The sequence below is a fragment of the Schistocerca americana genome, chromosome 1, assembly GCF_021461395.2.
Source record: "Schistocerca americana isolate TAMUIC-IGC-003095 chromosome 1, iqSchAmer2.1, whole genome shotgun sequence".
Taxonomy (NCBI): Eukaryota; Metazoa; Arthropoda; class Insecta; order Orthoptera; family Acrididae; genus Schistocerca; species Schistocerca americana.
In genome coordinates, this window is record NC_060119.1 from 1,120,791,083 (window position 1) to 1,120,912,978 (window position 121,896).

At 40.3% G+C, this 121,896-nt stretch overlaps 2 protein-coding genes across 2 annotated transcripts; both read right to left on the minus strand.

Moving 5' to 3' along the window:
• Positions 1-43,217: 43,217 nt before the first annotated feature.
• Positions 43,218-84,226, minus strand: LOC124596877 (sialin-like). The gene is made up of 8 exons (XM_047135902.1): positions 84,221-84,226; positions 84,146-84,155; positions 83,428-83,651; positions 83,194-83,343; positions 72,126-72,258; positions 65,122-65,366; positions 44,071-44,206; positions 43,218-43,243 (listed from the first exon to the last, which is right to left on the minus strand). Exons 1-8 carry the CDS (start codon positions 84,224-84,226, stop codon positions 43,218-43,220), a joined length of 930 nt encoding a protein of 309 aa, XP_046991858.1.
• Positions 84,227-84,552: 326 nt separating this feature from the next.
• On the minus strand, positions 84,553-120,547 carry LOC124596893 (putative inorganic phosphate cotransporter). Its single transcript, XM_047135903.1, has 5 exons — positions 120,468-120,547; positions 114,588-114,727; positions 106,177-106,407; positions 87,102-87,189; positions 84,553-84,764 (listed from the first exon to the last, which is right to left on the minus strand). The coding sequence occupies exons 2-5, from the start codon at positions 114,642-114,644 to the stop codon at positions 84,553-84,555; spliced, it is 588 nt and encodes a 195-aa protein (XP_046991859.1). The 5' UTR covers positions 114,645-114,727; positions 120,468-120,547.
• Positions 120,548-121,896: the final 1,349 nt, after the last annotated feature.

Sequence of the window (121,896 nt, forward strand, 5' to 3'; positions counted from 1 at the left end):
CGACTTGCGCCATAGGGTGGTGGGGTTTCGGGTTCCGCTGGATAGGTCAGGAGTCCACTACACGCAACAAGCGGCTACACGGGTAGCAGGGGTTGTGTGGCGTGGGCTGGGCGGTTTTTTAGGTTAGATGGCCTTGGGCAAGTACAGAAAGGGCAACAGCCTCAACGGGTGCGGGGCAAAGTCAGGACATGCGGGGACCAAGCAGCAATCGGTATTGTAATTGTCAACTGTCGAAGCTGCGTTAGTCAAGTACCGGAACTTCAAGCGCTGATAGAAAGCACCGAAGCTGAAATCGTTGTAGGTACAGAAAGCTGGTTGAAGCCAAAGATAAATTCTGCCGAAATTTTTACAAAGGTACAGACGGTGTTTCGAAAGGATAGATTGCATGCAACCGGTGGTGGAGTGTTCGTCGCTGTTAGTAGTAGTTTATCCTGTAGTGAAGTAGAAGTGGATACTTGCTGTGAATTATTATGGGTGGAGGTTACACTAAACAACCGAACTAGGTTAATAATTAGCTCCTTTTACCGACCTCCCGACTCAGCAGCATTAGTGGCAGAACAACTGAGAGAAAGTTTGGAATACATTTCACATAAATTTTCTCAGCATGTTATAGTCTTAGGTGGAGATTTCAATTTGCCAGATATAGACTGGGACACTCAGATGTTTAGGACGGGTGGTAGGGACAGAGCATCGAGTGACATTATACTGAGTGAACTATCCGAAAATTACCTCGAGCAATTAAACAGAGAACCGACTCGTGGAGATAACATCTTGGACCTACTGATAACAAACAAACCCCAACTTTTCGACTCTGTATGTACAGAACAGGGAATCAGTGATCATAAGGCCGTTGCAGCATCCCTGAATATGGAAGTTAATAGGAATATAAAAAAAGGAAGGTTTATCTGTTTATCAAGAGTAATAGAAGGCAGATTTCAGACTACCTAACAGATCAAAACGAAAATTTCTGTTCCGACACTGACAATGTTGAGTGTTTATGGAAAAAGTTCAAGGCAATCGTAAAATTCGTGTTAGACAGGTACGTGCCGAGTAAAACTGTGAGGGACGGGAAAAACCCACCGTGGTACAACAACAAAGTTAGGAAACTACTGCGAAAGCAAAGAGAGCTCCACTCCAAGTTTAAACGCAGCCAAAACCTCTCAGACAAACAGAAGCTAAACGATGTCAAAGTTAGCGTAAGGAGGGCTTTGCGTGAAGCGTTCATTGAATTCGAAAGTAAAATTCTATGTACCGACTTGACAGAAAATCCTAGGAAGTTCTGGTCTTAAATCAGTAAGTGGCTCGAAACAGCATATCCAGACACTACGGGATGATGATGATATTCAAACAGAGGATGACACGCGTAAAGCTGAAATACTAAACACCTTTTTCCAAAGCTGTTTCACAGAGGTAGACCGCGCTGCAGTTCCTTCTCTAAATCCTCGCACAAACGAAAAAATGGCTGACATCGAAATAAGTGTCCAAGGAATAGAAAAGCAACTGGAATCACTCAATAGAGGAAAGTCCACTGGACCTGATGGGATACCAATTCGATTCTACACAGAGTACGCGAAAGAACTTGCCCCCCTTCTTACAGCCGTGTACCGCAAGTCTCTAGAGGAACGGAGGGTTCCAAATGATTGGAAAAGAGCACAGATAGTCCCAGTCCTCAAGAAGGGTCGTCGAGCAGATGCGCAAAACTATAGACCTATATCTCTTACGTCGATCTCTTGTAGAATTTTAGAACATGTTTTTTGCTCGCGTATCATGTCATTTCTGGAAACCCAGAATCTACTATGTAGGTATCAACATGGATTCCGGAAACAGCGATCGTGTGAGACCCAACTCGCTTTATTTGTTCATGAGACCCAGAAAATATTAGATACAGGCTCCCAGGTATATGCTATTTTTCTTGACTTCCGGAAGGCGTTCGATACAGTTCCGCACTGTCGCCTGATAAACAAAGTAAGAGCCTACGGAATATCAGACCAGCTGTGTGGCTGGATTGAAGAGTTTTTAGCAAACAGAACACAGCATGTTGTTATCAATGGAGAGACGTCTACAGACGTTAAAGTAACCACTGGCGTGCCACAGGGGAGTGTTATGGGACCATTGCTTTTCACAATATATATAAGTGACCTAGTAGATAGTGTCGGGAGTTCCATGCGGCTTTTCGCGGATGATGCTGTAGTATACAGAGAAGTTGCAGCATTAGAAAATTGTAGCGAAATGCAGGAAGATCTGCAGCGGATAGGCACTTGGTGCAGGGAGTGGCAACTGACCCTTAACATAGACAAATGTAATGTATTGCGAATACATAAAAAGAAGGATCCTTTATTGTATGATTATATGATAGCGGAACAAACACTGGTAGCAGTTACGTCTGTAAAATATCTGGGAGTATGCGTGCGGAACGATTTGAAGTGGAATGATCATATAAATTTAATTGTTGGTAAGGCGGGTACCAGGTTGAGATTCATTGGGAGAGTGCTTAGAAAATGTAGTCCATCAACAAAGGAGCTGGCTTACAAAACACTCGTTCGACCTATACTTGAGTATTGCTCATCAGTGTGGGATCCGTACCAGATCGGTCTGACGGAGGAGATAGAGAAGATCCAAAGAAGAGCGGCGCGTTTCGTCACAGGGTTATTTGGTAACCGTGATAGCGTTACGGAGATGTTTAATAAACTCAAGTGGCAGACCCTGCAAGAGAGGCGCTCTGCATCGCGGTGTAGCTTGCTCGCCAGGTTTCGAGAGGGTGCGTTTCTGGATGAGGTATCGAATATATTGCTTCCCCCTACTTATACCTCCCGAGGAGATCACGAATGTAAAATTAGAGAGATTAGAGCGCGCACGGAGGCTTTCAGACAGTCGTTCTTCCCGCGAACCATACGCGACTGGAACAGGAAAGGGAGGTAATGACAGTGGCACGTAAAGTGCCCTCCACCACACACCGTTCGGTGGCTTGCGGAGTATCAATGTAGATGTAGATGTAGATGTAGAACTGTTCATTAAATATGATGCTTTCAATAATCTTCAACATTTTAATTTTGATGTGCTGAAAACGTTGTATTTTACCCTTATCTTTGTATGATAGTATGAGATACAATTTCTTCACAGCAGCTATCACAGCAATGTATTTCTTATAATAAGTTTCGGTTTTCTGCTTTTGCTGCTTGTTCTCAACAGCCTTCTAGGCTGTTTTCAAGTGTCTTTGTGTTTATGTATAAAATAGAATATCTATAGAGAAACAGTCTCAGTTGCAAGTTATTTTTGTTACAAATAACTCATTTCACCTCGTTAAGGCCCTATCAGATTTTATGAAAAGTTATCAAGAGAATTTCATGTCATCGGCTGGAAAGACACTTGGTCAGAACTGATGATGAAGAAACCATTGAAAGATATTTCTGTCAGACAAGATAAACTAGTAAGTCATGAGCACCCCCAAATAAAGCGCAATGTAGAGCCACACATACATCGTATAAACCCAAAAATCAAGGGGACAACATTAGAACTAGATAGTTCCAATGTAATCTCCTTGTACGAGGTTTGTTTACCCAATTTTCAGGTTTATATGATGTACTTTTGGCTCATTTGGTGGTGTTCACGATCTGTAATTAGATATAGTCCAACAGAAGTAGAAATATCTTTTAGTTGATTCACTATCATTTCTGACCACGCATCTTCCCAGCCAGAGATTTGAAATGCTCTTGACAGGTTTTCATAAAATTTGATGAAATCTTAACAAGGTGAAACATATTGTTTGTAAGAAAAATAACTTTCTAACTGAGACTATTTCTTTACACAATCAAGAAAAACGATTTCTGTACTGTTTTGCCTATCATGGAGTGGAGTAACTTTACAAAACAAATATAATTTCTCAAAATATTAACAAAGGAAGCTGTAGTACAATATTAAAATTCAACTAAACGATTGTTTTCAAAAATAATATTCATTCAGTTAATGCTAGAGGACAAAAGATAGTGTTTTTCAGAAAGACATCGGCTGAATTAATATTACTAAAATATTATTCACAATATTAAAGTCTCCAAAACAACAGAAGTATTACGGACTCGCAAAATATAAGACTAGTTTTGCAATCAGCACAAAAGAATTCTTTAAGATGATAGATTTCACACATCAATTTCATTCTGCAATAAAGTATATACACTCCTGGAAATTGAAATAAGAACACCGTGAATTCTTTGTCCCAGGAAGGGGAAACTTTATTGACACATTCCTGGGGTCAGATACATCACATGATCACACTGACAGAACCACAGGCACATAGACACAGGCAACAGAGCATGCACAATGTCGGCACTAGTACAGTGTATATCCACCTTTCGCAGCAATGCAGGCTGCTATTCTCCCATGGAGACGATCGTAGAGATGCTGGATGTAGTCCTGTGGAACGGCTTGCCATGCCATTTCCACCTGGCGCCTCAGTTGGACCAGCGTTCGTGCTGGACGTGCAGACCGCGTGAGACGACGCTTCATCCAGTCCCAAACATGCTCAATGGGGGACAGATCCGGAGATCTTGCTGGCCAGGGTAGTTGACTTACACCTTCTAGAGCACGTTGGGTGGCACGGGATACATGCGGACGTGCATTGTCCTGTTGGAACAGCAAGTTCCCTTGCCGGTCTAGGAATGGTAGAACGATGGGTTCGATGACGGTTTGGATGTACCGTGCACTATTCAGTGTCCCCTCGACTATCACCAGTGGTGTACGGCCAGTGTAGGAGATCGCTCCCCACACCATGATGCCGGGTGTTGGCCCTGTGTGCCTCGGTCGTATGCAGTCCTGATTGTGACGCTCACCTGCACGGCGCCAAACACGCATACGACCATCATTGGCACCAAGGCAGAAGCGACTCTCATCGCTGAAGACGACACGTCTCCATTCGTCCCTCCATTCACGCCTGTCGCGACACCACTGGAGGCGGGCTGCACGATGTTGGGGCGTGAGCGGAAGACGGCCTAACGGTGTACGGGACCGTAGCCCAGCTTCATGGAGACGGTTGCGAATGGTCCTCGCCGATACCCCAGGAGCAACAGTGTCCCTAATTTGCTGGGAAGTGGCGGTGCGGTCCCCTACGGCACTGCGTAGCATCCTACGGTCTTGGCGTGCATCCGTGCGTCGCTGCGGTCCGGTCGCAGGTCGACGGGCACGTGCACCTTCCGCCGACCACTGGCGACAACATCGATGTACTGTGGAGACCTCACGCCCCACGTGTTGAGCAATTCGGTGGTACGTCCACCCGGCCTCCCGCATGCCCACTATACGCCCTCGCTCAAAGTCCGTCAACTGCACATACGGTTCACGTCCACGCTGTCACGGCATGCTACCAGTGTTAAAGACTGCGATGGAGCTCCGTATGCCACGGCAAACTGGCTGACACTGACGGCGGCGGTGCACAAACGCTGCGCAGCTAGCGCCATTCGACGGCCAACACCGCGGGTCCTGGTGTGTCCGCTGTGCCGTGCGTGTGATCATTGCTTGTACAGCCCTCTCGCAGTGTCCGGAGCAAGTATGGTGGGTCTGACACACCGGTGTCAATGTGTTCTTTTTTCCATTTCCAGGAGTGTATTTATATTTCGTTTTTGTGATCTCGCATTTCCTAAACTGGTGGGGAGAGGCACATCTATAAATAAATTTTAGTGAGATGGCAAAAGGGAGTTCAGAGGGAAATGATGTTGTGGTAGGTCATGTAGACCTACAATACCCTTGTTTCAGTGTAGGCCATCCAATAATAGGTTTGCAACAATGAGAAAACATGGCCAGCGCCTGTTGTGTTTGTGGAAATCTTTTGTGAGTTGTGTTTATGTAATAAATGTTATGATATGGAGACATTTTATGACTGATTAGTAGTTACATGGCACATAGCACTTAGCACAGGTGAACTCTGAGGCCAGACTCCGGGAAGGACTGCAACCAGTTTATTTAATCATACATTATTAATGAAATCCGTAAGGTGAATATGTGGCAGCGTTGAATGGGGAGCCAGAATTTGTTTTCACTGAACCAACGTATAGAAAACGTAAGAACTTTTGCCAGAGACAAGTCTCAGTAGTCATTTGTTATTAAAAACATACACTGCTACTTTTCAGAAAGATCATAGAGTTGTGTGGGGTCATGCTAAAGGAATGATAAACCAATTGTACTAGAACCTTGCCACATACAGAAGGAGGGCCTTACTGTACCGTCAGTATTTCGAACCATTGAACAAAAATGGTAAACTCAACTTACGTAAGATTATGAGTAATACGAAAACTACATATCAGTCCTATTTATAGTAATTATAAGTTACATACACTAGTTGATTGTTCTGAGGGCCCAGCAGTTCGGCCACCAGGTACCCACCTTGATGTTAGGGTTGCCAGCGGTGTTGTTGGCCATGACAACGACCGCCATCGACATGTCTGTGCGCAAGCTGAAGACCAGCACGTGGGTGACGCATAGCAGCAGTGCTTGAAGGTGCCTCACACCCAACATGGGGAGTGCTAAAACAAAAGCATATGGACTACTGTTAGCTCTATGTGCGGGCTTGTTTAGAAGGTCGAGGTATGTCCAGATACCTGCCTGCATTAGTTTCTCCCCAGTCAGGACCCTTTAATTTGTTTGTGAGGTAGCCAGAGTCACTGTTGAGTGTCGAGAGAGATTTATAGAAGATCAGTAAGGCTGTGGCAGGTATGATTAGCTTTCACTCAGTTAATATTAGGCAGAAATCAAATTTGCATGTGGAATGCACTTCCTTGATTCTTGTGCAGAAAGGAGTGCAGTATTTTGCTGCATCCATTATCAAAAAGCTATCACAAGAACTCAAAAATCTTAGCAGTAGCCCAAACTCTTATAAGTCTAAACTGAAGAGTTTCCTCATGGCTCACTCCTTCTATTCTGTCGAGGAGCTCCTGGAAGAGCTAAAAAATTAAGCAAGTTCCGGTGTAACATTATTGATATTCTTAATTTAAACTTACGACTTGTCGCCTGAATATGTTTTTTATATTTCATTTTATCTGTTTCTGCTATCGTGTTATAATTTCATGTATTGACTCGTTCCATGACCATGGAGACTTCTCCTTAATTTGGTCCCACGGAACAACAAATAAATAAATAAATAAAATAAAAATTAGTTATAATGCGTGCAAATATCCTCATAGTTGTAGGAGTATGCTCGACAGGGAGCCCATATCGTAATCATGTATTGTGAAACTTGCTTACCTTGGGTCAACAATTCACAAGTGGCCGTGCTTGAGAATACGAATACATATTCTGCAGTAGGCACTCCGACGAGGTGTCCCATGATATTCTTAAAGCATTTCATGTTTATATTAGTATGATTATAATTCAGTGCTATGTGCGATCTGGGTAAACCCTGGACAAAATGACAAACGTCTAGCCATTCACAGTTCACGAATTAACTTGGCCAGCTTTCTGCTTTGGAGCATAGATCGTCATCTCTACTTTAGTTCATTTGACATCATTGGTTGAATGGAAGCTATTCCAGACTTCTGCCAATGTTGTGTTCTTCAGCTATCAACATCCATGTAGTTCTTGCGTAACTTTCTAATGCCATCTACTTGTCTTCTAACAGATCGTAGTCTCGTGCTTTTGTTATCTACTGGAATGCAGTGAACAACTTTTTTGGTCCATTTCCATGATTTGCTGGCTCAATAGTTAATTGGCAGACTAGAAATGCAAGCTTTTATCCGTCACTCCTTACTTATTTGGCCTCTGGCAATGATATTTAATGTATTTAATGTGAAAAAAAAACAAGCTGCAGCATGTTTCTAAGTCCGCATTAAACAGTACGTCCTCCCCTATAACTATGTAAGTCTGTTCACAGGCCGGAGAAATGCAATTGCCTGTTGCTTTCAATAGCACGATGCTCATAAAAGTGCTGTGATGTTTAAATCCACCCTAGGGCCGACCACAGCTTTTCCATTTCCATATTACATCCGCCTGAACTGTCCATCTTAATTTCATTTTTATTACGGTCGTATACGGTCCATTGATCGTGGCCGGGCCAAATATCTCACGAAATAAGCGTCAAACGAAAAAACGAAAAAACCACAAAGAACGAAACTTGTCTAGCTTGAAGGGGGAAGCCAGATGGTGCTATGGTTGGCCCGCTGGATGTTGCTGCCATAGGTGAAATGGATATCAACTGCGTTTTTTATAAATAGGAACCCCCATTTTTACTACATATTCTTGTAGTACGTAAAGAAATATGAATGTTTTAGTCTGACCACTTTTTTCGCTTTGTGATAGATGGCGCTGTAATAGTCACAAACATATGGCTCACAATTTCAGATGAACAGTTGGTAACAGGTAGGTTTTTAAATTAAAATACAGAATGTAGGTACGTTTGAACATTTTATTTCGGTTGTTCCAATGTGATTATGTAACGTTGTGATCTTATCATTTCTGAGAACGCATGCTGTTACGGCGTGATTATTTGTAAATACCACATTAATGCAATAAATTCTCAAAATGATGTCCGTCAACCTCAGTGCATTTGGCAATACGTGTAACGACATTCCTCTCAACAGCGAGTAGTTCGCCTTCCGTAATGTTCGCACATGCATTGACAATGCGCTGACGCATGTTGTCAAGCGTTGTCGGTGGATCACGATAGCAAATATCCTTCAACTTTCCCCACAGAAAGAAATTCGGGGACGTCAGATCCAGGGAACGTGCGGGCCATGGTATGGTGCTTCGACGACCAATCCACCTGTCACGAAATATGCTACTCAATACCGCTTCAACCGCACGCGAGCTATGTGCCGGACATCCATCATGCTGGAAGTACATCGCCATTCTGTCATGCATTGAAACATCTTGGAGTAACATCGGTAGAACATTACGTAGGAAATCAGCATACATTGCACCATTTAGATTGCCATCGATAAAATGGGGGCCAATTATCCTTCCTCCCATAATGCAGCACCATACATTAACCCGCCAAGATCGCTGATGTTCCACTTGACGCAGCCATCATGGATTTTCCGTTGCCCAGTAGTGCATTTTATGCCGGTTTACGTTACCGCTGTTGGTGAATGACGCTTCGTCGCTAAATAGAACGGGTGCAGAAAATCTGTCATCGTCCCGTAATTTCTCTTGTGCCCAGTGGCAGAACTGTACTCGACTTTCAAAGTCGTCGCCATGCAATTCCCGGTGCATAGAAATATGGTACGGGTGCAGTCGTTGTTGATGTAGCATTCTCAACACAGACGTTTTTGAGATTCCCGATTCTCGCGCAATTTGTCTGCTACTGATGTGCGGATTAGCCGCGACAGCAGCTAAAACACCTACTTGGGCATCATCATTTGTTGCAGGTTTTGGTTCACGTTTCACATGTGGCTTAACACTTCCCGTTTCCTTAAATAACGTAACTATCCGGCGAACGGTCCGGGCACTTGGATGATGTCGTCCAGGATACCAAGCAGCATACATAGCACACGCCCGTTGGGCATTTTGATCACAATAGCCATACATGAACACGATATAGACCTTTTTCGCAATCGGTAAACGGTCCATTTTAACACGGGTAATGTATCACGAAGCAAATACCGTCCGCACTGGCGGAATGTTACGTGACATCACGTACTTATGCGTTTGTGGCTATTACAGCGCCATCTATCACAAAGCGAAAAAAGTGGCCCAACTAAAACATTCATATTCCTTTACGTACTACACGAATATGTAATAAAAAAATGGGGGTTCCTATTTTAAAAAAACGCAGTTGATATCCGTTTGACCTATGGCACCGCCACATAGCGGGCCAAAGCGCCATCTGGTTTTCCCCTTCAAGCTAGACGAGTTTCGTTCTTTGTAGTTTTTTCGTTTGATGCTTATTTCGTGATATATTTGGCCCGGTCATAATCAACGGAGCACCCTGTATACGACGCCGACAAGAGCAGAGTAGCAGTTACCACGAACCACCTACAGATGGCAACTAGTTCGTTTTCTGAAATATCGTTGGGAACGTGCTACGTTACCCGTGCGTACATACAAAATTCTACAAGTTATAAATATGGCAGGAAGACATCTGATCGCAATAACTTCTATTTACAAACTTCTATTGACAAATTGAAATAAATTAACAGTAATAATATTACAAGCCGGTATTTCATTTATTGTATGTAATCTATCTTAGATCCGACAAAAAAGTCGTGGCGGATTTTACGGTGTCGTCCAAAGCTATCAGCTGTTGATCAGTAGCTGCTCTTTAACTATGGTATCTTGGTGTTCGTAATACTTTCTTCTGCTTTTATTCATATTCTTTCACTTCTTTCATTTACTTTTCTTAAAGGGCAACCGGATAAGAGCCTACGCCACGCCATCTTCCGATACAACGACGCCAGCAAGGCAGCTTTCGGAATATCCAGCTCATGCAGATTCGAAGTCTGATAACCGCATTTCAAGCACATGATAATATTTGCTCAAGTATGTGGCAGATCAGAAGGCCGGTGACCACTACTGATAATGAGTTCGGTAACGAGCATACTTTCATTTGGGCAGAAAGTCTGTCGTCTAACCGCTGCTACTTACAATGCTATCTTGATAATTATTATGGGCCCTCGTGATCGGCTACCGAAATGATGAGTATTATGCGTATGACATCCGCTGTTATTTTTTTTTTTTTATATATTTACCTTTCAAGAGCAATTTGCTTCGGTATTCAGTTTCAGGATTCCTCAGAAAGTTTCATTTGACAAGACTAATCCTTCTACTTGAAAGCAGACGGTGTCTTAGGACGGATCGTAATTTACGCATGAGAACGTAATAGTTTAAATTGGCACCAGTTCTTATTGCGGTTGTCGGTAGGGGTCTAAATGGAGCAGCTAGCTCGCTCATTTTCTCTTCTCCACGACTGCGAGAACATGTAGCTAAATTTCATCTTTCAGTGCAACGGAGCACACTCACACAGGCACGTGTGTAGAGGAGCATTTCCTAACAATGAGCTTCCATTATGGGGTACCGGCCGTAAGGGGTGCACGAAAATCGAGTTGCACCATTGACCTCCAAGGTCGCTTGATCTCACGGTATGCGGGTTAGTTTTTCCTGCACATTTTTGAAAGATTCCGTATGTGGGCCTCGCCTTCCAACAAATTTGGATGAAGTTCGACGACAGACAATAGCTGCAGCGATAGTATTAACTCCAGACAACCACACTCAAGTATGTAATTAGCCAGAATATTTGTCGTGCGTCCAATGGAGGGAATATGGAACATTTGTGAAAAGTAAATGAGATCCTTGATATTAAACGTAATTGTAAAAATGAACCCCAAGGTTGTATATGCAAGCGTGTGAAAGAAATACCCTTGTAAAATCGTGTGATTGTTTTGATAAATAAAAACTTTACGCGTAAACTAAAATTTACCCTTCGTTTGTACCTTCATTCATGTAGAAGATATACTCTTGCCAAAGAGGTTAAATGCTTTTAAGCAACATATACTATATCGTTCCGTTTATAAGACTTCCTTAGAAAAGTGTGCTTTTGAGTCGGGTTCATCGAATGGAAGCTGCCTCTGATACAGAAGATTTGCCACGAGAACTGACCCACCTACCAAAGACTTCCGTCACAACAGCCAAAAAATATCCCCCGTGCAACTGCAAGCAGAACATGGCCGAGGTGGAAAGTGCTTTCTATCCTTTCTGTGGTCCTCTGCTCCTGAAGAAAAAACATCAAGTCGTCTTCGCTCTCTCAAGTAAAGTATACCGAGAGGCCTGTGACAGATAAGGTCGACCTCGGAGGTCTCAGCGTTAGCAAAATATCGTCTGAGTGTGGATAGTGTTACGTCGTGCAGAGCTTGCACACGAGACAACACAGTGGGTATAAGGTGAGAAGTGTCTGTTTCGACACTACACGGTGGGTATAAGGCGACAGGTATCTGTTCCTCCACTACCCGGAGAAATCGGCAATAACTGAACATTTTGTGAAAAATGCACATAAAATTGAATTTGACGAAATCGCCATCGCCAGGTGGTCGCGTTGTGGGATAGCGTAATAAAGTAAACTACAGGGATCAAAATACCTGACAACAACCTCAAGGTACCTGGTGGTTATACGATGTACCGAGAGCTCCAAAGCGGGCTGTATACATCACAGAACGCTGAAGCATCATAGTTATGTTCATTAATCGGTGCGCTTGCAGACTATACTGAAAAGATAATAATTCCAGTTTGTCAGTATGCTGTCTGTTGCTTGGCGACATGTGTTGAATTCTTTTGTGAAGTGACAGTTGGTGTAAAGGTTGAAGTTTTCCATACGAAACAACAGTTATTGACAAGAGAATACTCGTACTGTTGGTAAGTTGTTGTATCAGAACGTCAGCAATAGCAGTACTGCATTGCGGGAATGTCGCCGACAAAAAAAGCTGCAAAGAGTCCCTACGTCAATATATGAGCTAAAAATATGATTAATAAATTAGAATTAACAATTAAATAACACTGACCTTAAAGGCTCCTAGCACCCCACACCATTTTACTGAGCGGGGTGGCGCAGAGGTTAACACACTGGACTGCATTCGGGAGGACGACGGTTCAATCCCTCGTCCGGCCATCCTGATTTAGGTTTTCCGTGATTTCCGTAAATCGCTTCAGGCTAAAGCCGGGATGGTTCCTCTGCCAGAAAACGGCCGACTTCCTTACCTAATCCGATGAGACCGATGACCTCACTGTTTGGTCTCTTTCCCCCAAATCAACACAACCAACCTCACACAGCTTTGTCACGCTACCGCCTAGATATTTCATCGACATGGCTATAACAAGAAACACACCACTGGAACTGTATTTCATTATTACGGATTTATTTTTCCCACATATTTCATCAACTTACATTTCCCTACAGTTAGAGCCGAAACCGATTCGCAAATCTATGAAGACTGAATCTACTTGTTCATTTGCATCTATTATTTGCAAGAGTGTATGAATAAAGCAAGCTGTGTTTCACACTAGCGTTTTTTTCTGAACTGCGAGCTCATATTTTAAGGGAAGCTTGTTTCCATCCTGAAATGTCATATCTTTGAGCTCATAATATCCTCTAGGATCCTATAACAGACGGACGTCAGGGATACTGTTGTGGAGTTCTGTAAATACGATCCGTTAACCTTCTTTTTTTGTAGGAAATAATGACCATTGTCCTTTTCCAGTCTCACGCAACTTTTCGGTAGGCGAGAGATTCTCGATACATGGGAACAAAAAAAGAAGATAATTTCGCAGCTTATTTCAGATCATTTGGAACTTGAATTCCGTTAGAGCGTGATCCTTTCTCCGTTTTATGTAGTCTCAATTGTTTTTCAATACCGGACTATTGTTAAGTTTCTTCTGAAGTTCTAACCCTGGTATGACTGTATCTCCAAGCGTGCACACCACTTAAATGTGGAATTGTCTGAGGCACTGCTCCACTCCTCTCTGTCATAAAAAGGTAGAGAGGTTATTGAAAACTTACGTGCCTCTATTATGTAAACAAAATTCGGAAAAAATCTGTGTTATTCATTGAAGTGAATTCTGAAAGTCGCGATCATTTTAAAACTTTCCATCATGCATTTATTGCTACTGTGAACTTTATTAAACTGTGGCCACTTTTAGATAGTTAACTTGCCGCTACTGTTAGGCTTCGTGGTGCACATGAACAGATAATTATCTGTGTACATTACAGCATCACGTTGCCGATAAACAATTATCATTTAATCTTTTCGACAAGATTTTATGTGGAAATATGCCTGTTACCTGCCACAAGTGCTGGAATCTCCACCAGCATGTTATTCAAAACACTTCTCTCGTATTCGTTAGCGTAATCAGTGGTTCAAAGTCCACAGGTTCGCTGTTTGAGAATTAGATGTTAGTTGGATGTTAATTACGCTTCATAAAAACACTGTCGACATACGATTAATGGTGATGATGTGCTATGAGTCATTTCACATTCACATTATAAATCCAAATGTAGACATAACTACTAGGTGTCCATGTATAAATTGTTAGTAGTTCCTACTCAACAACTTCTATATATTACAAAAACAGAAATTCAGCTATCTAATAGAACGGGTTGTCAAGGAGAAACTCTATGAGTTTGCTTTAAAATTTTGTGTCATTGAGTAGGTGATCAAAAATTTTTGTGGCAGCGTTGAGCGCCCCTTTTTGTGCGAAAGACAACCTTAATTCAAGTAATGAATGTAACTTCTCCTTCTGGTGTTGTTATGACGCAGTAGTTAAAATTCCAAACTCCGTTAACAGATATGTATGTGGTGTCTGTTTGTTCCCCATTGATTTAAATCAGTTCCCACTTGCAGTAGTGGCTGTAATTCCTTTGGGTCCTTCAACAGATGTCTACAAGATGAGCGTGGACCGAGCACCACATATTATTCTTATATAGTTTCTTAAGGGTGAGTTACCACAGAACATTATCCAATACGACATTACGAATGAAAATGAGCAAAATAACTGACATAACTGATTTGCAATAATTCGAAGAGAAAATGTGGCTGAATTACGTTGTTTTGACTGATGACCATAGATGTTAAGTCCCATAGTGCTCAGAGCCATTTTTTGAATTACGTTGTTTTAGGAGTTCCAAACTGTGTCTTATTTTCACTTTTAATTCTCACTAGTATGGACACCTAAAAGTTTTGAAATTACAAGGCAAGTTATTATTTTCTTACCATGTTTTCCTCTAGTTCCTCTTGACATGTAAAACCTGTTTGTTTCTAAACGAACGTTTCACTTGCATCAGTTTCCAATCTACATTTGTATTGAAAAATTTTCTAAAAGACTGCGCTTGCACAAACACATTTTGTTCGTAAGAGAGCTCAGGGACTACTGAAAGTTCCGCATGAAGAGTTTCTGTTTAAGACGGTGATACCTTCATCAATAAGAGTGAGCAATAGACAATTTCACAAATATTATTTATGGGGGCATTTTTTCTGCGTGGTTCCTTGCCGTGTCCCGAGAACAAGAAAACATTATCCATCTTGGATCGATTTTAATGTTACAGAAAGGAGGGGAAATCTTATTAATCCTGTCAGTCAATGAGGAAATTAATACAACAGCAAAAATACACGGCGTCTGACCAGCAGGTTACCGTTCTGCTAGGGCCTAATAAAATTAACTTATTCTGTAGAAATTACATTATTTATGGAGAAAGGGGGGAAACTACACCTCTACAGTCAAGCAATCACCACTAACTCTTTGTTACTTCGGATGCAGCTTTAACTGCTGTCTACTTTACAAAAGGTTGGAAGAAGACAGTTAAACTACTACCTCTAATTTTGATACGATAGGTTCTTTAGGAACTCAGAAGAATATTTAAGAGTTACACATATTACAGCAGATGTGAATACTGGAATAGTGGTTAAGTTTGGTAGCTTAGGTATATGCGCTGAGTAACTGAAACAGTTGTCGGAAAAAGCATCGTCTAGCCACACTAGACTAGACTAGTTACTGTTTACAATGTCTGATTTATTTATTTTTGACAGACGAACACTATGCATGACATTTAAAAATAAAAATAACAGCTTTTCCCCGAAAATATAAAAACTAAAAAATTATTTACTGATACTGTCATGCACTTGTATGTTCTATGCAAAGACTGCTTCTGGCTTCGAAATCTTCCTGTATGTTCATGTGTGATCAGTATGTTGACATGAGTAAATGTATTCTTACTGAAGCATCCTACTGTCCCAGCACTTACTCCCTCCTACTTCAACATCGAAAGTAACAGGCCTAACCCATGTTCAATCAGTTAACTACTGATGCGAAGTCCTGGGTTCGATTCCTAGCGATCACCCAAATTTTTTTGTAGTGGAAAGGTCACTCCCGGCTATAGGAGTAAAAGAATGGATACACAGAATTATAGGCCGTGTCCATTAAGGCTATCAATGCTTGGATCCAAGAACGTATTTGTTCAGAAAAAGTAAATTTACTAGAATTCTGGAAGAAAAGTTAGCCTGTGGAAAACAGCAAGTTACATTCCCATGCAACATCTTGAATATTAAATACAGCTGAACAGGTAGATTTCATCTCAAATAATTCAAAATGGCTCTGAGCACTATGGGTCTTAACTTCTAAGGTCATCAGTCCCCTAGAACTTAGAACTACTTAAACCTAACTAACCTAAGGACATCACACACATCCATGCCCGAGGCAGGATTCGAACCTGCGACCGTAGCGGTCCTTCGGTTCCAGACTGTAGTGCCTAGAACGGCTCGGCCACCCTGGCCGGCAGATTTCCTCTCCATAGATTTACAAAAGCCGTTTAAAATAACTGACATAACTATCACACGATAGTATCTTAACAGTTATGCTGTTATCTCAATGTACTTTTGATTGAGAGATTTCAGTACCTTATCCCCAATGTTGAATGATCAACCGATAGCTTACAGCATTGGTTCAGACTGTATTTCAGAGAGGCCTCAAGTCGACTACAGCTTTCGTGGCGGTTTGCAATACAGTATTCAGAGAAGACCTCATGTTGAAGTTCGTTGATGTAATTTCATGTTAGAAGCTAGTAGATTTATTCATCAACTTTTGAGCAAGAATGGCCTTCCTCAAAGATCAAACTTTGCTGTCATTCTGTGAATTTGTATCTCCACGACATGCCAGCCACTAACTCCAAGAAAATCCAAGTGTGCAAGTCGCCTGTCATTGATTTGTAGAAGTTTGCTTTTTGGTATAACAAGGACGATCTAATGATGACAAATTCGTGGTCAAAACCAGTCACAATAATCTTACTGACTATTTGAATCTCATGATGTTCTATGTCTTCCGCCACAGGACATCACATTATCCAGCACGATAACTATCCGTGCAGCAAAACAAAAATAATGCTATAATTGCTTAAAAAATATAGTTATGAGGGAAGATCAGTTTGTATTCCGGAGAAATGTAGAAACAGGCGAGGCAATACTGACACCACAACTTACTGTAGTGGATAGGTTAACGAAAGGCAGACCTACCTTCATAGCATATGTAGACTTAGAGAAAGCTTGTAATAGTGTTGACTGGAGTAGTCTCGTTGAAAGTGTGAAGGAATCAGGGGCAAGACACAGGTGAAAAGGCTATTTATAACTGGTACAGAAACAAGACAGCAGTTATACGAGTCGAGGGGCATAAAACGGAATCAGTGATTGAGAAGGGAGTGAGAGAGGGTTGTCGCCTATCCTCTACGTTATTCAATCTGTACACTGAGCAATCAGTAAAGGAAACTAAAGAAAAATTCTGAACAGCAATTATAATTCAGGGAGAAGAAATAAAATACTGTGAGGTTTGCCAATGACATTGTGAGTCTGTCAGAGACAGCAAACACTTGGAAGAGCAGTTCAAGGGAATGGACAGTATCTTGAATGGACGGTATAAGATAAACACCAGCAAATGCAATACAAGGATAATGGAATATAGTCGAGTGAAATCAGGTGTTGCTAAAGGAATTAGATTAATAAACGAGACACTTAAAGTAGCAGATGTGTTTTGTATTTGGCAGAAAAATAACTGACGATGGCCGAAGTAGAGAGGATATAAAATCTAGACTGGCAATGGGAAAGAAAGAATTTCTGAAAAAGATAAATTTGTTAACATCGAATAAAGATTTAAGTGTTAGGAAGTCGTTTCTGAAGGCATTTCTCGGGAACGTAGCAATGTCTGGAAGTAAACCAGTGGCGATAAACAGTTTACACAAAAAGAGAATTGAAGATTTCGAAATAAGGTACTACAGAAGAATGCTGAAGGTTAGATGGAACGAGCACATACCTGCTGAGGAGTTACTGAACAGAATTGGAGTGACAAGAAATTTGTGGCCCAACTTAACCAGAAGAAGGGATCGTTTGACGGCATACACTACTAGTCGAGAACTGGAGAGAACTGTTGGCCGGGGGCGGGGGGGGGGGGGGGGGGGGGGGGGGGAAGCGAGGGGTTAAAAGTCGTAGAGGGAGACCAAGAGATGAGCACAGTAAGAAGATTTATTAGGATATGGGTTGCATTAGTTATTCCAAGGTGAAGAGGCTTGCACAGGGTAGAGGAGCATTGAGAGCTACGTCAAACCGGTCTTCGCTCTGAAGACCACAACAACAACAATTATGAATGTCAATCTCTATCTTGACGCAGAAAATCGCCGGATATCTGTTGTCGTCTGCCTCTGACTTTGTAGTGAGTGCTTGTAGAGTTCACCTAACACTGAACCGTATTCAATCTTACTTGTAATGTCAAATTTTTCGCAGATGATGGTGTAATGTAAGAGAAAAATCTTTCCCGAAATAATTACAGTACCATTCCAGTCAGGTGTCCATAAAATATCAGTAACGATGCAAAGACTCTCAACTAGCTCTTAATTTTCATAAATTAAAAGGCGTGCATATCACAAAATGCAAATGCTGGATATCTTTTGCCTTCAAGATAAGTAAGTCGCAACTAGATTTAGTCACGCCATACAAATATTTAGGAGTAACGAAGTGCAGGGAGGCGAAGGACATGATACTGTAGGCTCAGTTATAACTAAAGGAGACGGCAGTCCGCCATTCACTGGATGGGTACTGCGAAAATGGAAACTGTATATAAAAGAGTTTGCATACGAATCACTTGAGCAACCGATAGCTTAATATTCAAGCTACAATACAGTCGCGAGTAAAAACAGTGTTCCAGGAAGTGTAGACATCTATGATCGCAAAACTTGTGTTCTCAGGCCTTCGATTTCGGTCAGTAGTGGTCATCTTAATATCTGCAGAAAAATAGGAAACCAAATACGACTACTGGACAGCCTATATCTTGTAACGAATTAATATGACATAATGGTGAATATTAGTTTCATACGTACAGAATACATGCGTTTGAAACGTGGTAAGGCACATCTGTTTAAAGTATACCCGAATATAATACGTCAGCGTGGCGTCGCCAAGAAATAAAATATTACTGTAGTGTATAAGACCAATATCAGATCATACGAAAAGGGGACATCGAGCAGATGCAAAGAGTCGTGGCGCAAATTGTTTGAGTGGCGAGAGAGTGTAAATAAATGTCACACAATCTTTCAAACCTTCTCTGCACACGCACAAACTAGTTCCCTAAGGATAGTGTAGATTAAATCAAGAATGTAACAGGATTCCTTTTTCCAGCACTCCATCCGTGAATGGAACAAGGAGAGACCATAACATATGGTCACATAAAAAGTGCCATCTGACATGCAGTTCATAGTGATTCAATGAGCGTAGATGTAAATCTGTCTTGCATGCTGAAAGTAGATCTTCACGATGTTAGGCGAGTTCTCATGTTCGGTTGGCCTGTCTCAAAAAGATCAGAGTCTTTTTATTTGATATGGTATGAGTTCAGAGTCAAATTGCAATCTACACCACAGCAGTGTTTTCTAATTTTCTTAAGACTTCTCGTACGATTAGAAGCGAGCTCTGATGAATGCTGCAGTACTCACGGTGTTTGGCTGGGTCACGCTTGTGTTCCATCGTAGCCATGGCAGCTGACTGCTGCGGGTGTGGTTGTTCTGATAGCAATCGTCCGCACCTCCCCACCACACAACTATTCCTGCTGCTATCTGCTACACGGCTCGACTTGTTTCGCGCGTACTGGAGTGTTGGTAATCAACGGGTATACCGTGGCTACTAGAGTGCTCGCTGATCTGAGCTGTAATGATGTGTCCATGATATTCGGAAATTCTAAAAGGGCTGTTTCGCTAAATGGCGACTAACTCCAGGAAACGATACCTGAGGAGTCAAGGAGCAAGGAAAAAAAAAAAAACATATACATACAGGGTGAAAAGTATTTAAACCGACAAACTCTGGGAGGTTGTGGGGGACATGAAAACAAATATTTTTCCCTAATGTCATTTTTTCCTACGAGGAGTATTTAAACCGATAGTGGAAGATGAAACCAACAAACACTTTTCCATTTTTTTTTACCAAGAGACAACACATTAACACAACCCAACTTCAATTACAGTAGATTTTCGAGAACGCCTCCATTGACTCGTAAACAAAGGTTACACCATCAGATGATATTCTGTGTGATACTGGCAAAAACCCCAGCAATATCCTGAATTGTTTCTGCTGCTGCTACTATCCGGGCAACCAGATCCTCTTCTGACGCAACATGAGTTGCGTAAACAAGGTTCCACATCTCTCCCCACACAAAAAAGTCCATAGGGGACATATCTGGGGATCGAGCAGGCCATGGTACGGGACCACCTTTGCCAATCCACGTTTCTGGGAACCGTCGGTCCAGGAATCGAAGCACACGACGACTGAAATGTTGGAACCACATGCCTTGTCTTGTAGGGAGCGGGACGTCTTCCATGAATTCTGGCAATGCTCTGGCGATAAAATTGTAATAGTGCCTGCCATTTAATGGCCTAGGTAGCAGATACGGTCCAATTAAACAGTCCCCAACAACACCGACCCACACATTAACGAAGAGCCGCACTTGATGAGCGTTAGTAACTGTGGCATGTGGGTTATCCTCATTCCAAACATGCGAATTGTGGATGTTGAAGGTTCCATCACGTCCGAACGTTGCTTCATCGGTAAACAACACAGAGGATGGAAATGTAGGATGCATCAGGCCCTAGCGCCCTCCGCTGCCATAGTAACTGGTAAGTTGTGTAAGATTCACTGCTCTTGCTGACGCACCTTGTACTGGATGCGCTACAGCGTTGTACCCAATGGTTCCGTGCTTGAATCGATAGCTTATCGGTATGGTGATGGTGTTTACTTATAGAAAGGCAAATGGCAAAGGGTGGCGGGCAGCAATGTTGTTTCAGAAAACCTATCCCCACTAACAACAACCATAGCATTCAATATCTGCAACAGTGTTTCACCGTTTTCTGAGACAGGGTCGTTTAAGGAAGCCGGAAAGCATGAAGGACGTACATTCGTTCACCAGACTTACAGGAGAATGTGATTAACACAGTGGAAGGTGACCGTCGTGTGAGTACCAGCCACTGAGCCCAACAATACAGGGTAAGCCAGACGACGGTGTGGAATATTCTCCATGACAAGTGTTACTACCCTCATCACTTATAGCGTGTGCGGGTCAAACTAGCGACAGACTTTCCACATCGGGAGCTATTTTGCCACTGGTTTCTTTACCAGGCAACAACGATTCTGGGATTTGTGTCATCCTCCTATTCACAGATGAGGCCACCTTTACATGGAGTCTGTGGCATTGTAAGCAGGGCCGCCGTGGTATGGTGACAGCGAGTAATCAGCATCGGCGCAGCTGGAGTGTGTGGGCTGGGATAACTGACTACCGTATTTTTGGACCAGTCTTCCTTCCAAGTCGCGTGTCAGCGCGGAGCAATCGGCGTTTCTTGCGGGTGACTTTGCATCCCCTACTGCAGGGGGTGCCATTGAAATCGTGTGAAGTTAGCACCCCTTTTACGAGAAATATACATTTTTTTCATAGTTCTTGATATGTATGCAATAGTTCTAGAGTTCCCTGCTCAAAACACGAATAGTTCTGCAGAATTTGAGGAAGACAACAATAACTCGGCAAAATTTTGGTATAGTAAATAATTGTCAGTTTGGAAAAAGATAAATTTCTGTAACAGTTCTGTTGGCAGTTCTGGATAGCAGCCGAAGAGTTGTATTGAAAATGTTAAGAACATTTTTGTGGCGATAATACTTTATGTGATAATTGTTTTAATCTGATACTCACATTCTCTACAAAAACAAAATTCGAACAGTTCTGATGACCGTTGTGAGTAGCACCTACAGAGTTCTACCGAAAACTATAATAACATTTTTTGTGACGATAACATTATATGAGATAATTAATGTGGGACTCACTTTTGTTATGTAAAAGTAATAAATTAGTACAAAAGGTCTGATCGCATTTCTTAATAGGACCCTAAGAGTTCTACGGAAAACTGTAATAACATTTTTTGTGGGGATAACAGTTAATGAGATAATATCATTTTCGAGAGACCCACTTGGTCTACATTGTAATAAATTGACACAACCCTTTTGTTGACAGTTGTACCAACTGAGCAATAAACATTTCGATGTTGTTCTGTGACTGTGTAAACATGTATATCGGTCAGGTCGAAATGTGAAAGCGGACAACTGGTTTACTAGTATTGGACTGATAATAGAGCTATGAAGGGAGAATTTTTCTTTTGTTGGCACCATGAAGAAAAATAATCAAGAGATTTCTCTAGAGTTTGCTTTCAGTAAAGGAATGGCTGCCCACAGTTCCTTTTTTGGCTTCCACAAGACTGAACTCTAGTTTCCTCCGTACCTAAAAAGGGGAAGTGTGTAATCATGGTATCAAGCTTGCATGAAGATAATTCGATAGATGCTGACACTGGAGATAAACGGAAGCCATCCAGTGTAAATTTTACAATAGCGTCAAGTGTGGTATTTTCACAAAGGATAAGCTGAATGCTTTGTACAACGCTGCAAGAAGTGTGCGCTGTTGGTCCATGGTTATATATCTGTAACGATCAATGCTGTTGGAATCTATGCACAAGTGATTTATTGTGACAACCATATTTCTGACAAAAAGGGTGCTAACACCACAGTAAGTGAAAAGGTTTCCTCCTTATATTGCAATTATCTCGTAAACTATTAGCTGCACATAAATATGTCATAAATATTTTCGATAGAACTGTCCACAGAACTGTTGTACGAATTTACTTTTTGCGAACATTGACAAAGAATGGCTTCCATACCAAATTTTTTTCTAATATTGCTGTTTGCTACGCTAAATTCTGAATAACTACTGAAATTTTGTACAAAGAACTCTAGAACTATGGCATATCTATATATTTCTGCAAAAAGGGTGCCAACTTCACAATAAGTGAAAGGATTTTCTCCTTAAATTGCAGCTGTATCGTAAACTACTAGCTGCACAGGAATATGTTATTAGGATTTTCGATAGAGCTCTTGGAGTTCTGTTCAGAACTGTCCTCAGAAGTGTTGTACGAATTTACATTTTGCGGAAAATGACAAAGACTGTTTTCCATAAGAAAATGTTTCGAGTATTGTTGTTTTCTTCGTTTAATTCTGCCGAACTACTAAAATTTTGTACAGGGAACTCTAGTACTATGGCGCATCTATCAAGAACTATGATAGAGGGATGCTAGCTTCACACAGACGCTTTTCACTCCTATGTTTCTGATTTATAGTATTACTTCATAACCTGAATTATCCTTTTGCCTGCGAGAGCGCACCTTTGTAAGTAATGTCGTTGGCTAGTTAGCGTTCCGTGATTTTTAACACACTTGTGTATTCCGTGACCTTACTAATGCTGTTTTCTTTGCTAGTAGACTTGACTACAGAAGGATGTATTTTAAAAGGGGGTCTACTTTTACTGTTCAAAGGAAACGACAGCCGCCATTGCTGTAAGATATAAGAAAATAGTAATTTTTGTCAGTATATGCTATTGTAAGAAGATAGACGTATGCTGAGAAGAACGTTATCTGAAATAATAACTGTTATCTTGAAAGGTAAAATTTTTCTCATTTTTGAAGTGAATATTATGCTCACCCTTCCTCTCCTAGTAATTACGATACAAAGTGCAAGCAAGCAGAAGACTTAGGATTTTGAATGCTATGTTGTGCTGTGCGATCCCTGTTTAATATCATGGTCTTTAGGAACAAACAGATTTTGCTTTTGTGAAAATCAAAAATTTGTGGAACTTGCCCTACAGCACAGACCATCATAGTTGTTCAGAATCCTATCCATCTGACTTGCGCTTTAATAACAGCGTCCAGAATTTTTCAGAGCTGCATTACGACGCTGATCTTGAAAAGCTGTTTCTTACGCTGGCTGCTAAGAATAACTTTAACCTTAAGTGCGCTCTACTGCACTCTGGAGACGCCACGCATTACTGTAAAATTGATAATTTACTCCTTTTCAGCCAAGAAGACAGTAGTTAGATCCACAGCATTAAATATTTTATTTTTGATGAAAACGTCTGTTTCAATTTTCACATTAAAAAGTAACGCCAAAGGACAGATTTATTTAAATCATTTAATATTGGGAAGGAAAGAGGATCTGGTAAGAGTAGGAAACAATAATAATAATTAATTTTGCATCGGAAAGTTTCGAGGCTCCTTGTTTGTTTGTTCTTCTTGCTCTTATCAGGAATACTTAATGATTTTTCTAATGGCAAGGGAGGGCCATTAGAGATTGATGGATCAGACGAGGGGTCCAGCTGCATAGCCTGCCGGTTCACCGAATCTCAAGCCATGCGATTTCTGGTTGTGGGGCCATCCCAAAAGTATCGTGTATACAGGAGCCCATTCCAGATGTGGAGACAGTGGACCTGCGTATTCATGCTACCTTTGACACTGTTCCGATGCAGCCTGGCCAATGTGAACGTGTGAGACAGAAGTTGCTATGGCACATACACGCATTCGTTGAGGCATATGAAAACCATTTTCAGCACATACCATAACTGTGGCTGCACGGTACAGATCGTTTTAGACCGCAGCCTCTGTAACAATGTATGACAATAAATGGTCTTTATCATGGAAACGATGCATTTCCTTACAGAAATTCATTACACCTATTTTGTTCCTTAACCTTTCACCGATCAGTCCCTAGAGTTTGTACATGGTGGAGAAAATCATCCTACAAACAACGGTGTAGAATTCCGGAATACTGTCCCAGACTTGAGATACTGCCTAATTCCTACAGTAACCAACTATTCACTCAGAGGTGCATCGTCCCTGCTTCTCCTTGCTCTAATTTTAAAACTGCTTAGCTCACTAATGCAATCTGTATGGTTGTCAAACATTCGTCACTGTCGTATGCAGTTGGGCAAAAGGGGCAGCAGCGGCATTAACCTGCATCTTAAACACTGCATCATCTGTACCGCACCAAAAGCCAGCTGGATTCACAGTGCTGACTCATGTCACCAACGGCACATCTCCCTCTGTGTGCCTCATCTGATGCCAGTAGTTTTATATGTCTTTATGCAAAGCTTAATGACACAAAAGTGTTAGACACCGACTGTACTAAGATTAGCTGCAATATCTAATGCCTGTAGTCAGTATGTTGTAAGACAGAAGAAGGCAACAACTTTTATTTATCTAAACAAACACTGTGTGTTGAGATCACCTCACCTTACCAAACAGAAGTCAGGAACGCTAACTTAATCTTCCAACAAATATTTGACAACGTAACTGAATAGTGTTTTAAGATATATCCATTATAGATTGAAGCTCACAATACTGCAAATTATAAGTCACACAATGTGCCACACTTGAATACATAATGTTACTTGACAGAGGTACATATTCCTCCTCCCACTGCTCCATGTGCAAGTAGAATAGCAGACGCTACTGACCAGCAGTGATATTAAACTTGACACCCAGAAAAATGTTAAAAAAAGAAATATGAAGAAATTGGTTCAATGAAACTATTCAAAAGAAATAATCACTTTTACTATTTCTTATAACACTGCTGCAACTTAGTACTAGATAGTAACAAACACACCTTTGTATATACTCATCAGGCTAACATCATGGGAGACATTGTAACAGGGTCTGAGACAGCTGCGATTACGCAGTTGCGTGAGTATCTTGCTATATGACCTGTGTCGTACACTTTTTCTGTCAACATTGACATGTTGAAGAAATATGTTTCTGTAATATAAAAATGTATATTCGATCAGTCTAAAGAGATGTATTACCCATAGAGATATGACCTTTGTTTTGGAACTGAATGACAATAAAAAAATAAAGAAAACGGTTTCTAATGGACTAAATTCGGTGGCTTTAACAGCCACGTAATACGGATTCTGTCTCGTTACCCAATGTTAACATTCCTTTTCCTGTAAAATTTCACTGAAACCTTGAACAAGGGTCATATTAATGTGCTTCGCTTTGCAATAGTTTTCTAATATCATTAAACGAGTCGTAGCTAAGGTGAGAAAAATACGAATTTACATCAAAATATGGCTGTATGAAGTTATTAGCATTTTTCTTATTATTGTTTTGCTCACCATTCAGTTATTTTACCAAGATATTGGATATTTCAAAATTTTGCAGATGAATGGAAAATATGAAGTGATGGTGAGGCCAGAACAGGTTATGAGGCAGAAGTAGGAGAAGAACGCGAAAGTTGCGAAAATAGTACTAGTACCTCACTTGAATAAGCTCATCCATTCCTATTCTGCTTGTAGAACACATGTGTGTGTATTAACTATATGTAAATACCAAAAAACTGTGACACTTCTGTATTTAAATATTAATTTATTCCCGATAACTAGTTTCTGAGTCTTTTCAGGCTCATCTTCAAATGGGGCACTGGACTACTTCATTTTTGTAGCATGATTCTGGTTCCTTTCGCTATAACAGAAATATATGAGAGTTATTTGTCAAGTTTTTTCGAAAAAGGAATTCCTTCACCTATTTTGGCACTGTGAGCTGCATTTTAGTTAGTATCCATGTGGCACCTTCTATTGTAATGGCTTTTTCACCCTTGTGCTGTATAACTGACTTATATATTATATAGATTTTCACTCAGAGATATACCATTTTCTTGGGGGGGGGGGGGGGGGGAAGCAGTTATTTGCTTTGGTCAACACCATATAATCATCACATTGGCAATTACATTAATCTAAACTAATGTTAACATGGATGTAGAAAAGTAGTCTTACAGTAATAGCAGGTTCAGAAACTGCAGCTACTTACATATATATATATATATTATTTTAAATTTGCTGGAGTAAACTTCAACTTGAACAGCTGTTTTGTTTCTATTTTTACATTAACACTACTTCAGTTTACTGGCTGATGTTACACACCAGTTCAGTTTATTTAAGATATTATGATTATATGTGCATGAGTATTATATGCATGGTCACCATTTATGTAATGAACTGTTCTACAGTTCAAATTTTTTCATTGTGAGCACAGCTGCCCGTTATGTCATCAGTTTATTAAAATCATTTTAACTACAGTAGACTGAGTTTCTTAAATACATAGCACATTACTTATTCTTTAGTAAGTTACTAATGGTAACATATATCAAGTGCAGGTGAGAAGAGCAGGGAGGAAGAGAGAGAGGGGTGGATGGAATTGGCTGATTAGCTGTTCTGAGTTAGCAAATCTTGGGAGTTTTGTAGGAAAAATTTGCTTTCCATCTCAATCTCACCATAGAGAAAATGATATGGTGCTACATATGTATTGATAAAATTTCAGTTTGTTCAAGAAATTTGAGCTAGATGCCATCTGTTAGTATGGGATATTATCTTAGGTTTCTGTACAGCACTGATTTCAGAATGGCTCTGAATGAAGATATGTGAAACAGATGCATTTGTTCAGGAAGCTAAGATGAAATGCATTCTTATGCTCTTTGAATTTTGTTGTGAAGCTTCTATCATTCTATCCAATGTTAAGGATTGGTCATGGGGTACAAATGAGTTTGTACACAACTGACATTTAGTATCGTTGCTTAGTGGGTTTGGTACTGTGGATGATTTTATTTTGTATTTTATTGTTGACAAGAAACTTTATTCTTATGTTATGTGTCACAAAGAGTTATTAAACCTCTGGCAGACTGTAATTTCGTCAGAACAAATTTTTATACTAATATATCTATGAACATTAACTCTCTTTCCAAATTTCTCCTTGCTTTCATTCAAAGCTTGCTCAGTGTCCAGTGTGAATAATGTCTGGGAGTGGCTACAAACTTCTTCACACCATTTCCAACCACTGGTACAATTTAATCCTTAGAAATATAAACACAAAGTGCTCGTGCCACAGCAGATCCCAAAACTACCTCCAAACACAAGGGCAAGCATCAAGTGGACACTCGTGGTATCGACAGACAAAGGAAATGATGCAGCTTGCTCCACAATTGAGCAGTTCAGAGTAAAAAAATCTCATCTAAAAATAGGACTCATAGGCTAATGTGTTTCATATTTTATCTCATGAACACCTTTATAAAGATGCTCTGCCACTCTGATATTATTGCGAATTATTCATTGAAATATTTTCTTAGAATGTTCAACCTTAATTCACTGAGATCTACAAAGCTAATAAGATCGGCATTTAAGAAGAGGTTATATATTCATAAAATATGAATCTCTGGAAGTTTTCCTCCTATGCATTCAGTGTGAGCAGCCAATAGGGACTGTGGGAGAGCAATCACATGTTGATTACTGGCCAATATTGAACAGTGTTGGGTACAAGCCAAAAGTTCTCCCTGGCTCTGGCATCCAGCTAGCCCTCATAACTTCTTAGCAGACACTAGTTCTTTTCTAATCTATCTCTTAACCCACCCATAACTAACTGGCTCCTTGCAAACCAACCCTGGCATGCCAATAGTATATTTATACTGATTCTGACTCAAGCAAAATTTTGACTAAAAATTTCAGGATATATTATTAGTTTCTAATTTTGCAGTTTACCCCCAACCAAATCTCATTTTCCTATACAAAAAAAAACAAATTCTCACTTTATCATTTAAAAATTTAAATTTAATAAATATTATTCTTTACACATAAAAAACCATCAAACCTCATTTGTCTATACTGAAAAGCCAATTCCCATTTCCTCATTTAAAATTGTACATATCTAATAAATTTTATTCCTTAGAAATTAGGACCAACAAACCTTGCATATCTACATCATCGCTTGAAATTTATATTAAAATTGTTAAGTAAAGGATAGTATAAATTAAGTAACAGAGATTTGGAAATAATTGAAACAAATTGGTTATTCAAATGTAACTAGACATGTGATGGAATTTATTGATTATCTTAAGAAGAAAGAAGTGATGAAAGAAATAAAGAAGAGGGAACTAAAATATAAAACTATAAAAATTTCGATCTTTTGTAAAATAGAAAATTTGCAGAATTATTCCAAACTTAATAAATAAAAATCTGTCGATATTATTGTAAATCTGAATGACAATATTAATAACAGTGATAATGATAATGAACTGAATAAAAAGTCTTCAAAAAACTTCATCAACTCTGTAAACCAAAAAAGTAAAAACTATTCTTAACTTTGAGAAAGACAATTAATCGAATTTTCCAAAAACCTATACATAAAATTATTAATGTTAACCACTGATTAAAAAAGTCCTTAAGTGATAATTGTAAAATCTGGATAAGAAATTTAAAACATTATTGTAATTTTAATAAACAACAATTAATCGGCCTTACTAATAGATCTGAAGGTAAAATTAATAATAACCATAATGAGAATAGTTTTCAAAGCTTCTAGTAAATATATATAAAGAACTTAAACAAAAAATTACTAGAAAAATTTACCAGGTTTCTATTACCTCAGAGAAGAACTTTTAAATCACCAAAACAAAATTATAGAAAAGTTTCTGTTTTCAAATCAAGAATAGTAACTTACAGAAATAGTAGGTATGATAACATTGTTAAGTCTAAATTTTTTTATCAAATTAAAGAAGACATAATCACCAAATTAAACAATATTTTAATACAAAGAAGAGTAATTAAAGTTAACATGAAATTTTATTGTAATTTTAAAAGACAAGATGAAATTCAGGAATTTAATTTTAAAATCACTAATCAAATTTTCTTAAGAACAAATGATTTAGAAGTTTATTATCAAAACTCACTCGATAAACTGTTAACTGAAGTAGAAGAAATGCAAAGGAAAACATCTGGTGGGTCTTTATTTTATATAGATAGTTTGGAATTAAGTGTTAATAGACACAATCCAATTTTTGGATCTTCTTATATCGATTTACCAAACGAATTAAAGATGAAAAATTAAAGATAAGAAAGCTGTAGTTAACATAAGAAACACAGATCAAAAATGTCTTATGTGGGTTGTAAAATCTGCATTATAACCTACAAATAAAATTATGAAAGAGATAAAAATCTTTCAGTATTGCATTAGATTTACATGAAATTTTTGAAACAGACAAAATTAATTTTCCTATTAAGTCAACAGGTACTCTAAAATTTTAGAAGCAAACAAATATTTCAAATAATATTTGTGCATATGTAATCTTGAAGATTTTTTTTCACAAAAAAATTAGACAGTCATGAAAACGATTGTAAAGAACATAAAGAAATAAATGAAGATATGGCTGTAAAAGATACAAAAATAGAATTTCAAAATCATAATCATTCATGAAGGGTAATTTATGGAGGTTCAGAATATTTATTAAAAGATGTTGACAATTAATAAGCAAGTCCAAGAAATCTTAAATTAATAAATATAAAAAACATTTACTGGTCTCATTCAGTTATTTTGTTAAATACTTTAATGGTTATTATAAAATTTCTGTTACAAATACTGTTAAAGATGCAGCAAAACAATCATTGAAGAGTTAAAAGAGGAATCAGGAGGAATTGCTACAATACACAAGACAAAACATAACAATGATAATGACTGAAGAAGATGTAATCAATTCAAAAATTCTAAATTTGTTTTTAATTGTAAACTTTTGGTGCAAAGAAAGCAAGAGATCATTGTCACTGAACAGGAAAATATCGTGTAGTTTCACATGAAGATACCAATCTATATTACCAGAATCCTATATATATTGCATTTGATATCCATAATTTAACAAATTATGTAATCAGTTGTTTATCAAAAAACTAACAACAGATGATAAAGATATTGATGCTGTTCCAAATAATGAATACAAATATATTTCTTTTAGTAAATTTGTTAAAGAAGGATTAAAATTACGATATTTTGATACATCTAAATTTATTATTCAAATACTGTCAAATTACCATCTAATCTTACAAAACAACAAATTAGAAAAAGAGGAAAATATTTTAAAGAGAAACAATAAGATTTAATAATAAAAAATCGAGGTTATCTTTATGAATATATGGATTCTGAAGAAAAATCGCAAGAAACTAAATTACCTAAAAAGAATGTTTTTCATCAAGACTTAATGAAGATAGTATTTCTTATGAAGTTTACAGTTGAGTGAAAACAGTTTGGAAATAATTCAATATTAAAAATTTGGATGAACATACAAAATTATATAACAAATTTCATATTTCAATTTTATCAGATATTTCTGAAAAATTTAGAGATACCTTTATTAAAGCTTATGAACATTATCCATCTATATATTTTACTGCACCATAATTATGTTGAGATTTAATGTTAAAAATTATGTAAGCTGAAGTAGATTTATTACATGATTTTGATATAATGTTATTTCTTGAGAAAGGTAATCAAGGTGTAATTTCCCAAGGTATTAAAAGATATACTAAATCAAATAGGAAATATATGAAAACTGTAAGCAAAGAAAACAAAAAAGTTATATTGCATAATCAGATGTAAGTAATGTATATGGTTCAGCAATGTCTCAGTTTTTACCATTTGAAGAGTCCAATTGGTTAGAACTAAAATATTCTAACGTTGAAACAATACTTAATATGTCAGGTGACAACAAATTTGGTTACATTGTGAAAGTCGATTGAGAATATCCAAAGAAATTACATATTGTACATAAAGATTTACCATTAGCACCAGAAGGAGGAAATAAATGATTACCGATTTAAAATAATAATGAAAAACATGTTTATATTGAAGAAATCTTAAACAATGTTTAAATCTTGGATTAACATGAAAGAAAAATCGTAGGTTATTATCGTTTGAACTATCAGATTGGTTGAAGAAGTACATTTTTTTTCAATTCAGAAATGAGAAAAAAAGCATCTAAGGATCTTGAAAAACATTTCTACAAATTAATTAATAATTCAGTTTTTTGGAAAAAACACTGTAAATGTTAGAAATAGACACAACATTAAAATAATAACAGATCCAAGAAATTAACGAATTATTTTTCAGAACCAGATTCTGAACATTCTAGTGAGGAAAATAAAAAAAAACTTCAGTAAAATAAGTTATATTAGAATGAGCATTCTAGTCAGCTCAAAAATAAAAATGTACGATTTTCATTGTAACTTTATGATACATAATTAAATTGAAAATATTAATTTATGTTATATGGATACAGATTCTTTCATGTATGATATAAGGACTAAGGATATGAATCAGTGATTGTTTATTTTTGTACAAATGATTATCCAACAGATAGAATTTATGGACATGTGGAAGTAATTAAAATGTTTTTTGTGGAAAAAATATGTTAGGACATGTTAGTTTAAGATCGAATATGTATGCTTATGAAATCGGTGATAAAGAAGAGAAAAAATCTACAGGAGTTCAGAAATCTGTTGTGGAAAATAAAATTATTTTCAACAGTACAAAAATGATTAACTGACATAAAACAAAACAGAATTTGTTAGATCATTTAAATGTGAATTGTATTCACCGGAATGTAAAAAAAATGCCTTAAGTTCTGATATTGATAAACATGTACTACAAGATGGAATTAATACATTACCATATGGTCATTATAAATTAAACCAAAACAAAACAACAAATGATAAGAATGATTTCTTCCAGCAATTAAAAAATTACACAGAATATTGAATTAAACAAAATTAATTAGTTTTTAATATTCTTTCATGATCTGGTAATTTTGGTTGTCTTTCCATAAAATTCTACAAACATCTTTTCCACAAAAGCATTGAATTTTTGTTAATGTCTTTCTTTATTTTTTTCCTGATTTAAAAGCATTTTCTCATCTGTTGATTGATCAATCATAAATATATTTATTAGAATTCTTAATTTCCTTACCACATTTTTCCAAAAGTAATGGTTTAATAACTCAATTATGAAGACTTTCTATTGTTTCTGGTCTTTACAATCATCACAATCTGATTTTGAAGGCATATGTGGTTTTGTAGTATTAATTTCTCTACGAATTCTCAAACGACAAATCGATGTATTTTCTCTTTCCTTTTATAAAGCAAAACTCTGTTGTCACTTGAGGATTTAAAAAAAAAATTAACAGCGAAGTTTCAGTAATCATTGATGGAAAAAAATGATATTTGACTTTATCCAAATTAAGTAGGTGATATTTTAGGATATAAATATACTTCTGCTGTTGCGAAACAGAAAATTAAAGAAAAATATTGTAAAATAAATGAAAATTTCAAAACGATCTATCTAAAACTATTCATGTACAATCAAAATATATAAATGGAGCTGGTTAATATTTTTTATTTATGAGGTCAGAAGCAAATTTTCGAGATGGGTTTATGAAGAATTTTTACTATCCTATAGAAATCTTGACGAATATAAAATGAAAGAGAAAATAACTAAAATGGAAAATTTAAATAAAATCTAAGAGGAATATATACAACGATTCAGAGAAGTAACTCATCATGCAGTTGGGATAATAAATGGAAGAAATTAATAATAAATACATTATAAACACATCATCTTCCATGATTAAGAGTTAGTAATTTATGGCAAAATGTTGTTATTTTATGAGTATGTGATTATGATTATGAATATTAAGTAATTTAAGCACAATTTCAAAATGTACATAATCAAACAGATAATTTCGAAATAGACATCAAAATCGTGAAGAACTTTAAATAATTTAATTTTGTACCAAATACAGTAAATTTATATCAACAAATTAAAGAAATTTTAAGAATTATTTATCAACAAAATTATTACAATACTTTGGATAATGATTCACGAGGGCAAATGTATAAAAATACGAATATCCTAGCAAACATTTCTTTGAACATAGAACTAAATATTCAAGTATTTTTTCAAAAATCAAATTTTAAGTAACATTCTCGAAATTTTTATATAAATCTAACAAACCAAAGTCACTGAATCCAGCATTTGATTCCATTAACTCAAATTTAAAATAGTCAAAGGGTATACAGATTTTGTTATTCTTTAGTAGAATATCAAAATTAACTCTATCTTCTTTCATGAGATGATAAGAATAATGAAAATTATATTCAGTATCAAATATGATTAAAACAGTAGTTACTAACTCCATTTGCAAATAAAATTTTCCATTAACAATTTAAAATATTTGCATTAGTTTTGTTTACTCAATTATTGTGTGAATTATCTAAATCTAATTATTTAACATTAACTTTATTAACTTAATTATTAAAAACTATTTTAACAAGACTAGCATTTGGAAGATTCGTTTGCAGTAGTTCTTGTTCACAGTAATTTCCTTTTATTTTTTCACCATATAAATATTTAAATTTATATGTGACTGGATTGGAATGCATAACATCTTCAATTTAAAAAATTGTAATTTATCAATTAGCAGTGTTTTTTTTAATTTTTTTCAATTTACTTATTATTTCCTTATCACCTATTTTATATTAAGGTTCAGTAACTAACAAACTTATAATGTGAAAAGTTTTCAAAAATATTTTTTAAATTTCTTTATTAAATCTTTTGGTCCCCTTTGTTTAGTGTTGAATATTTTGTGTTATTATATTCGTCAATTATTTTAGAAATTAAGCTGACCATTTGTGATGTCCTTGAAGACATATTTTCTTTCAATAATCTATTATGCCATTCAACAACAGTTGTTTTAAATTCACTAAAAATTGTTAGGAACCTGCTTCTTATGATCTAAGGTCCCCTAAAAATGCCAACACAACAAATGTCCTGACCAGGCTCAGTCTGTACTTGCACACTGCAAACTGAGAGTCAGCATGCTGATGATGAGAACACTGTCTCTTGAAATGCACTATTCAATTATATCAATTACTAACAAAGTTTCTTCCAATGTGTAGCCATGCATCTACCTTCTACTCTGTAACTCTTTAAAGTCTGCTGATGTTGAGAGTGACATTTGTTCTTCTTACTACTTTCTCTGCAAACACATTTTGTAATGGAATGGTAGATATTGCTAGTTCTTGACAATCTTATAGCAAAGTTATATGTCTTAAAATGAATCACCTCCAGTTGCACTACAGCCTTCAATACAACTCCAGTACAACACAATGCAAAACTTCTATGTATCTAATGTTACAGTAGGCACACTCAATCTTAAACTGGTTAATAAGTGTTCAATCAGTCAAACTGTGAAGTCGTGAAACCGAATTTGTGTTTAAAATTGATATAGAGATATTAGTAGTTGTGTGGGCTATTTTGAAAATCATATACCAAAGAATACTGAATTATTCCCTGAAACATTTTATAACCTGAAGTATTTAAATGACGTTTTCCATACATGTAATAATTACCATTGAGTAGCTTAATTTCATTGAAATGTTGAGAAATTACATCAATGTATTCTGATGTGTACCTTAATAATCAGTCTGATAGAAACAGAGAGAGGAAAAGATAATAAATGAAATAACATACACACTTTCAGTCTTGTTAAACAATCATAGCTCCTCTATCTCCCTCTCTATCTATGTCTCTCTCTCTCTCTCTCTGTCTCTCTCACTCTCTCTCTCTCACTTTCTGTCTCTCTCTCTCTCACTTTCTGTCTCTCTCTCTCTCTCTCTCTCTGTGTGTGTGTGTGTGTGAGAGAGAGAGAGAGAGAGAGAGAGAGAGGGAGAGAGAGAGAGAGAGAGAGTGAGAGAGAGGGAGAGAAAAGGGAGGGGGGGTATGAGGGAGAAATAAAGAGAATGAGAGAGACAGAGAGAAACAAACAGATACAAAACAATGAATTGCGAGATTAAGCACAGCTCTCTGTTGCAACATGTTGTGACAGTGCTTCATTTTAACACACAGAAATTGAAACCAGCAATTAGAGAATTCCTTCATACTAAAAAGAAAATGATAATTTATTTGCATTAAATGTATTTGAACATTGAAAACCCTGTGCACATCATATTAGCTGTTGTAGTGGAACATGGTATTACGTGACCACTTATTTCACTTGTTCCTACTAAACCGATGAAAGATGTTCTTGAAGAAAGCTTATTTAGATAAGTTGTGTATAGAAAGAACTTAGGTATGTGCACATTTTTTTTTTAAATCTAAAATCTGTATACCGATGCGTGGAGGGAAATCTGAACGCAGAGAATCCAGCAAGGAAGGATACAATATCTCCACTTGAGAATGACGCGTACGTCACAGCAAGTGACACTACGAGTTTTGCGAATGCCAGCAGCCGTATTCTGCTGGGTGCCTGTAACTACACTCCTGGAAATTGAAATAAGAACACCGTGAATTCATTGTCCCAGGAAGGGGAAACTTTATTGACACATTCCTGGGGTCAGATACATCACATGATCACACTGACAGAACCACAGGCACATAGACACAGGCAACAGAGCGTGCACAATGTCGGCACTAGTACAGTGTATATCCACCTTTCGCAGCAATGCAGGCTGCTACTCTCCCATGGAGACGATCGTAGAGATGCTAGATGTAGTCCTGTGGAACGGCTTGCCATGCCATTTCCACCTGGCGCCTCAGTTGGACCAGCGTTCGTCCTGGACGTGCAGACCGCGTGAGACGACGCTTCATCCAGTCCCAAAAATGCTCAATGGGGGACAGATCCGGAGATCTTGCTGGCCAGGATAGTTGACTTACACCTTCTAGAGCACGTTGGGTGGCACGGGATACATGCGGACGTGCATTGTTCTGTTGGAACAGCAAGTTCCCTTGCCGGTCTAGGAATGGTAGAACGATGGGTTCGATGACGGTTTGGATGTACCGTGCACTATTCAGTGTCCCCTCGACGATCACCAGTGGTGTACGGCCAGTGTAGGAGATCGCTCCCCACACCATGATGCCGGGTGTTGGCCCTGTGTGCCTCGGTCGTATGCAGTCCTGATTGTGGCACTCACCTGCACGGCGCCAAACACGCATACGACCATCATTGGCACCAAGGCAGAAGCGACTCTCATCGCTGAAGACGACACGTCTCCATTCGTCCCTCCATTCACGCCTGTCGCGACACCACTGGAGGCGGGCTGCACGATGTTGGGGCGTGAGCGGAAGACGGCCTAACGGTGTGCGGGACCGTAGCCCAGCATCATGGAGACGGTTGCGAATGGTCCTCGCCGATACCCCAGGAGCAACAGTGTCCCTAATTTGCTGGGAAGTGGCGGTGCGGTCCCCTACGGCACTGCGTAGGATCCTACGGTCTTGGCGTGCATCTGTGCGTCGCTGCGGTCCGGTCCCAGGTCGACGGGCACGTGCACCTTCCGCCGACCACTGGCGACAACATCGATGTACTGTGGAGACCTCACGCCCCACGTGTTGAGCAATTCGGCGGTACGTCCACCCGGCCTCCCGCATGCCCACTATACGCCCTCGCTCAAAGTCCGTCAACTGCACATACGGTTCACGTCCACGCTGTCGCGGCATGCTACCAGTGTTAAAGACTGCGATGGAGCTCCGTATGCCACGGCAAACTGGCTGACACTGACGGCGGCGGTGCACAAATGCTGCGCAGCTAGCGCCATTCGACGGCCAACACCGCGGTTCCTGGTGTGTCCGCTGTGCCGTGGGTGTGATCATTGCTTGTACAGCCCTCTCGCAGTGTCCGGAGCAAGTATGGTGGGTCTGACACACCGGTGTTAATGTGTTCTTTTTTCCATTTCCTGGAGTGTATTTCAGACGAGTTTAATAATTCTTGACTGCGCATAAAAGCTCTCGGTAGCAGACGGGTGGGTACTTTTTCACTTGCATATTGATTTCCCATGAGCCCTGCATGGAGCAGAGCGTTCGCGAAGTGTGTCGGGGAAGCCGACTAGAGTGACGTCACATGTTCGTTGCAGTGCCCCTACATTTATTGGTCCAGGATCGCTTAACCGTACTTTGGCCTCGCGGCTTGGAGGTGTCCAGGAAACCCACAGAATAAGAGGGGTGGCGGCAATGGCCACGTCCTTAAACCAACGAAAAATGTTCCGTAATCTGTCACTTAACTTCTGTGACAACATTCTGGCAGCTTCTGTCACGAGCTTGGCTACGTAAGTGTAGTCGAATAATGATCTGTTCCCTCGAAGTTGCAATTGTTTTGTGAGAGAAGCAAATTGTAGAAGAGTTTGATTAAGAGTGGTTACGTGATTTTGCAGCTAGTTAGCGTAGATGTGAGAACTCTTACAGCCCTTGAACTTCTGCAGATGTAGAAGAAGAAACAAGATACAATTAGTGGCACTAAATATCATGTCAACAGCATCAAGAAACTACTTGAAGGCGACTGTAAGTAAATAATGAAGGTAGAAGTTATCACAAAAGCATCACAGTGACAAATCGTTAATGAAGTTTTTGGCTCAGTTACAGCCCGTAACTTGAGACGAAAACCCTTTATTTTGGCGCCCAAGGTTCAGGACGTTAATAAGAGGCAGTGAAGTAAGAGAGGTTTTGCGTTAATAAACAGAATTTTTAAAAAACAATGTAGAAGCGAGCAGACACTGTAGTGTCGCCCAATGTGGGTTGGCTGATTTGATGGAGGGTGCCAAATATCGAGTTCATAGGCACCACTCAATTTACTTACAATACTTAAGAAGAAGTAATGTTTTTGATTTCGTGCGAACGAAATAAACGTGAATTGCAGCGTCATAAGAGATAAACGAGATTAGTTGACAACAGTCAAGTCGACAACAAACAATATTTACGTGTCGACATGTGAGTGAAGACATATTTCGTTGACGAGACGGAAGATTTCGGCGTGCTGATTCCGAGCCTACTAGTGCAGCTGAAACTTCCGATGACAGTGGCAGTCGACTAACGCGAGGGCAGCGCAGCTTCGCCTCGGATAGTGGCTGTTCAGCTGATTACAGCAACGTCTACACAGCGGCTCACCGAGACATCGCTGCACCCATACGACGTATCAGCTGCCCGGAGCAGCTACCGGTGATACTGATTAAGTGAGCTGTAATCACCCCAAAACCCCAAAATTCTACTGTTAGTAGTTCCCCATGCGGAAGTTGATAGAAGCATGTGTCACTTGTTGTATGGCTGTGTTAGAACATAATCTTATCAGCGAAGGGATTTTTACGTTTATGTCTAGTTTGTCCACATTGTATGTCTGTAAAACGACATAAGTAATGTCTTTGAAGCACAAATAGACGAATTACAAAAGAGCTTACAAGCGCAAATGGAGGAATTACAAAATGGCACTGGAGCTCAGTGGCAGGAATTAAAACAATTAGACACGATAGCTACGAAAACAGGTTCTTCAAATAGTTAGTGTATATATAGAAGAGACCTCAATTAGATTACCTGAAGATTTGCAGACTGAAATGTGAAAATAATGCGGTTTAGTAATCAGGAAGGAGGTTGCAGAAACGGTAAAACAAAACGATCGTAGAGGAACGAAGCACGCCAGAGTAACTAACCTAAACTCAAATCTCAGAGACGTGAAATCGAGTAGAAGCCTTAGAACAAAATAGGGAACTTGTTGAAATAACTAGTGATCCGAAAAGTGCGACAAATTTGGAGATGCGTTTGCAGGCATTAGTAGAACAAAAGACGAAAAAGTAGATTCCGCCAGCGCTACACGTAATTCTGTGGACGACACTGTGGAACATCATAATAAATTTCATAAATTATTGGAAGCACTACAAAATATACCGCCGGAATTTAGAAATAATACCACAGTATTATCAGATGGGTTATCAACTCATCTGATAGAACAATCGCGGATGAAAAATAGAAAGAACTGGCCAAAACAGCTTTCGAAATTTTAACCATCTGCTGAGGTACATTAGACATGTTTCTTAAAAATATTCTCTCGATCTTCAAGCAAGCACTATGGAGAACCACTCATTCAGAAAAAATTGCGATGATTCCCAGGAGAAATTTAAAAGAAAATATTGGTCACCGAGGCACAAGAAAAAGTAAGTTTTGATTTAGTAGTTTCTAAGGACTATGACAGTTCATGGGGTAGCTATAGTTGCATTTGACAAGATCTAAATATTTGAACAACCCATTACAGGAAACATTCAGTACAGGCCCAGGTATTACCTTACCCTGCAGAGAGAGAAATTTGGTAGAGACGATGGTCTAATGTAATCGATCTCTTAACTTTTATGGAATACCTACATACAATAAATAAAGAAAGGGGAGATTTCACTCAGGGACAGAATCGATATAAAGAAAACAGTGAAAATAGTGGTTATCCGCTGAAGTTTCCAAACATCCTGTAATGAATCAAGTATTTGAGAAAATGGTTCAAATGGCTGTGCGCACTATAAGACTTTTAACATCGGAGGTTATCAGTCCCCTAGAATTTAGGATTCTGTGTTTTAATATAAATGAAAGAAAAAGTAACGAAAATTACGTAAACACTCTGTACTTGTCCAAAGTTTTTAAAGTAAGTTGTAGGTAAACGCGTTCATTAAAAAAAAGACTTTGTAATATTGAATAGGTTCTTGGCGAACTGCCTTCAAAGATCAGCGCCTGTAAAATAGGGCTCGGTATTAAATACTTCGATAATGTATACAAATGTGTGAGCAATGGCCTTACGAAAATTATTAAAAAAAACGAATATAAAAGTAGGAAGCAGGAAACTGGTTTTATTTTCCCGGGTAAATTCATTAGAGTACGTTGACAGGTATCAGAGCGAAGGTCAGAGACTTTGCATAAGTTTACAATTATTAAATGAGGTGTGTCGGTATTTGACGTAGCTACAGGAGAGTTGAAAGAGAGGCAAACTCACAGAAGGGACTGTGCATTCAGTGGCCAGCTGATCCATGGAAGGAATAAGCGGAACTATCTTTGTTTGGAAGGGAAAATGAAGGAACATTTACATCGAAAATACAACAATGTATGTACACAGTATATGCATAAAAAATAAGTTATAAATGCGACTAGTACATAGGTACAAAGCTGTCAACTGACTAGGAGTCACAGTAATGAAGTTGTCTCCGAAATAGTTACGAGTAAATAGACTCAGCGGTACGATATTCATTCTTTGAATCTTCGTTTCTGTACACGTTGGATAGAATACAGATCTGAAATTTGAAACAGTCCAAAGGAGAGTAGACTAAAATGTCAGTATGTAACTCCTTATGCCAAATAAAGATAGAAACTTTTACATCTCAATAAAGTTGAGAGAGTTGCGTTGTTACAAGTTAATCACAAGAGATAGACATTGACTAGGAAAAAAGTAATTGTCGTTGAGGTTGAGGAATCATTGCAAGCGCTTCGCACAACAGGTAACAGTGTAATGATGTATGAGCAATGTAGCCAGCTGGTAATACAGTAAAATACACAATGAAAAAGTCGTTCATTACACTCTAATTTCGTGTTTAAATACATGTTCGCTATTACATTGAACATCTTATATTAAGAAAGAACCAAGGTATTAAAAGGATGTGATATCCTTTTATATTTAAGCTGAATATGATAAACACTTGTTCAAAACTGGGAATGTCAGCTATGATACTTACTCTTGGCAATAATGCGATTATTAATTGAAAATGACCATCTAAATAGGTATGATCGTACATGACCTGTTGTGTCGGGAAATTAAACTGAATTCACTCTCAAGGGACATTAATCGGAGTAATGATAATAATTTACCAAACATTCTAAGTAATACTATGAATGTAATGAGAATATTATGTTATTTTATACATGTTTCATCTTAGTAACGGGATCCATAGTGGAACAGGTTGACATCATGTAACCACATGTTTCACTTTTTCCCATCAAAGTAATGAAAGAAAGTCTATGAGAAAACTTATTTAGATAAGTACCGTATGTATAGAACTTCCTACTGTGCGCGTCTTCTTTTTTATCTGTACGCAGATGTGCGGAGGGAAATGTGAGCGCACAACATCCAACAAGGATTGAGTGATGGAGTGTCTCCACCTTGGAGGGAAGGGTCGTTTAAACTTCGGCGTCGCGGCTTGGAGGTGTCGCGGAAATTCACAGAACAAGAGAGGCTGGCGGCAATAGTCACATCCCGAAACAAACGAAGAATGTTTTGTAATCTGTTACTTCCTTCTGTGATAACATTCTGATAGCTTCTGTCACGAGCTTGTCTACGTAAACGTTGTCGAATAACGATCTCCGCACTCGCTATTTTAATTGTTTTATGAGAGAAGCAAACTTCAGAAGAGTTTATTAATAGTGGTTATGTGATTTCGTAGCTAGTTGGTGTAGATGAGAGCTCTGTTACAGTCACACAGTACAGTTAGTGCCACTGCCTAGCAGGTCCACAGTGTCAAGAGACTATTAGAAGGTGGCAGTCAAAAGTGACAGTAAAAGGCGACAGTTAAAAAATAATCAAATTTAAATTTATCACGAAAACCATCGTTAGTGAAACTGTTGACTCAGTTACGTCCTAGAAATTGAGCTGTAAACATTTCAATATCATTCTTCATCGCAAATAGATCTCAGCTCGTATGGACTGCGAAAGACTGTTACTATCAATGCAAATCTTAAGTAAATATTAAAATAGCATGTCTTTAGCGTAATTGGAAAGCGGCTTCATTTCTTTCAGAGTAATCCATTTTTTGTTGAGTTTATAATCTGTATTTACAGTCCATGTAAAGGTATACGAAACACAGGAGTTAAATGATAGTTAATTTTTAATACAATCCACAAAATTGGATTTGGGGACAATTACGCTGTTCATGTACACACTTTGCACACTCATAATGACTCTCCTTGATGATGCGACTTATGGGATACAACGAATGAATGAACGAATGAATCCGTGTCTGAACGAATGCAAAAGAAAGAGATGCGCATTATGAACACGCTACCATAATGCTGTTTAAGATGTAGACTCAAAAATATCTAAGTGTCTACGGTGATATTCAAATGTTTTTACTTAATACTAATGTGGAACCTCTTAAGAACAAAATTGTGTATGAAAGAGCCATTGAATATAAAGGCGTTTCTGTTGAGGAGAGGTTTATTAATTTATAAATCACAGAAAAACTTAGATTGGTCTATTAGGCAGTAAACTCTTATCACAGATTCTGGAGATGCGCTTCTCAAAACTGAAGCAGAAACAAGCCATACGAAAGCAATACCCGCGTCTCACACTTACACTGATATAATTATGGATTCCTCAGATCTCTTGGTCTCGATGGAATCACATCTTTATTCACCAAAATTCTTCAGGTAGTTCACATGAATGTCAGATTATACTTCCTGCTTCCTGCTACTTCCTGTTAGATTAAATTATAGTTTCACAACCACTTCTCTAGTATCATAACTCTCAGTCTTCTGTTGTAGGAGCAGTAGTTCTTGTATAATACGATGTGGATACTACATTTTTAATTAGCCTGTATGCATTTGGTATCGAATAAAATAAAATATGTTTCTTCCAAGTGACGTTGGTATGTTAATCAAGTTGCGGAAAAAGTTTATGTTTTGCAGAGTTTTCCTTCCCTGTGTCTTCTTTATATGCAAAGTTTTATCGTGAAGAAACCTGAGTTTCTCTCACATATTCCATGTGGTTACTGGCGTCACTTAGAGTGGCTCAAACTGCAACCTTTTCTATAGTTTCTGGAAAAGAAAAAAAGAAAATTGCGAGTTAGCAATATGGTTCACGAGCATAAAAGTGCATGTCATGTATTTCCCGACAACACAAATATAAACGCAGAGCTCTCAGCACTCTCAAGTGTTCCATCCTAGCATTTGCTTCAACATGGCTTTGTAGAAAAATGGAGACCTGCCGTTTTTAGACGCCTTGGTCCGCAGAAAAAGTGACGGTTTCGTAAGTCAAAATGCGTTCCGTAAACCAACCCACACCGCTCTGCATCTGCAAGATAGGATCTGCCATCACCCATCCCAACGCAGTGGTGTATTACGGACTCTCAGTCATAGAGCTAGACTTATCTCGGATCCAGAGAGCATATCAGCAGAGTTTATCCATCTTCGCTCTGTGTTTGTGCAGTAGGGTGCTCTGATATACAGATTCGAAATATATTTCAACCGGCACGCACTAAACCTCGAGAATTGCCAGAAGAAACGCACAATTTCGTGTTCTCATTTCCATATTCAAGCGTTCTGTAATCTTCTGAACTGCAACGAAAGCCACGACTAGAATGCTTTGGGTGTATTAATTCAGTTGGCACCATGTTGCAAAAGTAAAGTAGACGTGATTGGACTCAAATTTTTCACACCTATGTGAACGGTTACTGGTGCAAGTTGAAGGGAATTGGCGCACGTAAACATGCCCGAGAAAGCTCACTTTACAGATACATGTTACCTAACATCATTATTTGACAAATATTTATAAATATTAAGTGCGTATGACAATATAGTAATAACGCTGAGAGAACTTCTAGCAGCACTAATAGCACAACATCTAAAGTATTCAAGGAACTCACCTGTTTTCTTTCCTCTCGAATAGTTAGGGTCGTTCCAAGGTTGAACTTCGCCATCACCGAAAATAACGAAAATCAGATTGCCCACAAAGAAGACTCCAGCTGCTGTGAGGAATACAATTCTCCACTCTTGAATGGTCTGTATGAAAAAATTGAAAAAAGCTCAAAGTTAATGGAACGAACGTTCTCACAAATTGATGATAAAGATCTCTAGTCAGTAGTTTACATATTATACTTTAACTAACCAGCTCAGAAGTCACAGTCAAATTAAATGAAACTGGCTTCTCACTGATTTATGCAAAAATGCAGCTGTAGTAGTTATGCAAGTAGTGAGTTACCGAGATTTGTGGCACACTTTTGATATCAAATTGAGATGATCATTAAATTGAACAATTAATTACCCCAACCCTCTCAATTTAACCTATTGTTATATAAACTGATTGATGATTCCCTAGATATACCTTTATTTATGACCTCAAAAAATGGTTCAAATGGCTCTGAGCACTATGGGACTTAACATCTATGGTCATCAGTCCCCTAGAACTCAGAACTACTTAAACCTAACTAACCTAAGGACATCACACAACACCCAGCCCTCACGAGGCAGAGAAAATCCCTGACCCCACCGGGAATCGAACCCGGGAACCCGGGCGTGGGAAGCGAGAACGTTACCGCACGACCACAAGATGCGGGCATTTATGACCACCTGGGGAAAATCTGTCCCTCTGAGAAACCCCCCATCTCTCCCCCTCCTACTCTCCCACTCCTCTGGGAAAGAGACACTTTTTTGTTATCCCTCCACAGTTTAGTTCTGATTCCCATTTCATGCTATTGGGAAATCCCCCACCCCTTCCCTCCCTCCTCAAGTTCCCTCTCCCCACCCCTCATCTGGAAAATGGCAGCAAAAAGACTCAGTCTGTGCTGAGAGGAAATATCTCATGACACGAAATTCGAATCAATGTCAATAATATATTGTTTAATTCAATTTGCATATCCTTTATTTAAGGGCAGACTAAGCCAAATGGGCTCAAAAAATCGATTTTTAGGTTTTTGCATATTTGAAATGTCCGCTCTTTCCTGCATAAAATAGTTTTTTTTCAAGTAATTACGACGACTTTTTCGTGAACTATGACGGTTTTCCTGATGATCTGTGCCATCTGGAATGTAAATGCCACGCCTTCTTTTTTGCCCCATGCAGAGATAATGCACAGGTTTCCTTTCTTATTTGTACATTATTTCCTGCTTCTATTGTTTTATAGTGTCATGTTATCATACCCAGTATCCACTACTGATATTCATCGTTCTCATCGTATTTGTTATTGTTTTCGAGAGCTATTGGTTGTACTTAGTGAAGTTTGTTGTGCGTGAACTAAGTGCTCATGCATATTTTCTCTGGTTACTCATGTTTTCATAAAAATGCCGCAAATACAGAAATTCTCACCTACATTAAAATTGAGAGGAAATAAATACGTAAAGGTAAATGAGGTTAGTGGGTCAAAGAACACAAAAATGGTTCAAATGGCTCTGAGCACTATGGGTCTTAACATTTGAGGTCATCAGTCCCCTAGACTTAGAACTTCTAAAACCTAACTGACCTAAGGACATCACAGCCACCCATGCCCGAGGCAGGGTTCGAACCTGCGATTGTAGCAGCAGCGCGGTTCCGTACTGAAGCGCCTAGAACCGCTCGACCACAATGGCCAACAACACAAGAATGTTAGACATAAAGATTATTAGTACGTCAAGAAAGAAATTGCAGTCTCTTCAAGGAGTTTCCTCCCAGTCAGCTTGTGAAGATGAACACTCTTTTCGAAATATTGTGGTAACCTTAGCACGCTGTGTGATCTCATTTTCAAAAATACTGTGTGCAGAATACCTCGTGGTGACGTAACCTCGGGAGAGAATCAGTGTCTTCCCAAAGGAATTGCATCAAACTTGACCTAAAGTTATACAAAATATGTCTACAGCAATGACATCAGAAATGACAAGTAATAATTTGTAAGGTTAGTTTATGGTCTCAGATCTGTTTGTAAAGGGATGGAGGCGGGTAAACTCATGTGTGCATCACTTGACATTTCAAATCCAAATGCAAAATTTATGACTTACAATAAACTTACTGGAACTGTTGCTGCTGAAGTTTGTAACACGTCAGTGATGGAAACAGATGAAGAAGCACTTAAGGAAAGTAACGATAGTCAAAGTGGTGATATTTGTGCATGTTTTGATGGCAGCTGACACAAACGTGGAAACACTTCACTAAATTGTGTCATGACACATTATTTGATACAAGCGCAGTAATTGGTGCAGAGCTTCTAAGCGAGTACTGTAAAACGTGTGGCAGTGAAACTGAGAAAGAAGATGAACATAACTGTCAGATGAATTATACTAGTTCCATTGGTGGGATAGAAGTAGCAGTAATTCTCGGGATTTTTAATCGTTCAATGGCAAACATTGGTGTCAGATACACACAGTATTTACGGGAATGTGACGGCACAGCTTATGACTGGATAGGTGGAGAAAAACCCTATGGTCCCAATGTTACACTTTCTGAACTATAATGCATTGGGCATGACCAGAAGAGAATGGGATCCAGATTGAGAAAATTATTAAAAGAAAACTCAAAAATAGTACTGGAAGATGGTAAGAAGATAGGTGATAACGGCTACCCAACAAATGTTGAAATAGATAGATTACAGAAGTATTATGGCTTGGCCATTAGAATTGTTGGGAGTTTAGAAAATATGAAAAAGGTTTTACTGACTGTCTCTTCCCTAAGCTTTCCACGAATGAAAATCGTCAGCACTGTCTTTGCCTGAACGATCCTGACACTTGGTGCAAGTACAGGAGAAGTGCAAAATATGAGCACAAACATTATTTACCTACAGCAGTAATGAATGAAATTAAAGCTACATTTAGAGATCTTTATAAAGATACTATGTTGACGAAATGTCTTCATGGTCAAACGCAAAATTTAGACAAATGTATGAATTCTGTCATTTCGAGCCAGTTACCGAAAACTATACTTATTCAGATTACAACTCTCAAATTTGATGTTTATGATGCTATTTTACGCTTCAGTGATTGTGTAACAAGGAAACTGGACCTTTTGGAAGTATTGGGCATAAAATATAATGGAAATATTGCCAAATCCTTGGTGCAAATAGATAGAGAGAGCATCTGCAAATCAGAAATTGCTAATTTAAAATGCACAAAACAAGCTAGACAGAAAAGAAGAGGGACCAAGAGAAGAAAAGAAGATCAGTATGTTTCAGATGATGCTCAGTTAGGAGCAGAAAAATATTAATGGTAAGTAATTCTTCTCTATAATTAAACTAATATTGCAATACTAAACTTTAAATTGATTTTTCTCAAAAACTGCTTTTTCCACTTTCGGTTAACATCATTTTCTCAGCTAAATGGGCTAGAAAAATGAAATGTGGTCAGTTTGTACTCAGCATGGTAGTACCTTACTGCAAGCAAATTGAGAACCACCAATCTACCAGCAACTGTTCTGTAATAATTAATGTATTAAGAAAAGTGAAATTTTATTTGTGAGAGAAAAAAAAGTCTTCAAATCCATAAGAACTACACTCCTGGAAATTGAAATAAGAACACCGTAAATTCATTGTCCCAGGAAGGGGAAACTTTATTGACACATTCCTGGGGTCAGATACATCACATGATCACACTGACAGAACCACAGGCACATAGACACAGGCAACAGAGCATGCACAATGTCGGCACTAGTACAGTGTATATCCACCTTTCGCAGCAATGCAGGCTGCTACTCTCCCATGGAGACGATCGTAGAGATGCTGGATGTAGTCCTGTGGAACGGCTTGCCATGCCATTTCCACCTGGCGCCTCAGTTGGACCAGCGTTCGTGCTGGACGTGCAGACCGCGTGAGACGACGCTTCATCCAGTCCCAAACATGCTCAATGGGGGACAGATCCGGAGATCTTACTGGCCAGGATAGTTGACTTACACCTTCTAGAGCAGATTGGGTGGCTCGGGATACATGCGGACGTGCATTGTCCTGTTGGAACAGCAAGTTCCCTTGCCGGTCTAGGAATGGTAGAACGATGGGTTCGATGACGGTTTGGATGTACCGTGCACTATTCAGTGTCCCCTCGACGATCACCAGTGGTGTACGGCCAGTGTAGGAGATCGCTCCCCACACCATGATGCCGGGTGTTGGCCCTGTGTGCCTCGGTCGTATGCAGTCCTGATTGTGGCGCTCACCTGCACGGCGCCAAACACGCATACGACCATCATTGGCACCAAGGCAGAAGCGACTCTCATCGCTGAAGACGACACGTCTCCATTCGTCCCTCCATTCACGCCTGTCGCGACACCACTGGAGGCGGGCTGCACAATGTTGGGGCGTGAGCGGAAGACGGCCTAACGGTGTGCGGGACCGTAGCCCAGCTTCATGGAGACGGTTGCGAATGGTCCTCGCCGATACCCCAGGAGCAACAGTGTCCCTAATTTGCTGGGAAGTGGCGGTGCGGTCCCCTACGGCACTGTGTAGGATCCTACGGTCTTGGCGTGCATCTGTGCGTCGCTGCGGTCCGGTCCCAGGTCGACGGGTACGTGCACCTTCCGCCGACCACTGGCGACAACATCGATGTACGGTGGAGACTTCATGCCCCACGTGTTGAGCAATTCGGCGGTACGTCCACCCAGCCTCCCGCATGCCCACTATACGCCCTCGCTCAAAGTCCGTCAACTGCACATACGGTTCACGTCCACGCTGTCGCGGCATGCTACCAGTGTTAAAGACTGCGATGGAGCTCCGTATGCCACGGCAAACTGGCTGACACTGACGGCGGCGGTGCACAAATGCTGCGCAGCTAGCGCCATTCGACGGCCAACACCGCGGTTCCTGGTGTGTCCGCTGTGCCGTGCGTGTGATCATTGCTTGTACAGCCCTCTCGCAGTGTCCGGAGCAAGTATGGTGGGTCTGACACACCGGTGTCAATGTGTTCTTTTTTCCATTTCCAGGAGTGTATTTTGTTAATTTTACTTGTAAATACAAGCATATATGTTACACACATTCAGTAAAAATTCAACTGTTTTAACACTTATAGTCCTACCGAAAAGTGTACCTATTGAAAGGGTGAAATTACATTGGGGATAAAATAGCTGTCCGTCTCCCCTTAATCACTTTTTGAAAGACATGGCTCACGTCTGCACCACTCACTCGCGCTTCCCCTCTAATTTAATCATTGTAATCGCTGACGGATGTCGTTTTCGATACTAAACACCACCAACTGTGGACCAGAAGACAGCAGCCTTTGATACTCGATACCCGGAGAGCCACCTCTGCTCTCTCCTGTAGATACTTCCACTTGTAACGTCTGCACCTCAGCACTGCAAACCAAAAGACGTGCCTAACTGCCCAAGGGATCCCCATTTGTTCTTGCGGTTCCCAAACGAAGCATCAGGTGGCAGCATTCCTTTGGTCAAGAAATTCCAGATTCACTTCCTTTGTCTGTCACTCTTAAAAAGTTAATTCCTGTTTGTGTGAAAACATGCGTGAACCAACATGTCCAAAAATGCAGACAGAGGTCTTCATCCCTCATCAGAAAACTGTGCTCCTATTGGCGAATGTGGGGACAAAGGGACAGCTGGCACAATTGTGATATTAAAAATGGTGCGAAATAGTCCGTCTCCATTACACGAGCAAATTAATTATTTAACAGTTTACAGGAGTCAAATAGATTGCTTACTACACTCAACCACTTTATGGTGATTCTTCTTTGTAACAAAACCTAGTTTTAATGTTTGAGAGTCACATACAAAAATTTTGAAAATCAAGTAATTAAATTTCCACCGCAAATAGATCATAGCTCGCAGTATATTGGAGGTCTTCTATGCGCCGACGTTTGAGGGCACAGGGACATTCCTCCATCACAATGTTTTCACCAAATATATCGGACGAAAAAACTTTTCGAGCGCGCGCGCACACACACACACACACACACACATACAACTGCGAAATGTATCATCCACTGACTGCTAGAGAGCTCCTAAAACGCTGCTGAGGAGATGCCAGCAAACAGTGGGTACACCACCTGTTGCGTGTACATCTCCAGCCGTACCATACGCTCAGAGTCTGTACAGACTGCCGCCTTGACCGCCAAAGATTGAACCGATCAATTTACGCGGAGGGGGGAATAATCGTCCAGCGCAAGCACTCGCCATATTGAATCTTCTCACACAACACATACATCCATTTTTCCGTCGCTCAATCAGCATACTGGTTACTTCGCTATTACCTATCCAGAGGACGCTGCTGCCGGGAGTTCCCGCAGTTGCAGGCAAGTGCCGACAGGTACTTTGCGGGCAGGAGTGTCAGTTACCATCATATTAATTAAAATGGGGGATAAATAGACTTTATTTTGGATAGATTTAAAAAAGGGGAAAATAATACGAAACTGTAATAACTGCACAGTATTACTAAGAAGCAATATAATGAAAAGTAATAAAAAGCAAAGTAGCAAAGACCAATCGGGACAGAAAGATGTAGGGGCGCGTTTGTTTTTTAATACATATAAAAGAACATGTAACACATTATTGAGCTCTGCACCTTCAGTTATAGCGATCGGGCTAGTCGATGAGAAAGTGGTACGCGACTGCGAAATTCGTTAAGGAGATATTTAAAGACTCTTCAAGCACGTTTGAAATACATTACGTGTGACGAAGTGATCAGAGACGTTTATTGCCGGGTGGAGTGAAAATGAATCCGACAATATAATTCGAACTTAGTGTTAGCTGGGAAAAATACTCTTGGGAAACTATTATCGTTGTGGAACCCAAGAAAGTTGTGCGCAACGGAAAGCTATAGTTTACGTAATTCTGCATTTTATAAAATGGTGAAACGCATGTGCGCGGAACATTAATATAATCTTATCCTTGGACGGTTGCGGGGGTAACTGATACAAACAACGCGCCAGGATAAAAAAATAGTTCGCTTATTAACTACCAGATATTAATTAACGGGGACCTAAAATACTAAAAAAGAAGGATAGGATCATCACCTCCAATCCCGATTCGTATTTCATATTCAATTAGTGAAAAGAGAAGTGTTAATAAACAAACTACATTTCAGTTTTATCTACGATTTTGGTTTCATTACGTAGTCTTGACTACATGAGAAACAATATCTGTGGAAGTTGAATACAACGTATCGTCATAATATTTAGCCAACCAGTATTGTGGGACACCAAAAATGTAAATGCATGAAATTGTTCTTACAGCGGATGTATAATGTGTGTGTGCGACGGACTATATTGAGAAACTGAACATCCATTACGTACTTGCATGTTTATCTGCGAAAATGTTTCTTGTCGGTACATCAGCATAGAGTTCGAATAGAATCGCTGGAACATTGCAAACCATTCAGATTAATCGAACATCTAAATACGAATAATGCTGGTACCACCAGGATGTGTCCTTTCTCCTCAACCCCGTGGCAGTAATTGAATTAAGAGTCAGGCGGGAAATACATTTAAATCAATTGACGACCATTGAATTTTCAAACGTCCACTGCCATGTATGAAGCCGAGTGACACCACGAGTGTTAACGTCGATCGAGGGGTATCGTCGTGATCGTATTGACTGACATCGAGCGGTTACATAACTAACCGGTCGTCACTGGCTAAACTGCAGGTTCCTGTCAGCCAAGGACCATAACTGCCGCTGCCGCTGACTGCTGCACAGATGCAGCCTGTATGTATTAACTGCAATTCCGTCCTGACAAGACACACCACAGCTAAAAAATTCCACTTACTCGTACTTTATCTGAGGCACGGATGTAATTGTCCATAAATCTCGAATTTCTCAAGCAAAATGTAGATTCCTTCCTTTTATAGGAGTTATTTTCGAAGACAGAAGAAATACATGAATTTTCACATCGCTAAAGTATGGTTACTTGTTGGGAAAATCCTGTAGAACAATATGGCATAGGCTATATTTCATCTAAGTATTCTCTTATCAGATAAAAGAAATCTGTTCTTGTCAGTTTAACGTCTCATACGTACTGCACCATAGCACAAGAATATTGTTGTTGTGGTCTTCAGTCCTGAGACTGGTTTGATGCAGATCTCCATGCTACTCTATCCTGTGCAAGCTTCTTCATCTCCCAGCACCTACTGCAACCTACATCCTTCTGTATCTGTTTAGTGTATTCATCTCTAGGTCTCCCTCTATGATTTTTACCCTCCACGCTGCCCTCCAATGCTAAATTTGTGATCCCTTGATGCCTCAGAACATGTCCTACCGACCGGTCCCTTCTTCTAGTCAAATTGTGCCACAAACTTCTCTTTTCCCTAATCCTATTCAATACCTCTTCATTAGTTATGTGATCTACCCGTCTAATCTTCAGCATTCTTCTGTAGCACCACATTTCGAAAGCTTCTATTTTCTTCTTGTCCAACCTAATTATCGTCCATGTTTCACTTCCATACATGGCTACACTCCATACAAATACACCCGACTTAATTCGACTACATTCCATTATCCTCATTTTGCTTTTGTTGATGTTCATCTTATATCCTCCTTTCAAGACACTATCCATTCCGTTCAATTGCTCTTCCAAGTCCTTTGCTGTCTCTGACAGAATTACAATGTCATCGGCGAACCTCAAAGTTTTTATTTCTTCTCCATGGATTTTAATACCTACTCCGAATTTTTCTTTTTTTTCCTTCACTGCATGCTCAATATACATATTGAACAACATCGGGGAGACGCTACAACCCTGTCTCACTCCCTTCCCAACCACTGCTTCCCCTCATGTCCCTCGACTCTTATAACTGCCATCTGGTTTCTGTACAAATCGTAAATAGCCTTTCGCTCCCTGTATTTTACCCCTGCCACCTTCAGAATTTGAAGAGAGTATTCGAGTCAACATTGTCGAAAGCTTTCTCTAAGTCTACAAATGCTAGAAACGTAAGTTTACCTTTCCTTAATCTAGCTTCTAAGATAAGTCGTAGGGTTAGTATTGCCTCACGTGTTCCAATATTTCTACGGAATTCAAACTGATCTTCCCCGAGGTCGGCTTCTACCAGTGTTTCCATTCGTCTGTAAAGAATTCGCGTTAGTATTTTGCATCCGTGACTTATTAAATTGATTGTTCGGTAATTTTCACATCTGTCAACACTTGTTTTCTTTGAGATTGGAATTATTATATTCTTCTTGAAGTCTGAGAATAGTAAAATCATTTTTGGCTCATGATTGAGTGCTAGGAGCATGCTCTACATCTGCCACAGGATTCTCTTAAAGTAGCCAGACGCCTCGTCACCTATGAAGTGTCTTTCGGCAGCAGCTCAGACGAGTTGTAAATATCAGGTTTGTACTACGTATCACTTCATAAATTCAGTAATATAGCTCATTTTATTATAATGGTCTTCTCTCCCTGTGTTGATGGGAGATTGTAGTTTCATTAAAAGATATTGCCACAAAGATAAAACAGTTTGCGAATCATGTCTGTGGTAGTCTTGCCCTCACTTCCACCAGAATGATTGACTAATTAATGAAACTGAACGTGAGAGTGCCTTTGCATGGCAAGTGGTTTTTTCCTGAAGCCGGATTACACTATCCGGGTAGCTCATATGGAAATCCTGGGAAGGAGGGCGATGTTCTTTTCAAGGAATTGTCTTCAGAAAATTTAGGGAACCGACATTTGAAGCTGACTGCAAGCAGTTTCAACTGCCGCTAACGTATATTTCGCATAAGGACCACGAAGATAAGGTATTAGAAATTAGTGCCAGTATGGAGTCATATAGCTAGTCTTTTTCCCTCACTCTGTTTGAGGGTGTAACAGGCAAGGAAATGACTAGTAGTGGTACACGGTGCCTTCCGCCACACACCATACGATGGTTGGGAAGTAAGCATATAGATGTAAATGCAAATTTAGTCTACATTCTAAGACATCACTCCATGCATTTAAAGGTACACAAAACTGACCGAAGAATTTTGTCCATTATTTATCGAAAAAACAAAAGACAGAACTTCTGCTGCTCGTTGTCTCTCAGTAAATATCTTCGTATCAGCCTGTAATTTTCTCAGTCTGCCTACAGCGTTGCCTTTCTAAGCAGCTCTACTGCTGTACTGTCAACTCATTTATTTAAAAATGTGACTGAATAAACACGAACAGTTGTCCGCTGCATGAAGTATTACCATAGTGTACTCTCCAGTGTGTACTGGTGTACCAACAGACGTGCAAAGGGTGTAGTCTTACGTTTTTACAACGAATACTGTGACCCAACAGCACAGATAGCGGATATAGCGCTAAAATCAATTAAATCTCCAGCTAAATAAATGTAATCTCACACTCATGATATGAGCTTATGCTTGGTACAATGATTATACGATTACTCAATCAAGAATATTGAATCTTGCCATGGATATACTAAAAAACAAGCACTTCACATGATCTAAAACTCCTTAAACATAAATTCAGCTAGCATGTTCCATACACTATGGTGAGTGGAAGACTTCACTAATAATGCAATTCTGGTAGGACCAAACAACAACATGATCATCAATACTAAGCGAACATTTCAGGATCGGTAGATGTGACTTATGGGGAAGGGACCAGTTTGTCTTAGGAGGCGAGAACAGTAATCCGCTTATAAATGAGCAACTACTAAAACCACAAAATAGAAACGATTATGTTATGCTACAATTGCATCCCCTCCATGATTCTACAGGAAGATGGAACACTGTAATAAGTACAACTATCGGCAAAAAACTTCCACCAGAACAATTCATGTGTGTTCACGTTGATGTGTCGACATAGACTAAGCATCTTAGAGCTAGTCTTACCTCCCCTCAGAACTGAATTGAGCATGAGTCACAAAAAATTGTCTCTTTTCCCAGAGGTTAGTGGAGGGGGAGGAGTTTTTCAGTTGGACGGATTATCCCTAGGGGATCATAAATCAATTAACATAACAGTAGGTAGCCCCAGGGAATCATAAATCAGCTGGTATAACAATAGGTTAAGAGGAGGGGAGGGGTAATTAATTGTTCAGTTTAATTGATTAGCACATCAATTTGATATCAACAGTATTCCAGCACTCTTATTACTTCACTACTTATGCAGTGTGTTGAATTGTACAGCTTGTTGTGCTGATTAACTTTGGTTGCCCTTTCTGAGTGCATTTACTTATTACCTTAGTATGTCTCTGATTATGTGTCTTTGGTGATGCTTCTGGCCCAAACTATTTCTACCATCACGTGAGGTATATAATGAACTTGCGTGATCCTCTAAAACTGAGCATTAATATACAAGTTTTAGTCTCTATTGTAGTTTTGGCCCCTTTGCATATGTTACAATGTGGTACTTTTTACATCCTTGTCCTTGTGACAAAAATTTACCACTCTTCAGTTCGTTTGTGGAGGTTGTCGTTGGTACTTGTTTTATGATGAATTCCATGTATTGCGAGTTCTGCTGTTTCCTAAATTCTCTGGTCCTGCTGTGGTATAGCACAGCTATTGTATTGTAGAACTCTAGGTCTGCCTCATTCTTCTCCCAGTCCATTATGTTAATCAGTTCCTGATACGGTTTTGTGGGAGAGAGCCAATGTTGAAATCTGATGTCCTCTATGAAACAAGTCTCTTTCATAACATTCATTATGACTGTCGCAACTGCCACTATGAATAGTGTCATCGCTGTGTTTGTCGATAGATTTGTCATGTTTATAATATTGTGAGAAGGTTTGATAGTTGCTGCTGCTGGTCTTTCCTGAATGTGCATACCAAAAGACGTTGCTGTTGCATATAATACATTTCCCAGGCATTTAATCGTATATTTCAGTACAATTTGCAGTGATTCATTCTGTAAAGTTACACTGCCTTTGGATAATATTTTTCCTCCATTTCTGAATGTCATCTGAAGTTTTTTCTTCAAGTTTCTAGTCCTTTTAGTGCCTTCTGTATATCCTCTCTTATTGCTGATCCTATGTCCATGTCGTTGTGTACACAATAGTATCTGCTTCTGAGTCTTGCTCTATTACGTTTGTAACATCTGCTGATGGATCTATTTAGTATGGGTTTCACACACTTGAATAATATTCTAGAATAGCTGACACGAGTGTTTTGTGAACAACATGCTTTGTACGCAGACTACATTTTTCCAGTATTTTACTAAGTCTGCCACCTGCTTTACACAGGACTTGATTCTGTGATCATTCCATTCCTATGAACTGTTGAATCGAGGTATTTAATGTGTTCAGCGATGCCCACCTTGCCTAGCAATGAGAAAAGAGTTATATGCACTGGTGATAGATATTCAACACACTCCCAGCTATCATAAAGCACGAAAAAGGGAATGTGTATTAGTTCAAAAGAAATTTATAAAAATCTCTCATTAGCCAGTGTTTCTACAATATTTGAGTATTTAGTTTCAGGGACTGTTGTGCTACATGGCAAGTAGCAAAGTTTGTTGTAAAGCTGTGCGACAAGTGTAGTACTCTTACATGTTCTCTCTTCCACCATTTGTTAGCAATGGAAGCCTACTAATCGACAAGTGAAATGGCGGATATGATATTCTGCTACCATTTACCAATGGATGTAGCCAGCGAGCCAGTGCCCTCTGTGTTGAAAAATATCCACAGCGCTGAGTGCCATGTGATAAGGCGATTTTTCCAGCACCTGAGGAACTTGGGTACCCTTCCACCTCGGAAGACTGACAGTGAAAAGCCGCGTACAGTCCGCACGCCGGACATGGTGGAATGTGTGCTGCCCTGGATGGAAGAAACCCCTGGGACCAATGTGCGACTATTAGCAGCAGCAGCAGAAGATGTGTCTCTCACTCCCTTATCTGGGGGACACGTCGTGAACAACTGTTGTATCCATATCATCTACAGGGCATTCAGGCCCTAAGGCCACAGGGTCATTATGGCTGATGGTGGCTCTGTCGATTGCTATTACATAAGTGTGCCGCAGATCCACTGCTCACATCCAGGATTTTATTTACTGATGAGGCAGGGTTCACAGTAGATGGTGTAGTGAACTTCAATAGCCAGCATGTATTGGTAGATGTAACTCCCAAATCCTTCAGGGAAGAAGGTATCAATACCGGTTTTCAATCAACGTATGGACAGGTGTACTTGGCGATAGATTAATGGGGCCATATGTGCAACCACAAAATTTAACTGGGTAGCATTATCTGAACTTTCTCATTACTGTATTGCCTACCATACCAGAGGCTGTACCACTGCAGAAACTAATACAAATGAGGTTCATGCATGATGGCACACAAACGTACTTTCGTCGCAATGTGCGCCAACATTGGATGCAATCAGTTGAGGGCCACTGGCGGCGGATAGTTCAGGGAGGGGGGGGGAGAGGGGAAGGGGGGGAGGGGGCGGCCCCCATCTTGGTCTTGCTCTACCCTCAAACCTCAATCACCTAGACGTTTGGTTATGGGGACACTTGAAAGAATTGGTCTACGCCCCGCCAATCAACGATCTGTGGACACTACAGGGTCGCATCTTCTGTGCGTGACCAGCAGGTTCAGCAACATCAGGGTATACTTCAAAGGCTGTGTCGTCCCTTAGGCCACGTTGAACACCTCCTGTAAACAGGTGTCTATCGCAAGAGGTATGCCTTTCTGGACCCATGTTTATTGGACTTAACTCAGAAAGTATGTATCTCAGGGCCCACATTTATTGGACATATTTTTCTTGTTCCGATGAGTACTACCACCACTCAAAATATTTGAAACTTGTTTTCCAACCCCTCCCCCCCCCCTCCCATATATCTCCCAATCTGGGTCACTATTTGCTAATTTTGTAAGGTGTCTAACCCACTGTGCTTATTTATTAAGTACTCACAACAGAAAACTAATGTATCACAGTACCTGACGTGGAGACTGAGTACGTGCCATTAATATTTCAGTAGTCCTTAGGATGAACGAAGATTAAACACGTGGTACCAAAAAATAAAAACTGAAATATTTCACCCCTAAAAATATTTCAGTTCGTGATTTATCACAGTTTTGCTGCTTGTTATAGCTCCACATTTGATATTTTTCGGGGCACTTTCACTCTGGCGTCATAGGAAGCGAACTAGCAATACGGCTGAGTTACAGTTTATTGAAATAGAGATAACAGTTCTATTAACTGTAGTGCAAAACAAAATGAATAGCGATAGCTGTCCCTCCTATAAAAAAAAACAAAAGGCGAAATGCTCTTGCATTTCTCTCTTAAAAGTTTTACTTCACGTTCATTTCAGAAGTCGCATCCAGTTAATTACGATACCTATGACACCCGTATTTTTGAAAGGAATCTCTGTGCACTAGTGTTGCAATAGCATACAAAATATGCAAAGCGCTTACGGGCAAAACATTATACAATGCCATAGTCATGTGAATTGGGAGGCATGAATTCCAGCGATAAAAATTTCCTTGTGCGCATTGTAATGCTCAGCCCATACCTATTCATAGTGTACGAAAAATACCACTGTAAGCAAGTATATGTGAAGGTGCCAATAGCAGATAAACAACAGCTGCTTAGTATAACAGAGGAGGCAGCAGCTTTCCCTGAAGTAGCTGCCCTCTTTCTAATTTACTCGATCAGATTTAGCTGGCACAGATATAATTAGCGTTAAGCACTGTGGTTAACACTGCATACGGATTAAGTTTCTACGATTCCCTTCTCTTTTGTTCGTGTATGTAGAATGCAGGAATGCACAGACATCTATGGCTCCATGAGCTGCTACTTGCTTAAACACTCATTCCGAAAAAGGCAATTCTTTTTTTGGTAATGAGCGTTTGAACAAGTAGCAGCTCACGGACTTCAATGATTTAAATAAGTCATTAAATTCCACGAGTTGCCACTTGTTCGAACGCTATAGTAACAAAAATGTGCCTGTTTCGAAAGTGATAAATTTAAGCTTAGTGAAAGCAAACGAAGAAGACATTTGGCGACACTGTCTGTGGCAGGCTGCTTGAATCTGCGCGCGCAACTCAGTTGGCTAACTTCAATTCTAATTAAATCGGAAATGGTACATAGGATGGAATTTTTTATCGTTTATTTCTCAGCACAGTCTACCCTGGAACACTCTGACAAGCTTTTCAGACTGTTTAAAACTACCCTGTATTTTATGAAGTACCTGCAAAGAGCATTTTTCTAAAATGTCACATATTACGACAGCAGTTAGAATTGATCAAAACCAGAAGAAAAATACCTATCATGCCATGTCCGGAAACCGATACCTGTGCAAATGGTTCAAATGGCTCTGAGTACTATGGGACTTAACAGCAATGGTCATCAGTCCCCTAGAACTTAGAACTACTTAAACCTAATTAACCTAAGGACATCACACAACACCCAGTCATCACGAGGCAGAGAAAATGCCTGACCCCGCCGGGAATCGAACCCGGGAACAATACCTGTTCATATTTGGGCCAATCTGTCTTCTTATTCCCATATGTCAGGTACACAGAAGTACGAGTAAACAGCATAGTCAGCACTGCATGTGATTGCCACTCATCCTGACACATCCTTCATCTCTTCTTCGCTGTGAATCACGTGCTCTTTTAAATACACTGGTTCCAGTTGAATTGGGTCACACGCACTGGTCAGTTTCCTGTGACGCCTGAATATTGTTAATGCATACACTAATGCCTGTGAATGTCCCCTTAGCCAGAAATCCTACGTATTCAGGTCCGGGTGAACGGGGAGGCCACGCTACCGCAACTCCTCGACAATCCATCGCCCGTAAAGCGTTGTGCTGAGGTACTGTCGCGCGATCTGTAGCAAATGTGGCGTTGCCCCGTCTTTGTGCAAGCGTAACGTATTCCAGTAACTCGATGAATTCATATCGCGCATAAATAGCTGATGTGCAGCACCTGTTACCAGTGTCGGCTGCTGTGTAAGATCACAAGAGCACGTGATCACCGTAACTTACGACACCTTACCTTTTTTTTGGTTATTTTTTTTTAAATGCAGTTAAACTTAACATAGACGCTGAAATGTTTTTTTTTTTTCCTTTATTGAATTTCGATTCCCCCCCGAAGGGGGCGGGCTGCAGCAGCTTATTACGATGCTCTGCAGCCTACAGACTTTTGAAAATGTAAGAAGAAGATAAGAAACAATAAAAGCAGGCGATAAAACGGTGACTTAAATTGTAAAACGGCGGAAAATTGCGGAAAGTTAAAACATAAAGCAAAGGGTTGGCAATGCTAATAAAATACACAGGAAGCAGACAGGTAACATAGTAGACAGACAATTAAAAAGCATGGCGACAGTCTGGTTTCTGTTCGCAACAGATATAAAAATCACACCCAGCGACAGTATGATGTCCGTTCGCAACACTTCAGAAAAGACACAGAACACTGAACACTCACTGTAAACACTGCACTAAAATGTCAGCACAAAGATGACACATCATAGCCAAGAGCAGATGGGAGGGGGGGAGGGGACCTGGACAGATGGGGGGAAAAAAGGTGGGAGGAGAGGAAAAACGAAAGGGGGGGGAACCAAAGGAGGGAGAGGAATCGTAAGGGGTGGGGGGGGGGGCAGGGCAGACACGAGAGGCAATAGAGACAGGCAGAGGAGGGAAATGCGAAAGAACTCAGGGGAGAGAAGGGGGGCAGAGAGAGGGTTGGTGGGGAAAAAAGTGGATGGAAGGGGGGAGAGGGAGCCCAGGAAAACGATGGAGGAAAGGAGGGGGGGTGAGGATCAGAGTTGATAGGAGGGATAAGTGGAGGTAGAGAGGGCATCATCCAGGAGGGGGAGTTGATGGAAGCCACCTTGGGAAAGGAGATGAAGGGTGTAGAGATGGAGGGTAGGGGGGACACAACAGTGAAGGCGTGGCAGGGGGTGGGGATGGTAGAGGAGAGGAGCAACCAGGGGGTGAGGGGGATCGAGGCGACGGGAGGTGTAGAGTATGCGGATATGCTGAAATGTGAAAGATATGGCTACTGCTCCTCTAGACACCATGAAAGTTGAAACTTGGCATCAGGTCGAGAGCACACCTTCAGTTGTGCATTTTTTAAGGAGCTTCCTGCATGCGCAATTACTGTAACGTAATTGCCTTACGGGGCTCATACATATGGATTTGATAAACAACGTGCACGGTTCACGATGTGCACAGCTGCAAGTTTACATCAGTGCCATCAGGTGGTAGCGCGCTGTGGCAGACTTTTATCGCCATTGACTCAGCACAAATCCCGCTGGATGACAGCACATTCCTCAGATACGCCGTTCACTCACTATACAGTAAAACGAGATCGAACATCTGTACACTTTCTAGTTATATTGACAGAAAACCTATTTTGTGGGCGTCTGAATGAGTTATAGTATATTAAGTTTTGAATTTTATCATATAGTAACCCATTTGAGGTGTCGAAAATCATAAGGGTCAAAAGCAGATGACAATCGATATTGAAATTGTAGAATTTATGCATGCTTCTTGAATCTGTTGATCTTGTGAATCAGGTTGATCTGTGTTGTGGGCCCACACTGTATATATGAAAATTCACGAAAAGCTCTCTAGTGAGACAGGTCTCTGATATTCTCTTAAATGTGGGATCGACGACTGTTTTTGTGTCCTTTAGGTCCTTATGGATCTCAGCGCCTCATTTGTATTCTAGGGAAGTGACCATGTTGGTAAGCGTTACTACTCGAATTTAATCATTTCTATTAACGGCAGTTTGTGTTTGGAACTGGTTGTTTTCTATGCGGGGATCGGCTTGTGCGCAGCGTAAACATAAACTATGTTGAATCAATCTTAAATACTAACAGAAAAGTAAAACTGTGAGGTCCCGAATAGTGCTTTGGTAGCTCACTCGGTGGAGCAGTTGCCCGCGAAAGACAAAGGCCCCGCGTTCGAGTCTAGGTGTGGCATACAGTTTTAATCTGCCAGGAAGTTTCATATCAGCACGCTCTCCGCTGCAGAGTAAAACGTTTACTCTGGGAACAGAAAAGTAAATTACCATGAAAAGCTAGCCGCAAAGGAACCATGGCCTCCGAGACCAGATCCGTTGATTGAAAGAACGACGAAATCAAATAAGCGTGACTACAAGCGAAGAGTTAACAAAGAACTGTACTATTGGCATAAGTTATTGTGTGGATGTAATGTAATGTAAGAACACCTGATTTTCAGCTCGGAAGTTGAAAGGTGGCTACACTGAGTCACCGCGCCAGAGATTGCGCCAAAGATTATTATTCCGCCACCTCCACTGGTGCAGTAGTAGTTCATAGGATATCGAGTGCAGTTGTTGTTCTGTTGGGGGAGAGAGTAGATGCTGTTCGGTTGGTGTAATGTATAGATGGAAGATGTTGCAATTATCACAGTGTATTTTTCGTCAATAAATATTGAGGTAAAAAAAAGTATTACAGATTTCTTTCATGACAATGCCTCTTGGTCACAGGTACAGTCAACAAGGCATCTGGCTCGTGTTCCTGTATTAGACTTGTAATTCTGGTTTCTATGTGCAATTATAGTATTTCTGGTTATTCAATTAGTTCATTGTAAATGGTGTTTAAAATATCCCGTCGTATTGGGGAAGAACCGTATGTATGTTGAGTCATACTACCACACACAGAACAGTTAGACTTCGTAACCGGTCACACAGTTACTAAAATTATTGCATCATATTCATTTAAATCAAGCCTCCACGCAAAGTAAATTCGCGGACTAATGCTCCTTTTAGGGGTCTTGTACATTTGTTCAAAAAATGGAAAAGCATGGGACTCTCATTTACGCAAAAATGCGAAACGGAGAGTTGTGAAACTTACACATTATTTAGATCTTGCCCTAAACTGTATTTACGAACGTACAACACAACGACAATCCGCAAAAATTTCTTTCTTTTAGCAGATTAGTTATGCATAAGCTTATTGATAAGCATAACTGTTATACACCTGATGCTATTAATTTAACACCCTCGAATTTATCTGAAATTGTGGACACACGGAATGTATACTCACGAGCCGCCATTGCCTGTTAGGTGAAAAGTGCATTAACTCTCAGTGCCCTCACGGACAACTCGCGCACATCAATTGATATTAAAGCGATCACTTGCATGATTGCTCGAGTTGCTCGAGTTATGGTGATTTCCTATGCCCTCTCCTATGAATCCTGCCTCATACTACAAAATTACTCGTCACGAGTAAAATGGCACATATCTCACCAGATATTGGTTTCCAGGCATATCCATATGGTAACTTTTCTTCTAGTTTTGACCTGTAGGAATATGTGACACCTTTTTAACACGTCGTATAAGTTTCTTTTTATTTTTATAGAAAAATGCACGATGTCGCCTGTAAGCAGTTGAGTGCGACCATTCCATAAAATACACACATCAAAAAAAGTTTTGCATCACTTCGGTCCCGAGAGTTCGGAACCTGTACAGAACGTTGGAATAGAAATCAACATAAACATCATTTTTGCCCTTTTTATTGCTCATGAAAACCACACATTGCATGTCGTACCACCATAAAACGAGACTTTCAGAGGTGGTGGACCAGATTGCTGTACACACCGATACCTCTAATACCCAGCAGCACGTCATCTTGCATTGATGCATGCCTGTATTCGTCGTGGCATACAATCCACAAGTTCGTCAAGGCACTTTTGGTCCAGATTGTCCCACTCCTCAACAGCGATTCGACGTAGATCCCTCAGAGTGGTTGGTGGGTCACTTCGTCCATAAACAGCCCTTTTCAATCTATCCCAGGCATATTCGATAGGGTTCATGTCTGGAGAACATGCTGGCCACTCTAGTCGAACGATACCGTTACCCTGAAGGAAGTCATTCACATGATGTGCACGATATGGGTGCAAATTGTCGTCCATGAAGACGAATGCCTCGCCAATATGCTGCCGATATGGTTGCACTATCAGTCGGAGGATGGCATTCACGTATCGTACAGCCCTTCGCGGCGCCTTTCATGACCATCAGCCACGTCGGCCCCAAATAATTCCACCCGAAAACAGCAGGGAAGCTCCACCTTGCTGCTTCGCTGGACAGTGTGGTTAAGGCGTTCAGTCTGACCGGGTTGCCTCCAAACACGTCTCCGACGATTGTCTAGATCAAGGCATATGTGACACTCATCGGTGAAGAGAACGTGATGCCAATCCTGAGCTGTCGGTACTTCATGTTGTTGGGCCCATCTGCAGCGCGCTGCATGGTGTCGTGGTTGCAAAGTTGGATCTTGCCATGGACGTCGGGAGAGAAGTTGCGCATCATGCAGCCTATTGCGCACAGTTTGAGTCGCAACACGACGTCCTGTGGCTGCATGAAAAGCATTATTCAACATGGTGGCGTTGCTGTCAGGGTTCCTCCGAGCCATAGTCTGTAGGTAGCGGCCATCCACTGCAGTAGAAGTCCTAGGGTGGCTTGAGCGAGGCATGTCATCGATAGTTCCCGTCGTTCTCTTCATGCTCGAACGACATCGCTTTGGTTTGCTCCGAGACACCTGGACACTTTACTCGTTGAGAGCCCTTCCTGGCACAAAGTAACAATCCGGACGCAATCGAACCGCGGTAATGGCAGTCTAGACATGGTTGGACTACAGATAACACGAGCTGTGCACCTCCTTCCTGGTGGAAAGACTGGAACTGATCGGCTGTCGGACCTCCTCCGTCCATGCACCTTTGAGCGGGTTTAGTGACATCTCTGAACACTCAAAGGGACTGTGCCCGTGATGCAATATCCACAGTCAATGTCTATATTCACTAATTCTGGAAACCGGGGTAATGCAAAACTTTTTTCGATGCGTGTATTTCTTTACTTACATACAAATCAGAGTAATAGTATATATATACGTTTTGTAAAAGTTAACTGACAAAGACAGCATGAAATATATCCCTCGTTCGCGATCAAACAAAGAAAAAAAGCACGTGGCATCTACCAATTTCAGTTCTGCCATCTGGTGACAAGATACCACACTACGAAGAAGAAAGCAGCTGTCAACTGAGCCCAGCTAGAGGATGATGTGAACTATATTGTCTATTAAAGGATTAAAAAATATGTGAAGTGAGAAATTGATTGGAGCTGAAACTGAATTTTACACCGTGAGTCCCTCTATACTTACGTTCTCCTTGACTATAGCCCCCACATAAAGTGGTGCAGCGACTGACATCAGTGTCCCGATGCTACCAGTAATACCCATCATCAGGCCAGAGAAGTTTGGTGCGATGTCGATAAGGTTCATCTGGTAGCCCATGATGCTGATACTATTAAAACCGACGGAGACAGTCAGCAAGATCACAGCTGCCGTTGGGTCCTCCACTGAGATGAAGCTGAGGGCAACTAAAGCCGCGGCTGGGATCCAGTAACCTGGAACACCCCCTGAATATTACTTTCCCAATTCAGAAAAGATAAATGTGACTTTATTAAAGAAATTAATGATGCCTATTACGCAGTGCATTAAGTGATTTGTCTCAGATGTAACTTCTCGAAGTAGAGTTCTTCACTTATATTCGAGCTGACTTCCTTCTCTGGCAAATAATGCAATACATTTTCACGGATATTGGATGATCGGAAATGTTTCAGTTTGAGATCCGAGTCTTACATGTACTGAGCCTTATCTCTAATCACCTGTTGATGTTTTTAAATACTTCATTAAGTGTTATTTCATTGTTTATTGTTTTTATAATGTCATCTACTTCTACGTTTGGTGGTGTCAGTATTTTTAACTTTATTTCATCCTTTTGCTTACAGCAATTGCATAGCAACTCATATAAAATTTGGAAATTTGTGATAAGGTCTTATGGGACCAAACTGCTGAGGTCATCGGGCCCTGAGCCTACCCACTTCTTAATCTAACTTAACCTAACTTACGCTAAGGACAACACACACACCCATGCCCGAGGGAGGACTCGAACCTCCGACGGGGGGAGCCGCACGGACCGTGACAAGACGCCACAGACCGCGTGGCTACCCCGCGCGGCCATCTCACATAAAATTTAACACATAGGGGAGAGTGTTCTACCTTGGAAACACATTTCAGACGTTTGCCTCTAGCCAACCCTATAATAGAACTTTAATATATTTTCTTATTCCATTTTAACAGATGACATTCAGTGTGTACGTGCTCCATTTTTTTCTGAAATTATAAAAATTACTTCGGAAAATTAAGGTTTGTCCAAATGTGAAAATATGTTCCATGGTACAACATGACTAAGTACCTGAGAACAAATATTTGATGGAAATTTAAAAGCGCTGCAAACGAGAAAATCTTTTCAGTGTTGTATTTAACAGTCTACCTGTTGCATTATTACTCCGACACACACCAATAATCAAATTAAGCAGAATTATTCTCAAAACGAGTTACAAGGTAAAGGTAATACATTTTGAAATAGAAACTATGGGAAACTACAACCAACTTCCGTTTTCAAGACAGGTAAAGTTCTTAAGATATTTAAAAAAATGAGCTCATTTGCAAGTATGGCATGTATCATGTTAAAAGACCTTCTGTTTCAAGGTGGAAGACGATGCACGAACACCGCAGTATTGCTTAACTGTCAATATGGTGCATTAATAACTCTAAAAATATACAGCATTTTACTCACCATAAAATTCTGTAGCTGAAGAAGTAACAATATATTCCAAAGAGCTTTAATATATTGTACAGCACTTAAATGAAAGTAACGAGAAATATTTACAAATGCTGTGCAAAACACAGTCCTTTACCTAACAGCAACAAAAACTGTAGAAAATGGCAAAAACTGATTATGACGACCTGTTGCACCCTTTCCTTTATGTGATTTTAAAATCCATCACAAGACTGAAGTACCGAACAAAAAACATCGTGTTTTCTTAGGTACACTATCCTCACAGTACAACACTCTCACCTATTGATCTGCGTGTACCCTACTGGTCATTCTAACTGCAGCATCATGGAGAAGGCGCACAACATATTTAAAATGTACATGAAGTGTACTGCATGCTTGGATATGCTAATGATAACGTTTCAGGGCAACAACCTAAAGCAGCTAGGAAGAACATCATCCACTTGTTTGCGAGAACACGGTTCGAGTCGGAATTAGACAGAGGTTTATCGTTCTGCGATATTGATGCTCGCGTTATTGGAATCCCACAACTGTCATGCGAAAACGTAATTGATGGATTCCAGGATCCCAACGACTCCACACAACCAGCGCCCGAGAAGATAGACATCTTGTTCACTTGACCCTGAGGGTCGTACAACCATCTCACGTAAGATAGGAAATAGGTTTGCTTGCAGTAAGAAAGTACCTTTACTTTCATTCAGTTGTATCAGCTTACGGAATGGCGCTACATCAATAACAAAGAAGCACTGTGTTAACTGTAATACAGTAGAGTGCCCATATTTGTTGCTCTGATAGCATCAGTGTGAAAGGATTCGAGTTATCTAGTTCCACCACAACAGACAGGTCAGGGCCAAAAATAATCCCATTCCTTGGGGTTCTGATCCTCAAATGAGGGGTGCAGTTTGCCACTGCCAGGGGCAGAGGCTGCTAGAGCAGCACCTAGGGAGGCCAATGTGGATGGGGCACCATCTAGCAGACCACTCATATTCGGTATCTGTACGGTGGGCGTAGTGATCGTATCTGTAACCTTTAGAAGGTCGAGTCCACTGGTGGTCACACCTACTCACTTCGAGCCCAGGCACTCTTGGGCTCACCAGTTTTATCCAGCTATGCCCAGTTTAACCACAGATTCTAAACCATGATGCCAAGTCCCTGATGGACAGGACTTGGAACTGAGTCTATTACTACTAGTGTCAGTGATTGGTCACACCACGTTTGACAAGTAACATTTTGATTCAGATCCCCTATTGCACATCTCTAGGCACCGAGAATGCCCATTACCCCGAAACCATGGAGCAGGTTTCAAGCAGTCATGTAGTCTGCGAAGGCGCTCAGATATTAGTATACTACATGTAGACCAACACCTCAGAAGACTACCCCACCAGTTAACCCACGACTTCCTTGCCAGAGCAGATTCTGCACCAGAAGAACTAACAATATATTCCAAAGAGCTTTAATATATTACACAGCAGTTAAATTATAGTTTGTAATAATTACAAATGCTGCACAAAACACACAGAGTTTGGAGTCTAGTTCATACCATCTCATGAACCTCTAATCGCTGTCCCAACGTTTACCACTTGTATGTACTAACTACGTTTGTGAGACTCCTCTCACTGTGAATGATGAGTAACATATGAGGTCTTCGACATGAGCCTTTATCCTAGCAAGCTAGGAATTTCGTAGATAAGAGGCAGTTTTAGGAGTAATCGCCACCCAGTTGACAGGGTGACAATCTGGCCACTGCACACTGGCACTCCGTTACTGACGACTCCCACATTGTGTAACATGGCCGACATCTCAAACGATGGCTCTGGCTGGTTGTCCTAGTTCCTCATGGCGGAGGAGGGTATCAGGTGTGCCCTAAGAGGACGTACCTTCATCCGTCGGCTACAGACCCGACTGGTGGCGCAAGGTAGCACCACCCAAGGTGCCATGTGGGCCTTAATTGCAGCCTTGTCAGTCACCACGCCAGGGCGAAAAACCCAGCTCATCCGCTATAGCCTTCCAGCAACCAACATGGCAAAAATGACCAATACAGGGACACCCTGACGACCTTCGGTAGCAAGGTCACCATTGTTGTAGCTTCCCTTGATTCGACAGCAGAGAACTGTGCGCCGGCAGTGGTGGCACCAAGTCGTTCTCCGAGAAGGTCCTCAGTTCTGTCCACGGCAACACGATGGACGTATTGGTTTGTGGTTACAGCCTAGCATCTGGCGCGATGGTATGGCAATACCATTGGGTACACTTCACTATCAACCCTGGTTGCAGCTAAATTGCAAAAAGTTTTAAGGCCAGGCCGCTAAAGTTTTTTCGACTGCATCTCGAGCCAAGAACAGCTCCAGATCTTTCGCCCATTTAAAACATCCGGTCATGGGTTTGTGAGAAGCAGGCTCACCACCGCTCCTCAGTCACTATGATGACTGAAGCACCATACAGCGACATACCAGTCTCTGTCATCCTAGCTCACTTCAACTCGATGTCCAGCTCGGTCAGAACAATGTTGCTGTTATAGCAGTTCTGAGTATTAAATTCCACACACTTTCCATCCTAAAAATCACCTACAAATTGAATCATGTACTGGACTGCGTGCTCAAAGTAACAAAAATTTACATTATTTGCAATAATTTCTTGTGTTGCAAATGCTAATGTATATTGAAATATTTCCTTAGCCGAAATTTAACTTATTTTTTACATCTTTCCTTAAGTCATCATATGCATATACGTTTGGTAGAAGCTTCTTTTGCTCAGATTGTGCGGTTCTAGGCGCTTCAGTCCAGACCGACGCTGCTGCAACGGTCGCAGGTTCGAATCCTGCCACGGACATGGATGTGTGTGATCTCCTTAGGTTAGTTAGGTTTAAGTAATTCTAAGTCTAGGGGACTGATGACCTCAGATGTTAAGTCCCATAGTGTTTAGAACCCTTTCAACCTTACTCAGATTGTCACTATAGACAATCAAATAATTTTAATACTGTGAGACCTAAGTTTCTCCCGTGGTATACAGTGTTCATACAACTTACGGGAATACAACCGGGTGACGCCGTCGACAACGGCCGATATTTTGACAGGATTGCAGAATGCCATTTTCAAGATATAACTGCAGCAAGTAAGCGCTGTGCAAAGGAAATCAGAGAAACACCACACAGATAACACAGAACCGCACGCTGTAAACACTAGCGGCATCACACAGTCCACAGATGACCGACGTCAGGAGTTATCGACAGTGAAATTAACCAGGCACGGGTGAGACAACATTAATTCACTCCCTCTCATTTTTGACAAGGGAGAGGACAGGGATCGAACAGAATTTAAAGAAAAACTACCATCTCTATTTATAAGATAACATGCTAATTTGATTTCAGTTGCTTCCTTAATAACACTTTTCCAAGAGCTGAAAGTGAATGCTAGAATCTCCATTTTGTTATGTTCCATATAATGACCGGTGTCACGACAGTGTTCTGCAAGGGAGATTTTGTAAGCGTGTTGTAAGCGTGTGTGCCGCTTATGTTCAGTACATCGGTCCTCCACAGTGATAATAGACTGATCAATATATGATACGTCACAAATGCAAGGAATACGGTAGACGCCCGCCTCATGTGTTACGGAACCTAAAAGGACCCTGGTCTTAGATCATAGTCGGAAAAGACATTTCACATCACATTTTATCAAAATACGACCAGTCCTGTTCGAAATGCTCCTGCGTAAGGCAAAAAGGTTGTAGACTTCGGTGCCACCTCGGCATTATCATCACTCACCCGGTGAACAGCTGGTCGACAGCGCAACGCACGTCTGATCTGTCTTTCACTGTAACCATTCTGACGAAAAGTGACTTCAAAAACATGTTCAAATGTGTGTGAAATCGTATGGGACTTAACTGATAAGGTCATCAGTCCCTAAGCTTACACACTACTTAACCTAAATTATCCTAAGGACAAACACACACACCCATGCCCGAGGGAGGACTCGAACCTCCGCTGGGACCAGCCGCGCAAAAAAGTGACTTCAACATGGGCTAACCTGAGTTCGTCCCCGACAGACTCTCAGGGTCCGAGATGGAATGGTCCCTAAGAACTAAGGTACGAAGCACCCTTTCACGCTTAGCCGGATAGTGTCAGCTATTACCATGTAGATAGAAGTCAGTGTGAATAGGCCTCCTATAAACTGCGTGTGGATCGAATTCAGTTACGCTAAAAACTCATTTTCACTGTCATGAGGCCAAACAACGGAAGTATCGCCTATTATCTGAAAAAAAAAAACGCGCAGGTATCAAAGCTGCCGATTCGAAGGAACGTTCCTCGAAGTCCTGCATAAACAAATTGGTGATATTAGGTGACAACAGGCTTTCCATTGCAAAGCCATCTGTCTGCTCGCATTGCTGGTCATTTAACAAAACGTAAGTGAGAGTCAACATATGTGGAAATAGATTCGTCAATTCAACACCAAACCTAACCTCAATTAACCATAACGAATCGACACAGGAACGGGAATGAAGAGAGAGACCACTTAAAAACTTGTATTGTATTGTATGGAACTGGGTACCTAGAAACGCCGTAGAGGCTTCTTCCCCGCCGTAGCCCTCAGTGGTTCACAACCCCACAACAGGCTACAGCAGTCCACTCACCCCACCGCAGCCCCAAACCGAACCCAGGGTTACTGTGCGGTTCGGCCCCCAGTGGACCCCCTGGGAACGTCTCACACCACACGAGTGTAACCCCAATGCTTGCGTGGCAGAGTAATTATGTTGTAAGCGTACGTCGAGGAAGTGTTTGAGCAGCAATCACCGACATAGTGTAACTGAGGCGGAATACGGGGAACCAGCCCGCATTCGCCGAGGCAGATGGAAAACCACCTTAAAAAACATCCACAGGCTGGCCGGTACACCGGACCTCGGCACTAATCCGCCGGTCGGATTCGTGCCGCGGACCGGCGCTCCTTCCCTCCCGGAAAGCAGTGCGTTAGACCACACGGCTCACCGGGCGGGCTCATCAAAACTTACTTGAATAACAGATTCATTCAAACGCATTCCATCTACTAGACGTAAGAATTCCGTCGAGCTCTTAAAGTGATGCTCACACAGGCCTACCACAAAGCTAAACAGAGTAGCAAGGTGCTTTGCTACATGATATGCCGAAGTACCAACATTACTCACAATCCGGCGAAAACGTTTTAAATTTACTTACACATCGTTTGCTTGGTGGATTTGTGCTTTGAAAATGGCAGGGTGTGCTCCAGTCGAAGTATCGGTGGTTGTCGACGACCACCCAAAGGCATGCACCTAAGTTTTTGGAACATTTTCATACTATTTGTCGTAATTGCAATTGTTATTTCTTAGTAACTATGACGTAAAAAATGTACTTTATATGTGAAACCCTGCTCCGACGTAAGACAGGGCCTGATGGCCCTAATCATATCAGCTTAATAAATAAATAAACTTTTCGACTTTATTGGTAATTTTTCTTTCTTGTATTTTCATGACGTATTGTACGAAAAGCAGTACATACTTATCTGCACATACTTCTTACCAATGGAATTGGCCACCTTCCTCAAGGTCCCCTTGCTAAATATTTCCTTCTTCTCTACGCTGTTGATGACCCAGCTGAAGGCAAGACTCAGGGCACAGTTAACGACGTAAGGCAGTGCAGAAAGTAGCCCGTTCTGCGAGAACACACAGAAACATTCAGGTGCAGAATGGGAGCTTCTTCTTGCATTCCACAAAGTACCTCATAAATCAAAACGTATTGATAACACGGTACTCAAACCTAAAGAAACCGTATATTTACACGATATATCACACTGAACCAAAGCAGGTTCTTTATTATTATTGTCATTTTTTATTGTTATCGTTATTACCATTGTAGTAGACTATCTAAATTTTCAACACTGATACGTGTTGTCTAACGCGGAAAAATTGCCACAAGACACAAAGTAATGATTGTTCAAGTTTAACAGTGATGGAGCCTCAAAGAGATGTCAGTAGCACGCTCAACTCAGTCATCTTCAATGATCTCTATAAATGAATGGGAATCACCTCTGTACTGCGTTTATGAAGCTCTGGTTTTCATTCGACACTATTTCATTTTTTTAATTCACACTGGTCTTTAGTTCGTTCGAGCAGTCTCTAGAGACTAAACAACTCGTAACGAAAGGCACTTCATCTGTCGACCATGAATCAGTCTACCGTAGCCAAATATAGGAGTACCCACCACTAATTCCAAGCACCTTCCCAAATATTAGTCATGGAGGCCGTGCGGCTGACGGATCTGTACAATGTGTACGGAAGTGTGATCCCTACTGAACGAATTATTCACCTGTGAACTAAAGTTGCGTCAGTTTCTCAGTCTCTAAGGAATCCATGGTATTCATTGTGGAGAGATTTACCTCACCACGTTAGGCAAGTTACACGTTACCTCTGCTATGCTTTTCTGTTGCTCATATGTGTGGGATGAGTTAGCCATCAGCCTCATTGGTGGCCTAGTCTTTACCCCGAACGGCGCTTGCATACTGGATGTGTCTATAATGTAAATGGGTCTGCATCTCGTATGACTAATCCTGTTTTTATCATGGAGCTACATACCTGCGGCATCTTGATCAGCAGATTACATCCGGGAAATTTTTTAAAGAAGTTCTAAAATGTCCATTTGTTGGTCATTTAGTCTTAGCTGGATCCTCGCCCTCCCCCCCCCCCCCCCCCCCCTCCCCTGGAAACCTAGGAACTTTCCTCCAAGGTTTGCGATCACTGTATGGAATCTCAGATATTGTAACGATAGAAAGCGTACAATCCTGGTCTGTGGATAATATGTTATACTCTCGTGAGAGAGTGCTCCTTTGGTAAACGGAGGTGAAGTATTGTTAACGAGCGTAACTGCATTATTATTGAAGAATTTTTTAAAAAAACTGAGTCGCGTCCAAAAACTACATTTAACTGTGCTGTGACTATGTCGAATAATATCTTCTAGACCACAAACAATAGTAATCATGTCTCAGGCAATTTTCTTATCTGTAATCTTTCAGTAGGGTAATATTTTAGACCACATACTTAAGTACCCCCAGCCTTCGCCATTGACACTCATAGCTAGATCGAAATCCAGTTTCTAGGGCGACGGATAGGTCGTCGCTGGCCTACAAATTAATCGCAAATATTACATAGTTCTTTACTGTAATTCCGTCACAGTTCCGTTTCATTAAACCGGGAACTAGTTTCCAACCGTCAAGTTCATTTTAAAGCCAAGCATATTAAAGCTGCACTAATAGTGCATGGTTAAGCGACAATCAGTTCACACATAGGTATTACACATGTGATACACAGTGACATGGAAGACAGACGAGTTTCGTAATGTCGACGTCTTCATGACGTCTACATAGTAAAACTGGTCTGACTTCCATGTTACTGTGTATCATGTGTGCATTACCCATGCGCAAATTGGCTGTCGCCTAACCAAGCACTATTAATGTAGTTTTAATAAGATTGCCTTGAAAATGAACTTTGCAGTTCGAAACTAGTCGCCAGTTTAATAAAACGTAACAGTGACAGAATATTATCCAAGTTAAAAAAAGATGGTATTTTAGGACCTTAAATGCTGGGACTGTCCCGTATCGTTACACCATGCCAAATTTTCTGGACTTTACAGGTGCATTTATTTATTTATTTACACGTCAAGTTCCGAAGGACCAAATTGAGGAGCAAAAATCCAACGTCATGTAAAGTGTCAGTACATGAAATTACAAAATAAAAGTAATAACAGATAAAAATAAATAATTATAAACACGAAAAAAGTCAATCCATAAGTTTAAGTAAACGCAGTCAACAACACAACAAGAATCAGCTTAATATTTCGAGGAACTCTTCGACAGAATAGAAAGAGTCACTCTTGAGGAAATTCTTCAGTTTCGACTTGAAAGCGAGGGATTACTGCAAAGATTTTTGAATTCGGGTGGTAGCTTATTGATAATGCATGCAGCAGTATGCTGGACACCTTTCTGCACAAGGGTTAAGGAAGCCCGATCCAAAGGCATGTTTGATTTCAGCCTGGTATTAACTGAGTGAAAGCTGCTTAATCTTGGGAATAAGATAATACTGTTAACAATAAATGACAGTAAGGAATAAATATATTGAGAGGCCAATGTCAAAATACCCAGACTAGTGAACAGGGGTCGACAAGACATTCGTGAACTTACTCACCTTATTGCCAGAACCGCCCGTTTCTGAGCCAAAAATATCCCTTTAGAATGGGAATAGTTACCCCAAAATATAATACCATACGACATAATCGAATGAAAATAAGCAAAGTAGACTAATTTTCATGTCGAACAATCACTCACTTCAGATACCGTTCGAATAGTAAAAATAGCGGTATCAGGTCTTTGAACAAGATCCTAAACGTGAGCTTTCCACGACAGCTTACTATCTATCTGAACCCCTAGAAATTTGAACTGTCCGGACTCACTAATCATATGCCCATTCTGTGATATTAAAACGACAGGTTTTGTTGAATTGTGTGTTAGAAACTGTAAAAACTGAGTCTTACTGTGATTTAGTGTTAGTTTATTCTCTACAAGCCATGGACTTGGGTCTTGTACTGCACTATTTGAAACCGAGCCAATGTTGCACACAAAATTCTTTGCTACCAAGCTAGTGTCATCAGCAAACAGAAATATTTTAAGAGTTACCTGTAATACCAGAGGGCATATCATTTATATAAATAAGGAACAGGAGTGGCCCCAACACTGATCCCTGGGGTACCCCCTCCCCCTCCTTCTCCCCCCCTTACTTGACTGTACCCCACTCTGACTCCACATCACAGCCATTCTCATTATGAATAATGACCTTTTGCTGTCTGTTGCTAAAGTAAGAGGTGAACCAATTGTGAGCTACTCCCTGTATTCCGTAATGGTTCAACTTCTGGAGCAATATTTTGTGATCAACACAATCAAATGTCTTAGTTAAATCTTCCGCCAGTAAAGCTGTGAGGACGGGCCGTGAGTTGTGTTTGGGTAGCTCAGATGGTAGAGCACTTGCCCACGAAAGGCAGAGGTCCCGAGTTCGAGTATTGGTCAGGCATACAGTTTTAATCTTCCAGGAAGTTTCATATCAGCGCACACTCTGCTGCAGAGTGAAAATCTCATTCTGGCAGCAAATATGGTTGGAGAAGAAGTTCTGATCAACAGCAAATTAGACCGAATCTAACTCAGTCCACTTCACTAACTTGCCTTCGATAGTTTCCAAGAAAAATAACGGCCTAGTGGCGGTGGACGTTAGCCTGCCAGTTCTGGTGCAGCTCAGGTAATGGGGAAAGGGTTTCACACCAGCTAGCAAGCCTAGTCGACCTTCCAGGAGGTAGCCAGGAAAGGGAAGACCACATGGTCACAAGGAGCAGGGCTAAAGGATCCATCCCAAACTAAATAGATGGTGTTAGGAGGACGGCCTGATTTTTGGAGCTTAATGCGTTTAATAAGCAAACCATCCACCCTGTTCCAGCAACTCCGATCAGGGGTTCTCCACATCTATAGCACCCAACCACAGTAAGAGGTGACTGGGACAGCAGTCGTTGCAAGGAATTCCAATGTTCCACAATGACAAGCATCCACTCCTAGGCATACACGAGGAGGTAGCAGCTCAGGTATCAGAAATTTGATCCCTGTGTTGTCTATGGGCCCAACCAAAACGACACATAACGACCCCACCACATGGACTGGCTACCATACTGGCTATATACCACTGAAGGAGAACAGAGGCGAGGAAAAGATGGACCAGGTAGTAAGGTCATGCGCCGAAGACACAATGTAAGATATTCTTCCCAGTTGGCCAACACTGTGGAGACAAAATTTAGCCAACTAGCCCATGTTATGGAGACAAAATGTAGATGAGGAGATAAGAATCCAGAGAGGGATCAAAAACGCTGAAAAGGTAAGATGAAAAAGAAAAGAAAACATGAAGAACTAAACCACAATCAGATTACGTGGACCAACGTAAGCAAGGACCCCGAGAGAGGAGGAGGGGGCAGAGCTGAAGGATTGAGGGCAGGGTGGGAGGGGCACAGGAAAGGGAGTTGTGAATGCAGCCCAGAGAAGAAGAATGGGCCGCAGTAAATCGTGGCCTCGTATGCACCGCACAGGAAGACACGAACGAACTGTGAGGGTCCTAGGATGTTAAGAATTTGTTCACATGTGTGTCGGCAAATTCGGAGTTCCGGCTCAGTGATCACGGATCATATTCGACAATTTGACTGCTCGCTATTTACCGAGATCATAAAACTCATCCGACATCTCCTAACTAAACAGTTCTAACACCATCCTGCGAGCAACAGGATGATGGTATGACTGCATCGAACACTCTAAGCAGCGCTTATGAGCCACGAAAGTAGCTGCAGCGACACATTTCCTCTCGTATTACTGGATTTAAGGACGGCCGCAGAAACCGATATTAACCTGGCACCGAGTCAATTAGTGTATGAACAACAAATTCGCGTTCCCACCGACCTTACAAAGAACCAAGAAGCGACGACACCCTCGTCCCACACACTGTAGGAATTCTCATAAAAACTGAGGTACTCAAAGCAACGACTCATTCCAGAAGCACCAGCCCATCACGCGATCAAGTAGACGTTTTTACATCTCTAGAGTTGTTGCAGAACCATATCGAGTATTACACAGCAGCTCGCACACTTTTAATTCTTCAACGCTGTAATTCTACAACACTGCAGAAAGAGCAAAGTCTGCATACGTTATAGACGAAGAGCTTTAAGAGACGCCACATGCGCCCCCCCCCCCCCCCCTCCGCCAATTTAATTATACCAAGTGAGCAGCTTACAGAGGACAACAGCACCACAACTTCATCGAACAGTTCCGTCTCCGTCAGATTTTATTACATGAGCAAGTCGGAGAACCAAACATACTGATCCGAACATACTGCGCACAGTGCTCTCTCACCCAGTACGGCCATACAGGGTGGTTATAATCAAAACTTCTGCTACTTGAACCACTGTAGGCAGAAAAGTAGTTACCATAGGGGTACCCAATTTCGTAGGAATGACGTTCAGACTATGAGCTGCGTTGTTAGCAGTGTCAGTTTCACGACTTGCAGTCAGGCGCCAGTGCTGGTTCGGCGACGTAGGGTTGAAACACAAGCAACAGTGTGCATTCCAGTTGCAGGCAGTCCACATGGGTCTGGACAGGTGAACAGCAATTTTACTCGTAACACTATCAAAACAACAGCAATAGTGGTGCTGTTCTTCAAGGGTGTTGACACATTGCTCGTGAGGTCGTTCGTTTACTTCACCACACATCTGGGGAAACGCGAATCATAAGTCGATCGTTCCAAACTGCATGGCTATCAACATGACTAGATTTGAAACCGTGTGATTTCTGGTTGTGTGGTTTCCTGAATGAGTGGGGGTTTATCGAAGGGTCACTAACCCGCGTTGGTGGTTGAAGATGAGCATAGCGAGGAAGGTAGCCAGCATTCCACATCAGATTTTTCGGGCAGCAGTAGAGCGGTCTCTAGTGGGGTTCCACTCTATCGTGAATGTAGATGGTCGTCGCATTGTGCAATGTTTGCAGACTGGAACGTAAAACTGATACGCATTTAACAAATGTCACCCTGTCATGTGGAAATTAATGTGTGTTTCTTAATGGTTTTTCCACTATTTCTCTTCCGCATGTCCTTACAAATGTTTTCACAGACTTTCATTGTCCTTCAATTACTCGTTTTTGAAGGGAGCCCTCTCAAGCAGCGTAGGTTTGATAATAACCACCCTCTATTTCCGACGGACACTCAGAGGAACCTCTGCCAGCGATACCTAGTTCAGCACCTGCTCAGCCGCCACCTGCAACCACCTACCACAACGTAGTTCCAATTGAAATGTCGGAACTTCCCGGATATTTCTTCACATGAGCACGGTGTTAAATAAGTCCCAAATTCCCTTCAGTCTCGGTCGCGCCCCTGATTCCGGAAGCAGACTCTCCTGTAATCGACAAATAAACAGGCCAGCTATCGGTCTACATTTGCAGAGACCGTATAGCACAGTTGGTAACGCAACTTCGACGCAGAAACGGCCCAGCTGTGATCAAACCCTTGGCAGTGTCGCACAGTTGGTCACTCGTAGTTCCACCCCTGAAAGAGTGACTCCTAACTGTGTAACTGCAGGTAACCAGGAGTGAAAAACTTTTGGTATGCAGATTAATGCCAAAAAATTATCTAGCAGTAGTCTATCGACTCTTTTCATCATGGAGAACACTCCTTCGCATCTATTTTCACATGACGTAATGGTGTCAGAAGTAGAGTGATGATCAGCAAATTCATAGTTTTTTATTGTTTCAACAAAGAAATTCACTAAAAAGAAAACGACAACGAAATTTAGGAGAAATAAGGCGTGGTAAAAAATTGCTGTTTTGAAGATCGCGCCGCAGCTCGTTGTGTGAAGCAGTCGACACTGCTTGTATGTTTGCATATCGCACATAAATCGAGAATTGTGACTACTGAAACATTCCCCCTCCGTTTCTGGCGGTGGCGCCGCTGTGGCAATCGCAGCTTTGGTGTCTCCCTCTGGTGGGAAAGGGGAAAGGTTGCCTGTTCACGTGCATTTAAGTGGCGCTATCAGCTCAGCGGTTGGTCAGTCGGAGTTAGTGTCTGGTCAGTTGGTCAGCCGGGTCAGTGTTGGGCATCAGTGTCTGTCTGTCGTCCGGAGTGCAAGCATGTGTTAAGTCGCCAGTCTGCTCGAGTTTGTTCAGGCAATGGTCATTGGCGGTTGGATCGATCGGATGGTCGGTCGCGCACTGGGACACAAGATGACTTGTCCGTCTTGAGCGTCGGCGCATGTGAGGTCGCCACGCCAGTCCAGTGGCCCGCGCCGTGTAGCGAGGGGTTGTGGCTTCGCGGCCGACACGACAGCAACAGGAGTCAACCGACGACATCGGTCTGACCGGCGCGAGCTGCGACGCCGTGAGACGGGAGATCGGCGCGCCTTCCTGCGTCCGTTGAAGCGGCTGGCAGCGGACGGTTCGGGAGAGCGTTTTGGGGGTGCTGCGCCAGGTCTTCGCCAGACATCGCAGTTTATTATAAGTTAAGTGATTCTTCATATGTTGCTTCATTTACTTGTTAAATTCTACTTGTTTTCTTCGTCAGTCTCTCGTCCCCAGCTTGCTCGTCTGTCTCCCGTCCGCATTTGTTGGGCAGTTAGTGTCTGTCTGTCTGTCTGCCGTACGTTAATAGCTGCCACTGTCATGTTTGTCGGATCCTGTATTAACGAATTTATTGCTTGAAGTGTAACGGCCGAATTCCTGAAATATGTTTTTATCTTGCCTACCATCTTGAGAGGCGGTATATGTGTAATGTAGAGCATGTTATATATTTTATGTAAGACTGCATTTCATGGTCATTTTAGTACATAAAGTTGCCACCCTCCCACAGTAAGAGTTTTTTTTTTTTTTTCAAACCAAGTTGCACCTTCGGTGGCAAGTTAATTTTTTTAAATGTTAGTGTTTTGTACCATTTCTATCCCTCCTAAGGGGTGCATAGTTTATGTGCTTGTGTGAGTTGTTAAAATTTTTAGTTTAAAGTAATCTGGTGTGTTGCAGATTTGCACCAGTGTAGTCTTTCAGAGCTTGTTGTGAACAGTCGTGACTACGGCCGTGTCAAAAGGCAGCGGCAAGGTTCTCAGCCCGAAAGCTCATACTGTCAATATTTGTTGTTTCTGCCTCTGAATAAAATTGTAACTTGATCTGTTGAGGATGCTTTCTGATTATAATTTTAAATCTGTTTAAAAAAAGGGCTTTTAGAAATAAAATTTCCATTTGTTGAAAGAAATTTAATTTGTTTTCATCAGTTACCCAATCGCAACTACTTCCACGCTCACATAGTGTGATTAAATGTGTTAATGTTCTTGATGAATCGTTCGTAAATGAAGTAAATTCTTAAGAAAAGGTTTTGAAAGTAAATGCACGGTTCAAGAATGTTTACCCAGCTTATATAGGGTATTCCCATGACAGCAACACTTGAAGCATTCAACATGCCCCAAACCGTCATAAAACCCGCAAAATAGTGGACACCTTTCGTAATACCTTCAAGATAGCTCTTAAACTCATTTACTTACCTGCAGGTATTACCCCTCGCCATCCTTTTTACTGGAAGTGCGGAACCCTAATGAGGTATAGACCCGGAGAACAGTGATGTCCCAAGTGACAACACCATGAACAAACATGAAAAAGTTGTTAAGAAATCGAAATACGTTGAAGCACTTATTTGGATGCTATAGTAGAGGGACAAATGCAAACACAGTCGCAGTTTGATACGGCATACGGCTTTACTACACGACACAATTATGCCATTATGTGATAAGTTATCGAAGCACTCAGATAAAATCGCAAAACTTCTGTAACAACGAAATTGTATAGATAAGGTTTACCAGTCTCACCTTGCCTTTCGTGAGATGTATTACTAACAGCTTTAGTCCAATTTTATTGCCTTTTGCGAACTAACAAATTCATACGACTGAAACAGAAACACACATCGATTAACCCCCCCCCCCCACCCCCACCCCACACGTACCGCCCTGCAATGTCATTAGAAGCCGGCTGCAATCATCAGAAATTTCAAAAACAAAGAAACACCGACCGAATAGGCAGCCGTGTCATCCTCAGCCTTTAGGCATCACCGGAAACGGAGGTGCATGCGGTCTATTTCCAGGCCGTTGCCAGTTTTCATGACCAGTGACGCTACTTCTCAATCAAGTAGCTCCTCAACTGGAATCACAAGGGCTGAGAGCACCCCGCTTGCCAACAGCACTCGGCAGACCAAGACGTGACCAATCCATGTGCTAGCCAAGCCCGACAGTGTTTAACTCCTGTGATCTGCCAGGAACAGGTGTTAGCACTATGGTAACACCGTCGGCAATTAGAAATATCAGCAGAACAAAAACGCAGCTCTGACCAAATAATATGGTTTATGCTCAGTTCAATGAGCCTAATAATGACCATTAATTATCATCACTTGTTATTTGGTCTATAAGGCTTCGATTAATAACATCATCGTCCTCTGTCGATGTGCACTGTACTGTGAAGAACCAGACTGCCTATCAACCATCAACACTGGTAGCTGCCACGGCCAAGTAAAGCGTTTCGTGCTGAACCTGAAGTCATCTTCAGATGCCGGATACTGGTGATAAAACTCAGCACCCACACAAAGTATTCCCGTGCCCGAAAAGAGCTTGGCCAATACCTACAGATTTCATTTGTCTGTTTTGAGAAAGTGATATACTGCCGAACTTGAACACCATTTCTTGTGTCCATCTGGCCCATAGGACCTCATTTCTATGCTCGACGAGGGACAACAACCGACTCGTCGAGTCAGTGAGTTATCAGCAGTAGCTGACATATTTTCAGATTTACGCATTTACTCCGATCGGTGCTGTAGCTACAATCTGTTCCTCATCTTGCCGCACCCACGGGTCATTGCGCTAGTGTGGCCTCTTATGTCCCTAAAAGCACGATCATAATTCGTTCTGCGTTCTGATTATAGCTCAAGTAACTCTCTCACAGTAAATGTCAGAAAAATTCTCATGACGTCACATGAAACACACACATCAAGTCCAAAGCAGCTGACGAAAGTGGTCCCATATCGTAAATGGCTATATGCAAATGGAGGCATCCAGCTTAGCGTACCAACCTCAAGCCTTCTTCGTTAACTTGTTTGAAGCTCTCACAGCTCGTTGCACTGTAAAGGGAAATCATATTTCAACTGAGGAAGTGCTAGGAACAAATTACTATTCGTTCCTGTAGGTTCGTAAATTAAATTCTGCAAAGTATGCACTATTACCGCAGCATCCAACTATGACTACTCCTACAAGATACTAAATCGCTATTGCCAGTAGAGTTCTGAATAGCTTTTATCATTATATGTCACAAGAGAATCTACTAGTCTTTAACTCTGGGAGTTTGATCCAAAAGCAAGACTTGCCCATTGTTAGGACCTTTTCGTACCTTTTACGTTAGCAAAGGCTATCCGATGACTCTTGTCATCTCAGTGTACATCGCATTTGGAGCCAGTCAACACATCTGATACAATTGTGACGAAACAGTATGTCATATTCATCATCTCTTGGTACTTGGAATATGAAGCTGGGAAATTCTGCTGTCCGACTGGAATGCTGAGGACTTCGCATAATTACCGTGCGCTACATCCACAAACAAATAGACGACCCTAGAATTAGAAATTATAACTTTCTGAAATTTCGTAAGCTGGCTTTCTCTCTCAAAATGGCGCGCAACTTTGTTTATATCTAGGACATGTTTATTTCACTGCATCGTTAGAAGAACGTAAGCTAGAGATCTGGAGCTGCAAACGTTGGTGGACCGGATTGATTTCATAATGATTCAGTCTTTGATTGTCGATAACAGTTTGGATAATTAACACAACATCCATAATTTTTCCAGACTCATTTATAAAGTTACGAGCAAAGTCTAAAGCACCTCAGAGTACTGATATGTGAAATGGATCAAAGGGTGGAGAAAACTCTCTATAATCAGTTCCCCAGTTAACAACTTCCGTCACATATTTTACACCCAAGTACAGTTGATGATGTAACCTATTTTACTTACAGATGCAATGTCAAATCGAAGAACATTACTCAGATACGTTGGTATCTCTGTCAGGAGTGTGTAGTATCCCCAGCACAGCGACATAGTGGCTACTATAGAAGCAAATACGGGCAGTGATGTGAAAATTGATATCCACGGCGTTGGAAACTTCTGTAAACAACATACGTAAAACAGCCTCAGTAATAACATATTCAATAAAAGTACGTATATCGTAAAAAATAAATTGTATCCTACCTTTCGTTCACGAGAGACGTCCTTCCAAGATTCTTCAATATAAATAAGTTCTGCTCTAGAAATATTCTTATGTCCAGAAGGAGTATTCCCTCCAAACCAGAATAATATCATTCCCCAAAGTATGGAAAGTCCACCAAAGAAGTAGAATATAGATGGCCACCCAAGAGCACTCTGAGCTAATGCTCCTGATATAATCATTGCTACTACTGTGCCCAGCTGATCACCTACAGAAACGTTAAGAAAACAATATCATTATAGCTTCATTTTGAATGAGAACAGCTGATCGTTCCACCGCCAAAAGAAAATGCATTAAACAGATTAATATTTATTCAAATCACGATGCCGTCGAAACGAACTGCTTGCAAAGTTATATGTCTTCAACCACGTTGTTTCTCAATAATTTCTTATTCGCAAACCATACTGTACTTCCTAAATTAAAAGTACAATGCCTGAGACACTCAAGAAAATAGAACTCTATAATTGATGGGTATGGGAAAATATAATGGTAACGTACATTAGCTACAAATGGAGATATGCAATTGAAAAAGTTTAAAAAATATTTCATACATAAATTATTAAAATTTTATTATTAGTGCAACTCGTAGTCACTGTACAATATCTTAAGCACACATATCAAGGGAAAAAGTACCAGCTTTGAGTTAATAATGTCCTGAACTCTATCTTCCCCTAGCTGTGGCGAACATATTATGTGGCATACCATTGTTTTCCTGCAACAAACACATGACAGCTGAAAATTCTTACATTTCGTCTGCAGATGCAACTACATACTCACCCTCATTTGTAGATGTCTTCTTAATTTTTATTGCTTTGTAGAACTTGTTATAAATAGGTGGTATCCAGTTCCGTTCAGATATGGGGTCTTGTTCCTTCTTAGAGCCAATTGGAACTGACCCAGAACACTTCTTCTGAAGACTGGTTCCTTCTAAGATTGTAGGGCAACCTCGTTTGTGTAAACTGACTTTCTGTCAGTTTTCCCCATGCAATTTATTTGATACGAACAAGATTCCTGGCTCATCTGCATCGAGGAGGAGCCATACAGCGTCTCGTAATAACACGTTGTGCCCTTCTACTGAGATATTCTTTTGAGTAAATGTAGATCTCATGTCACTGATGCATACAAAATCTTCTGATGACATAACATGGACACAAAATGGTCGGTTTTGGCCACACTTCTTCAAGGTGTCCACCAAATCTTGAGAGGCATATACAAACTGCACATGTAGGCGAACATACTGGGCCACAACAGCAATCGCTTGGCACCATGAGATGTCTAGGAAATGGGAAGTGGTGCTCAGTGGTGGAGAATCTTCCTTTTGCTATAAGCAACATTCAAACAAACACAATGTTGCACTTTTTGTTTTGACTTGAGCAGTTGTCTGAAATTGCAATGAACTTAATCCCTCGTGTATTGTGCTCTTCGAAACACTTCCGTAAGCAGCTGCCTATTTCCTCTGAGCCCCTTGATGCTACCGTTTCACCCCAAAGAAAGAAATGACCTAGTGACGAATTACCGGGAGGAATGCTGAAGTTATATGTCTACAGTTTCCTCTTATAGAATATTGGACCTGTAGAGAGTATAGGAGTGGGCAATGCCTGTTGTAGATCGAAAGTTATTAAATGAATGTCTTTAGCAAAAAGTGCCGTCTCTGTTTGCACTTTTATATTATCTTGACCTGCATGGGCTCTTATGAGATGTAATTCCTTCTGTATATTTATTTCTCTTAATTTTTCCGGGTCGTTGAATTTCATTTGAATCGCATGTTGGACAAGTATCTGATTTTGGCAATTTGAATGAAATATTTAAATCTTGAATGAAAATGCGATGGTACTTATAAAAAGACACAGGCCTCACTTTGGTATCAGGACAGTATTCATCTTCATAATAGGTGTAGCAACTTCGTATCGAATATTCCATCGACACATAGAATTTTTCACCATTATTTTTTCTAATGTATTGACTTTTGTATTTTGGAATACCTTTTATATATTTTTCGACAAACTGCACGTCTTCCTGTGAGTAGGCACGTGGTCTATTCTTGAACCAAACAACTAAGCATTTTGTCTATTGAAGCCCCACTGTTCCAGAATGACTTGTTTATACTCTGTATAAGCTTCTCCCCAATCCGTTCAAACATGTTTTAGAAAATTTGCAGGAAGCCCCAACTAAATTTCTCGCCTGGACCACTATACCTTCTTTTGTAGTATACTCAAGTACACTATTCCTTGCAAGTTTCTTCTGTTGCTGTTTCTTCACTAGACTTTTACTTTTTCTCGATGTTTCCATTGTGACGTCTTTAATCCCAGGGTTGGTTCTGTTGCGATCGTCTTCATTCTATTAAGAAAAAAGTTTTGTATGGATAGTGTAATATTAAAAAAGTGCTGCTAACCAATAAAATGGTAACCCCATAAGTAATAAGGTGAATAAATTATTAAGCCACAAATACAAGAATATTTCTTTTTGTAAACATCCCATGATTTACTGAGGACAATGTAGTTGCGTTGAAAGACGTGTTGACTCTATATTCGTATCAAGATCTTGTAAAAATATTGAATATGTAAATAAAATACGTAGCCTAACTAGCTAGCACAAAGATAATGGTAACCAGCAAATAATAACACGATGTGGAAAACAAAACTTACTTGACTTGAAGTAGTATTAATATAAGCAGAATCTTCTATCTCCTCATTTAAATTGAAATATGTAAATAAAATACGTAGCCTAACTAGCTAGCACAAAGATAATGGTAACCAGCAAATAATAACACGATGTGGAAAACAAAACTTACTTGACTTGCAGTAGTATTAATATAAGCAGAATCTTCTATCTCCTCATTTAAATTGAAATCTGGATCATTAATGTCATCATCAAAACAGTCAGAATCACTGGAATCACCACACAATTCACTTAAAATTACAAAAATATCACAACTTCCTTCGCTGCGATCTGCTGCTGCCTTCATTTTGAATTTGTGAGTTACCATTGTTTCTCAGCGGCGTATGTGGATTCCCACAGAAACAAATCAAGGTTGTGCTACCATTACAGTGAGGGAACTTCTGATATTTTTGTAATTTTAAGTGAATTGTGTGGTGATTCCAGTGATTCTGACTGTTTTGATGATGACATTAACACTCTAGATTTCAATTCAAACGAGGAGACGAATGATTCTGCTTATATTAATTCTATTGCAAGTCAAGTAAGTTTTGTTTTCCACATCATGTTGTTATTTGCTGGTTACCATTGTCTTTGTGCCAGCTAGTTAGGCTACGTATTTTATTCCCATATTCAAGATTTTTACAAGATCTTGAACGAAGATAGAGTCAAAACGTCTTTCAATGCAACTACATTGTCCTCAGTAAATCATGGGATGTTTACAAAAAGAAATATTCTCAGTAAGATGAACTCGTTACACCACCTAGCGTAGATCAGGGTTACCATTGTCTTACTATACTAGGTTTGAAAAATTCAAATTTGAGGGTTACCATTGTCTTTCTCCATATTTTGCAGCTGCACAATAGTAGAATGTTTCTCATACTTTTCACTGAGCTAGTAAAAGATTTCTCAAAACTGCCCATACATCTTTCACTTGCGTTGAAACTATATACACATAAAACCGTTACAATCAAATTAAATAGGCATACTGAACATACGTCACCTGTGTAAACAGCTGTTCCCAAAACATCACTTTCTTTGGGTGGGATCCATTTTGCCAGCAAGGAATGTGTGCATGGGAATACGAAACCCTAAAATACCAAGGAAACGTATGGTAAGACAAAATTTATGGAAAAAGAAACATCGCAACAGTACTGTCATTACCAAAGATGAAACGGATAGCTCTTTGGCGGGATACCAGTTGTCCGGCCGTCCTGTTAGCTGGATGTTCAACCGATATTCAGTGGAACATTTTCAAGGAGCATGTCGTAACTTGTAGAGTGAGCGAGACCACAGAGGTCAGGTGCAGACAATCCGGCAGATTCGGGTGAATTCGGGCATTGTCGTTCATGAATGAAGCGAACGAATGACATATCGATTGAGTGACTCAGCTATTTGACTTCTTAAAAAACGTGATTTCTTTTAAATTTTTGTAATTTGATGTTATATCTGAAAATGATTTGTTCATTGGAAGTTGAATCATAAAAATTCTCATCGGTAAAGGAGAGACCGGCCGTATGGTAATTGAAATTTTTCGTAGTGGGGAAGTAAAAAAAGTAGATAAGTAACAACGAACTAGTTTCTCTTCTTTTATTTTGAATTGTTTTATTACACTGATCAACAAGATGTTTGCCCGTATAAGTGATTTCTGATATAGTTAAGTAGGTTTCTGTTTATCGAATATTCAGTTTATTTAAAATTGTTTGGTATACGTACATGTTTTTGCAAAATGTAGTTATAAGAAACCACTTAAAGTAATAGAAAATATCTAATGTACCTTAAGCCTAATGACATATTGTTTTTCTCCAATAGCTACTTCAGCCATGAAAAATCACTTGACGATGGAACATCCAGATAAATTTCAAGCAGTTAATAAAGTTACAGCCTCCCTCGGCGCTTCACCATTTTCAGCCACCCTCAACACAAATTCGTCTTCAACAAAAATAACTATGCTAGAATCTTCTGAAAGCACATTGATTTGGGTCGTACACAACGTAAAAGGCAAAAAAATATTATTATTTAATACAGATATAATTGCACTATACAATGAACCATTGTCTACCATAGAAAGGACCGGATTTACAAGAATCCTAGAACAAGCTTCATATCGCAGCTGAAACATGGAGTTCTTGGTGTGAAGCCTTATCAAGATTCTCGAGATGGAGAAAATACAGCAAAGAAGCTTACATAACTCTAGTGTGTTGGGTATAGTGGGACAGCAACTCATTTTTAGATTGTGATGTAACAAGAGAGAGCCAGAGTTGCAACTAAAATGGATGTTGTAAGGTTTCGTGATTTTGGACACCTTACATGTCGGGTGCCTCGGTTGTATGTGTCATTTATAGTGTTCCAAGACTCTGGTTTTGCACATGGGACGGGCTTTTGTGTGTATATTTCACTTGTTTGAGATTTAATACATGTGGCATCGAGAGTGACGAGAATACCTCCCTTACGTAAATTTGCATCCGTAAGTTATGTAGAAACAGGATGGAAGCATCACTGGATGGGAGGCCAGTTTTAGTTAGCCACACTGTATCACCATGGCCTGCAAAACAGCAGCCTTGTAAAGGTCATGCGCAAGTGGTGGACACGACAGAGAACTGGAGGAAGAACACTTCATCACATGAGTGGCGCATGAGGATGTAACTTATCACTCTTGTGGATGATGGAGTGTTAATAACGGGGGGTAACAGACATGGATGTTCACTAGAAAGCCAGCCACTTGAAAGACGCTGTAGTTATTAAGCCATTTGCTGATGGGGCAGCCACGACAACTAGAAATGAAAGAGCGACTTCCATTGGCTGTTCTATCTAGTGTCCAACAACACTGTAGAAATGTATTGTGCTGAATCTTTTATTCGGCAAACTTGGTTGGTTTGAGATTGGCTGCAGCCCGAAACCGGTCACGGACTAAATAAACATCCATTTTAATTCTAGCTCTGGCTGCCTCTTCTTGTGTCACAAAGAAGCTTTATTCTGTCACAGATCGCAGGGATATTTTCCAAAGAAAAATGCATTTACTCATTAATGATAAAGACAAAGTTGTTCTGGAGGCTCAGTATAATTCTTGTAAATGTTCCGTCAATTCACTTCAGAGGATTGTAACTCATTGAAGGTCCAATCTGAAGTAGAAGGAGAAGATATCAGCAGGGGAGGGAATTCCATCTTTTATGTGGTAGAGCGCCTATTGAAACAAAATCAGGCTATGTCATGATACGCTTATTACTTTGATGTCTCATGAGTAGTTGTGGTTGGAGAAGTGAGTTAAGCTTTTGAAGAACTTGAAGAAATAACAAAAATAAGTTCTCGTCTCTCCTGTCTATCCCCAGTAAAAGTACATGTTATGACATTAAATCAGTATTTATGTAAGGTTGAAACAGCATAGAGGACCTCTCACTCACGGCAGACGAGAGCTGGATTAGAAAGTCGTTTCAGCTTAAATGAATATCCAGATTACTTGACAGCAAGCTTCCTACATGTAAAATTCAACACAGATTGCTTGGGGATTGTTGAAACTGAAAGAGCTCAACAGACGGTCTTATACAAATTCTGCGAAGAATTTTCCACCAGTAGCAAGTCATCTCGAATGCCAGTTGAAAGAAGTAGAGCAGACAAGGTTGAATCAACTATGACTCGTAAAGCTCACGACACTTTTTGGGATTTCTTTAATTTGTTGGTAAATGAAAATAATAATAGTCAGTTTGATGGTCAAGAAGCAAACACGAGTGCAAGTGAGATTAACTGTTATTTGAAGACAGTTCGAATCATTCACGATCATGATCCTGGTATTTGGGGGTCAGCTAATGCCGCGCAATGACAGAATTTGATAAAGCTACCAGAATTTATCTTTGAGTAGCTTGCAACTGTGTCAATAGTATGAATACCAATTTACCCTCTTGTTAAAATAAATTTTTTATCGGTATTTTGATGTGAAGATATTCCACGTTTACTCTCTTAAGAGTATCTTTTTATGTGAACTAAATAAAGTCGATTTTATTACATTTTCATAATTTATGGAAAACCCAGTATCCTTCAGATTTTGGTCTACAATCTGGTATCCAGCCAGATAGTAAACTGCGCCAGACAGGACTGTTACTGGATAGCTGTTGCATATCCGTTTCATCTCCAGTCACTATCATTGACCCTTAAAATAATGATTTCTACTTCTTGTTGTATTAATATCATAAAATGAGATTTTATGTGTCACATACAATGATTTACTGTGAAACGCTTACAGCGTATCAAACAAACTCTAATTTCTACGTCACTGAATTAGATTATCAGTAAAAATAGGCGTTTCCTCTTAGCAGTAGGACTACATAAGAATTAAATGAATGGAAGTAACTTTAATAGAGATATATTTGCCAAAGAATTATGTAAAATAATATAATACAATTATCAAAGAATAATATATGTTTTTTATTTTTATTAAATATTGGACAGAGAAATTAAGGTAAAGACATTGAATTTCGACTGATATTTAACTTTTTGTTACTATACAAGTTTCAGAATTTTTTCAGATGCACAAACAAATTGAAATGTAGATGAATAACTTTAAAAATTGTGATGTATGATATTTTTCTGCTTTTTTTCTCACATGTGATTGTACAACACAACAGTAAAACAGTAATTATGACTGTTCTGCACATTTGTGGTAAGTTACTGAATAAAGTCCAAATAATCAGATATCTGTGATCTCATTTTCTTAGTAATCACTTTTTGTCACTTCCATCCTTTCTAGTTAGTTGCAATAAATTTCTAATTTCTTATGTAACTAAAAGAAGGAATATGATTTGGAACTGAAGATACCTTTGGAAACAAATTGACTATGGTAAGTTCTGTTAATTCTGATACTTTTAGAAAGATGTCTATAAGAAGTGCAGAACGTTTGACAAATGAACGATAAAATTAATCAATTTGTTCTGAATAAAGATAATATGTTTCTATGTTTAGAGAAGAGTGTAGGTGATTCGCTTATTGCATTTTAGGAATAGTCCTCAAGAACATTTGAATGAAGACGTTTTCCATTTTGGGTTAAAAACATCTATGTAAATAAAAATCAACTGCTGTGTGTATGAAAGATCCTCACTTGAGAACGACTCCAGCGGTTTAGCTGCTTTTTTTTGTTTTGTTCGTAACTGCTGGTACAAGGTTTGTGAAAGAAAATCCAGCTGAAAAGTCGGAAATTTGGATGATATTTTTGTATGAAAATCTTGATGAAAGAAACGTGACGGACGATTTGACAGTTACGCTGCACATTAATTGATAAAAAATAAGTATGACGTTCAATTTTACAGTTCTACTGTTGCATGTTTTCATAACAACGACAACGTTCGCATTGAATATTGATACATAGCAAAAAAAAAAAAATACTATTGAAAGCTATAATTCGGTATGTTACTGGTGGTGATAAAATCTTTGGTGTGTTGCAAAGACTGGATTCACGTCAGTTCGTGGTAATTTGGTGTATTACAAACATTTGACTTCAGTTTATGGTTAATTTCTTTGGGAAAAATGCCATCAATGTGGCGTTGAAATATCGAATGGCTTATACGCAGCGCAAATCAACTACATGATCGTCGACTCAATGAGATTGACGAAGAACGTAGACAGCGCTTGGGGGCAAATCGAATAAGAATTTCTCGAGCGATATCCATTATGACTCCGTAACGTCGGATACAATCGAGTTCGCTATAAGTCACACAAATCTGAGGGCTGTAAATTCAACTAAATACTTAGGGATTACAATTACAAATAACCGGAACGATCACATAGATAATATTGTGGGTAGAGCAAACCAAAGACTGCGATTCATTGGCAGAACACTTATAAGGTGCAACAGGTCTACCAAAGAGACTGCTTACACTACTCTTGTCCGCCCTATTCTGGACTACTGCTGTGCGGTGTGGGATCCGCATCAAGTGGGACTGACGGGTGACATCGAAAAAGTACAAAGAAAGGCAGCTCGTTTTGTATTATCGAGAAATAGGGGAGATAGTGTCACAGACATTATACGTGAGTTGGAGTGGCAATCATTAAAACAAAGGTGTTTTTCGCTGCGACGGGATCTTTTCATGAAATTTCAATCACCAATTTTCTCCTCCGATTGCGAAAACATTCTGTTGGCACCCACCTACATAGGAAGAAATGATCATCACGACAAAATAATTTTCTCTTTTAATTGCTACTGTCTTTACTGTCTATCATTCCTCTCAACACCTATAAACCGTATTCTTTGATCTCCCCTTCCCTATAACCCATTCTTCGTTCTGAAAACAGTCCTTCCTTATCTCTCGGTCCTAAGATAAAACGAACTGTGGCACACATCTAAGTAAGAAATACTTTGTAAGCCTTTCACGCTTATATTTTGCACTTCTGCACTTCTATTCATTCCCAGATCCCGCCCTCCTTCCTGTTATCTGTCCCTTGACATCTGCATCTACATCCAAATGAATACTCTGCAGTTCATAATTATGTGCTTGGCAGGGGGTTCTGTGAGCTGGTGGTTTAATCTTGTATTGATGTGTAAAACGTGTAGGTTCACATCTCACGTCAGGCGTAGATTTTTAACACACACAAGTAACTCTCCTTCACCCCTAGTAACTCCAAGTGCAGAACGCCAGTAAGCTCCGTAGTTCAATATCCTCAGTAAAGATAACATCCCTTCGCTACCGACTGGGGCAGAGCGGCATTCGTTTGAGCTGTGACAGATGGAGAAACCCCGGAAGGCATAGACTCTGTCACCGGCAAGCCGTTGTAAACTAGAAAACGTATTTCATTTAATGAACTAATGGCCATGTAAGTTCACAAGGCTCTTACTTTATTTGAAACTGAGACGTTGAAAATTGTGGTGCTGGACTGGGAGTCGAATTCTATTTTACTGTGTTCCCCAAGATTGCAAACTCTTCTGGGCCTCCTCGAAAGGCACTTATCTGGTTTCGAATCCTGATCAGCACAAAATATTCATTATTTCATTTCAAGCCCTAGCATGTGCACTCCGAACTACTGGTAAAAAATACTTGCATTTTCAACGTCTCTTCGTGCGGTGTCAGCTGTAACGTGTTCGTTTCAACTCACAGCCACATGATGAGTTTTTCATTAGAACATTACAAGATCAAATGTTTCCTTACATCTTTTCAAGTTCAAGCATTCCTCTCGATCCTACTGGCGGAAACGGATTTGTGTTTGACGTTGTGTTCGTTGTGATCACCAACGACGATATGTTGTGGATTCAACTTCTAGCCAGCAGAGTATTTTCCATCACATCATTGAAAGTACAAATATGCTACTCCTAGCTATTATTGGAAAAGAATTTGATAGTTAAAGTGTCTTCATGACCACGTGTGCGGGGTTTGAATTCCATTCAGCACAGAACTTTTCGTCGCTTGATGTCTAACTAAACATGCGCACATCACGCTACTGGTGAACCAACAATAGCTATTTATCGTCTGTTCCTGACAAGAAAACGACGGCGCTAGATGCTGGGTTCCAATCCCAGTCAGACAAAAACAATTCTATCGTCATTTAACGTTCCAGCATCTCGCTCTTGGTGAAAACATTTGATATTTAACTTCTGATTTTACGTACTTCGTTAACAATCCGATTAGGTGCTGGGTTCGCATCCCTGTCACAAGCTTTACATGATGGCATTTCAACTTTAAACATGAGCATACCTTGTTCCTTGTGAATGACACCATATTAAACGTCGTTGGGGATAGTTCCCAGGAAGGTAACTGTTATGACAGGATTCCCAGTTCGGTACAAACATTTTCGTCATTTATTATCAGGATCTGAATTGATAACTGATGCTGGTGCAGACGTCTATACTTCACGTCTCTTTATGCCTAGTGATCGGGTCTCAATAAGGCACAAACAAAGCTTAGCTTGGTAAGAAATGGCTGTAGCTGTTGGGTTTGAATCCAGGTCCAGAACGACGACGTTGGTCATGTCATTTAAAGTCCAAATTTTTGTACACGTAGCTGTTGATGTGTTACGAGAACAATGATATTACTGGCGATTCGCTGTTAATGTTGAGATTTCCGTAGAGTGCTTGTTGCCATTAATCAAGTTTTTTTACTGGTTCGTCCAATATCCAGTTTCCATAGCCACTCGCCGTTGAGCGACATTCAGCACGTGGATGGAAAACCTTTTCGAGAGCGAAAAACATTTTTCCAATTCCCATACAGCTTTGTAACTCCATATATCGTCTCAAGTATTTAATTTTGATTACGGATTATTGTATGATATATGTAAAATAATCCGTTTTCTCAGATCTTTTGGAATGTCACTTGTTGCAATTAAGGTTAGTTTATGAGTGTTATGGGGTGTCTCATCGCTAAGAACGTGTTTTCTAATATGTTTTGTATGACAATATTAGTTGACGCTTAGGCTGACTGCCATAAAGACCTTTGGTCTCTAGTAGTCTCTTGCGGTACCCATTGTGTGTAGTCAAACGACTGTACCGCATGGGGTTTTGGTGATTAGAGGACCTGAAACACAGTTACGTTATGTTGGCTGTATTCGGCCGTGACCCACTTTTTTTACTGTCAAGTGTACGTCAAAATCGAAGTGGATCGTCTGACATATAAAGTTTAAATCAGAAAAAATTGCATACAGCAGAATACATTCATCTGCTTGATATCGTGAATGTAGCTGGAAATGCAAACAATGCCAGCCGACTACCATTTTTTCAGTGACGTATGTTACAAGCGCCAATAAGGTCGATTAGACTAATTCATCACTTTGACTTGCAACGCAAAATGGATCGAAATCACGCAGCTGCTACTACTCAGTCAGCAGCCCAGAGATCACTATGATATTGCACCACGAGTATTCACAAGGCGCCCTTAGACTTCATTCCAGATATCATGTCCTTGGAGACGTGCAATATTCTATGTACTCTGGGGACTGGCAGAGAATAGGACTGCGCCTTGCACATATTCTCCTGTGGATGATCGAGAGAATAAGAACGAATGAATTTGACCCTTACATTTGCGCGTTAATTTCAGATCCCGAAAAAGATCCAGAGTTGTCTGAGGTACTGACTACGAATACGATTCATGGACAGCATGGCGATGACAACCGGGATTCACTGTGCTTGATCGAAAACAAATGCTCCAATCGTTATCCGCTTCTTTATTGGCTGACACATTCGTAGGCAGTGACGGTTACCCCCTGTATTGTGGTCTCTCTGCACAGGATAACGACATAGCAATAACGTTGGAAATCAAAAATTAGGACGTGGTAGTTGGCAATAGCTGGATTCTTCCATAAAAGCCTCTAATTTTCAAAAGATTCAAATTGCATTGCAGTGTTTAGTACTGGAATTCTGTCAAATCCATCAAATAAGTACGTCACGAAATGAAGCGACATGGCTCTATTTGATATTGCAGCTCCTGGTGCCAACGACGAAGTTTCGGAATTTCAGATGAGAACATATGGCAGCAGCAATTAGACGGTTTGGAGAATCTCTTCATTCTCCATACGTGACCGTCATCCCACTGTGGGCCATCAACCTGTTTACCTCGAGAGTGGACAACAAGTTTATTTCATGGCAGCAAACGCAGCGCAGAGAGCTAAAGGACCACCGACGACAACGCTGACAAGCTTCTTCACGAAATGCGCTAGTCATCCATTTGCAAGAACACTACTTTACTCGGAGACGCCGAGTTATTTCACGTAGAACGTGTCATCAAAAAAATTCCGATGTCAGAAACACCGAAAACCTGTTCCTGGATACATGAATGTTTACTCAACCAATGGATTGGCCCTTCGAGCAATGAAAAATGTTTTAATCTGCGTCTGTTATTGTTTAATGTTCGAGGACCGAATTCATTTGAATTTTTAAGAACTGTCAATTGCGTATTGTGTGCTATATATCGACAAGTCTGTCAATGTTTATATTTGTTCAAGGATGAGATTCATTGAGATCACACACTCGCTGATGCTGTTATTTCGTGTACTGCGCATCAAATGCGATCACTTTTTGCCATCACGTAGAACTTGCTTTTCATCGAAACCACTTCATTTGTGGGGCAAACACAAATACAATATAATATGGCTGAAGACATCCTGCATCGAGTGCGTATGACAATAGCGTATTACGAACTTGAATTTTACCCAAAGAGCTACAACGAGGCATTGACTTCTATAGAGGAATTGCGCCAGATGACGTACGGAAAGATGTTGCACGAATTAGGAATACCAGCACCGAATCGCCCCACGCACTCTCCATTCAATCGAGAAACTGAACGAAAACGGCAATACGATCCAAATGCTTTAAGTCAGTCAGAGCGAACACAGGTCCATCTTTTGAATCAGCAGCATAAAACCGCGTACAAAACATTGATGACAGTAGTCAACGACAGATATGGAGAAATCTTCTGCCTCGATGCACCTGGAGGAACTCTCAAAACGTTCCTAATTTCATTGAGTTTAGCTTAGATTCGCGCACAAAGTCAAATAGCGCTGGCCGTAGCAACATCTGGGACCGCTGCGAAATTGTTAGAAGGAGCACGAACAGTTCATTCTGCTCTCAAACTGAATTGGCAAACGATAGATGAGTCGACGTGCAACATTCGCAAACATTCAGCAACGGCAAAACTACCACAGAATTACGAAATAATCATTTGGGATGAGTGTAGAGCAGCGCACAAACAAGCATTGGGGGTACTCTGCATCTACATCTACGAGATTACTCTGCTATTCACAGTTAAGTTCCTGGCAGAGGGTTCAATGGACCACCTTCAAGCTGTCTCTTTACCGTTCAACTCTCAAACGGCGTGCGGGAAAAGCGAGCACTTAAATTTTTCCGTGCGAGCAATGATTTATCTCATTTTATCGTGATGATCATTTTATCGTGATTTTATCGTGAGCCCTAAGTAGGTGTGTGACAACAGAATGTTTTCGCAATAGGAAGAAAAAACTGGCTATTGAAATTTCATGAGATGATCCCGTCGCAACGAAAAACGCCTTTACGCGATTGCAGTCTTTCTCGGCGTATTCCACTGATGAATTCTTCTCAGGTTATCAGCTGAGTGGTGGCGTCGTCTCGTCGCAACGTTCCAATGATTTTCGTACCCATTATCTTCGCCAGAAGATGATGGGTACGAAACTCATCAAGACGACGCCACCACTCGGCTGATAACCCGAGAAGAATTCATTAGAAAAACGCCTTTGTTTTAATGACTGCCACTCCAATTCACGTATCATTTCTTGTATCTCTCCTATTTCTCGATAATACAAAACGAGTTGCCCTTCTGAATACTTTTTCGATGTCATCCCACACCGCACATCAATACTCCAGAATAGGGCGGACAAGCGTGGTGTAAGCAGTCTCTTTAATAGACCTGTTGCACCTTCTAAGTTCACAATCTTTGGTTTGCTCTACTATCAACATTATCTACGTGTTTGTTCCAGTTTTGGTTATTTGTAATTGTGATCCCCAAGTAGTTAGCTAAATTTACAGCCCTCAGATTTGTGTGACTTATCGCTTAATCGAAATTTAGCTGATTTCATTTTGTACTCTTCTTTATAATTCACACTTTTCTTTATTCAGTGTCAATGGCCACTTTTCGCACCTCACATATACCTTATCTAAATCATTTTGCAATTCGTTTTGGTCATCTGATGACTTTACAAGACGGTAAATGACAGCATCATCTGCAAACAATCTAAAACGGCTGCTCAGATTGTCTCCAATGTCGTTAATATGGATCAGGAACAATAAGGGCCTATAACACTACCTTGGGAAACGCCGGATATTACTTCTGTTTTACTCGATGACGTTCCGTCTATTACTACGAACTGTAACCTTTCTTACAGGAAATCACGAATCCAGTAGCACAACTGAAGCGATATTCCGTCGGCACGCTGTTTGGTTAGAAGACTCTTTTGAGGAACGGTGTCGAAAGCCTTCTGGAAAACTAAAAATATGAAATCCATTTGACATCCCCTGTCGATAGCAGTCATTACTTCATGAGTATAAAGAGCTAGTTGTATTTCGCAAGAACGATATTTTCTGGATCCGTGCTGACTATGTGTCAATAAATAGTTTTCTTCGAGTTACTTATTAATTTTCGAACACAGTATATGTTCCAAAACCCTACTGCAAATAGAAGTTAGTGATGTAGGCCTGTAATTCAGCGGATTACTCCTACTTCCCTTTTTGGGTATTGGTGTGACTTGAACGATCCGTTGCATATAACTGCTGAATATGGAGCTATCGTATCAGCAAACTCTGAGATGAACCTGACTGGAATACAATTTGAACCGGAGGCCTTGGCTTTATTAAGTGATTTAAGCTGCTTTGTTACACCAAGGATATCTACTTCTATGTTTCTCATCTTGGCAGTTGTTCTTGATTGGAATTCAGGAATATTTACTTCGTCTTCTTCGGTGAAGGAGTTTCGGAACACCATGTTTAATAACTAAGCTTTAGTAGCACTGTCATCAGTGACTTCACCGTTGTTATCGCGCAGCGAAGGTATTGATTACGCCTTACCACTGGTGTGCTTTATGTATGACCAGAATCTCTTTGGATTTGCTATCAGATTTCGAGACAGAATATCGTTATCGAAATTATTAAAAGCATCTCGCATTGAAGTACGTGCCATATTTCGAACTTCTGCAAAACTTTGCCAGTTTTGGGGATTTTGAGTTCTTTTAAATTTCGAATGATTTTTTCGCTGCTTCTGCAACAGCGATCTGACCCTTTTTGTGTGCCATGGGGAATCAGTACCACCACTTATTAATTTTTGGGGTATATATCTGTCAATTGCTGTCGATACTATCTGTCTGAAATCATTCCACATCTTTTCTACACTTACATTACCAGATCGGAAGAAGTGAATACTGACTCTTAAAAAGGCATTAAGAGCATTTTTATCAGCTTTTTTAAATAGATATTCTTTGCGCTTCTTTTTGATGGTTGTAGGAGTTACGGTATTCAGCCTAGCAGCAACTGCTTTGTGGTCGCTAATCCCTGTATTCGTCGCGATACTCACTATTTGTCCAGGATTATTTGTTGCTATGAGGTCAAGTATGCTTTCGCAACCAATTACGCTTCGAGTGGGCTCATGAACTAATTGTTCAAAATAATTTTCTCAGAAAGCATTCAATGCAATTTCGGTTGATGTTTTATCCTTGCCGCCGGCTTTAAACGTGTAATTTTTCCAGCATATCGAGGGTAGATTGAAGACTCCACCGACTATAATTGTATGAGTGGGTACCTATACGAAATGAGACTCACGTTTTCCTTGGACTGTTGAGCAACTATATCTTCTCAGTCGGGGGTCGCTAAAACGATCCAATTAATAGTATAGTCCGATTCTCAGGTATAACCTCTAGTTTCGCAGGAACTATGTACTTCAATTTCGCTACAAGGCAAACTACTTCTGACAGCAATAAATACTCCACCACCAATTGCATTTAATCTATCCTTTTTGCACAGTGTCAGATCGTTTGAAAAAAAAATCGGCTGAACTTATTTCCGGCTTTATTCAGCTTCCTTTACCTATAAGTATTTGAGCTGCAGTGTTTTCTATTGGGGCTTATAGCTCTGGTTCTTTTCCAACACAGCTACTACAATTTACGACTACAATACCGATCGTTTCTACAACTACCTTACTGTGTTTTACCTACCCTGATTTAGACGGACGCCCTTGCTATGGTTCCCTGAGACCCTTTAACCTAAAAAACCGCCCAGTCCCTTCCACATAGTCCCCGCTACCCGTGTAGCAGCCTTCTGTGTGTAGTGGACTCCTGACCTGTTAAGTAGAACCCAGAAACCCACCACCTGAAGGCGTGAGTCAAGGAACCATCAGCCTACACGGTCACAGAACTGCCTGAGACTCTGATTCAGAGCCTCCACTTGGCTCTGCACCAAAGGACCACAGTCGGTTCTATCGACGATGCTGCAAATGGTGAGCTTTGCCCTAATCTCGCAAGCAAGACTGGCAGTCTTAATCATTTCCGCTTGCCGCCCGAAATCAGAAAGAATCTCCTCTAATCCAAAGCGAAACACGTCATTGGTACCGACATGAGTCACCAACTGCAGCTGGCTGCACCCTGTACTATTCATGACATCCGGAAGCACCATTTTCACATCCGGAATGACTCCCCCCGGTATGCACATAGAGTGCACATTTGCTTCCTTCCCCACCTTGGCAGCCACGTTCCTAAGGGGCCTCATTACGCGCCTAACGTTGGAGCTCCCAACTACCAGCAAATCCGCTCTCTGTGAATGCCCAGACCTTGCAGACCGAGAAGCTTCCTCTGGAACAGGGTGGACGACTGCATCCAGCTTAGTGACATCGTGAGCCACAGATAACGCCCGAAACCTATTCGTCAAGCGAACCAGGGAGGCCCTATGATCAGCCTCTTGGAAAGCTTTTCGCTGCCTGCCAGACTTTAGAATGATCTCCCACTCGACCGCAGGTGAGGGGTCAACCTCAGTGCAGGCAGTACCTGGGGTGGCCACAGCAGTGGACTGATTGGGGCACACGTGGGACGGGATCGACAGCCATGGCATCCCTGCGTCCGACCCCCCCCCCCCCCCCCCACAACGATGCCCCTTGGCAATAGTCTCAAGCTGTGTGATGGAAGCCAATGCAGCCTGGAGCTGTGAGCGAAGAGTCGCCAACTCAGCTCGCCTCTGTACACAGCAATCACAGTTCTTCCCATTACTGCAGTCGCTCTTGTTTGAAACCCTTCAAAATACGTAACAAACGAACAGTGTACTCAGCTTATTAGCAACACGACTTCGAAGTGCTCTCTCACTGACGATCTAACTGACACTGAGCTACACTAACCAAAACAAACAAAAGCCTATACGATATGAGGGTCAATAACAACGGCCGTACTGTACGCTAGGCTGTTATTAAAATTAAAATAAAAGGTTGTGCTCAGTAACCACTCGACCACTCAAGAAATCACAAAAATAATCTAATAACTACACAGGTATCTGAAAATAAGTGACTCCTGTTGGAAGCTCGTAAAAATATATAACAAATGCACGGTACACTAGCCTCATTAGCAGCAGGAACACGAGGTGCTCTGTCTCTGACGGTCTATGCAACACTCGATCGAACGGTACGTTGAAAGATTTGCACAATAATCTGGACCCATTTTAGGGCACGATGGTTCTGTTCGCCTACGATTTTCGCCGAACGCTGCCGGTCATTCCAAGATCAACACATGCTGATGAAATAAACGTTTGCTTGAAGTCATCGACTTTGTGGAGATACGTGATAACTCTAAAGTTAATAACGAATATGCGATTTGCATTACAAAATGGAGGATCGGCAGAAGTGTTTTCCAAGCAATAACTAGACACTGGCAAGAGAAAAATTCCGGTTGACGCTTCCACTGGCCTCGTTGTATTTACAGCTATTTCTTTTTTATTCACAATATCAAAAGAAGATTGATTACGAAACTGTTCCGTAATATTGCTGAAAATCACAAAAATTGTTTGGTTGAGGGAACAAGCCGTTTTGGCAGCGAAAGATAAGGACTTAGGCAGCATGAACATAAAAATTCAGTCAAATCGCTTAATTCTATCGATTTCATTACGGACCCAGATGAAGTCTGTAGTTATGCAATTGAGTTCCTGAATTCAGTGGATGTGCCTGGAATGCCACCAGTCAATTTGCAGCTCAAGGTCGGCTCGGTGATAATCATGTTGCGCAGTCTGAACAAGCCGAAACTGTGCAGTGGAACAATATTAGCTGTGAAGCTGATGAACAACGTGACTGGAGCAACGATATTCGTAGGAAAGTTCAATGGCGACGCTGTTCTGAATCCAACGGACTTGCCGTGTCCAGTTTCCGGTTCGCCTTACATTCGCCATGACGATTAACAAATAGCGACGACAGTCGTCGGAAGTGTGTGGAATAGGTCTTGAATTGGCGTGTTTTCCCTTGGGCAGCTGTACATGGGGTTCTCAGAGTCGGTATACCATCGGCGCTATGCGTTTTCTCTCCGCACGGAAAGACCAAAAATATCGTTCATCACCACACGTTGCATTGAACGCAATAAAAACACCTAAAATTATTGTCAACACAATGATTTCCCAGCCCTGTCATTTCAGTAAATTCATTATCTTACTGAAATTGGTTTGTTGCATTTTTCACAAATTCAAGGAAAGATTTGATTGCATGTATCCCTGCTCGACAGACAGACGCACAGACTGACAGACAATTCACAGCCTCAACCACTGGCGATTTATAGACAAGATAATCAATAAACACTTTCTGTTACACCGGCTCCGAGAAAGAACAAGCTAAGCTGTGCTGTAAAAATGTGCGGTTTTGCTTTCCTTTAAGCAGGTTTTGCTTTCCTTTAAGCAGTCTTCTTAACAGAAAACAAGGAAGTAGTGTTTATGGCTAACTTTATAATCCTACCTGTTCGCAGATTATATCCATACGAAACGCTGCCATAGAGATACTATTCCCACATATCCAGGAGTTGAATAGGTCTCTCTCATATAAAGTGTGCTACGGATTCCAACCGATTTACCCATTTATTTTGACTTCTGTTCCCAATCAAGGTTCCGATTCAACAACAATAAATAACGTCAGAGAGCGGGGGGAAGAGGTGGACGGAGAAGAGGATAAAAATGGTTATACAGAACTTTTCTTTCTTTCTTTCGCTTTCGCCGTTGTCCCGCAGCGATCGCAGGGTCGGCATGGTTACAACGGATTTGGCAATGTTACTTTTTCGGGTGTGGCCAGATGCCCTTCCTGCCGCCACCCCGTACCCCCCAGGCTGGAATCAGTGTACCCAAACTGTCTGGATCTAGTGTAAAGCATGAAATAGTGTGGACGTGTTTCAAATGTCGGCGACGCGTGTAACCTAGGTGGAACGTGGAGACCAGCCCAGTTTTTACCTAGCGGGATGTGGAAAACCGCCTAAAAACCACATTCAGGCTGGCCAGCACACTGGCCCTCGTCGTTAATCCACCAGGCGGATTCAATCTGGGGCCGGCGCGCCTATCCAAGTCCAGGAAGCAGCGCGTTAGCACTCTCGCCTACTCTTGAGGGTAAAAATGGTTATATAGAACGGAAAGGATGATATAGACAGAAAGATGAGGGAGGAGGTGATCGATAGACAGTGTGTGGGATAAGAGAAGTACAGGGAGCAGTGGGAAGGTGATGGACAAAGATGGCAGTAGGAGGAGGAGATGGACAAAGGGAGGGGGAGGAGGGTGAGGAGGAGAGGGATGTAGAGAGAGGAGGGGAGAAGGAGATTAGGACGTATATCCAGCTCTCATAGATATTTAGCAACTGCTAAGAATTGCCTGTTTTGCTAGTCTTCAATATTAAAAGAAAGAAATTTCTTTAAGAAATAAAAAAAACTTCCAGCCCATATTTGAAAAAAATTACTTTGTTCAAACCATTAATCACAGCTCTGAAACAACTTTAAGAGAACAATTAAGAATTTAAATATTTGAATCATGGAAGGCACAAAAGTAAACTACTTTTTTCTTGCTCTCATATGTACTAGGCTTTCGGTTTACAATTTTGGATTCGTCATAAATGGTTTCACACGTAAATCAGGAGTTAAAAATGATGGCACAAAAATCTATAATACGTAAGGAAAAGCACAAATCTTTATTTTGGGAATGGTACAGTTAATGTGTGCTTATTGATTCTAATATTCGAGAATAAAAATGATAATTAAATGGCAAGAAGGGCACAGACAATTTCAAAATAGTTTTACTTTCATCTGAGATAATTTACATGGCTGTAATAGCATCTAGAAACTTGGGTGCTGTCTTAGGTGAAGCTATGAATGTAGATCTTGAAATAAAAGTAATGAAAGTTCATCATTGCTGAAACTGGAAAGATTCTGGAAGGTTTTATGTGGATCATCCAGTAGTAAGTTTCCCTATTTTATTTTCCTCCAAAATAAGCAAACCATGGCATGTGAGGACTGGCGAGCTCGACTGATATGTGTTGAAAACTATCACACTGGCTTACCACGATTACCGCAGTATCTTGCCAGTATGCTGCCAGTTAGCATGGAGCTACCATTAGAAAGTTCGTCGACTTGAGAGCTGCGCTCTGTTATTCGGTTTTCTGCAGCAAACCCACAATCCACTGTCGATATATGTTGGGACTTAACGTCTGTCTATGGGAAAGGCTGTGTTAGCATTCGCATGGCAATGAGACATGAGTCCATCATTCGGCACCTGAGGCGAAACGTCAGAGAAAGGTATGGAAGAAACGTGGCGAAGTTCACAGATTCCACAGAGAATATAATGTCAGTCCTCTTTTGGTGCTGTCAGAGGTCGTTAATCGTTCACTACCTGCCTCAAAACACCACAATTAATGCAGGGAAGTACTTCAATGTCTTGAAGAATCTGCGAGCTGCCATCGAACGAAAATGTGAATTTTTGTCTTCCCCTTCATTACAATGGTCGGCATCACGCAGTTCGAATGACCTAGGCGGAGCTCGGAAGGTAGGAGACGAGATACTGGCAGAAGTAAAGCTTTGAGTACGGGGCGTGAGTCGTGCTTCGGTAGCTCAGATGGTAGAGCAGTTACCTGCGAAAGGCAAAGGTCCCGAGTTCGAGTCTCGGTCGGGCACACAGTTTTAATCCGCCAGGAAGTTTCATATCAGCGCACACTCCGCTGCAGAGTGAAAATCTCATTCTGGAAACATCCCCCAGGCTGTGGCTAAGTCATGTCTCCGCAGTATCCTTTCTTTCAGTAGTGCTAGTTCTGCAAGGTTCGCAGGAGAGCTTCTGCAAAGTTTGGAAGTTAGGAGACGAGGTACTGGCAGAAGTAAAGCTGTGAGTACCGGACGTGAGCAGTGCTTCGGTAGCTCAGATGGTAGAGCAGTTGTCCGCGAAAGGCAAAGGTCCCGAGTTCGAATATCGGTCGGGCACACGGTTTTAATCTGTCAGGAAGTTTCAGTCAAGTCTTGTTTTTGGTTAAAGTGGAAATTAAATATATGAAGATTGAGACAAAACTGTTTTATTGATGATGCGACAATTAAGAAGAGGTATATGTGAATTTACAAGAAGTTTAATAAAAATGTGGATCGTGAATACCAAGTCAAAAATTATTTCTACCATACCATTGTTCTGATCTGGAATTGTTTGATCATCAAGAATTTCCTGAAAAACGCATTTTTTAGGTCTTCAGTTATTGCTAAAATACAGATCTGGACCATCTAGCAGTCAAAGTGGAATCACCGTAGAATCAACAAGATGAGCCATAACAACTTCGACGAAATCTACGTGGGAATCCATTCAAGATAAGTGCCAAAATTAATGACTTTTTTGCAGTGACTTCATTATTTCCATTCTGACGATACCATCCACAGTCAATAACTTTGTTGTTGCCCGATAAAGCGAACATACGCTGCGTGTACAACATTATTAATCTGGTTTCTAACCTACTTTGCAGGTGGTGGTATTGTTAGAGTACTATGCTGTTGTAAATATTTATAGATATTCATAAGAAAGATGTAATTTTCCCGTGTAAAAGTGGATACATCACGAAGATCAAATTTATGGTAGTGCCCAAATTTCAGATCTACTCACAAAGCACAATTCTTCTACACATCAACTTGGTTATAGTGTTGTGCAGTCAGCCTGCTCCCTAGGCTTATTACGTGAGGTACCTGTTTGTGTTTCTCTATACCCAAGGATTGCTGCCACACCTACGCCTTGCTGACGTCTTCAGGATGCTTGTGCAACAATCTGGTTTGCTTAATGTGTTGTATGGAAACCTGTTTTGTATCATGCGTATCTATTGGCTATATTGATATTGTGTATGCCGGAGGCATACTGTAAGTCCCACACATGCTCCATGTCATGTCTTACCATATAATATGTGTCTGTACGTATATATCATGTGTCACAGCGATGTTAAGACACGTCCTAGTCCACAACTTAGCGTTGTGATTGATATTGTTTCATGGATCTCTTAACTTGTTACCATGAGTGAGAGTCAATTTAACTGCAAAACGTGAAGTTGTGAAGTGTGTTAATGTAGTTACTCTGTGTGCTGTGTGCGGGACAAGTACAACACGAATAGTGTCTTACTGATAAGGATGTCACAGCCACATACCTGAGCGAGACCCATGACTACTCTGAACGCACAGACGAGCACCACACCGCCAGTGTCTGCAGCCACCTCTGTGAGCATGGTGAGGATACCAGAGAGGATGATCGAGGCTGAAAACAAGTTCTTCGAATTGAACCTGTCCGCTGCCCACCCGGCAGGCGCCATCATCACCACATAGCCCCAGAAGAAGGAGCTCAGGATGGTGCTCGTCTCAGATTGGCTCCAGCCGTAGTCCTTTGGACAAATTAAGAAAACCATTCTCTTATCTTTGATTATTCGGTATTTTGTCTACATGTGAGAAGTGGTTTATGGTGTTGACTTAATAGATGTTGCAGGATAATCGTCAGCATACCTTGAGGTTGAAAGAGTAAACAAGGCGAGCCAGACATTATTCAAGACTCAACACTAGTGACGAAACAACTATGGAGCCACTAAGATGTCTGTAACTCAATTTAGTTGAATTTGTAACAGGGACCCAGACTATGGTCAAGTATCAGGAAGTAAAGAAGCAGGTATTTATCGTAATATGGAGAAAAGCACATCCGGACAGCTGACACAACCAAGTCTTTGTTTGAGAACTAAGGTAGTCTATAGACATTATTTCCCAACCCAGGTTTCTCAGCATCTCAAACATAATTCGATTATACTCCATTACCGACGTTTCATTTAGCATCTTTTCAAGAAAGTATCCATTCGGTTCAACTGCCTATCCAAGTCCATTGGAGTTCATGCAGAGCTACAATTCAATTGGCAGATCCTAAGGCATTTATTTCTTTAACTTATTCCTGTTATATCCATATTTGATACTTTCATTTCACTTTCCAGCTCCAGTGACAATGTTTTCGCCTGTTTAGCCAAATTTCGTATAGCAGTGCGTTGATACACGAGTAACTTGACAAGCGTCATGTCCTGAAATAACCGAGTTCCCTCGGAGCAGTATTCCCATTGTTCTTTCAGACAGGCCGGAATACCGCTTTCCCAGTGACTTGCTTGTCGCAGTAGGGGCTTCGACAAGCCGCAAATAGACGCCACATATTCCATCTGCCAACTTTTGTATTCCATATATTTATTATAGAACTAAATTCTACTCTTTCAGAAAAAGTTCCATAATCGATTACCGATTACTGAACCAAAGTCGTTCGCGACGCATAGCGACATACTCTTTGGCATTTATCTAGAGTAACACAACCTAAATTTAATTTTTTATACATGAGACAGGTATATAATAGCAGAAGAATATTACTGACTACTTGCTGATTCCGTAGAAATTGTATTTTAGGATTCCTATGAGATAGCCGTTTTCCTAGTTCTCTAAACAGTTCATTACCTCATATTTTGTTAACGTGAATTGAGAATCGATAATTATGAGAGTTCAGAATAGTACAATAGGTTTCATGAGGGATCTACACTTCTGGCTCCTTTCAAAACTTTTTCCTCCATTTTCTTCATAGCTGATATTAAAGCAACGATTTTATTGAGAGAAGCTGGCATTTTCCACTTTTGCTGCATTAATTTTATTTATTCACAACTAGTTTCGGGCTTCCAGGCCAGTCTTTAGTGATTTTGAGGTTCTGTATAAAATATGATATGTTATATTACCTCCATGGATAGAAATATAATGGTGTGACTGCAACAGAAAACTGAAATGAGAGCGTCTTTGAATTTTTTATGTTCATTTTGGTTCACAAATGTTGCCTTCTTTTTTGACAGCGTGACATTTACACAAGTGTTACACTAATCTAAGATAAAATGGTAAGCATGGAATAACTGGAACCATAATTTCAAATAAAAAGTTGTATATTTATTTGTGTAGAACACAAATTTAAAAAATAATAAGAAAAATAGCAGTATGGGAAATGACATAAAATAAAATAGAAGTAATTATTGAAGTGTATGGTGACTTGAGACCATATTTCAACATTTCATTTTATTGTCTAGATGATCTCTGATTGGTAATTAGCAGAATGTAACTGAAGTTATCCAGAAATTTTGTATTCTGAAGATCTATATACTCATTAAGAAATGTATCAGGCTACCTTTTCAAATGACTGGATATTTCGATTTCTTCTGAGGTATTCATTTGCTTCCATTTCTTAGCATAATGTAAAATTTGGATCTTTCCATTAATGTTTTTGAATGTTGCTTAGGAGATGTAGTGAAAAGGTACTTGTACTGACATCATTACATTTTTGTGCTCTTTGAAATATACCCGAAAGTTTCTATGAATTTCCTCAATGAATACTCCGTCACAATCATCACATCAAATTTTGTGGATCTCTGACATTAAATGGGTCTGTTGTAGTATGTTTATATCACTAATATTGTTTTCAGTATGGGACCTAATTTTGATATCTGTATTTTTAAAGGTTTTGGCTGTTTCACTTGAAATGATTCCTTTAAAGGGCAATACAACAAATTTAGTTTTTTGTTTAGCTCCCTCTCTTTCTACAGTAATTTTATTTCCTTCTGATTTTTGCTTGATTTTCTTTTCCTATGTATATTTTTATTTGTCTGCAGTTTGAAATAATGTACTTCAGATAAATTTTCTGGTATCGCTAATTCTTGTTTCATCTCATCTTCTTCAAGTTGAGAATTTATTTCCATATCATCGAGTGAAAATTTGTCTTCTATGCATTTTTGTATGATTAATTAATTAGTGTGCCTGCAATTGGTTTTGAAAAAATTTCAAATTTGTTCTGTGAATTTCCTTTTTTATGTCAAATGTAAGAAGTTAATACAGTTATTTATTTCAATTTCATTGGTACATTTCGTTTTGTCATGCACACTATTTAGTTGTAAACGCATGGTGTCAATGTCTTCTTCTTTACTGTAAGTAGAATTACTGTGTCATCGACATAACCTTTGTACTATAAGATTTTGCCTGTTGTATGTTAAAATTTCTCAAAACTTCTTACTTTAATACGTTTAATGAATGTTGGCTAAGGTTCCTGTCACGCAATTACCCATGGCTCTAAACTATCTGGTTGACAGTATGAATCATCTTGAAAGCAAAAACAGTTATATGAAAGACTGAGTCATAATAGTTGAGTGAACTTTAGGGTTTCAGCTGTAATCATTTACTTGTATTTAATTACATTATTTTCAACTATATTAGTGGTTTCCTTAATAGGAATATCTGTGTGAAGATTAATGATGTCAGAAGAAACCAGTATATTGTTATCAGGAACATATGTATTTTTGATTTGATTAATTAATTAATGTGTATTTTTGTTATGTATTTATTTTCATATGTGTGGAGCTTGTTGTATAAATAACTGACTTTTTGCTTATAAATAGAAGGGACTGTCTATACCACTGACAATAGAGTTAATAGGTATGTACTTTGTATGGATTTTTGGATGCACTCGTAATGTTGGAAATTTTGGGGTTGAGAACTATACATTCCTTTACCTTTTTGTCAGTGAAGATAAAATTGAAATTCTGAGGACTTCCTTGATATGTGTGATGAATTTGTTTACAGGATCATGTTTTAACTTTGTTACATCATGCTTTTCAAAAAACTCATGAATTTTATTGAGATAGTAATTTTTTAATATTATGATGGTTAAATGAAGAGTAATTCCTCCACCATCATTAATTGGGTTTGGATGGGAATGTTTTAATAAATCAAATGCAGAAATAATCCTTAGAATGTGATCTTTAATTACCACTATTCACTTTTCCACATAATCAGCAGCCAATAGGATACATTTCTGCCAACGATGAACAAGTTTTCTGAAGCCATCATGGAAGAAGTCGACACTCTGTTTCCGCAACCACCGTCTCACAGTTGTCTCAATGTCTTTATCGGAAGCATAATGATGTCCCCACAGATCGTCTTTCATTATTAGGAACAGATGGAAGTCAGATGGTGCTAAATCTGGACTGTTTGGAGGATGCCATATGATGGTGAGATTCAGTTTCTGAAGTTTTGGTGTGGTGGCATGTGAAGTGTGTGGTTTGGGATTGTCATGCTGCAGGAAGACATTTCCCTTTTCCCTTCGGATCCTTGTTAGCGGTCATTTCAGAGTTCACAGCATTGTGATGTAATGCTCTGAATATTTTGTTGTTCCACGATCAAGGAAATCAACATGGATAACACCATCTGCTGTGGTCATGATTTTTTCAGCTGAGGTCTGCGTCTTGAATTTCTTTTTCTGGAGCGAGTCTTGTGTCGATATTCTCGATATTCCATAGACGGAAATTTCGTCTCTGGCTCGTAATGGAGTACCCACGTTTCATCTCCTGTCACAACTGAATGGAGAAAGGTGTCACCTTCATTCTTGTAACACAAGAGGAGCTCCTGGCAAATTTCAAGTCTGTGTGCTTTCATTTAAGGAGTCCGCAACTGGAGTACCCATCATGCACAGATCTTCCTATAGCCAAGAAAGGCTATAATGTGACCCACACATACTTGTGACATGCCGATTGTGTTTGCAGTTTCTCTCTGAGTGATACGACGATCGTCCCGAATCAATCCGTCAACATTTTGCTTGTGAAACTCGATGGTTGCTGTCACAGGACCTCCAACTCTTTGTTTGTCACGCAGGTCAGATGTTCCCCCCTCAACATCTTTAAACTTACTCGCTCAGCGATGCACAGTACTCACATTAACACAATCATCACAAACTGATGAATCTCCTTTGGGGTGACACCTTCTGCTGTCAAGAATTCAATGACTGAACGTTGCTTAAATCGCATTGACCGACCTTCTGCGCAAGTTTCCATACATTACTCTGTAACAACACAACCGTTCAATTCTAAGGCTTCCCCCCAATTGGAGCTGTAGAGCAGGGACTATGGAACAAGCCAGTACCTGCCACATACCAATGCTGCTAACTGTTGAAGAGTTACGAAGCTGGAGGCATTACATTTCAGTCAACCATCGTATTACTAATGCTTTGCCTTTACGTTTAATGCATTATGTTCACTTGATTTCTTGTAAATATATCACATGGTATTTTGGTTGGCCTTCATCGGGTAATTGTGTTTTATTTGCTCTGAAATCATTTCACAGATTATAGAAACAATTTTATTTTTACTTACAATGGGGGGTTGTGCCACATCTAAGTCTATTTTTGTACTCACTTTATATTTTTGATCATACTTCTTGGTAGATTGGAAGACAGATTAAATTTTAATTCTTTGTTCAGGAGATCCAGCTCTGCTCCTATAAATTAAATATTTGTCAAATTCTCAATATGTTTCAAACATTTTAAGTTATGGTAGTCTACTTGTTGACATTTGTAAGCCCCTTTCATTTCAGAATGAATTATTTCATTTTAAATTTGTTTATGTATGTCTCTAATTTTTTTGCTCACAAGATGTGAATGATCGTTAGCTAATGTGAGTATCAAATAAAATTGCACTGAAGTGAACATTTTTCCTAGTCATAGATGTGCTAGATATGAGTGATGGTTGAACCAGATCTTCTGTTTAAATTTAGTATGGATTTCGTATTTGAGTCACATAATATCACTGCACTTTTTCACTTTCTTAGCGGCTTATGTTATAAGTTTAATAATAACATTTACGGAGTTTGTGAGTACTTTTAACTGTGCATTATATCTAATGCTTTTAATAGTCTTCAACACTTTAATTGTTACGTGCTGATAAAGTTGAATTTTACCCGTGTATTTGTATGGTAGCATGACATGCATTTTCTTCACAGCAGATATTACAGAAATGAATGTACTAAAATATGTTGTAGTTCTCCACTTTTGCTGCATTAATTTTAATTGTTCTCAACTAGTTTCAGCCGTCTAGGCTGTTCACAAGTGACTTTGTTGTTCTGTGCAAAACAGAGTATCTATAAATAAATAGCCTTAGTTGCAAAGTTATTTTTATTACAAATAATGCCTCTCACCTGAGTAAGGCTTCATCAGATTTTATGAAAATTTATCAGGAGCATTTCATATCAGCAAGTGGTAAGGTGGTTGGTCAGAACAGATGATGAATAAACCATCAAAAAGATATATCTGTCAGACTAGATCCACTTGTAAGTCATGAACACCACTGAACAAAGTGCAATGAAGTGCCACACATACTTCACATAACCTGAAACTCAAGGTGACAACGTTGGAACTGGCTAGTTCCGATGTGGCCGCCTAGTATAAAGTTTATTTTACCAAATTTTCAGATTTATATGATGCACATGTGGCTCTATGCTGCACTACGTTGGATGGTGTTCACGATTTACAAGTGGGTCTAGTCCAGTACAAATGCCTTTCAGATTGTTCATTCCCTATCATTTCTGACCATCTGTCTTTCCAGCCAGTGATTTCAAATGCTCTTGATAGCTTTGTGTAAAACTTGATAAAGCCTTAAATAGGTGAAACACATTATTTGTAACAAAAACAGCTTTCAAAGTGTTACTGTTTCTTTGCAGACATGAAAAACGGTTGCTGCACCGTTCAGCTTATCATCGAGTGGTTAATATTATTAAAATATTATGTATAGTATTAAATTCTCCATAACTTCAGAAGTAATACTGACTCGCAAAATTTTAGGCTAGTTTTGGAATCAGCACAAAAAAATTGTTTAAGGTGGTACATATCAAACATCAATTCTCAGTCGTTTTAAATTTCGTAAATATTACATTTATTTACTTTTGCTAATATGACAGTACGGGATGTGTAAAGAACAGCTGACTCACACAAGGTTGCTACCGCATTAGTATGTAAAGGAAAATTTCCTTTGAATTAAGACTAATATGAATTGAAATATCACTGACCTTCAGCAGCTTCATTCTACTGTGAAGTATATATTTATACTTCGTTTATGTTAACTCTTATCTCCTAAACTGGTGGGGAAAAGCATGTCCATAGATAGATTTTAGAGAGATGGCAAAAGGGAGTTCATCGTGAAATGACGCTGTGGTAAGTCATGTAGGCCTACAATACTTTTCTTTCTGTGAAAACTAACCAATAATAGGTGTTCTACAATGGGAAAACGTGGGAGATGTCTGTTGTTATTGTGAAATTCTATTGTGAGCTGTGTTTATGTGATAAATATTGTGATATGGAAATATGCTATGATTTATTAGCAGTTACATGGCTCATAGCACGTTGCACAATTGAACTCTGAGGCCAGACTCCTGGAAAGGACTGCAGCCAGTTTATTTAATCATACGTTACTAATGAAATCCATAAGGTGAATTTGCGCCACATTGAATGGCAGCCAGAATTTGGTTTTACTGAACACACGTCAAAAATTCATTATACACATCAAAAATAACATTGGTAATTACTCAGAAACAGGTCTGTCCAGGGCCATGCAACAAGAGACAGACTCAACTTACATTTACCAAGAAAAAATAAACGTAAAACTCAAAACAGCATTTTCTACCAAGGAATGAAACTGTACAATAATTTACCAAAAGAGATTAAACAAATTGCTAAAATACACTTATTTAAAAAGGTAGCTAAAAGGTACTTGTTACGCAACACATTTTATACATTGAAGGATTACTTAGATAAAACAGAGTAGGGGTTTGAGAAAAAAATCTTGTACAAATAAATAACAATAATAATGATTATGAAACATCCAGCATTCCACATAACATCTTCACTTTATGTTTTTTCCTTCTTTTTTCCTTTCTAGAAATACTTACCCCCTAGCTATGCGTAGCACAATACCAACACCTCTCCCTCTTCCTGAGCTCAACATCTCACTCATTATGGAGGGATGCTGACTCAGTTTTTCAGGCTAGGAAATGGGAAGCTGCAGTACAAAAAATGGCAAGATATCACCAGTGTGTGTTTGTGTGTCCGTGCATTGAGTGAAGTGTTATGAAACAACGTGTGTATAGTGGGTGCAGTGACTGATAGTGACACATGAGTGAATGCTGTGGCATTACATTCTTTAGTAAGTTATTTGTAAAAAAAAGTATTGTATGCTAGGTGTAATTCTAATGATTATGTCTAACTAGAAGCCTGTAAATATGTGTGTATACGAATTAGCTCATTTTAAATTGGTCTAAACTTGTTAATACTTTGACATTTTCTATATCCTTGTGAAAAGTGGTCTATGGAAGAATAAAGCTACTACCACTACTACTACTACTATGTATAGAAAACGTCTCAATTTATACCAGAGACAAGTCTCAATATCCAATTATAATTAAAGAAATACACCACTACTTTTCAAAACTATCGCACAGTTGTGTGTGGGTCATGGTAAATGAATGATAAACCAAGTCCACTAGAACCTAGCCGTATACGGAAAGAGCCCCTAACTGTAACGTCACCCCATTGAACCATTGAGCACAAATGCTAAACTCAGCTTACATAAGCTTATTACAAAGGGCATGGCTAACACGAAAAGTACATATCAGCGTTATTTGTAGGAATTACAAGTTGTTTGCACTAGGACAGTGTTGTGATGACCCAGCAGTTCAGCCAGCAGGTACCCACCTTGATGTTAGGGTTGCCAGCGGTGTTGTTGGCCATGACAACCACCGCCACCGACATGTTGGTGCGCAAGCTGAAGACCAGCACGTGTGCGATGCATAGCAGCAGTGCCTGAAGGTGCCTCACGCCCAACACGGGGACTCCTAAAAAAAAAGGAGCGTATAGACTCTTCTTATTCTATGTGGGCCCTTGTTTAGAAGGTAGAAGCATTCCCAGATTTCTGCCTGTATTAATTTCGCCGCAGTCAAGTCCCTTTAACTTGTTTGTGAGATAGCGAAATTCACTGTTCACTGTCGAGAGGGATTCAGAGAAGACTAAAAAAAGCCTTAGTAAACTGTGACAGGTATGTTTAGTCACACTGTGTGCAATGATCCTCACAGTCACTAGAGCATGCTTATCAGGGAGTCCATAGAACACACGACAAAAAATGCAGCCTAAAATTTGGTTATTTTAGTTCAACAATTCACAACGCTTGAGAATAAGAATACATATTCAACATTAGCAACTCCAGAATGGTTTCCCGTGATATTCTTAAACCACTTCATGTAAATGTTAGGATGATTACAACTCAGGGCCGTGTTCTATCAGGTTCAACCTTGAGCGAAACGACAAACGTCTAGCCATTCTCATTTCACGAATTAACTTGGACAGTTTTTTGCATTGGACCGCAGATCGTCACTACTACAGATCGTCACTACTACTGTCGGTCATTTGACATCATCGTGTGGATGGAAGCTTTTCAAGACTTCTCCATATATTGCTGTCATCGGCTATCAACATCCATATAGTTCCTGCATATTTATTGATGTCATCTACCCATCTTGTAATAGGTAGTAGTCTCTTGCATTTTTTATCTACTGAATTGCAATACGCAACTGTTTTGGTCCATATCCATTATTTGGTGGCCCAGTCGTTAAGTGCTTGACTAGAAATCCAAAGACCTTGGGTTCGATCCCTGTCCAGTCCTCCTACACTTTTTATCTTTCACTCGTTACTTCCTTTACGTCTGGCAATGATAGTTTATGTGAGAAACGCCAAGCTGCAGCATTGTGCCAGATCCGCATTAAACAATAGGTTCCCCTATAACTAGATATGTAAATCAGCTCATAGATCAGAGGAAGGCAACAGCCTCCCGCTACCAATAGCTCTGTAAAATGCTGTGGTGTTAACTTTGGGGACGACCATAGCTTCACCGTTTGCATATTACATCCACTTGCCCAGCTGCATGAACTGTCCATCTAAATTTCAGGTGTTTCCCAATTCATTTCACACAGCTCTTTAGGTTGTAGAGAGGACACAGTAGGTCAAGTCTTAGTCAGGTAGCAATGTCCAGACGTCATGCAACGACGTTACAGGGAATCAAAGTTACAATATAGACTCCTGCACCTGTAGAGATATGTATTACAGGGTGATTCTATGATAATGTTACAGACTGTCAAGGATCATGGAGGAGGATCAATGTATCAGTTTGAGATAAGGGTCCCTGGTTGGGAAACGATCAAGTCGAAAGGTATAAGCGAAAACCATTCTGACACCCCTGAAATTGTAGAATGCATGTTTCGGTACTGTTGTTGCTAAATTTGTAGAATAGGCAACTTTCAGAGGTGGTAGTATGGACCAAAACATGAAAAAACCTCTAGTAAGTAGGGGCTCGAAAATGCATACCTTAAGAGATATCAGCACTTGTTCAATAGAGGAGATGGGGCTCACAATAGCAAATATGAACAAGTGCTCGTAATCCTTAGGTATGGGTTTTAGAGCGCATGTTACTAGGCATTTCTTCTCATCTTATTCCATACTACCACCTCTGAAAGTTGCCTACCCTACAATGTTAGTAACGACAGTACCGGTACATGTGTTCTACCGTCAGATGTATCAGAACGGTTTTCGCCTATAACTTTCGACTCGTCCGATACTTTGTAACATCATTCCGGAGTCGCCCTCTACATACACACACTCAGTCGACAGCTATCACTTTGACGCTCTGTAGTTTCGTCGGATGACGTTTCCGGACATGGGTTTCTATGTACAACTTTTGATCTACGATGTCCCCTCTGCAACCTCTAGAAGTGTGTAGCATGAACTGTGAAACACCCTGTACGACTTCGTCGTCAGCCTGTTCCAGATACACTGTTTTGTTTCCCTACCCCTTCCACTAATTCTTGAGTTGGACCTATCCATTGCTCGACAAGCAGCTTGCAAGTGTTGAAAGGCTTTAGCAATGAAAAACTGTGTCTGGCATACATGAATCAAAACCGGTATCTCATGCTGGTTATAAACATTCTTTTTCAGACAAACTGGAAGCATATTTTTGAAAACTGTACTTAGTTTACCGAATGCCCTTCAGGCACTTTTATTGCTCTGTTTATTTCCTTTCTTGAACAACAATTTCTTATCTTCAACAGCATAAATACGAAAACTCTGCAACTAGTTGTATGAATTCTCCGTTCAGTTGTACTGTTTTATTTTCAACTTGTTGTTTGTATGTTACTCTTACTGCAATTAGCTTTTCGCCCTATTTCCAAAAAAATAGTTCAAATGGCTCTGAGCGCTATGGGACTCAACTTCTGAGGTCATTAGTCCCCTAGAACTTAGAACTAGTTAAACCTAACTAACCTAAGGACATCACACACATCCATGCCCGAGGCAGGATTCGAACCTGCGACCGTAGCGGTCTCGTGGTTCAAGACTGCAGCGCCTAGAACCGCACGACCACTGCGGCCGGCCGCCCTATTTCCAGACTTTGTTAATACAAGTACTTACCTCCACTCTTTGTTGTAGTTTTTCTGCATTACAGACAAACAGCACCTGTCGTTAGCTAAACAAAGGAAGTTCAGACATATTCCACCTTTTCTTTCCCGATTTAAGATCTAAAAACATCTTCTAGACCCTCCTGGAAACAGTTCTGATATACCATTTTCTAGCCTGACCTCTCGTTCAAGCCTAAATTTGTCACTGTTGTATACTAACAGAGGTTGAAGCAATGCCTGTTTCGTAAGGGATATCTGTGCAGATTATGTTGCAGTCGACTCGTAAGTTTTACTCAAAATCTACGAATCCCAGGCTGAGACAAATCACATTCATTGTTCTATTCCGTAATTTAATGTAATATTTGTTTTTTTCTGTAGTCAAGTTATTCATCTGCTTGATTAATGGTTAGTGATAACTTTAGCAAATTTGTAGTACATTAGTAAGAGAAGGTTGACAAGCGTACTACAGGGCCTGTTAAAAAAAGTGAAGCACCCAGAAGACATGATCGGGTGTCAATGTAACTTGGCACACGTGCACATCATCGGCGAGTAGGTAAAGTATTAGAATTACAGTTCTCTGTGACAGACAGAATGGCGCCAGAATGCGTGTTGTTCGCGTTTAGTGCTCTTACGAGGTCTAGTAGGGGACATACGGGACCTGAGTACTGTGAAGGATAGGAAGACGCTGTCTACTCGCATTACTACAAAAAATTTGCAGTTTTGTTTGCGGAATGCTTTCAGAGGAACATAATTCCCCAAAACGTGGAAAACGCTGCAGTCGATCTCCCTCGAAATAACTGAGTCAGTTACGAGTTTAAAAAATTGTTAGGTTGTCAGCGAGACAAAAATCACAGGGAAGGTTATGCCATTTGAACATCTGCCGTGCATTACGCCCGAATCTTGCGGTTACATACGCCGTATGGGACGAGTGTAGATACACTCTCTGGCCACTATAGTACAAACGCTATCGGATAGCGACAGAAGCAGAGCTGTGGACGGTTGACGACCAACATGTATTGGGCGCCGACGAGAGCAGAGCAGCAATCTCCACGAACCACCTACCGATGGCAACGAGTCTGTTTGCCGACATATATTGGAGAACGTGCGAAGTGGTCCGTGAGGACACACAAGAATTCTGCAAGTTATAAATATGTCAGGAAACCACGTGAACGAAATAATTTCTGTTCACTGCAAGTGACAAGTTAACAGTACCAATATTACAGGCCTGTATTTGACTTATTGTTTGTGATTTATCTTAGATCCGACAAAGAAATCGTGGCGCATTTTACAGCATCGTTAAAAGTTGTCGGCTATAATCTGCTGATCAGTAACTGTCCATTAGCTATGGTGCCTTAGCATTGATAATGACTGTCTTCTGCTTATGTTCGTATTCTGACGTTTTCCGTTACTTCTTTTATTCTCCTCTGCTTGCAGAGCAGTCGGATAAAAGCCTACCTCACGCCATCGTACGCTGCAACGAAACCATTGAGCAGCTTTCGAAATATCCAGCTTATATGGTTTCGAAGACTCATATCTGAATCGCAACTACATGATGATATTTGCTCAAGTATGTGGTAGGTTAGAAGGCCAGTGACCACCTTTGACAATGGTCTCGATAACGATCGTCCTTAAGAGCGACTTATTTGGAGAGGAAGCTCTGTCGTCTTACTGCTGATGCTTGCAATACTATCTTGATAATTATTATCAGTCCTTATAAAAGGCTGTCGAAACGTAGAGCATTATTATCCAGCGTTTCTTTTATATTTTTCTTTCAGGGGCAATCTGCTGTGGTATTCAAGTTCAGGATTTATAAGAAATGTCGGATGGTGCGAAAAGCGGCAGTTGACTATAATTAACGAAAAGTGTCAGGTCATCCACAAGAGTGCAAAAAGGAACTCAACCTTCGGTTACACGAAAAATCAGTCTAATCTAAAAGCCGTAAAATCAACTAAATACCTAGGAATTACAATTACTAACAACTGAAATGGAAAGAACATATAGGAAATGTTGAGGGGAAGACTAACCAAAGGCTGCGTTTTATTGGCAGGACACTTAGAAAATGTAACAGACCTACTAAGGAGACTGCCTACACTACGCTTATCCGTCCTCTTTTAGAATACTGCTACGCGGTGTGGGATCCTTACCAGTTAGGACTGACGGACTACATCGAAAAAGTTCAAAGAAAGGCAGCACGTTTTGTATTATCGCTAAATATGGGAGAGAGTGTCACAGAAATGATACAGGATTTGGGCTGGAAATCATTAAAAGAAAGGCGTTTTTCGTTGTGACGGAATCTTCTCACGAAATTTCAATCACCAGCTTTCTCCTCCGAATGCGAAAATATTTTGTTGACACCGACCTACATAGGGCGGAACGATCACCACGATAAAATAAGGGAAATCAGACCTCGTACGGAAAGATACAGGTGTTCATTCTTTCCGCGCGCTATACGAGATTGGAATAATAGAGAATTGTGAAGGTGGTTCGATGAACCCTCTGCCAGCCACTTAAATGTGATTTGCAGAGTATCCATGTAGATGTAGATGTAGATGTAGATGTAGATGTAGATGTAGATGCCGCAGAAAGATTCCTTTCACAAGACTGATTCTTCTACTCGAAAGAAAACAGTGTCTTGCGGAGGATTGCAATTTACGAATCAAAACTTAAAAGTTTAACTTGGCACCAGTTCTTGTTGTGGTTGCCAGTAGGGGTCTAAATGGAGCTTTGGCCCCTTGGATGAATCAGATCTGCTGTCAACCTAAGTTATTTTATTTTCCGACTATCGCGGATCGTAGTTTCACCCACAATTTAAATCAGTGTCAGATTTGGCGTTCCAGTACCACCTTCTTCGAGCTTGTGTATTATTTCCAGTTTCTTCTGTATCGTTCACACAACACGTCTTCGTTTTTCGGACATTGTTCGCCACCAACAGAAAACAATGAATATCTTCCACAACAATTTCAGTCAGGCGCTTGCAGTATTCAAGCAGCACATTGTTTAAAAAATGGTTCTAATGGCTCTAAGCAGTATGGGACTTAACATCTGAGGTCACCAGTCCGCTAGACTTAGAACTACTTAAACCTAACTAACCTAAGGACATCACACACATCCATGACCGAGGCAGGATTCGAACCTTCAACGGTAGCTGCAGCGCGGTTCCGCACCAACAGTCGCCAACCCTCTGTGCAGACTGGATCCGGATCTGGCTCGCCTTCCTGCCCTGAAAGATAGCTCACTGCGCGTAAAGCTACACAGATAGGTCAGTTATAAATACTGTATAAATTCAGTGGCTGTAAAAAAAAAAAAAAAACATTCGCAGATCTCAAGAAAAAGAAAATCTAAATAATCGGACATAATCATTATAGTGACTCTCGAACGTCAAAATGAAACTCACGGAATACGAGGTCCTGTACGCGGTAATTACAATCTCTTCTTGAAAAAGAAAGAAATTGAGCACTAGTTCCGTTTGTTTGCAGTATAAGCAACACAAAATTGAAAGAAGTGTTTCGACGTAAGGATTCGCCCACAAAATTCTGATCACAATTCTGTATTCAGACGTCTGTGCCAACTGCTGCCTGGGAACTGCGCTGAGGTAAGCGCCTCCTGCCTCGTCCAACCTGCGCCAAAAATGTTATGTTTTCTAAACGCTTTGCCATCTAGAGCTCCCCCTTCCGTCAGTATCATTTCGGGCCACGCGCTGCGGATACCACAAAACTGGACGAAATCGCTGATGACGAGCAGGCGCGGTCGCCTTGTAAATATCTAAGCCCATAGACAGAGCAATGGATTCATCAAACTATTGACGTTAATGGTCTATGGAAGCAGACGACCGACGTGTGTGCTTCTGCTAAAAGTACGACATCGCCTGCAGCTCCTCTAAAGGGCTTGTGACCATATCGGCTGGATCCTGAACAACTGTAAAACTGTGGTCTGCTCAGATGAGTCCCAATTTTAATCGACAAGAGCTGGTGGTAGAGTTAGAGTGAGCAGAAGCCACGAACCCATGGATCCTAGTTGTCAATGAGACTCTGTGCAATCTGGTGTTGGCTCCAAAATGGTGTTGGCTGTGTTTACATGGAATCGATCATTGCCTGGGAACAGTTACGTTCGGCCATTTGGAGACCATTTGCAACCGTTTATGGACTTCACGTTCCTAAACAAATATGTCATGTCACCGAGCCACAATTGTTCGTGATTGATGTTGTTGTTGCTGTGGTCTTCAGTCCTAAGACTGGTTTGATGCAGCTCTCCATGCTACTCTATCCTGTGCAAGCTTCTTCATCTCCCAGTACCTACTGCAACCTACATCCTTCTGAATCTGCTTAGTGTATTCATCTCTTGGTCTCCCTCTACGATTTTTACCCTCCACGCTGCCCTCCAATGCTAAATTTGTGATCCCTTGATGCCTCAAAACATGTCCTACCAACCGATCCCAAGTTGTGCCACAAACTTCTCTTCTCCCCAATCCTATTCAATACCTCCTCATTAGTTACGTGATCTACCCACCTTATCTTCAGCATTCTTCTGTAGCACCACGTTTCCAAAGCTTCTATTCCCTTCTT

Bases quoted from the DNA above. Each gene is read 5' to 3' on its own strand.
- LOC124596877 (XM_047135902.1), bottom strand. The intron at 83,344-83,427 runs GTAGGATACAAT...TGTTGTTTACAG, and splicing joins ACGTCTCTCGTGAACGAAAG to AAGTTTCCAACGCCGTGGAT. The intron at 43,244-44,070 runs GTGAGTTCCTTG...TTTCTTTTCCAG, and splicing joins TTCGAGAGGAAAGAAAACAG to AAACTATAGAAAAGGTTGCA.
- LOC124596893 (XM_047135903.1), bottom strand. From the start codon at position 114,644: ATGTCGGTGGCGGTGGTTGTCATGGCCAACAACACCGCTGGCAACCCT. The intron at 87,190-106,176 runs GTATGTGGCTGT...TTGGTATTTTAG, and splicing joins TAGTCATGGGTCTCGCTCAG to GGTTTCGTATTCCCATGCAC. The intron at 84,765-87,101 runs GTGACGTATGTT...TGTTGCTTATAG, and splicing joins GGGAACAGCTGTTTACACAG to CAAAAGGAAGATTCTCCACC.